The sequence below is a fragment of the Acinonyx jubatus genome, chromosome B1 (assembly GCF_027475565.1).
Source record: "Acinonyx jubatus isolate Ajub_Pintada_27869175 chromosome B1, VMU_Ajub_asm_v1.0, whole genome shotgun sequence".
NCBI classification, from domain to species: domain Eukaryota; kingdom Metazoa; phylum Chordata; class Mammalia; order Carnivora; family Felidae; genus Acinonyx; species Acinonyx jubatus.
Genome location: NC_069382.1, coordinates 102,324,994 through 102,446,048, shown reverse-complemented (window position 1 = coordinate 102,446,048; position 121,055 = coordinate 102,324,994). Strand labels below are relative to the sequence as shown.

Below are 121,055 nucleotides of genomic sequence, written 5' to 3'. Positions count from 1 at the left end.
TTAAAATATGATAGAGGCAGTGTATAAGACTGAGCTAGTAAGAAATAAAAATCAGGGGCGCCTAGGTGGCTCAGTTGGTTGAGCGTCTGACTTCAGCTCAGGTCATGATCTCACAGTCTATAGGTTCAGGCCCTGCATTGGGCTCTGTGCTGACAGCTCAGAGCCTGGAGCCTGCTTCAGATTCTGTGTCTCCCTCTCTCTCTGCCTCTCCCTTGCTCATGCTCTGTCTCTCTCTGTCTCAAAAATAGATAAAAACATTAAAAAATTAAAAATTTTAAAATTTTAAAAAAGAAATAAAAATCAATTGTCATTTTAGTTTAGTTAAGAGTTCTGTAATAGATGTTTATACCAAAGAAGGAATGTCTCATCCACAGAAAACTATGCACCAGACTAAATTTAGGCAGGAGAGTGCATAGTCAAAGCAATGCCACCTAACAACATTACATATTTAAAAAAGAATCTATGTATGCAGTGTTGAAATTGGTGCTTGTTTTAATCATCCTTTAGACTTGAAGGCAGAGAGATTTTTTTTTTTAATTGCTTATGAAAAAATGCAATCCCTAGAAAGTAGCAATATCAAAGTATTGTATTTACATATACCGAAGTTGTAGAGAATTTGTATAATTTAAAATATATCTTTAAATGTGTATTTAAAATATAACTTAGTTTTACTTATGTCTTGGTGTTTACCTGTTTTAAAATAGTAATGTTGGCATCTGTGATAAGCTAGATGTGAGGCTCCCACCATACCATTTTTTTTGTTCATTTTTAATGTTTTAAAAAATAAAAATGAGTCATATTCTATGATGCATTATGATGAAATGGTTAATTTTTATTAGTATTTTGAGATGAGTTACTATTTTTCATTAAATTGAAATTTTATTGCATGATTTCAGCTATCTCCAAATAACTAAACTCTATGTTCAGTATCCCCATTCTGTCAACCACCAAAAGGGGCCCAGTGATAACAGTACCGACCCCCCAGTACCATAAAGGAATATTTAAAAAGGGAAAATCCTAAATACTTTTTTTAGGATTGGATACAAAATGATGGAATAACTCTGTTCACTATTGTATTTCGTCCTTTCCTGGAAGTATCTATTAATTCTAGTTCAGCTGTCTGACACCTTTAGAAATGCCAAAATTTCACACTCTGATTGCTACACAGTCGAGAATTTGAAAGCAATTTTGACTAGGTTTCCACTGACCTGAAAAACTGCTAAATATTTCAAAGTCTGAAGAAACAGAATAGTCTTTTTAGAACAGCAAAAAGACTGTGGCATCTTTTCCAGCCAGATTTGTATACATGAAAAAAGGAAGAAAGGAGAAAGAAAATTAAAAGAAAAAGTAAAAGAATAAAAATAACTTTTATTGATGGATTAGTAAGTGCCAGGCACTATACTCATGGCTTTATAAAGACTTTTTAACATATATTCGAAATATTTTATTTGTATAATTATCCTGTGAGAAAGGTATTATAAGTAATCTTAATTGTATATAGAAAAATTAAGTCTTAGAGAACTCAGATGATTTGCTTAATTCTAGCTCAAAAGGGAAAGAACTTGATAAGTCTGGCTCTAAAATATATGCTCTAAAAAGTCATTGTTCATCTTGTCTTTCAGAATAAAATTCAGCCTTAAACTATTTTATTACATTAGATAAAATAATAATAAATCTCCATTATCTCAATTGGGGAAACTATAGCTATAAATTGAGCAATTTCCAAATATCCCTCCAAAGTCCTTCAGGCACTCATGATCAGAGGAAGCTGAGCTTTCAGACTGTGTTGAAAGTGAACTAAATAAAACAAGCAACATGCATGTTTAATTCTGAAATTTGAGAAACACGAAAGTGCATTCTGATTAAATTTGCTCATTTCTGCTTTTAATCTGTGTCATCTTCTTTTCTTTCCCCTATAAAGGCAAAAAAAGGAGGAAAGAAAGAGGAAAGAAATGCAGGACACTAAGAAACCATAAGGTTGAAAGAAGTCATCTAGTGTGATAATACGCCAAAGCCATTGCTTTAAATGAAAATATTTTCTGCTTTTCAAAACTTTAGAGGGAACCCGCTCAATTTCCATTATACTGTTCAACAGACTTCCGGATCATGAAATTATATCTCCTATTTTATGTAAGCCAATTTCCTGATGATCAGCTGGCCAATTGTTCTCTAGATAATAACTACAGCCACATTAATAACTAGAGTTATCCGTAAAAGGCCACTCTCTTCAATCATTTCTCAAAGTCAGGATTTTGCATTTCTTAACTCAATATTCAAAAGTACTTGATAATTTAAAATAACTAATCACTGGCTATTACAGAATCAAGGCAAATAAAAACAATCATTTTGAGTCAAAATGACCATTTATTGAATCCATTTAAACTTTTACATTTTCTAAATAGGCCCATTTATAAATGTTTTAGCAGCTTGGAAATGGAGAGAGCCAATTATTCTCACAAAGGCTAATGTGGAGCAAAATGTCCAGTCGTGAGTATGAAAAGAACATCCTGAACTTTCCAACTCAGGGCACAGCTGTACCAGCAGACTTATTAATTCTGGAATTTCCTCACTCTGCTGCTTATGCAAGATAAAACTTGCATGACATCATTGCAGTTTCTCAGCTACAACTGCTTTTTATTAAGCTTAGGAAAGTGTTGCTTTGAACGATTCTTTTCTTATGAAAAATACTTTCAACCTCCACGTGTTCTACTCTGTAGGAAGAAGGGCACTTCGCTTTCTATGAAAGATGGAAGAGTGCCAGCTTTTGCCGAAAGAGCAAGCAAGGGGAATCAATTCTGAACTAACTGATCAAAGCACTTCATAAATATATCGAAGAATATTTAGAAAATTATAATACATAAAAAAGTTAAACTTTCAAAAACTAAGAAAAAAGTAAGTAAAACTGTGTCAAGATTTCCCTGGCTTAAGCTGGAGTGTTATTAGATAAAGAATAGGGTGTGTCTCTTAGAATTCCTTAGATGGAAGGGCTAGATTTTAACCTAGAATAGAAAGTTCTTCCGCTTTCTCAATATAATGTGACATCAATAGGCAGATTTGGCCCATATGGGCAAAAAAGGGGGAATATACTAATTTTAAGATGTTATATAGCTAAGATCCAAAAAGAATGTGCTTAGTTTTCTAACTTGTGTTATATTTTGAAACACATTTCAGTGCCAACTTAGGCACTGTAGGAGATGGAGATGTTTCAGGAAACAAGACCGGAAAAAGAAGGAAAAAAGATAAACTCAATGTCATACCCTATTTTAAAACTGTTGATTGAAAAAACTAGTATAGAAGTTACAGCACTAGCAAAATAAATACAAAGGAACAGGGCAAAATGGGAACACCAGAATGAAGCAGGATGAAAGGAAATATGGGCTAGCCTGTACAGGAATTAATTGTGTTATGCTATGGTTTCTGCAGGATTTTCCTCACATCTTTGGAAGTAGATTCTGATTCTGCATGTACACAATTGTGTAATGTGAAATGTCATCTAAACAGATACTCTCATTACACTTTCTTTATCATCACTTACCTACAAATAACATACAAAAGCAGTTGTTTGAAGGTGCTAGCTATCTACTGGTCTGCCACCAATCAGTGATGTCATCTCAAGCAATTTACTTCACTCTGTGCATCAGTTTTCCCCAATTCTTTATGTGCTCAAGTGCTACCTCTCTGCCCGAGACCTTCCTTTACCATCCTTATTTAAGAGCATCTATATCTAACACTTATTATTTTATTTTTTCTAATAGCACTTGTTACCCCCTAACATAACATGTTAGTCTGGGTCCTCAGAAAAGCAGATGCCAAGATGGGGTTATATCTGAAAGAATTTAATGGGAAAAATGCCCCCAAAAGTGAAAATGGTGGGGGCACCTGGATGGCTCAGGCAGTTAAGCCTCAGACTCATTGGCTCAGGTCATGGGATTGAGCCCTGTATCAGGCTCTGCACTGAGCATTAAGCCTACTTGAGATTCTCTCTCCCTCTCTCTCTGCCCCTCCCCTGCTTGCACTCTCTCTCTCTTTTTCTCAAAAATAAATAAATAAACTTAAAAAAAAAAAGAGTGAAGAAGGGGAAGGAGTCTAGCAGGCTGGGAGAACCAAGAGACTTCAAATGGAAGTGCATGGACTTGCCCCACACTGCCATACAGTCTAGGGAAGATGCAGCAAAGCTGTTGGAAGATCCTGGAGCCAAAGTCACCTGTAAGAGAGGCCCTGCGTTTCCCTGAAACAGTTGCACTTTAGTGTCACTGTGACAGTCAGTCATTGGCTGGCAGCTGACCGTGGAAGGCAGCCTAGGCACAAATGTAGTGATGGGGGTTGCAGTGCACCATAACTGGAACCCTTGGTCAGTAATGTTGTTGGAGATCTGCAAGGAGCGTTCTTATGGCCACCACATAAAATATATGTATTTGTTCCTTTACTGTTTATCTCGTCCACCAGAATGAAAGTTCTCCAAGGGCAGAGACTTTCCTTTTTTTTCTTAACTGCTCACCCTCTATACCTGGTGAGTAGTACAGAACAATAAATATTTGTTAAATGAATAAATGTATCTGAATTATGGGGATAATATTAGTATCTATATTAAAATAAATGCATTATAAAGTATACTACCACATACACAGTAAGTGCTCAATAAACGTTAGCTATTGTTATGAATATAAAAATTTATCAACATCATGCATTAAGAAATCAAAAGCATTTAGAACTAAGTTAGGGGCACCTGGGTGGCTCAGTTGGTTAAGCTTCCGACTTCGGCTCAGGTCACGATCTCACGGTCCGTGAGTTCGAGCCCCGCGTCGGGCTCTGGGCCGATGGCTCAGAGCCTGGAGCCTGCTTCCGATTCTGTGTCTCCCTCTCTCTCTCTCTGCCTCTCCCCTGTTCATGCTCTGTCTCTCTCTGTCTCAAAAATAAATAAATGTTAAAAAAAAATTAAAAAAAAAAGAACTAAGTTAGATTAGAGGTTACATTGAAACTTCTTTGGGATAAATAGAGTAGGCTCCGATTTGGAACTAATATATGTTGAAATAAGGAATTTATTAAATATAGACATAGTCAGAAACAGTAAATTGGCATGACTACTTTCTAAGATAAGCATGAGCTTTAGCTCAATTCTCTAGACTCAAAATTGCAGATGAGATAGCTTTTTTTAGGATCTTGATAGAGTAGTCTCATTTCCTGTGATCCTTCACATATTTTGTATGTCAATTAAGATTTTTTTTTCACAGTGCTTGGGCTCTATTTAATATCACATCTGTAACCAAGAGGCAGCTTGGAATTCAAAGTCAGCACATAGCCAGAAGGCCCACGGCTCACCAGGACCCACTTTCTCCCAACCCACCCTTCACTGACATAAGACACAGGGCCTGCATGATGAAGGTGTGGGGGTTACAGGTTTTCACAGATCACTTACAGGTTGTTAGAACCCTCATAATATGAGTTCCTAAACCAGCTGCTTCTTGTGGAAACTTGGACACTGGATGGGTGGGTCAGGGTAGGCTCTGGTCTTCTTTATTTCAATCTAAGCTTGTTCCAAATCACCTCCAGGGCTATTTTCCCCATGAAGAAGGTGATGGCAAAATTGGGCTGTACCAGTCTCTGTTATAATACATGTGCTCCTGAAAATTTTTACTTAAAAAATCCTGTAAAAGTCAGCCATTTCTCCCTCATTCAATGTCGCTGTTTGACCTGATTCTGCTTCAGTTCCCAGGCCTTAAGCTTTTAGTCTTGAGTGAACAAGTTCTTTTTTTCTTATGAAAAGTCAAATTTTGGTTTGCCCAGAACTTTTGGTTCCATCCTTCTGTTTCTTGTCTTAATTCTCTTAGCTTTTGCTTCAATGGTGATTCCTTTTCAGGGATATCAGAGTGAACAGGTCGATGGTTTACATTTTTATCTGGGATTCCTATTCAATCATGGCAAAATGTTCTTGGTAGACTCTTGAGACTGCTCTGTGCTGCACTCCCACTCAGGGTGGGGGGTAAGCTGACAGCTGGGACCAGCGAATTTGCTGAAAAAAGAGGGAGAAAGGTCCTCATCCCAGGCAGCAAAGTCTCACTATGGCCCCAGGTTGCCTATTATTAATTTTTAAATATCAATATGGTGGATACTTTCTTGATCAGTGTGCCTTACCTCTTCAGAAAACATATTACATAATCAAAAAGGAGTTCCCATGGATCTGATGGCTACATAACCCTTCCTCCTCCCTCCCCCCCCCCCCCCCGCCCACCGCCCACCCCCAACTAAAATGAGTTTTTCATTTAAATTCTTGTTCTGAATATTCAAAGAAAGAAGCATATTGCCCCTGGGGCCCCTGGCTGGCTCAGTTGGTGGAGCCTGCAACTCGATCTCACCGTTCTGAGTTCTAGACCCATGTTGGGTGTAGAGATTACCTAAAAATAAAAACAGGATTAAAAGAAGAAAAAAAGAGCCATATTGCCCCTGGATTCTAATGTTTTGGCACAATTATCTCCAGAATAGAATTAATAAAAATAATCACTCCCAAGTCCCTTTGGGGGCTGAGACAGTCTGTCTTGCTCAAAAGAAATTAGGCATCTGGAGGTCATAAATAGGGGAAGGAGTTAATTCCCCTATGAGCTGATGCTAAAATAATGAAAAATTCACCTAAATGCAATCTACCTGAAATAACCTTTTCTTCTTTTCCACCTTACCTTGAAAAAGCAAGCAGGAATACTTTCCAATTTCCACCGTCAAGCTTAATTTTAAAAGTCACTTTTTAATATCTATTTTACCTTAATTCCACTATGTGAAAAATTGGGACTAATGAAGACTCTACAACATAGCTGATTTGCCTTAGGTCCCAGGCCTCTTGGGCAAGACTCTGTTCTGGGCCATACAGCACTCCAGGCTCAGCACTTATTTTGGAACATAGAGTCAAATGTGAACATGGGCCACATTTATTTAAGAAAAATATTCTTTACTTATGATATATAGAAAGAGATGTGAACACAGTATATGATTACAGTTTTCTTACAAACTGATCAAAATAATAAAAACACACCAAACTTAACATAAACTTACCAAACTTATTAAGGTATAGACTGAATGTAAGTGTCTCCTTTAAAATTCATATGATAACCCTCATTGTGATGGTATTGGGAGGTGGGGTCTTTGGCAGGTGATTGGATCATCTTAAGAGTGGAGCTTTCATGAATGGGATTAGTGCCCTTATAAAAGAGACCTCAGAGAGCTCCCTCACCTCTTCCCCTGTGTGAGTACACAGTGAGAAGACAGCCATCTGTGAATCAGGAAGCGGGTTCTTACCAGACACGGAATCTACTGGCATCTTGATCTTGGATTTCCCATTTTCCAGAACTTGAAAGATAAATCTCTGTCGTTTATGAACTACCCAGTCTACGATATTCTGTTATAGTAGTCCAAACAGACTAACATGCATAACAACACAGAAAAATTATCACATTTTCAGATGCATATATGTATAAATGTATCAATTATGATTAATGATCATAATTATCGGAATGTATTAGACTATGCCATTTGTTTAATTCCATATCTTGATATTTACTTGTGTTCTCTTGTTAGCATAGCAAAGGAATATTAATAATTAGATACAATAATAAGAATAAGCAATTAACAAGTTGTTGTTTTGCCAAATTTAATCCACTAGTTCTATGTTAATAGCATAATAAAACACTCTTTGGTTTAAATAAACAACCATCAAAGAACTTTAGACACTATCTTAAAATATTCTAGATCAATTCCCTCATTTACAGAATGGAAACTTAGATCAGAGAAGTTAAGAAACTAGCCCAATCTCACATTGCACATCTAAAATTAGGACCCAAGTGGCGCCTGGGTGGCTCCGTCAGTTAAGTGTCCAGTTTTGGCTCAGGTCACGATCTCATGGTTTGTGAGTTCAAGCCCTGCATTGGGCTCTCTACTGTCAGTGAAGGGCCCATTTCAGATCCTCTGTCTCCCTCTCTCTCTTCCCCTCCCCCACTCTCTCTCTCTCAAAAATAAATAAAAACATTAAAAAAATGAATTTATTTAAAATAAATAAATAAATAAATAAATAAATAAATAAATAAATAAAATTTGGACCCAAGAATCCTTCTTCTGATCTCACGTTCCTTCCACTATCATATTCTCTCTACTATCTCAGTTAAGAATACAATCCATAGACATCATCCACACACCTTCTGGCAGCATACTGTAAATAATTTCATATTGATCTATAACTATATGGATACAGCCTTATATAATTTGTACATTTCATTTATTAACCACAGAGAATTAAAACTGTGAATAGGAGTAATGTTAGTAAAATGTGGAGCCAAAGAGTAACGGCCTTTTTACAATGCTAGGAAGCTTTTAATCAGTGAAAAATTGTTGATGTGGTAATATCAAACAAAAATGAATATTTGTTCTAACCAGATGGGAGTAAATTTCCACACTATATTGAAGAATAAACTGTTCCTTTTACTAAAACCCTCTCGGTTACAGCTTTCAAACTATAGTTGTGTCTGGTAGGCGGTCTGGGAATCAGTTTAGTTGGTTATGACCAGAAGCTTTTCAAATGAAATAGGAGAGAATAAAATATCAGAGTGTGTCACTCATAGTAATAATCTTGTTTTAAAAAATTACTGGTTTTAGGCAACAACAGATATTGGTGTGGATGCAGAGAAAGAGGATCTCTTTTGCATTGTTGGTGGGAAAGCAAGCTGGTGCAACCACTCTGGAAAACAGTATGGAGGTTCCTCAGAAAACTAAAAATAGAACTACCCTACGACCCAGCAATTGCACTACTACACATTTATCCAAGGGATACAGGTGTGCTGTTTCGAAGGGACACATGCACCCTCCATGTTTATAGCAGCACTATCAACAATAGCCAAAGTATGGAAAGAGCCCAAATATCCATTGATGGATGAATGGATAAAGAAGATGTGGTATATATATATAAAATGGAGTATTACTTGGCAATCAAAAAGAATGAAATCTTGCCATTTGCAACTACGTGGATGGAATTGGAGGGTATTATGCTAAGTGAAATTAGTCAGTCAGAGAAAGACAAATATCATATGACTTCACTCATATGAGGACTTTAAGATACAAAACAGATGAACATAAGGGAAGGGAAACAAAAAGAATATAAAAACAGGGAGGGGGACAAAACATACGAGACTCTTAAATATGGAGAACAAACTGAGGGTTACTGGAGGGGTTGTGGGAGGGGGGATGGGCTAAATGGGTAAGGGGCACTAAGGAATCTACTGAAATCATTGTTTTACTGTATGCTAACTAATTTGGATGTAAATTTTAAAAAAATAAAAAATAAATAAAAAAATAAAAACTTTCATTATTATCTTATCAAAATATATTTAAAAAAAACCTACTGGTTTTGTTTTCTATATATCCATGTGAACTGAATCATAGTGTAAAATATACTGCTTTCTCTCCGCTGCAGTCCACAGTGTTTGAGACCTACAGTTCTTCTTGCTAGCTGCTGTTTGAAACTGAAATGTCAGCACAGTTTTTGACAACTGAAATGGCTTCTCTTTGTCATATTAAAACTATTATACTAATTTGATAAAGAGAGTTATTGTAATTAGATAAAGAGAGTTATTCAGAATTAAAAGAATTTGAAACAGTAATAGAACAAAACATGTAGAAAACAATTTAATCAGAAAACTTTGATTTTAAAATGTACAAAGTTTTTAACATACATTCCTGGGATATTATTTGCCAAGAGTTAGATTGTTTTTCCCCAGCACACTTTCAGTTTTAGGGCTTGTTTTAGAGATAAGAGAATGAAAGACTCAAGAACAATAATAGTTGAGAATTAGAAATAATTTCAGTACTTTAGATTTTCTGTTTTAGATATACCTATAATTCTTTGAAGTATTTCTATCACTGAATATTTTCCAACAATTTTTATTACTCTATTAAAAAATGTTTTATTTCCCTTTTTTCTTTTGACTGTGAAGTGAATTTCAATAAGGAAGTTCAACTTGAAAACACCGGTGCCCTGAATATTTTTGTCATCTTTACAAAGAAAAGTGTTCTCCAGGGCAACTTCCTTTGGGTTCAGTGCTTCAGCCAATATGCTATAAGCAAAAGACACAATGTTATTCTACTATTGTATTTCTTTAAGAACTACTTTAAACACAGTCAGTCCAAGATATAAAGTGTGTGTGTGTGTGTGTGTGTGTGTGTGTGTGTGTGTATACATGGCTTGGATTTCTCCCTGGGGTGAGAAAATAAATTTGGTAAATTTCCAAACATCTTAGTGCTTTTCATAAAGTCAGAGTACTAGCATAGATACCACAATTCAGAAAAGGAAAATCTTATGGAATGCTCTTGACTTCCTTCTTATATGCCCCTTCCCTTGTCTTTCAAAAGGGTACAAAGATGCCAAGTATATTTATCACCATACCTGAATTTAGAAGAAATTTCATTGCACTTTAAGAAACAAAAGAGTACTATCTCTTATGAAACTTCAGAATATTTCAGGGAAAATATTTCAAACCAGGCCAATTCCAAGTGTTTAGGAATTGGGTTTCAGTTCTGGTTCTACCAGCATCTAGCGTGAGCTTGTGTAACTTTATTTCCCTGAGCTTAAGTTTTCTCATCTGTACAATGAAAGACTTTAACAAAGTAATCTCTAAGATCCTTTCCATTTCTTTTTTTTTAATTTTTTAACGTTTATTTATTTATTTATTTTATTGGGTTATTGGTTTTTTTAAATATGAAATTTATTGTCAAATTGGTTTCCATACAACACCCAGTGTTCATCCAAAAGGTGCCCTCCTCAATACCCATCACCCATCCTCCTCTCCCTCCCACCCCCCATCAACCCTCAATTTGTTCTCAGTTTTTAAGAGTCTCTTATGTTTTGGGTCTCTCCCTCTCTGACCTCTTTTTTTTATTTTTTATTTTTTTTTATTTTTGAGAGAGACAGAGCGGAGTGGGGGAGGGGCATAGACAGAGGGAGACACAGAATCCAAAGCAGGCTCCAGGCTCTGAGCTGTCAGCACAGAGCCCGGAGTGGAGCTCAAACTCAAGGACCATGAGATCATGACCTGAGCTGAAGACTGATGCTCAACCGACTGAGCCACCCAAGTGCCCCAGATCCTTTCCATTTCTAAGAGACTTATTCTTTCCATCTAAAGAAACTTATAAGTAAAACATGTTATAAAACTTGTTTATAAAAAATTTTTTAAAATTATATTTACACACAAACCATGATTGGGCTAATTGAAAAAATCTGTTTTAATTTTTGGGAGACACATCTTTTTTTTTCAGAAGTTAACACCAAAAGTGCATCCTGAATTCAGTTTTATGGATGGTATATGAAATCTGTTACTGCATTTTCCAGGGACATGTTGATGAGTCCATTGCCCATGAACATAGATAAGAGCCTCCTTAGATGAAGGCCCACATGAGGGGAAAAACATTGCAGGTGATGACAGAAAAATGTTTTCCTGTTACTGATAACTTCCATATCATATCCACTTTTGATTTTTAGATTGGAGCCAAACAAGTTTAAGGTACAGACTCATGCATATTTTTGTTCTTTTGCTCTCATTCTTTATGTTCTACTGGTATTACAATCTCATAGCTCTGATTCTTATTATTTATATTTGATCATTATGTTATATGTTTGAATTTATTTTATTATTATTATTTTTTTAGAATTCACTTTAAATCCTTTGTAGGATGATATCAAATATTGTGAATGAATGAATTCATTAGCTTAATATTTACTAGGCCCTCAAAAAATTATTGAGAGAACTGAGTATATTTACCTTGAAAAAACAAGTGTTTTCAAAGTTAAACAGTGTCTTATGGAAAAAATAATATAGATTTCTGTTGCTACAAAGGACAGATGTATGGAATTTACAGGTAGATTTCAATTACATTTAGATTTCAATTCCCTGTGATGAAAAGTTCTTAACAGTCTTAAAAAGGAATAGCCTGTCCCACAAAGCATCACATTTTTTATCATGTTACTATATTTGAACAGAACTTGGACAACCACTGGTGGGGATGATCCTTCAGTGAGTGGGAGGCTGGGCCAGATGTAATCTAATGCCTCCCACATCTTTGAGATTGTAATGAAATACATAAGGCAGCAAGAAAAACAATATATAGGTTCTTATAGCATCACATTACATTGATGATAACAGTATTGGTAATCATAATAATAGCACTAATGGCCATAATAACACAGTACAGTACTTTACTTGCTTTTATCTGGGTATCAAAAGATATCGTATATAAGTATTATTTCTCATCACAGTTTTACAGATAAGAAAATTAGAATGTTTCAAGGTGAAATAATATACAAGGATAATGAAATTGCTTAAGCTGGTAGTAACTCAGCAAAAATTAAGGAGGCAAAGACCTGGTATAGCAGAGACCTAAAAGGATGGGGATGTAGGGCTAGTAAAGTTTTGGCTAAGGAAGAGCTGGCTATGATACTAAGGATATTGAATTTGATCTTCTGATATTTAATAAAATGTCATGCTGCAGAACTTTGAGGAATCCAGTGAACACTTAACTCCTTAATTCCCTATTTTGGAAGAGGATAGAGGACCTTCAGGGACTCTCTTCTCTCTCTCCCATATTTACATTATTTACATATTTACATTATTCTTTCAGACCAGCAACTCTAAAAGGCAACACACATTGTTACAAGCAGCTCTCAGCTCCCATCTTTACAGCTTTGCAACCAGAGAAAAGATCCAATTTGAAACTCCTGGAAAGGATGCTGATTAACCTGAACAACCCGTACACCGATCACTGGGCTAGAAAAGGCAAAATGCCCGACATGGAGCTATGCCCACCCTGTGGTTATTATTAAAACCTGTGGGTGTGTTATTATTAAAAACAAGTGAAGACATTCCTAGCTACAAAGTTTTCTGGGTGCGATATGTGGTGCAATGTCAGTTTTCCTTTTTCTCATCTGTTTGCTTCAGACTGCTCTCTTAATGCTTAACTTGTGACCTATTACAAGCCTATAATTTAAAACTCAGTTCTTAGATATGCCAAGAACTGGTAGAAAGTTTGAACTTAGAGGATTACAAAAGTGTTCAGTTAGGATTTAGTCAAACTCTCAAGCAGGGTGAACTAAAGGGCATTCTTCTGTAATCTCTAAATGAGGAAAGGAGATAGTATGAGACTTTATTATCCACAGTTCAAATTATTTTTCAAGAGTGGAGATAGGGGTTGCCCTGTCAGTTACATTTGCAAATAATGATAGTACAATATAATTGTTATCATAGAAGTAAGTCCAAAACGGGTGAAGGAAAGGCAAGTCTGTCTTAGAAAGTTATGAAAAATTCAATGGAGGAGGTAAGTGTTCAATTCAAATGAGACCTGAAGGATCTTGAAAGAACCCGGTAGGATCACAGAAAAGCAAGGAGTTCAGTGTGGCTAGTGTGGAGTAAATGGGCAAAAATGGCAGATGATGTTAACAGTCTGGAGCCAGATCATGAAAGGTCCCCATGGTGATGGGAAGTCCCTGAAAAAATCTTGGCAGAGGAATATTGTGATCATATTTTCATGTTAGACAAACTATTAATAGAATGTAGGTTGGACTGGAGTGGGAAATAATGAGTGATTGCAATTGTCCAAGGAAGATGAGTCAGGAGAGGTGTTAATTACTTGATGGACTAAGACAGTGACAGTGAAGATTGAAGAGGAGTGGATTTGAGAGATACTTAAGTAGATAAGAGTCAATAGAACTTGATGTTAGGATAGAGGAAGTGATGGAACTGTAATATAGGGGGTATTCATGGATATCTGTCTTGGGTAACTGGGTGCCATTATCTGAAATAGGGAATGAAAATGGGCTAGTTTCTAGATGGGTGGGGAAAGTCATGGCATCAGGAATAGGTAATAGTAAAGATACCAATGCCAATTTAGGACCTAATTAAGGTATCTGTGTGATATCCAAAGCAGATGCTGTTGCTTAAAATAGTCTAACCTGAAGATATACATCTGGGAATACTTGGTGTACTGGGAAAGCTGGTAGCCAAGTCCATGATGGCAAAGAGACTGCTCAAGGATACAAGAGGAGTAAGGTCAAATTAACAAAAGAAAATGGAGAGCTTGGGAACAGAGGGCCTTAAGAAAAATATTTAAAGTGTATCAGAGATACAGTTGCAGAACCAAGATTTAGTGGGGCTGGGGAAACCAAAGGGAGAGTTAATGCTGTCATTATTTTTTAATGCAGAGTTTTTTCCTCCTCCTCCAGAAGTTTTACATTTCTTGAACGCAGGAACTGCCTTCACTTTCACTATATTTCATGTTTAATTCAGTGAAGGGAATCTATAAACGCTCAATACATTCTCATTCAGTCTTAAGCACAATGCACCCATATCAATGTAAAATGTTTCTTCATTCTAATTCTTCAAATAAACTTCTAGTTACCCATGAGTTTACTTAAATCAATTTTTATAATCTGTATGTTCTGCCTGCACCAGCTTTGAAATGAGTTTCAAAATTTTATTTAATTCTTATTGAGGGATCTTTGATACTAAAGATGGTAGTGGTTTTTTTTTTTAACTTCTATTTTTAAAAAACAGTTTATTACAAAACAAAGTTTAGCCCAGTTGCCAAGCAGTAGCTTCTAACTTCAAACCTGTTCTAAAGCATAGTAAGGAGACAGCCAAATTTTTCTTAACACAATTAATCATTAACCGAGTCAACACGGTTATTACAGCTTTGATTTTATTAACAGTCACGAAACAACCAGTTAGGGAATATACATTCATGCCAATGGAAACCATTTAACTGCAAACAGATCATAATGATTCACAGAAAGCTAAAGGAACTGCACACTTCGCAAGTAGTTTCGGTGCCAGGCAGTACAGATTGTTCCCTCTCAGGTAACATGCCTAACTAACCTAAAGCCCAGTCCTTGGTAGGTCCGCGTTCCTGAACTTAGAAAATACCGAATATAATGACCAAGAGCACCGGAATAATCACCTCCACTTGAGGGCCAACCTGCACGCACCTTTCCCAACAGTTCAGCAAGCCCTTCCACACCGCCCCTTGCCTTAGGGGAAATGTTCAAGCTCCTGCTCTCGCGGGATCTCGCGCCTTGGAGTAAATCTACTGGATCGCGCGCCCAATCGAACCCCCGCGGGAATACAGTTCGCCAGGTCCGGAAAGCCGGGAAATCGCGTGCGGGGCGGGGTTAACTCGGTGAGCGTGAAGGCGGAGCCTTTCCCAAGGAGGCGGGGCGGGCGCGAGGCGGAGATTGGGGCGGGTCCCCCGGGACCTGTTGATCGCAGGTGTCACTGTCCTGACTGGCCCTTGGGTGTTGGGGCGTGTGCGCATGCTCCGTGCTCCGGGTCGAGCTCTGGGCGGCGATACCAGACGCCACTGCTCCAGTTCCCGGTGAACCTCGGCTACGGTGGCAGCTGTTAGTATCAGCCGGGTGTTGGCGTGAGGCAGAGCTGGGCCAGCGGGAGGTAGCCCTGTGGAAGTGGAAGGCCCGTGTTTCTCTACCTGGACCGCACGCTCCTCTCGTTAGGAGGGCAGAGCTCAAGGTAAGTATCCGAAACTAGTCTCTAGATAGAGATCCAACGACTGGAGACCCCGGGCCTGAGTGGGAGACCCCAGTTTCAGCGCCAGACCTTGTCTCTCCCCTAGCAGCAGCCCTGTGACATCCTCCGCTCCTGCTCCGCGGACTTTTCGCCCGGGTTCAGGCGCCCGAGGGCACGCAGCCTGCCCGCCTCCTGCCCGTCACGTCCCGGCCCGGCGGAGATGCCTCTGGGCAGGCTGGAGGCGCGCGGGAGGTGAAAGGAGGTGCTCTATTTACTGGGTCGTGGCTGTTCTTGCTGCTGTGTTTGAGGGCGGGCAAGAGGCAGAACCTGGAGTCCAGCTGGGTGCGTTGGGATTGTGAATATAGCTTACTTGGCCCCTGCGCCTTGCTTGCGAAGCCACTGCCACTCCCGAGCAGCAGCTCTATAAAGGGGTCCAGATGGTTATGTTGTCCTCCTTGGAGAAGAGAGATGACTGGATACGTAAGAATCTTTGGGCTGGTGGTTTCTGGTTGGTAGTAGTAATTTATGAAGTTAATGTTTAGCTTTTAGACAACAACTTATGGGACATTTACCAAACTACTTTTAAACATCGTTGGAGAACAGGAAGTACTTGTACAGGTGTACTAGGGAGGCCTTCTAAAGACTGCAATCTGAGCATGTTGTGAGGTTTTGTTATCTTGCTGCAAGGTTTTCTGTATCAATGCAAAGTCTGATTAATGCTTGCAAAATGTACTGGAAGGCTTTATTTGTTAGCAGAGTATGCCAGAATGTTTCCTTATCTGGAAAAATATATATATACTTTTGCACTGGATTTTCAAGGCTATTGTGAGGGATGTTTAAACTTCGGAAGTTCTTTGTAATTAGGGTCTGATTCGCTTTTAACTCTGTTCTTTAAAAGAACATTGCTAATTCTCAGTGTTTAAAGGAAGTAACAAGTACTAACAAAATTCTGATTGAAATGAGCTTTTGGCTAAATGGGTACTTGTTAGTTTAATTTTCTATTTTTGGTTTCCTGATGATGGCCTAGGCAAAGCTCCTTCATCCTGTGAAGGAGAAATTAGAAAAATAAAACTTACTTTGTAAAAGTAATACATGATTTATCTGCCATTGTCATAAGAATTCAAATAGACAAACTCAACTGTAAGTAAGAGTTAATTACAGTCTGGAAAAAACACAGGTTTTGTTTTTGTTTTACATTTTGGAGGCTCTTAAAATGAGCTTTTTTGGACAATTTGTCTACGTTCGTGATTACTGGTAATAAGCTATAAAGTGATTTATTTAAGTTTGTTCACAAATTAAACTCATTGGTAGTTATGTGTATTTTTTCCTGCAGTGTAGAAAATAAGTAATCAAGAACACCTTTTTTTCTTTATTAGTTAAAAACTTTTTATAAACATATGTAGATTGTATATTGTTCATGAAACTTGACACTAGTTGTCAACCCATTAATATTCTCTAGAAGATACAAAAAGAAGTTTTTTAAAAGATAGCTATTTTAATATGGGAGGGGTACCGTTCTCCACCGTGTTTGTTCTCTTCCTTAAAAAAGAAAATGTCTTTTCAAAATTTTTTATGATTTTACAATGTACTGTGATTCAAGATTTTTTTGTATTATATTTAGTGTCAAATGTTTCTTTTAAACTGTAGTATCAAATACAATTTTAGAATTATGGTTTAGAAGTTTTAGCAAGACAGTTAAAAAATAAAAATTCTGATTTATTTTAAGGTGATATGCCCATTAAAGAGTCAAAATCAGAGTTATTTTTATTTTCCCTGTTGATACTGTTTGGAACTCACTCACCTACCATGCTAAGGAGGATGTTGCTGTACCCTACAATTTTCCAAAAGTATGTTTTAAATCTATAAAGTGGTAGATTAAGTTATCCTACAAAGACATTTAGTTACTACAATACTGAGCAGATCTTGTTATTTGACAGCTTTAACTATAAGGTGTTTCTTAATTATAGATCCCAAAGACAACCTACAGTGAGGTCGTTTATGTAGTGCATCTGAAAGGATTCTGAATACAGAGTGTGCTAGGTGTGCTGGGGCCCAGAAGATTGTCAGTCTAGCCTACTAGTACTCATGAGCTCTTGGATTAAGGGAGGAAGTGTTCTAGTAGATGTCATGTTTGGAGAACTAGCTAGAGATTAGTGATGATACAAATATAGCATTAGTATATTATTATTAATTTTGTACAGATGAAGTGATGTTAGAAAATTTTGCATTACAACAGATGCACATAGTAGGAACAAGAAATGGAAGCAGCCTGTTCTACCACAAATAAACCTTCAAAAGTTATTTAAACTTTAAATATTAACTTTATATAATATCCTAATCTTGGTAATTTATTATGAGCTTTTTTAAGATAATAGGAATATTACATATATATGGGGGGGTGCTGTTTAGGTAAGAAGTGTCTATTCTTTGCTTTTCCAAGTTAACCGATATCCTCTATCAAGAATTCTTAAAGGAGGGTCCATGATTAGAACTGTAGTCTGTGGTTAGAACTGAATTTTAACATAATTGATGAATTATATTATGAATTTTATTTTATGCACTTACAAACGTTTTCCCACGGAGTCCATAGGCCTCATTAGGCCACCAAAAGTGTCTCTGACATACACAAAAATGCTACAAACCATTGGATGTAGTTGAAGAATTTTTGTTTTATGAGTCACTTCAGAAAAGTTGCTGCTTATATTCATATTTGTAATTCATCAGAAAATAAAATATGCAACATAAACCATGTTTCAGTACCTAAACTATCATTTCAGTTATCTGAATTGTGATTTTTTAAAATTAATTTGGTATTTTTGAACACATTTTGTAAATGTAACCTCTGTTTACTTCTATTTTGTAAATATTGACCTGCAGAAAGCCTTTTGAAGAAATACTTTTCCTTTGGAATTTGGGGCCTCCAAATTCCAAACTTTTTTTACTTTTTGTGATTTTCTGAGTTAGCAAATTTATTCAGTGAACATTTATTGACCTATTGTATGCTAGGCACTAGAGAATCAAAAATCAATGAGACAAAGGTAAAGTAGTCAGAAATAGGAGGTCTTCCTTTTCTGAGCCTCATCTCAGCCTGTTCCCAATCCTCCCCCAAACTGAAATGAGTTTCCAAAGATCCAATAGTTCTTGTTTTCTTATACCTTACCTTTGTAAGATACCGCTTCTCCTCCTCCCATTACTCTTTCAACTTACTGGTCACCCATACCACACCTGTGAAGTATTTTCTAAGCCAGCAAAGGACAGTAGATTACTTCATTTTTGTGTTACCACTGCACTTTGTACATTTCTTTTAAAACTCTGTACTGTGTTTCTGTAGAGGGAACGCGGAGTAAGAGAACCTGGAGATGATGGTATGTGTGCTGTCATCTCAGGTGTACAGAGAGTACCATATGGACACCACGAAGGGTGGTAGGCAGGCAGAGGAGCTTTCTCCGGGACCCAGAGACATGATGAGAGCAGTGTCCAGATGTATTTTGGGTGCTCTAGTTATGTTTTATGGCTGGATGGATATGTTATTTACGAATTAAAGTTCTCATTAAGGAAGTTTGTAGTTATTTTTCTGAAAAGTGGTACATAGGTTGAATTTTTCTAAATTAAATCTCTTTTGTTTGCATTGTTATTCCAGAGTTGCTTTCCATTTATTTCCGATGCATTGCCTTCAATGCTTTAACTTAATTTCTCTTTCTCTAGTCCAAAAGGTTGTAAATGAATGTTTAAAACAATACTGTGATGAATCCATTTGTAAAGTGAAGCATTCCCAAACACTTTTTTTTTTGTAAATTAGAATTTTTCCTGTTAAGTTTCTTACAGTAGGGTAGCTCTGTAAATGAAATTGTTTTATTTTCTACTAAGAATAACTTATTCACAGATACTAAAATTTAGAAATTGATACTTTATTGTACAATTTATCTGATCTAACTAAGGCTATAGTCAAGATTGATACATCAGTGGAAGGAAATGGAGAAAGATAGCAAAATGAGATACATATAATACAGCTTTTACTTTCTTTTCAAATGTTTCTTTATATTATTAAAGACCATTTACCTCAAAGGTAGTTGCTGCTATCATTATAGTTAGCTTACATTTATTGAATGCCTGCTTATTTGGGGCATTTATTAGGTATTTTATACATGGTTTATGATATTTAACAACTATGAACCTTTTTATATCATTATGATTATAGATTATGTAACTGATATGATTTTAATGATTGAATAGTTGAGTAATTTTCTGTGATGCTAGAAGCTTTATCATTGGTGGAATAAATAATTGTGGGACACTTGAGGTCATTATCAGACCATAGATTCTGTCCTTGTCAAGAACCTATCAGGGCATTCTTTGTCCACCAGATGTCTTCTAAACTTCTTGGCCTACAAAGTAAAACTCTTGCCCCTCTCATGGTGGCCTTCCGTTTCAAGCAGGATGTGAATTCTGGAAGACTTTTCCTCCTATATAGTATGTTGTATAGGCCTGAAATAATCCTACCTCCTTGGCAATAGTACTGACAATGATGTAGCTGCCACTTGGTGGGAGATTGTCCTGAGTCCTGATTGCCTAGGTCATCTTTGTTATAGGAGCACTGATTTGTTGATTGAGATTTCACTTTATTTCCTGAGCTTTCTTTAATAAATATTTAGTGAGTACTTACCGTGTACTGTGCACTGTTTTACATGCCTGGGATTCCCTTTACATTCTAAGATGATTGAGAGGAGAAACAATAATAATCCTAGTAAGTCAGTTATATAGTATATAAGATGGTGATAAATGCCAAGGAGAAAAGAAAGGTGGTAGAGCAGGGTAAGGGGAGTTGGGAGTGTGGAGTGGAGGTTGTGGTTGCAATTTTAAATCAATATAGGCCTCATTTAGAAGGTGTTTTTTGAACAGAGCAATCCCGAAGGGAGCCAGGGAGAAGTCATGTGGGTATCAAGGGGAAGTGTGTTCCAGGCAGAATAGCCACTTTAAAGCAGGTGTTTGCATGGTGTGTTCAGAAACAAGGAGGGTGATACAACTGCAGTGGAGAAAGTATAGGAAAAGTATTTAGAGGTGAAGGTGAGGGGATGGGCAGGTGTGACATAGTAAGAAATATATACAGTATTTGATCTCTGGCACCATTTTCTGGCACACAGCCTCTAAAACCCTTGGAATCTCTGGAAGCAATAAATGTGTTTTTTTTGCATGCTAATGAGATGACTGGTGGTTCAGAGCTCCTAGATAGCCTTAGGAGGGGGCGCTAGTTGCCAGGGGAACCAACTGTGTGATTAGAGGAATTTAACTTTCAGCCTGTCCACCTCCCTCCACTTCCAGGGAGGGGAGCGCGGTGGATTTCGAGCTAGTCACTAATGGCTAATGATTTAATCAGTTGTGCCCTGTGTAATGAAGCCTCCATAAAAAATCCTAACTGAGGGGATTTGGAGAGCTTTTGGATTGTTGAACATAGGGAGGTGCCGGGAGGGCAGTATGTCTGGAGAGGGCATGGACATTCCATCCCCCTTCCCACATACCTTACCCTTTGCCTGTCTTCCATCTGGCTGTTTCTGAGTATCTTTTCATAATAAACCTCAAGTCTAGTCGGTAAGCTGTTTTCCTAAGTTCTGTGAGCCATGTTAGCAAATTAATTGGATCCATGGAGAATGTCATGGGAACCTCCAAATTATAGGCAATTCATCAGAAGTACAGGTAACAACTTGGGACATGTGATGAGCGGCTGAAGTGAGAAGGATGGTCTTTTGGGACTGAGCCCTTGTCTTGGGATTTGACACTGACTGCAGGTAGATAATGCCAAAATTGAGTTAAATTGTAGGTATTGTGTTGGTGTCCACTGAGAATTGGAGAATGGCTTGTTGTGGAAGAACACATCTGGTCTCATTAGTGCAGTGAGAGTATAGAAAAAAGTGTTTTTTACTTTTGGCAGGTAGTATAGGGCCTTGCAGTCCATTGTAAAGACTTTTTGGGTTTTAATCTGAAGGTAATAAAGACCCATTGAAAGATTATAAGGAGGGGGATGACATGATTTAATTTTAGATGGCTCTTTTTGCCTGTTCTTGAGGGTAGGTTTTGTTGGGTAAGGGCAGCATCTAGGAGACAATTAGGCTATACTAGCAATCCAGGCAAGATTTGATGATGGATATGTCGAGAATAGAAGTGAGAATAGTAGAAGCGGAGGGGGTGAGAATTGGTCACATTCTGACAGAGGTAGGTGAGAAAGCAGAGTCAAAGATCATAGCAAGATACTTGTTCTCAGCAACTGGAAAGACAAAGTTACCATCAAATGAGATGAGGGGGAAGATACAGGCAAAGCAAGAGTTCCGTTTTGGCCTTTGTCAAGGCAAAGAAATGTTAGGTTATGCCTGCTTTGGCATAATTGGCTTCTTAAGTCGTATCTTAAGACAGATTGCTATAAGCCATTGTCTTTAATGTTCGTACTCTATATTCTGGATACACATGAACTCATGTCTTTCTCTGGTTAGTTATCAGTGGGAACTAGTGAGTAGGTAAAAGCCATGAGAGATAAAGCATAGTTCTTTTTTAGATGAAAAGAAATAGTGCAAAAAAGTACAGAACATTGGGAATTACTTAAAATTTGCTGTTTTTGTTTGTGGTGGTACAGTATATTCTTATGACTTTAATCTCATTTTCTGTCTTTGTTTTATAAATGTTCTAGTACACTCTTCTCCAATACCTCCATTTGTGGGGTGACAGTGGTTTTGTGTGTCAAAGGATATCTGTTCTTCAGTTGTATCTTCCTTACTCTAGTCCTTCAATTTACAGAAGTCAAGATACCTCTATAATGAATTAGGCTTTTAATTGCTTCACCTTGCTATACCTCTTCACCTTGCTATCGAGTTATTGAAAATGAAACCTTGAATACTTTTACTAGTTAGGTGAACAGTTGTGGTGTACCAATAAAAAGTCTTGAGCGTGTCTTTGAGTTGCTGTATTGCTTATTAGTGAAAAGATGTTAAAATGAAATTTTACTTTATAGTTTGATGGTTAGGCCAGGATACTATTAAAAATATATTTCAGTAGCTTTATTAGCAGTGATTTTATGTAGGATTATGGGTATTCTATATTTTCCCTATGCAATACTTCTATGTTATTTTAAAAATCTATGTAATATTTTATAATCAAAACAAATCCCAATAAACGTAAAAGAACAAAGGAATTTCATAGCTTTATTAGCACTTTTATTAGTTTTCTAGGACCGCTATAGCAAAGCAGAACAAAATGAATGACATAAAACAATAGAAATTTATTCTCTCACAGCTCCAGAGGCTGGAAGTCCAAAGTCAAGGTTGGCAGAGTTGTTTTCTTTCAAGGGCTCTGAGCAGAAGCCTTCCTTTCCCCTTTTTGCTTCTGGTGGTGGCTGTCAATCCTTGGTGTTCCCTTACTTGTAGTTGTATCGCACCATTCTCTGCCTGTCATTAAACAGTATTCTCTCTGTGTGTTTCTGTCTCTTTTAATGATAACTGCTAGCCTTATTGGATAAGGGCCCACACTAATGACCTCATCTTAACCTCATTACATCTGCAAAAGCCCTATTTCCAAGTATTCACAGGCACTGGAGGTTAGGACTCTAATATGCCATTGGGTGAATACAATTCAATTTTTTTTCTAGCTTAATATTCATTTTTAAATCAATTGAAGAAAAGGGAACACGTCCAAACTCCTTTTTATGAGGCCAGCTTTACCCTGATAACAAAGATAAATAAGGACACTACAAGGAAAGAAAATATAGGCCAATATCCCTGGCAAGTATAGATGGAAAAATTCTCAGCAAAATGTTAACAAATCAAATTCAGTAGCATATTGTAAGGATCATGTACTATGATCAAGTGGGATTTATTCCTGACGTGCAAGGATGGTTCAATATTTGAAAATCAATAAATGTCATATACCACATTAAAGAAAGGAAAAATTAGATGCAGAAAAGCATTTAACAAAATTTAATATCCTTCCAGTATAAAATTTCTCAACAAAGTGGGTATAGAGGGAATGTGCCTCAATGTAGTAAAAGCCATTTATGACAACTACACAGCTGACATCATTTTTAATTATGAAAAGGCAAAAGCTTTTCCTCTAAGATCAGAAACAAAACAGGGTGCCCATTCTCACCACACCTATTCAACATAGCACTGGAAGTCCTAGCCAGAGCAGTTAGTCAAGAAAAAGAAATAAATGGCATCCAAATAGGAAAAGAAGAAGTGAAACTATTAAGGCTCCAGCAGGAACTGTTAGAACTAATGCTCGAATTCGGTACAGTTACAGGATACAAAGTCAATGTAGAGAGATCAGTTGTATTTTTATTCAGTCAATTTTATCTGAGCCTAAAATTGCAATATCAAATTTCTTTTCATTTATTGTTTTCTGGTATGTCGTATTTATTTAAATTTTTTTTGTGTGTATACACGTACATAACTTATATAATGTGTGAATGTAATTAAGATACATACTATAGGTTTCTTTCGTACAGGCTTTTTTTTTTTCACTTTTATTTTCAAGTTTGGCTGTCCATCCCCATTTTAATAAAACATATACACACTCTTCCTTGTTAAGAAGTTCATGTAAAGCATATATATTTTTTCACATATGTTTTACAAAAATGGGATTATATTACATTTCTGCATTTTGCCTTTGTCACTCAAAAACACCCTCTTATATAATTATGTTCCTATTTATGGATATTCATTTTGATTCTTTCCTTATTTATTGCACCTACATAATATAGCTCAAAAAGGTAATACTTTTGGGGGGGCATAGAATCTCAGTATTAGAGCTTTTAGATTGAAGGGTGTTTGTTTTGGGGTGCCTGGGTGGCTCAGTTGGTTGAGTGTCCAACTCTTGATTTTGGCTCAGGTCACGTTCCCAGGGTTGTAAGATCAAGCCTCGTGTCAGGTTCTGTGCTGAGTATGGAGCCTGCTTAAGATTCTCTCTCCCTTTCCCTCCGTCCTTTTCCCCTTCTCTCTCTCTCTCTCTCTCTCTCTCTCTCTCTCTCTCTCTCTCAAATGAAAAATAAATAAATAAATAAATAAATAAATAAATGTTTTTAAATTTAACGGTTGTTGTCAGGTTGCTATAATATTTCTGCAAGGGTAGTACAGTATAATTACATGTTTTATTAGTCAACAAGAAGAGAAAGCACTTCTTTCCATTTATCCCAACCAACAGTGTCTCTTTTAACTTTGCAAGACTGATAGAAACAAAGTACTTTCATAATGCCTTTGTGTTGAGGTCTCCAAGATCCCTCTCAGTCCCAGGTTTGGTGATTTTGTAAAACTCCGAGTACTCAGCATATAGTATTTCCTGGTATGCTTTATTAATTAGGGCAGAAAGAAATAAAGCAAAATCAGCAAATGGGGAGCGATCATGGGGTGATGTCTGATGGAAATCAGGCACAAGTTTCTCACAATTTTATTCCAGCGGAGTCACAAAAAACACACGAATTCCTCCAGCACCAAATTGTGGTGACAAGTAAAGTGTTGTCTGTCAGAAAGCTGTTTAGAGACTCAGTGCATAGGGTTTTATTGGAGTAGTCACATAGTTATCCTCTGCTTCATAGGTTATCAAAATTCCATACTTCCAGAAGGAAAGCAGATGTTCAGGATAAAACACAGTTCAGGCACAGTAACCAGCACTCACTAGTTATTGAGGTGGGAATCCTCTCAAAAATTTAAATTCCAAAAGCCTAAAACCTTGCAAACAGGCCTTTCTGAGATGGCAATCTCTGGTCTTGCTATGTTGTCTTTTTTCTTTTTTCTTATGTAGTTTTATTGAAATATAATTCACATATCATACAATTTACTCATTGAAAGAGTACAATTCAGTAGTTTTTAGGCAGACCTATCACCACAATTTTAGAACATTTTCATCATCTTGAGAAGAATCCTTGTATCCTTTAGCTGTTACTCTTCCCTTCTCATCTCTATAGCCCCCATTTCTCCAGTCAAAGCAACCACTGACTGTCTCTAGATTTCTCTGTTCTGGACATTTTGTATCAATGGAAACATAACGTGTGGTCCTGCATGACTGACTTCTTTCACTTAGCAAAGTGTTTTCGGTGTTCATCCATATGGTAGTATGAAAAGTACTTCATTTCTTTTTTTTTTTTTTTAATTTTTTTTTTTTTTAACATTTATTTATTTTTGGGACTGAGAGAGAGATAGAGCATGAACAGGGGAGGGTCAGAGAGAGAGGGAGACACAGAATCTGAAACAGGCTCCAGGCTCTGAGCTGTCAGCACAGAGCCCGACGTGGGGCTTGAACTCACGGACCACGAGAGCATGACCTGAGCTGAAGTCAGACACTTAACCCACTGAGCTACCCAGGCGCCCCAACTTCATTTCTTTTTATAGCTGAATAATATTCCACTGTTAGAGTATGTATACACACGTAACATGCTCATACCATATGTTGTTTATCCCTTCCATTAGTTGATGAACATTTGGGTTTCCACCTTTTGGCTGTTGCAAACATTGCTTTGTTAGCTCTTTTCTGCATAACCTCCTGAATATTTATTGAAAGCATAAATATAGAATCACATTTGCATTCCTGGAATAAACCCTCCTTGACTATTCTTTTCAATAGTGTATATTATTCTTTGACACATTGATGCATTATGTTTGCTAGTGCTTTATTTATGAGTTTTATATCCAAGTCACATTAGTCTGAAATTTATCGTGTTTTGATATTCAGGTTATGTTAGCTTCATTAAATGATTTGGGATACTTTGTATATTATTTTTCCTGTGCCCTGCAATAATATACCATTAGAATTAATAGTTCTTTAACTTTTAGATAAAATTGAACTTTGAATCCATGTGATCCAGATGGCATTTGCAGTGGGAGAACTTTTGTTTCCACATTGTTCTAGGTTTCGAAAATATTTTCTACTTTTTCTTGGCTTGATTTTGTTAATTTGTATTTTTTGGGGAAATTACCCTTTCCTTTAGATTTTGAAAGTTATTGCCATAAAACTTAAGTGATATTCGTTTACAGTTCTTTTGGTTGCTTCTGTATCTGTGGTCATTTCTCATTTATCAATTTCCTTGGTGTTTATATATCTGTTTCTTTTTTTCCTTAATCAAGCTTGTGAAAATTTTGTCTGTTATATTAGTTTTTACAAAAGTTTATTTTTTGATTCATGTTTTCTTTCTTTTTAAAATGTTTATTTTGAGAGAGAGAGAGAGAGAGAGCGAGCTTGCGTGTTGGGGGGGGGGGGTGGGCAGAGAGAGAGAGAGGGAGACAGAATCCCAAGCAGGCTGTACACAGCACAGAGCCTGACACAGGGCTCAATCCCACCACCCTGGGATCGTGACCTGAGCCAAAATAAAGAGTCGGACGCTTAACTGAGCCACCCAGGTGTCTCCATTTCTATTGTTTGCCAATAAATGGGCTTGAAAATCTCTTTTTTCTCTCTCTTTTCAGTTTAAGCCTTCATAACTTTCATCCTACTTCCTTCCCCACATCATGTGTGGATTTTTTTGAGTTATGTATTCTCTGTCTGTGAGTTTTTTGGCTTTTAATTGTGGAAAAATCATAGTCATTTTTAAAGGTGTTTACTCAATTTACTTTTTCTGGGAATTCTGTTAGATAGTATTGATAGTTTTAGATTTCACTCATGCCTTTTAGCTTTTTTGAAATGTTTATATTTTCCACTTCTTTACTCCTTTTTTAGTACTTGCAGGAAAATTTCCTGATCTGAGCTTACTGCTTCTTAATATGGTTTTCACTTCTATCCATTTTGCTAGTTAAGTCATTCTTTTGCAAAATTGCAGTATTTTAAAAAGCTGCCATATTCAGTTGGTGGATATTTATTTTTTTTTTAAATTTGTATTCCCTTCGGTCTGTTTATTCTCTTGCCTATGTTGTAAAATGTTCAGTTTGCTGCTACTCCTCAAGTGTCTGGTTATCTTTTTCCTGGAGTACAACCAAATTACAAACTAATAATGTTTACATGAGAAGGGTGAACTCTCATTTGTGTTTATTCAAATGATTTCAGTGAGTAGAGGTAGGATGTGAGTAGAGGGGCTTGATCTGGAGTGATGCAGCCTGAGAGAACTGTTACCCAGCCTAGCGGCATGATTTTTTCCAGATCCTACTAATCTCTGTTCTATTTGTGAAGTAGGCATGAGAGAAGAACACACAGGGCCCTTGCAGGTCCCCGTACTTGTTACCAGTTCCCAAACTGGTTGTGCTCTAGTGCTTTCCTGTTGTTATAATGTTATAATCTCCCTTACACTCCAGATGGCACTAGTGTGGTAGCTGAACTTTCCTGTTTCATTGCATTGTGTGGGGTGGGAATTCTCTGCCGAGAGCAATGTGAAGAAAGGAAAAGGTCCTAACTAGAAAGCTCTTTTCCAGTCTGTAGCACTTGTCCCTCTCTATTTCTTAGCTGCTGTTTCCCTCCCACTTTAGAAGCCAGTTACTTTGGTGTCCTTAAGGTTTCTTCCTGTTTCTCATTTGGCTACCTATTCCTTTTGTATAATCTCCAGACTTGGGCTGGGGTTAGGGAGCAGAGGGCATATACTAGTTTGACATCTTGCACAAGAGTGGAAGCCACAGTATTTTAAAATTATCTGTTTGTGTGTTTGCCCTTCACCAAAGTAAGGTCATTAAAGGGAGGGGTTGTTTTATATACTTCAGCACAGTTCATGATGCAAACCTGGTGCCTAGGAAATGATGAAAGAATATCATTTTAATAGGATTCTTTCATTAAAAATACAAATTTACTACCAATGTAGAGCTCCTTTAATGTTGTAATATTATGCATTTATTAAAAACTTAATTTATATTAAATATTTGGGGATCATTTAGATCACTTTAGGGAAGGTTGCAATCCACAGAGTTAAAAAGGAAACAACTAACATAGTATAGTGTTTTAGAATTCTTGAAACATTTAATCTATGTTAATTGGGGCTATTATTGTTATCTCCATTTTATAGATGAAGAAGCTGTAAATCAGAGAGGATAAGGATTTATCTAAGACCAAACAGCTAATAAGTGATGAGCTAATATGTTGGGCTGGAAGTAAGCCCTGGCTTTAATTCTTTAGATAAGATGCTGCTTTATTCCTCAATGCTTTCCTTAGTGGGCATTTGACCATTGGTATTGAACTGATCTATCTCATTCTTTCGTAGGTTTTTGTGCTTTGAAAAAGAGTTTAAAGCCAAAGTCCTCACAGAGGTTTTTCTGTGCCCCACATGATCTGTTCCCATCCCTCCTTTTCATCTTGTCTGTTCTTTGTTCACATTTCTCCTGCCACATTGGATAGCTTACTATTTTCCCAACATGCTAAGCATGCTATTCACTGTGTTCGGAATGTCTTTTTCTCAGGTGGTATCTTCATCTCCTTCAAACATTTGTGCAAAGGCAACAATTCGCAACTAGACTTTCCATGACTATCCTGTTTAAAAGTGCAAACTGTCTCACGTTGTATGCATTTTCCACCCTCTTGCCTTGCATTGTTTTTCTGTTAGCACTCAGCACATAGCTCTTCTAGTACAAGTTACAAGTTGTTACTCATTGTATTACTGTCTGCCTTTCCTCATTATTAGTCCAGTGCCTGGCGGAATACCTGGCTCAGTGAATGTTTGTTGAGTGAATGAATATAGGAAGGAAATTTAATTGATTAAACAAAACTTATTAATAATACTTGTTTTATTTTAAAATTTTATTTATTTAACTAATCTCTACACTCAACTTGGGGCTTGAACTCATGACGCTGGGATCAAGAATTGCACGCTTTTTTGACTGAGCCAGCCAGGCACCTCAGTGATAATTGCTTTTAATTAAATTTAAAGTCCTTTTAGTCAAGAACATGCATTTGTGAATAATGTAGAAATTTACTTTAGTTCACCAGGATTTGTTTATCAATTTAAGGTTTCTTCTGAGTTATTTTATTTATTTTTTATTTAAAAAATTTTTTTCTTAATATTTATTTTTGAGAGACAGCATGAGTGGGAGAGGGGCAGGGAGAGAGGGAGACACAGAATCCAAAGCAGGCCCCAGGCTCCGAGTTGACAGCACAGAGCCAACACAGGGCTCAACCCCACGAACCACGAGATCATGACCTGAGCCAAAGTCGGACGCTTAACCGACTAAGCCACCCAGGCGCCCCTCTTCTGAGTTATTTAATGCATATCAATTTGTGTAAAATCTCCTGGGTTTCTTGGGAAAATGATATGATTCTGTGTAAGAAAGATAACATAGAATGTCTGTATAAGTATTTGTTTTAATAAACAAGGCAATTTAGTGTTGACAACAAAGTTAGTACTTTTGAAAATACTACCTGAGATCTAATTTAATTCTAGTTTTCTGTAAAATATTTTCCTTATGAAACCACTCACCATTGAAATGTTCAAGTAGGTTGTGATTGATGTCACATGTGTATTTTTTAAAAGTTTTTAATGAAGAATAATGTTTTCATTTTTATATTTTAGAACATTATTAGTTATAATCCTCCTTGGGTATATATTCGGTATTTGTGTTCAAATAGTAAGGTAGCAGTTTTCTTGATTAGCCTTTACTTTTATTTAAACATTTATTTTCTTTCTTGTAGATTTGCTTTGAAGTCACGTTGATAACAAATATGGAGTCACCTTTGATAGCTTCACCTGGAAAAGAGAATCTTCTTATTAAAAAAACATAAGGAAAACAGATGACCAAAGGAATCGTGCCAAATGCGAACTCAACATCTTTTTGTATCATCTGGTTTTTAAATCATCAAGACAAATGGCTTGTACTTCAAAGAAAATTATTTGTTCATTGACATTGTTTTTAGCAGTTTAAAAAAAAAAATCTTTTTTTTACCTTAACTATACAACTCTCTTACAAAATTAAACACATATAAAAATTTTAAGATCATGTTTAAAATAGCTTTCTTTTTTAGAACTTCAGTGTTTGTGTACCCTATTTTTGCTTGACAAAGTCATCAAAAATTTACAGCAACAGGAAAGATATGGACTTGGAAACTTATGTTATTATAATTGACTGCATTGAATTTAAGTGGACAATTCAAGACATCATCCCTTTTATCATCAGAAATATCATGTAAAATATATAATTCTTAGCTTTAATGTAAACAGAGTTTCTTGAAAATGGCATGGGTGAAATTCTTAAGGAAACCTGGTGGCAATCTTGGAAAAGCTTATCAGCCTGGAAGTATGCTGTCCCTAGCCCCTACCAAAGGCTTGTTAAATGAACCAGGACAAAACAGCTGCTTTCTTAATAGTGCTGTACAGGTGAGACCATAATTTCTTGTTTAATTTTCAAAAGTGCTTTTCAAGAAATCCTTTGTTTAATGTTTCTTATACTGTAAATTAAGAGTAAAGTTATTATTGACTGGAAAGCCTTTTTAATATTACTTTTAATTGTATCAAAAATATTTTGGCTTGGCATTTTGTTTTTTTATTATAAACAAGTGAATATTATTTGTTTAATATAAATGGGAATGTTTTTGCAACAGAATAATGTATATCTATGCTATAAAAAACATCTTTTGACTTAAAATGTTTAGTAAGTTAAAAATATGTTTCTGAAATACATAAAATAGTTTTTTTGAATCAACTAATCTATTCCCCCCCTCCCCCTTTTCTTTTAAAAGGAATCTAGTGGAATCCCCATAGATAGCCTGGGTTGAAATGAGAATGCACAGTTAATTCTCAGGATTCAAACTCCCTTCGCCTTCCACTGCGGCCTTAAATCGTCTCTGTGGTATCATAATTTAGACACCACTATTTTAGTGGAATTGAAAATTAATCCATTTTGCTTCAGTCCTTGTTGAAATTCTTTTAATTAGCAAATATGTACTAACCTTGCTTTTCTGTCAGCATTCTGATATACATTGGGACCCTTAAATGGCAGTCACTGTTCTTCCCTGGCCTAAAGATCCCACTGGCATTAAGTGCTATGAGAAGTGCAGGAAAATATTTATTGAATGGCACTGGATATAGGGAAATACTGTATACCAAAAAAACGTGGAATGAAATGCTTTTAATTTTTTTTTTTTCAACGTTTATTTATTTTTGGTACAGAAAGAGACAGAGCATGAACGGGGGAGGGGCAGACAGAGAAGGAGACACAGAATTGGAAACAGGCTCCAGGCTCTGAGCCATCAGCCCAGAGCCCGACGTGGGGCTCGAACTCACGGACCGCGAGATCGTGACCTGGCTGAAGTCGGACGCTTAACCGACTGCGCCACCCAGGCGCCCCGAAATGCTTTTAATTAAATCAGCTGTGAGAAAGGGCTTCTATCACAAATATTTTTCTGTTAACCCTTTTCTAGGTCTTTTTTTTTTTTTGAAACACACACATATATATATATATATATATATATATATATATATATATATATATTTCTCTCTATTTCTGTCCTTTTCTCTGGCTTCCAAAATGCAGTATGTAGTTGTGTGAAGTATACTTACATGGTACAGAAAATGGATAAATATTCCAGTGGCTATATATTTTTTTAAATGAACATTCCATTGCTCTGTACCATGAAGGTTATTTATACTCCTCTACATAGTTATTGCCGTTTCTGTTGCTCATCACTCCTTTGTGTAGATCCGGGTATCACTTATTCTCCTTGAAGGAAGTCTTTTAACATTTCTTGTAGGTCAGATCTGTTGTTAATGAGTTCTTTCAGCTTTTGTGTGTCTGTAAAAAAATGTTTCAATTTTGTTTTTGAAAGATAGTTTTACTCATTAAAGAAGTCTATCTAAGTTGGCAGTTTTTCTCTTTCAGTACTTTAAAGATTTTGGCCCTTTATCTTCTGGCTTGCATTATTTCTAATGAAAAACTGTCATTCTTTGTACCTCTGTATGTAATGTGTCCTTGTTCTCTGGCTCCTTATAAAATTTTCTTTTTTTCACTAGTTTAAAGCAATTTGATATTGATGTGCCTCAACATAGTTTTCTTCATGTTTCTTGTGTTTGGGCTTATTGAGCATCTTAGATCTGTGGGTTTATGATTTTTATCAAACTTGGAAAGTTTTTGACCATTATTTCTGACTGTGTCAGCATAGAGCTCAACGCGGAGCTTGAACTCATGAACCATGAAGTCATGACCTGAGCCGAAGTTGGATGCTTAACTGACTGAGCTACCAGGCTCCCCAACCATTATTTCTTCAAACTTTTTTGTCTCTCTCTTCCTTTGGAGGATTCCAATTACATATAAAAGTGGTTGCCTCAGGTTGTCCCACAGCCCACTGATGCTCTTTTCATTTTCACTCTCAATCTTTTTTTCTTTCTCTTGATTTCATTTTGTATGGTTTCTATTACTATGTTTTCAACTTGGCTAATCCTTTCCTTTGCAGTGTCTAATCTGTTAATCCCATCCAGCGTATTTTGATTTCAGACATTGTAATTTTACCTCTAGAAGTTTGATCTGGGTCTTTTAAAAATCTTTTTGAAGTCTATACTTAACATGTTCAGCCTTTTCTATAGCATCTTGAACATTTGAAATATAGTTATTGTTTTAATGTACTTGTCTACTAATTCTGTCATTCTGCAAATTATGGGTTTCAACTGATTTTTATCCTCATTTGGGAATATATTTTCTTGTTTATTTTAATGTCTAGTAATTTTTTATTGGATGTAAGACATTTTGAGTTTTATCTTGTTGGGTGATGGATATTTTTATATTCCTAGAAATATTCTTGAACTTTGTTCTGGTATACTTTATTTGGAAACAGTTTGATCATTTTACTTTTAAGCTTTGTCAGGCAGTCCCAGAGTTGTGTTTAATCTAGGATTAATTTATCTACTACTGGACAAGACCCTTCTTTCTTTAATCAATTATCTGTGAATTATGAAGCACTCAACTTTGGCTATTGGGAGCAGGCACTGTCCTGGGTGGGTTTGAGTTCTGGGCACTATCCCCTCTAATCTTTTGGAATACTTCTTTCCCCAGCCATAGGTGGTTTCCTCACAGTATTGCCTGAATACTCAAAGGCGACCCTCTGTAGAGCTCTGGTATTTGCTCTGTGCAGCTCTCTCCTCTGCAGTTCTCTGCCCTGCCAATTCTAGCTGCTTTGGTGTCCCTGAACTTCCACCTCTGTCTCTTCAATTCAGGAGATCTGTTGTCCCGGATGTTAAAATGTGTGCCATGTAAACTAATTTTCAAAGCCAATCCTTACTGACCAAACAATTATTCAAATAGATTTTGTTAGAAAAAACCTGACTTCATTTTTAAGAATTCAGAATGTAAATGTTGTTATGCAGTTTGATGAATATTTTTAAAAACCACTGAGAAATAAATTGTGGAGTATGTCTTGTAAGAAATTACTAAAAGTAGACATTATTAAAATTTACCGTTTTCAGTAGTGATGCACTAATTTACATTCCCACCAGCAGTGCATGAGGGTTATCTTTTCTCCACATCCTTACCAAAACTTGTTATTCTTTTGTCTTTTTTGATAATAGTCAATCTGATACTTGTGAAATGATATCTTATTGTTTTGATTTGCATTTCCATGTTAAACATCTTTTCATGTGTCTGTTGGCCATCTGTATGTCTTCTTTGGAAAAATATCTATTCAAGTCCTCTGCCCAATTTTTAATTGGGTTGTTGTTGATGTTGATATTAAGTTTTATTAGTTCCTTATATATTTTGGATAACAACCCCCTATCGTATGTATGATTTGAAAATCTCTTTTCCCATTAATTAGGTTGCCTTTTTGTTTTTTGTTTTTTTTTCTTTTTGTGTTTGTTTTGAGCGAGAGAGAGAGAGAGAGAGAGAGAGAGAGAGAGAGAACACGAGTGGGGGAGGGGCACAGAGAGAGGGAGACACAGAATCCGAAGCAGGCTCCAGGCTCTGAGCTGTCAGCACAGAGACCTATGTGGGGCTCGAACTCCCAGACTGTGAGATCCTGACCTGAGCCAAAGTTGGACGCCCAACTGACTGAGCCACCCAGGTGCCCCTGCCTTTTTGTTTTGTTTTTTAAATATTTTTTTATTTTTAAGTAATCTCTACACCCAGTGTGGGGCTCAAACTTACAACCCTGAGATCAAGAGTCACATGATCTGCCAACTGAGCCAGTCAGGCAGGCGTCCTCCTTTTTTGGTTTGTTGATGGTTTCCTTTGCTCTGCAAAAGCTTTTAGTTTCATGCAATCCCATTTGTTTATTTTAGCTTTTTTGCCCTTGCCTAAAGAGATTGGTCCCAAAAAAACGTATTACTGATATCAGATAGAGCTTAGTGCGTATCTTTTCTTCTAGGAATTTTATGGTTTCAGGTTTCACATTCAAGTCTCTAATCCATTTTGAAGTTATTTTTGTATGTTGTGTAAATGTGGTTCAGTTTCATTCTTTCACATGTAGCTGTTCAGTTTTCCCAACACTATCGAATAGACTGTTTTTTTTCCATTGTACGTTCTTCTTTTGTCATACATTAATTGACCATATAAGCATGGGTTTATTTCTGGGCTCTTTGTTCCATTGACTTATGTGTCTCTGTATTCCTGTGTTTACCATACCATTTTGATTACTATAGCTTTGTAGTATAGTTTGAGATCAGGAGGCATAATGCCTCCAGCTGTGTCCTTTCTCAAGATTGCTTTGGCTATTCAGGGTCTTTGTGGTTCCATACAAGTTTTGGGATTATTTGTTCTATTTCTGTGAAGAATGTCATTGCTATTTTGATGAGCATTGCGTTGAATCTGTAGATTGCTTTGGGTAGTATGGGCATTTTAAGAATATTAATTCTTCTAATCCATGAGCATGGAATATCTTTCCATTTGTGTCATCTTTGATTTCTTTCAACAAATGTCTTGCAGCTTTCAGAGTACAGTCATACCTCGCTCTATTGTGCTTCACTTTATTACACCTTGCAGGTACTGCCTTTTTTTTTTTTTTTTTTACCAACTGAAGGTTTGTGCAACCCTATATCAAACACGTCTATGAACACCATTTTTCCGATAGCATTTGCTCACTTTGTGTGGCTTACTCACATTTTTTAAAATCTTGGAGTATTTCAGACTTCTTCATTATTATATTTGTGATGGTGATCTGTAATTACTGGCCTTGATATTACTATTGTAATTGTTTTGGGGCACCACAAACTGCACCCATACGGGATAGCAAACTTAATTGGTTAATATATGTGTTTTAACTGCTTCACTGACTGGCTGTTCCCTCATGCCTCTCCCTCTCTTTGGGCTTCCCTATTCCCTGAAACATAACAACATTGAAATTAGGCCAATTAATAAACCTACAGTGCCCTCTAAGTGTTCAAGTGAAAGGCAGCCTCATGTATCTCACTTTAAAGCAAAAGCTAGAAATGATTAAGTTTAGTGAGGAAGGCATTGCAAAAGTCGAGAGAGGCTGAAAGTGAGGCCTCTTGTGCCAAACAGCAAAGTTGTAAATACAAAGGAAAAGTTCTCAAAGGAAATTAAAAGTCCTACTCCAGTGAAAATACAAATGATAAGAAAGTGAAAAAGCCTTCTTGCTGAAATGGAAAAAGTTTTAGCAGTCTGGATAGAAGATCAAATCAGCCACAACATCCCCCTAAGTCAAAACCTAATCCAGAGGTAAGCCCTAAGTATCTTCAATTCTATGAAGGCTGAAAGAGGTGAGGAATCTGCAGAAGAGATGTTTGAAGCTAGTGGAGGTTGGTTCATGAGGTTTATGGAAAGAAGCCTTTTCTATAACAAAGTGCAAAATGAAGCAGCAAGTGCTGATGTAGAAGCTGCAGCAAGTTACCCAGAAGATCTAGCTAAGATAACTCGTGAAGGTGGCTACGCTAAGCAACAGACTATCAGTGTAGACAAAACATCCTTCTATAGAAAGAAGATGCCACCTAGAACTTTCGTAGCTAGAAAAGAGAAGTCAAAGCCCAGCTTCAAAGCTTCAAAGGACAGGATATCTTGTTATGGGCTAATGTAGGTGGTGACTTTAAATTGAAGCCAGTACTTATTTACCATTTCAGAAATTCTAGGGCCCTTAAAAATTATGTTAAATCTACTCTGCCCATTCCCTCTAAATGGAACAACAAAGATGACAACACATTGTTTACAACATGGTTTATCAAATCATCCTGCTAATGAGACTTACTATTCAGAAAAAAAAAAAATCCTCTCAAAATATTACTGTTCATTGACAATGCACTTGGTTACCCAAGAGCTCTGATGGAGATGTACAGTGAGATTAGTGGTGTTTTCATGCCTGTTAACACAACATCCATTCTGCAAGGAGTAATTTTCACTTTCAAGTCTTGCTATTTAAGAAATACATTTCAGAGGCACCTGGGTGGCTCAATCGTTTGAGCATCTGACTTTTGATTTTGGCTCAGGTCATGATCTCAGGGTGGTGAGATTGAGTCCTGCATCAGGCTCATGCTGGGGATGGAGCTTGCTGAAGATTCTTTCTCTCCCTCTCTCTTTGTCCCTCCCCCCGCTTGGGCACTCCATCAAAAAAACAAACAAACAAAAAAACATTTCATAAGGCTACAGCTTTCATAAGGCTATAGGCATAGGCATTGATTCCTCTGATGGATCTGGGCAAGGTAAATTAAAAATACTCTTGAAGACTAATGAATCTAGATGTTACTAAAAACATTCATGATTCATGGAAAGAGGTCAAAATATCAACATTAATAGTTGGAAGAAGTACATGGATGACTTTGAGGGGTTTACAACTTTAGTAGAGGAGGTAACTGCAGATGTGGAAAAAGTAAGAGAACTAGAATTAGAAGTGGAGCTTGAAGATGTGAATTGCTGCAATCATAAAACTTCAGTGGATGAGAACATCTTACAGATGAGCAAAGAAAGTGGTTTCTTAAGATGGAATCTACTCTTGGAAGATGCTATGAAGATTGTTGAAAGTCAACAAAGGATTTGGAATATTACATAAGCTTAGTTGATAAAGCAGCAGCAAAATTTGAGAAGATTGAGTCCAATTTTGAAAGTTCTGTGGGTAAAATTCTGTCAAGCAGTATTGCATGCTACATGAAGATAGTTGGTGAAAGGAAGGCAATGTGGCAAGGTTTATGGTCTTATTTTAAGAAATTGTGACTGTTACAGCTCTTTTAGAATTTGTCTAGCAGGGTTTCCAGTCCTTACTGAAAGACAACCCCACCCCACCACTGCCAAAAAAAAAGAATCGTACAACCACCCCAGCTTTATACAACCACTACCCTGATCAGTGAGCAGCCATCAACATTGAGGCAGGACCCTCCACCAATAGAATAATTACAACTTTCTGAAAGCTCAGATGATGGTTATCATTTTTGGCAATAAAATATTTTTAAATTAAGGTATGTACATCGTTTTTTAGTCCTAATGCTATTGCACATGTAATAGATGACACTATAGGGTAAACATAGCTTTTATATACACTGGGAAACTAAAAAGTTTATTTGACTGGTTTATTGCAGTATTAGCTTTATTGTGGTGGTCTAGAACTGAACCTGCAATATCTCAGAGGTATGCCTGTACAGGTCTTTCACCTCCTTTGTTAAATTTATTCCTAGGTATTTTATTTTTGTTGATGCAATTGTAAATGGTATTGTTTTTTTAATTTCTCTTTCTGATAGCTCATTAGTATATAGAAACAACTAATTTCTACATGTTAATTTTGTGACTTTACTAAATTCATTCTAAGAGTTTTTTGGTGGAGTCTTTAGGGTTTTCTATGTATAGTATCACGCCATTTGCAAATAGTGACAGTTTCACTTCCTTTCAACTTGGATGCCTTTTATTTCTTTTCTTACCTAATTGTAGTGGCTAGGACTTCTTGAATAACAATGACCAGAGTGGGTATTTTTGTCTTGTCCCTGATCTTAAAGGAAAAGCTGTCAGTTTTTCACTGTTGAGTATGTTATTCTATGTCATATATGGTCATTGTTATGTTGAGGGATGTTTCTTTTATATTTAACTTTGTTGAGAGTTTTTATCATAAATGATGTTGAATTTTTGTCAGATGCTGTTTCTGTATATATTAAGATCATAAGATTTTTGTTTTGTTAATGTAGCATAATGTTGATTAATTTACAGATATTGAACCACCCTTGGATCCCTGGAATAAATCTCACTTGATAATGGTGTATGATCCTTTCGTGTACTGTTGAATTTCGTTTGCTAGTATTTTGTTGAGGATTTTTGCATCTGTATTCATCAGAACTGTAGGCCTGTTATTTTCTTTCTTTGTGTGCTGTATCTTTGTCTGGTTTTGATATCAGGGTAATGTTGGCTCTGTAGAATGAGTTTGGAAGTGTTTCTTCTTTAATTTTTGACAAAGATAATTACCAACTCTTTAAATGATTAGTAGAATTCACCTGTTAAACTAATTCTGGGGTTTGAGGTTTATTGTTGTTTTTTTTTTTTTCTTTCTTTTCAAAGAACCAGCTTTTAGTTTCACTGGTCTTTTCTAAATTTTTTTTTTTTAGTCTGTCTTTTATTTATTTCTACTCTGATCTTTATTATATTTCCTTCTACTAAGTTTGGGTTTCGTTCTTTTTCTAGAGTCTTTACATGTAAAGTTTATTTATTTGGACTTTTGTTTCTCTAGGTAGGCCTGTATTGCTGTGAATGTCTTTAGAACTGCTTTTGCTGCATACCCTAGATTTGGGAACGTTGTGTTTCCATTTTCATTTGTCCTAGGGGTTCCCCCCACTCCACATTTCTAAGCAATTCCCCCCCCCCCTCTTTTTTAACTTTTTACAAATGTTATTTATTTTTGAGAGAGACAGAGCACAAATGGGGCAGGTGCAGAGAGAGAGGGAGACACAGAATCTGAAGCAGGCTCCAGGCTCTGAGCTGTCAGCACAGAGCCTGATGCGGGGCTCTAACTCACAAACCACGAGATCATGACCTGAGCTGAAATCAAGAGTGGGCCACTTAACTGACTGAGCCACCCAGGTGCCCCATTCCCCTTGTTTTTTTATTCAAGTGTGATTAACTTGCATATTAGTTTCAGGGGTACAATATAAGAATTCAACAATTCAGTACATTTCTCAGTGCTCAAGATAAATATACTCTTAATCCCCTTTATCTGTTTCACCCATCCCTGACCCATTGAACTTGTAGCAACCATCAGTTTGTTCTCTGTATTTAAGAGTCTATTTTTTATTTTGGCTCTTTTTTTCCTTGTTTGTTTTGTTTCTTAAACTCCATATATGAGTGGAATCTTATGGTATTTGTTGTTCTCTCCCTGACTTATTTCACTTAGCATTATTGCCCTTTAAGAGTCCATCCATGTTGTTGCAGATGGCAAGATATCACTTAAATTTTTTTCTTTGATTTCTCCCTGGACCCATTGGTTGCTTGTAGTCAACATTTTAAAATGAAGTGGATAAGGATTAACTACAATTAGAATAATTTTTGCTATTTTGTTAAAATAAGAGTTAAACTATTACACTGAATAATGTATAGAGAAGTCACACAAAATATTTTTTCTATAGTTTAGATCTAGTGTAATTTAAACATTTTGCTAATCTGGAAAACATTCCAGTTACATTGAAAAGAATCACTTCCCTAGCCTTATAAGCAGATTATGGAAGCTATTTTCTTTTGGCTGAATATTTTAGAATTTTATCTGATGATGTAACTAAAATTAAGTAGTTATGACATATGGTATGGTTTTAAATTCTCTGAAAACAAAGTTATAATCTTTAATAGCTCACATTTATTGTGTTCTTACTGTGTGTTGGTACTTAACCTGAACACTGTATATTCTCTCTTATCTAATTCCTCCAACAATCCTAAGAGGTAAATGCTGCTTTTATCTTCATTTAACTGATGAGAAAATTGAGTTTCAGAAAATATTTTATTCAAGTCAGCCCAAGAGCTGGTAAGCAGTAAATCCAAAATTAATACCCAGGTAGCCCGCCTTCAGATGTTATATTATTAAGCAAAGTGCTGTGACACATCCCGAGGTTGTGCTGTCATGGTCTTCATCTTGGCGGATGAATGAATGAATTCCAACACCATGTATTTTATGGTATGATTTGATACGTATGATATGCAAGAAAATTATTAAACATTTTCATGTGCTTTGTAAAACACCTAATTATTTATTATAGATAAATGGATTCTATTAGTTTTCTTTAAGAAAAAGCAACTGTCAAAGGGAAATTCTGAAATGACCTTTAGTTATTGAGTAATTGAAAATATAGGAACTCATTAAAATCGTTTGTTTTTATTAATCTTTGTTTCTAGTTGGGAGAAATAAGTGCTCGTTAATGGGTTTCTAAGTTCTATTATTTGAGAAAATGACTGAAAGTTAAAGGGAAACTTGGAGATCTTATCCGTTTCTTTTAATAGTAATTATAACAACAAATAGCAGCTGGCATTTGTGCCAGTTATGTACTGGGCACTCCTCTAAATACTCTATGTATTATTACATATTATTTAATCCTTACAAGAACAACAATGAAGCAGGCAAAATTATCCTCACTGTACATTTTTCAGATTTTTTAAGAATGATTTTAAGTACTGGATTGATTTATTGAAACAGTTACAGTGGTTTTTATTTGTTCTTGTCTTTTAGTAACAACTAACAAATGTATAATTGCAGTAAATATATTCATATTACTCCTTATTGATGCTTTTTACTGTGCTGTCTCCGTTACCACACAGCTGGCCCTTTTTTCATTCAATATACAGTGACCAGAGGCCTCCTCATTTTTTTTTCTTGCTGTTACATACTGACCCTTATTTGATACACCCTACCTTTCAACTCCAATTTTTTTCCTTGCTAAAGTTCAGTTTGTTCCAAGTATTATAATCACTTCCTTTTTCATGTCACTGCCAAGTTCTCCATTCAGTGTCGCATGTTTCCTGTTCATATAAAATCCTTAACTGAGGAATTAGTTTTTTCTTATTCTGTGTCTGTCAGTTTTTGCATGTGAATCAACAGGAATGTCTTCTAAACACATCTTATATATATTCACTACATGTATGTAGCAGTTTAATAGTTGCTGTTAGTTTTAGGGGTTGTATATGTCTGTGCACAAGAGATTAAAAGAAGTTATTAGCCTTCTACATTTAAAAAAATAATTGAAATCTGTCTTTTATCTTAGTAAGAAAAATTTTATTATATTTCTTTCTTCACTGTTTTTTTTCTTACAATTTTTTAGGTTTTATGGCAATTGGATATATTCCGAAGAAGCTTACGGGTTCTAACTGGACATGTTTGTCAGGGAGATGCCTGTATATTTTGTGCATTGAAGGTAACCTTTTAAAATTTAATTTTATTTGATAGCTTGTTTGGTTTAGTTGACAGATTTGGTTAGTTTATTTGAAATTAAAGTTCATTGTCAAGATGACTTAGAGCTTTGAAGGTGAATTCTTAAAATATGATTTATTCAGCTTTATGGTCCCCCCCTTTTATGGAAGAACAGTGAAAATTAATATTCTAAATAGTATAAAATATTAGGAATGTTATATTTTTCACTATTTTGAAACAATTCTTTATTCATTTTAAAAAACGTTTGAGCTACTACTGAATTTTGTGCACCTCTAGTTACTGAGGATACAGCAATGAACAATCTGATAAAGCGTCTGACCTCATGGAGCTTATATATTCTTGTAGGGCAGGGAAAAATAAGTAAGCAAAATATAAAGTATGTTAGGTGGTAATAATTAAAAAAGGAGGGGAAGTAAGTCAGGGAAAGAGAATAGAGAGTGTTAAGTAGCCAGGAAAGCCTCACTGAGAAAGTTTAAACTATAACCTGGAAGAGGTGACGGAATGGAATATTCCAGGCAAGTAGGGAAACAGTAACTGGAAAGGTCCTAAGGTGAGTATGTGTGACACATTCAAGGTAATCTGGGTGGCGGAAGCTTTCTGAGCAAGGGGGAGAATGATAGGAGAGGAGCTCAGAAGTAAGGTGAATTTTCGTGGCTTTAAAACATATCTGCAGATTCTTCTGCACTCTTCCTATCAAAAGGTGGAGTCTAATTCTTTGAATATGGCTGGCCTTAAGGATTCATCTCCATCAAATAGAATGTAGCAGAAATGATGCTGCAGACATTTGAGATTAGATTAGATTAGAAAAGCTGGTAAAGTTTCTATCTGGCTCTGTCTGTTGGGGTGTCATTCTTGGGAGTGAGCCCCCATGCTGCCTGAAAGCCAAGCTGGCCACAGCTGTATCAGAAGTCCCAAGCTGATTGGTAGTGCCAACAGCCACCATCAACTGCTGTATGTAATGAGCAACCTTCAGATGATTCTGGGTTCCAGCATTCAAACTGTCCTAGATAACTCCCAGTGGAGCAGAATCGAGCTGTTCTCACCCAAATTGATGACTTGTGATCAAAATAAATGTTATTTGTAGTATCTACATTTTGTGGTGGTTTGCTACGGAGCAATAAATAACTGGAACAGGAGTCCATATTGTGTACGTCCTTCTAGACCTTTGTGAGAACCTTGGCTTTCCTCTTGAGCGATTTAGGAAGTCTCAGGATTGTTTTGAGTGGAAGAGTGATATAATCTGTTTTAATTAGATGTAATATTTCAACTGGATCTGTTTGGCTACTTGGATGAGAATAGATGGAAGAGAGACAAAGACAGAAACAGGGAATCATGTATATAGTAGCATTTCATTTATGTCATTGAGATTTTTACCTAAAAATTACTAAGATTATTATTAAGATGTTCAGAGATAAACATTTCATTCTTTTACATTCTTGAATATTTTTACGCACACATACGTACAAGAAAATAAAAAGCGATTTTTATGCTTTATTTTGATTTATATCAAATTATATTTGATTATATAATTATATAAGATTATACAAATTATATAAGATTATTATTAAGATGTTCAGAGATAAACATTTCATTCTTTTACATTCTTGAATATTTTTACACACACATACATACAAGAAAATAAAAAGCGATTTTTATGCTTTATTTTGATTTATATTCCTGAATATAAATCACCAAAGAAGGCAATTTTACACTCTCTTTTTTAGAACATGGCAAAATGGGGTTATTGTTAGGGGATGAAGAATTACCTTAGATCAAATTACAATACCGCATTTTATTTACACCACAGTAAATTTTGGATATTTTGTCCAGTTATAAACACTAGTATAGTTAAAATGTCTAGCCTAAATCTTTCATAGCCTTACATAATCACTTACCTGCCTCCAAAACTTACTCCCTGTCTCACATACTGCACTTTAGCCAAACTGGCTACCTCCTTCCAATTTCTCAGAGCTGACTTCCATCTGAGTGTTTTCATTGTTACTCCTTTTGTCTAGAATGCTTTTCTTCTAGATGTTTTTGTAGCTTACACTCTTCTTTTTAAATCTTTTTTTAAATGTTTTTATTTATTTTTGAGAGAGAGCATGAATGGGGGAGGGACAGAGGATCTGAAGCAGGCTCCATGCTGACAGCAGCGAGCCTGTGTGGAGCTCGAACTCATGAACCGTGAGATCACGACCCGAGCCAAAGTCGGATGCTCAACTGACTGAGCCACCCAGACGCCCCCTGTCTTATTTCTTTTATGCCAGTCCTCAAATGAGGACATCAGTGAGGCCCTCCCTGACTACCCTAGGTAATAATTAACCTCCCTTTTCTCAGCATCCCTATTTCTATTATAATACTTTATTTTTCTCTCTTCTATTTTATGTCTTTATTTTTCTCTATTGTGTCTATCACATTCCAACATATAATTAGTTACTTGCCTTCCCCTTACTGCAATCAGAATGTGTACTCCACGAAGGCAGTGTTTTTGTCTGTTTTCTAGTGAAGATGCCTCACATATACTAGGCAGTCAAAAAACAGATGACAAATAAATGACACTCTTGTGTAGGATTAATATCTTAAACATTACCTTGAAAAGTTTGTTACCTACATAAGAAATGATATCTAAAATATTTTTGCTTTTTCATATTTGTAATTATACCTAAAAATTATAGTTCTAGATATCTAATATCATTTGGCATCTTTATTTTTCAATTTCTTATTTATTTATAAATTAGATTTTTCTTAACAGAAGTGGAACAGGTTTTTGAAATATCTTCCTAGCCTATCAGATGTTGATCTGGAAAAAAAAAATTGATTTTGAGGTGACATACCCCTTGAGCTAATTATTTAAGAACTTAATATGACCAGTTCTTATTTGGTGGGGTTGTCACTGAAAACCTTTTTCCCCCCACTTTCTCTCATCTAAAGTGATTGTCATAAAATTGGAACTTATTAAATAGTTTTTCTTCCTTAAATTCAATAAGGAAAATGGAAAACCAGATTAATACCTAAATCATGTTTTTGTGAGTGTTTCCACCGTTTTTTAGGCTTAGCTTAGAAATAATGCTTCAAGTGAGGAAAACTGATAATTTGAAAATTAAGACATTTTTCAGAAAATTAAAAGTCATCATCTTTTGTCTGACTTCATACAAATTGTACAGTGTCAGTTTTTAAAGACAATTTTAATTAGTGGGAAGTTGTCATCCCATTGAACTTACGTAATTTTTGTTTCTTTTTAAACCAGCATTTGTCATTTTCTGAGGTTTATTTATTTTTGGTTAACATAATTTTAATTCTTATAGCATACTTTTAGATTTATAGCAACTTAGAACTTTTCCTTAAACAACTTGGATCAGAATTAGCTGGGGAACAGTTTAAAAATTGCCCTGACTTCTGACTTCAGCATACTCAATCAGAATCTCTGAGGATGGGAACTGAGAACTCATTTAGTTCTGTGCACACTGACACTTAATTTAGAGACTGGGGCAACCATTTCTATACATTGTTGATAGAAATAAATTTTGTATGGAATTTTAGAGCAAAAGACTATATCCATTTCTAGGTATAGTGTGAGTTTCACTCTGTTATAGTGAAATTACTGAAGTGTTTCTTTAGTTGTTGGCTTTAAGCTTACTGATGTACTTGTTGATCCCCAGACAATATTTGCACAGTTTCAACATAGTCGAGAAAAAGCACTTCCTTCGGATAATATAAGACACGCTCTAGCAGAAAGCTTCAAAGATGAGCAGCGATTTCAGCTGGGCCTTATGGATGATGCTGCAGAGTGCTTTGTAAGTATTTTTGATAATCCCTCAATCAGGATACTAGCTTGTTTTCCTTAAGTGATGTGAATTTTGAGAGGAATGAAACATAAATTTATAACAATAGAAAGGAATCCATACTGCTCAGTGCATCCTTGTCTTACCCACCCTTCAAAACTCTGTGTGTTTCATGACTTTTGGTTTTGATTTGACATTTATATGTTATTATCATTTTTTTAATGAGTACCTTTACTATTTTCTCAGACAGGTGGAAAGCTCTTTGACTAATGCACTGCTTAACACACTTTCCATGTTGATTAAAGTGTGTCCAAAACAGCATACACAGTCCTAAAATATACTTTTCATAATTCTCATGTTCATAATAGATCATTATTTAAAATATAAATATATTTTGTACAATACCAAATTTTATAGTTTATTTTCACTTAAGTGAAATGTCCTAGTACATGGTTTGATAATTCATAGAATATCTAGAAATTTAGGCTTAAATAATTGAATGGTTTTAAATTTCCTGGGTCAGAGGAGGCAGATGTTTAGCTAATTAAAAGAATCCATTGGAGGTGTCTGGATGGCTCAGTTGGTTAAACATCCGACTTCAGCTCAGGTCATGATCTCGCGATTTGTGGGTTCGAGCCCCAAGTCAGACTCTGCTGACAGCTCAGAGCCAGGAGCCTGCTTCAGATTCTTTGTCTCCCTTTCTCTCTGCCCCTCCCCTGCTCGTGCTTTGTCTCCCTCTGTCTCTCAATATTAACATTAAATAAAAATAAAGAATCCATTCGATAGGCTTTTGCTAAAAAGGATTGTTAAAGAAATAAATATTCCTTATTGCTCTGTATTACAAATTTGAAATTCAATATGAAATTTGTTTGCAGAGCAGATTTCTTGCGTTAGGATGTTAGTGTAGGTATTGCAAGCCTTTGTCATTGCTATTTGAATGTGAGTTATACAGACTATTAAAATATCCCAAGTAGGATTTTTAAAAGATCAACTGTTTTTTTCAATGTGAGAATGCTGCAAATATGGGAAACTTATGTTTTCTATTAAATTCTACATGTCAGCCACCATGAATTGATTTCTAAAAGGTATTAAAGATATTTATTAAATTAATGTTTCTTTTATTTAATTTTTTAAAAAAGCTAATACTACAAAAGGTGAATAACTGAACGGTATTTGAAGGGTTGATTAAAGAGGAAAGCTGAAAAGCTGACAATATATATGGTGCTGTTAAATTTAACACTTTGGAAAATCCTAAAAAGATTTTTAAATTTATAAAGTTAAAAATAGTTGTATTATGAAGTATCTTCTGTAAGATTCACAAGTCATTTGTCTTTTAATTTTTAAATTAGGAAAATATATTGGAGAGGATTCATTTTCATATAGTGCCAAGCAGAGATGCAGACATGTGTACCTCTAAATCTTGTATCACTCACCAGAAGTTTGCCATGACTCTGTATGAACAGGTGAGATGGCTTAACCACTTTATTAGATATTGTATTTGTTATATTTATTTACATTCATTTGTACTTTGGTATAATATATAACATATATAAATATATGTAATATATGTATTACATTTATGTTTTATGATTGATAAATTAAACATGTTTTTACCTGTAGTGTGTGTGTCGTAGCTGTGGAGCATCATCAGATCCTCTACCTTTTACAGAATTTGTGCGGTACATTTCTACAACAGCCCTATGGTAAGAACCTTACCAGAGATGTTAATAATACATTTAAGCACATTGAGCATTTATTTTATAAAACCATAACATATGTGAATATCTACTCTCTGTCTTAAACTTAAAAAATATGCTGCCATCAGAAGTACTAAGTGACGTCTGTCTCAGTTGGATGTTTCTGTTTTAGCCTAAAATGTATACTTAATGAAATGTACCAAATATTAGTCAAAATTTGTATCTATTTATATTTATACCAAGTTTATGGAATTGTGAAGCAGAGTTTAAAATGACAAGCTCAATGGTAAATGGAGCTGCACATTATTTCTTCATTTTTGCTAAGGTGCTATATTTGTAGTGGCCCATCAGCTCCATATCCCATCATGGTGATGGAAACTAGGGTAAGCAGAAAGGGGGGGTGGGGGGATGGTGACATTAATTCTTCATTAGATTTATTGAGTTTAAAGCCTCAACATTAACCTGAAATAAAAATTTGCCTATGCTTGGCTGTCCCCTCCCTCCCTGTGCATGAAACATTACTAATTAGGGATCCATATGATCCCTAGACTTTACATAAGAATTGTTTGAACATTTTCTAACAGGTATTTGAGAATATAAATATTTGATATATGGTAAACATTGAATAAATGTTTACAGGTATTTTAATACAAAAAAATAAAGCATGGATCAATAATTATTAATCAGAATAAATCAGTTCAACAGTTTGTTACTAAATGCTATTGGGGCGCCTGGGTGGCTCAGTCGGTTGAGCATACAACTTTGGCTCAGATCATGATCTCCCAGTTCGTGAGTTTGAGCCCTGTGTCGGGCTCTGTGCTGACAGCTCAGAGCCTGAAGCCTGCTTCAGATTCTGTGTCTCCCTCCCTCTCTGCCCCTCCCCTACTCACACTCTGTCTCTCTCTCAAAAATAAATAAACATTAAAAAAATTTTTTAAGGGGCACCTGGGTGGCTCAGTTGGTTAAGCGTCCAACTTCGGCTCAGGTCATGATCTCACTGTCTGTGAGTTCAAGCCCCGCATCAGGCTCTGTGCTGACAGCTCAGAGCCTGGAGCCTGTTTCAAATTCTGTGTCTCCCTCTCTCTCTGACCCTCCCCTGTTCATGCTCTCTTTCCGTCTCAAAAATAAATAAACGTTAAAAAAAAATTTTTTTTAATGCTATCAATATTTTAATCATTGTACAAAGTGAATATCAGGTGCTTATCTGTTTCATTATAATATTAAACTACCTGGTTTTTTTTTGATATAACACAATATAACTTAAAGACTATTGAATAATATCAATTTGGTTATTTTAGTGTGTTTAGTATCTTTCTTAGTATATAGAGTTGGGGATATTGGTTTAAGGAAACATTCCCTAAACCTAAGTCAATTATAGGTTCATTTTTTTCACTTTGTATGAAAAGTAGGATGGTGCCTGAACAAGGATAGGCCACAAATTAAAAACTATAAAACTTTAAGTCTATTTTGAAACTCTTATATAATGACAGTGCTCTGAGGCAGTATCTTATGTAACAGAGTTAGAGCTCCATCAGTCTCTGTGGTCTACACCACAAATTGCAAGAAACCAGACTTTAAATGGTAATTATGGTTGACCCTTCGGTAACACAGGTTTGAACTGCACAGGTCCACTTAGATGGAGATTTTTCAATAAATGTACGTGCAGTACTGTAAATGTATTACATCTTCCTTATGATTTTCTTAATAACATTTACTTTTTTCTAGCTTTTTTGTAAGAATACAGTATATACTACATATAACATAAAATATGTGTTAATCAACTGTTACTGGTAAGGCTTCCGGCCAACAGTAGGCTATTAGTAGTTAAGTTGGGAGCAGGTCAGAAGTTAGTATGCGGATTTTGGACTGCATGAAGGTTAGCGCCCCTTACCTCCATGTTATTTAAGGTTTAACTGTAGTCACTTTCTTTTCATTGGTAATAAGTATTGAATACCAGTTACTGAATTCCAGGCTTAACAAAAATTGTCATTTTAAATGTTAACAAAAACACTATTTTAAATGTACAATTTGAATGAGCTTGTCAGATTTAGTGCATTTTAATACATTTATGAAGTGCTTTAGAAGAATGGGTGCTCTTAGTTGTTACTGAATATTGTACATTATTTAAATCATGAAACTGTAAAGTATATCCAACTCTAGGACAGTTCACATTACTAAGCAGAACCAGAACATCTAGAATGGAAACTAGTAAGGATATTTGAGGTTACATTACATTTCTTTTTGGAAATATTTAAATGGCTGTTTAAAGATACTTAATATTTTGGTATATAAAAATTAGATTCTAAGAGAGACTACACAAAAAGTGGCATAGATATCCTGCCTAGGTTCTAATGAAATGGTCAGCACTCATAAGGCACAAACCTGACCTAACTAGTTTTGGTTTTGACTTCTGCATTAATCAGCAAAGGGCCCTTCTATTAGCTGAAAATGATAACTTCATTTCTGAGAATTTGAGGCCAGAGAGGGAGCCTTTCCCACAATTTGTTGTTCTTGTTAGGTCAGAGTTTAAACTCAAGTCCCTACTTGTTAAACAATAATGTAAAAGAAACATTTGACTTAAAACTTGGAGCATCTTATTATCTTGTTCATGTAGCTCCAGACCATGGTAATAAATGTTTTTCATCATGCACCTGCCAAATTCCATAATTTTTCACTTTATGGAAATTTACTTTATGGTTAATTTTTCAGACAAAACCTGTCTTAAACAGAAAAAATGATCATACCCATATTGAGAACTTAATTTCTTTTCATGCATAGTTTGTTAGATCTTTTTAGAGTTCATAGGACACATTTGGGACTGCTTCTTTCTTTTGTAGCAATGAAGTGGAAAGAATGATGGAAAGGCATGAACGTTTTAAGCCTGAAATGTTTGCAGAGTTGCTACAAGCGGCAAATACAACTGATGACTATAGGAAATGTCCTGTAAGTATAATTTGGAGAAAACTAGTATGCTTATATGTTTGCAAACTTGAAAATAAACATTCAGAAATTACCATGTAAATAGTAATTCTACATGGAATTAATTTTAAGAGTTAATTTTTCAGGGGCACCTAGGTGGCTCAGTTGGTTAAGCGCCTGACTCTTGATTTTGGCTCAGGTCATTATCTCATTGTTGTGGGATCAAGCCGCACATTGGGCTCTGTGCTGATGGAGTGGAGCCTGATGGGGACTCTCTCTCCCTTCACTCTTTGCCCCTCTCCACCCCTCTCCCCAAAATAAATAAATAAATGTTTTTTAAAATGTTATTTTTTCAGTGTTATTTTAGGCAACTCTTTATACCATGTGAGCTATTTATTTAAGCACTATTAAAAACTCTTTGTGAAGGATTTAGTGTATGCTGATTAATTTTTTTAAGTTCTGACATCTGTCATTTGACTAAAGAGAAAGTTAGTTTCTTTTTTTCCCTGTGCCTGGGTGGCTCAGTCAGTTAAGTGTCCGACTTCGGCTCAGGTCATGATCTCGCAGTTTGTGGGTTTGAGCCCTGCGTCAGGCTCTGTGCTGACAACTCAGAGCCTGGAGCCTGCTTCGGATTCTGTGTCTCGCTGTCTCTGCCCCTCCCACTGTTCATGCTCTGTCTCTGTCTCTCTCTCTCAAAGATAAACATTAAAAAAAAAAAATTAAACATTACAAGTGGCATCATTCTTTTTTCTAATGTAATATTACTTCAAGTGTTTTAGGGCTCACTTTTTTAGATTGATTTCTTGTTTTAAAATTACAAAGATACCAAAGTACTTTGATTTAAAATAAACTTCCTGTTTAATCAATAATTAAGACAAATAGTTTGATAAAAGTCCATTTTAGTATGCTGAAAAAATAGATTTCTGATGTATGTAAAGATTGTTAATGTATAGTACAAACTGTCAGGCATCACCTATGGTATATATGTTTCAGTAATTTCAAAATTTGCCTTTTGTGTTTTTCTTTAGAGTAACTGTGGCCAAAAAATAAAAATTCGCCGTGTTTTAATGAATTGCCCAGAAATTGTTACAATTGGTTTAGTCTGGGATTCTGAGCATTCTGACTTGACTGAAGATGTTGTTCGGAATCTAGCAACACATCTTTATCTTCCTGGGGTATCTCAACTGTTTTCATTCACTTCCTTTTTGTTTTTAAATTCTTTTAAAACATACTCATATATTATAATATACTTTGTTTTTCAGAATTAAATTATCTTTCTAAAGGAAAGATGTAGTGCTGATAAAGTTCATCAAATCAGGCTAAGTGGAATGCCTTTCTTGCGTAGACTAGGAACGGCTTTTAGTTATAAACAATCTTGTGTTCTAATTCGATATCACTCTACAGTGGTGATATTGATGATAAATATGTGTGTGTGTAGGGTAATGACCAATATAAATATTAACCTAGAAAGGTTTAAGATACAAAATTCATCTATAGCACTGATCTCTTAATATGCATATTAACATCTTAATATATTTTGAATTGGTTTATATCACCATTAATCTTTTAGATAATTATCTTTTATAAATATGTTAATGTTTGTTCAAATAGGTGATTCAGTAAAAAATTATTAGGAATTGTGTAATTTATCCCCCATTTCCAGTTTATGTATATAAAGTGTCAGTTCTGTGTTATTGGAGACAATGTGTTACTGAACTAAATTGTAGTGATTTTATTGGACTAATAATATTAATAGTTATAGTTAATAGTAATTAATAGTTAATAGTAATTCTGTTCAGTACAATGTCAGTGTACCTTCTGTACTAATATAATAGTGGATTGGGGAAGCTTATATAAGAAGTATTTTTCATAGATAGTCTAATATATGACTCACCAAATTATTATTCCTCATTTTTAAAAAGATACAGTATTAAATTACATGTTATTATTTTTTTAAACAGCTTTTTTATAGGGTTACTGATGAAAATGCCAAAAATAGTGAACTTCACCTCGTTGGTATGATCTGCTACACCAGCCGACATTATTGTGCCTTTGCTTTTCATACCAAGAGTTCCAAGTGGGTATTTTTTGATGATGCAACCGTGAAAGAGGTAAGTGATATTTTCACTAACTGGGATAATTGTTGTGATTTTTACTTTTTAGGAATAAATGAAGATAATGATATATACAATGTATATCACATAATATAATTATGTGAAGTAATGATTGTATGTAAACACTTATTACAAAATTATTATTATATAAAATAATAAATGACCTTTATAATAGCATTGTTAACTTCATACTTTTGTTAATTTCTGAAGCCTGGTTTATTTTAAAGCCACCTTTTAAACCAGTCTATTTCCAGAATAATAAAAACGTGACTAATAAATGTTAGAATGCAAATACACAACTGTCAGTGATCCATATGTATTCCCTTTTGTCTGATGCATAGTTGCTCTGTGTATTTCTTTGTGAATGATTCACAATTGCTTTGTATAATTAGTGATGAAAATTTGCTTGTTTTTTTAATTATTAGGACTCCCTTTTCAAACTTCGTGGTATTCAGAATTAGATATGCCTACTATTATCTTTGGTGAATTATTTATTCAAACATTATAATATCTAGCAAACTAGTGAATAATAGTTTATAATAAGAAGTATGTATCAGAATCACCCTTGGAGCTTTTGAAAAAACATACATGCCTGGATTCTTAAATTCTTGATTCAGTAGTATAGAGGCAGGTATCTTAATTTTTTACAAGTTCTACAGGAGATTCACATTTGAAAACTTGATCTTGTCCATACTGTTTCTAGGCTTATGGGCTTTGAGAATCCTATTATTATGTAGTAAATGGACTTAAAAATGTAAGTTATTTCATTGTTATAGCGAATGGTGTACGGTTCCATTTGCTTTCATTTTAATATATAACAAAGGGCCATTTATCAGCATTATGAATTACTAAGTTAATAGAAGCTTATATATTTAGTATGTAGTGACTTTCTGTCTCTTTCTATGAACAATGAACTGCTATGGAAATTGCCCCTCTAGGGGCACCTGGGTGGCTCAGTTGGTTAAGCATCTGACTTGGGTTCAGGTCATGCTCTCACAGTTTGCGGTTCAAGCCCCCACATTGGGCTCTGCACTGAGAACTCAGAACCTGGAGCCCGCTTCAGATTTTGTGTCTCCTTCTCTCTCTGTGTGTCTCTCTCTCTCTCTCTGTCCCTCCCCTACTTGTGCATGTGCTCACTCGCGCTCTCTCTCTCAAAAATAAATAAATAAGCTGGAAAAAAAGTGGAAATAGACCCTCCAGTATTAAAAATTAGAAAACCAAATAGATGAGACAACTTTTTAGACATTAAGTAGTAGGCAGTTGAACAGAAAAAAGGAAAACAAACAAGACGAGCCCTACAATTATTCCTGCTTACTGCCTATAGATTGTTTTTAGGTTGCAATTCAGGGAGGGGGACTCAAACAAAGCCTAGTAGTATCACTGAGTTGAGGAAACCAAAATTGGAATTCAGAGAGGCAAAGATGGCTAAAATTGCTGGACAGATTACCAGAAAAAAACACTGCACAGAGGGAAAGTGCTAGAGACTGTTAAAGGGTTCCCCTTTAATCTTTACCTGAACAGTGATCTGACATGTGTGGGGCAGATCTGCACAAGATGGGGGGTGGGGGAGAATTACTGGAAAACAGAAAGTCAGACAATTTTAAAAATTCATACATGGCTAGGACCAGTTTGCACCTACACCAGTAAGAGTAAAAAGATATTGTAATGCAGGGAGCATCAAGTAGAATCCTTAGAATAGTACCACCTGAATTATACCTAGACTGAATACTGCTCTGCACCTGACATAAAAAGCTTAAAATGAAGCCTTCAAAGGACAAAGATGATCCCACATAAGTTAACAAATAAATGCCAGAATGAAGTCCCAGCACTTTTTAAAGGAACACAACAAAATTCACCCAAAAATATAAATTTCAGTTAAATTTCAATATGCTATTTCAAGGTAGCATTCAATAAAAAGTTACCAACTATGCAGAGAAGAAGAAAAATGCGACCCATACCCTGAAGGAATATTAATAAAAACGACCTGTTCCACCACTCCCGTTTCTTCCGATCACATGGTAAGGGGTGAGAAAGCAAGGTAGGGAAATGGAGCACACCTTCTCTTCTGTCAGGAACTTCATCAGCTTCACTATTCCTACCCTCAAAAAAGAGGGTTCTGAATAATAACCAGGTGATCTCCAAGGTCAGAAAGACTCAAAGTGACAGAGATGGAAATAATCAGACAAGAGTGTGATAATTGCTGTGTCAGTATAGAGACATTGATTAGATACAGTCGATAAACATGGACCATAAAAATAAGCAATGAATTGGATTTCATCAGAACCTTTACTCTTCAGTAAGATACTGTTAGAATAAAAAGGCAAGACAGACTGGGACAAAATATTTGTCAAGCATATATTTAATAAAGATTATATCCAGAATATATAAAGTCTCTTAAAACTCAATAATTAAAAGATAAATCAATAGATTTATAAGATAGATTTAAAAGATAAACTCAATAATTAAAAGATAATAGGGGAAGATGGTGGAGTAGGAGGACCCTAAGCTCACCTTGTCCCATGGATATAACTAGATAATACTCACATCAGTATAAATAACCAGAAAACTACCCAAAGACTGGCAGAACAAACTCCACAACCAAAGATACAGAGGAGGCCACATTGAATAGGGGAGGAAGGACAGAGACATGGAGGTGAGGAGAAGGGAGAGAAACAAACTATCCCCATAACATTTGGCTTTGAAAACGAAAAGGCCAAATTTCACGAGTTCTTACAACCAGTAGGACTTAATACTAGCAAACTGAATCCAACAATATGTTAAAAATCATCCACGTGATCAAGTGGGATTTATTCCTGGGTTGCCAGGGTGGTTTAATAATCTCAAATCAATCAACCTGATACACCACATTAATAAAAGAAAGGATAAGAACCTCCATGATCATTTCAATAGATGCCGAAAAAGCATTTGACAAAGTGCAATATACATTCATGATAAAAGCCCTCAACAAAGTAGATTTATAGGGAACAAACCTCAACATAATAAAGGCCATATATGAAAAACCCACAACTAACATCATACTCAATGGGAAAAAAACAGAGGTTTTCCTCTGTGGTCAGCTTGTCTACTTTTGTGCCAGTACCATATTGTTTTGACCACTGCAGCTTGGTAATATAATTTGAACTCCAGAATTACGATGCCTTCAGCTTTGCTTCTTTTTCAACGTTGTGTTGGCTATTCAGGGTCTTTTGTGGTTCCACATAAATTTTAGGATTGTTTGTCCTAGCTCTGTGAAAAATGCTGTCGGTTTTTTGATAGGGATTGCATTAAATGTTTAGACTGCTTTGGGCAGTCTAGACATTTAACAGTATTTGTTCTTCCAATCCATGAGCGTAGGATGTTTTTCCATTTCTTTGTGTCATCTTCAATTTCAGGTCTTTCGCCTCTTTGGTCAGGTTTATTCATAGGTATCTCATGGTTTTTGGTACAATTGTAAATAGGATTGATTCTGATTTCTCTTTCTGTTGCTTCATTATTGGTGTATAGAAATGCAACAGATTTCTGTACATTGATTTTGTATCCTGCAACTTTACTGAATTTGTGTGTCTGGCAATTTTTTGGTGGAGTCTTTGGGTTTTCTATGTAGAGTATCACGTCATCTGCAAATAGTGAAAGTTCTACTTCTTCATTGCTGATTTGGACGTTTTCTTCTTGGTGTCTTATTACTGTGGCTAGGATTTCCAGTACTATGTTAAATAGTAATGGTGAGAGTGGACATCCCTGTCTTGCAGACAAGTAGGTCAATGGAGCAGAATAGAAAACTCCAAAAGGAGTCCACAACTATGTGAGCAATTAATCTTCAACAAAGCAATAAAGAATATGCAATGGGAAATAGTGTCTTCAACAAATGGTATTTGGAAATTGGAACAACAACATGCAGAAGAATCAAACTGGACTACTTTTTTATACTATACATAAAATGGATTAAATGTGAGGCTTGAAAACAAAAATCACACAGGAGAACACCTGAAACTAATATTACACTGTATGTTAGTTAGCTAACTAGAATTTAAACACTTAAAAAAATTAATTACATAAACTAAAGCACACACACATACACAAAATATGCTCACAGTACACATGTGACTTGCCCAGCCTTTTACTTGTGATACTAATTCAGAAACAGAAGGACAGAAAAACAAAAAATAAGCACTCTCAGACAAAGCTTTGACGTGTAAAATTTAGCTTGAAGACTTCAGCATCCCTTTTCTTCACTTTTTCCCCAACCATGATGTGTGCCTGTTCCTGAGAGCTCTTCTCCCCTATGACTCCAAAACTCTTGAGGCTTTGCTCCAGAAAGAATTTAACGGGTTTACTTGCAGGATTGGTTTTGTTTGTTTTTTGTTTTGTTTTTTGGCTCTATCAAAATATTTTTAGCAGCAAGGTCAAATAAAAGGAAAATTTGTGGTCTGGGGAGCCCTACAGAGAGCTCCTGAGGGTCACACAGTATTGTAGTTACTCACCTTATTTACCTTTAAAGAAAATCATGAGAAAAGTAAATCTGACCAAGGTGTCTTAATGTCAGCAGAGGAAGTATATAGTACTGTACAAGGACTTAGGAGGAGGACTGAAGGGCTCATTTAGCTGTGAGTGACTCTGCAACCCACAGTGACTCCTGGGTCTTTGAGTGTATCCATTGCGTAGTGCCCTGATGGCTCATGGGAATGCATTAGGGGCAATCTGGAAGGCTGGAGTGATAAGGTGAGAAGAGGGCTCACAGTATCTTTCTTGCCCCACAGTTAGGAGAATCCTCTCATGGGCCTTCCTTCTCCCCTGTGACATGATGTGCATTCTATTTTACCTCATCAGCTCCTGAACCTTTCTAATACATCAGGACCTGAGTAGCCAGAGAATGTAGTGGAAGGCAAAGAGGTACTGACTGTAGAAAGAGAACAGGTGTGGAAAGATGAGAAGGGTGAGAGACCTGAGAGCCTTCCAGGTCTCTGAGTTTGTAAAACAGTGTCTTTTTGGAGTTTGGGATGAATGAGAATTTGGGGTCCCAGCCATAGGTATGAAGAAGGAAAGAGAGCAAAATGAAAAAAGGAATTACAAGATTTTTGTGTGCATGAATTATTGGCTATAATTGCTTTTTGGGATAACCAAAATAAAGGTTTAATTTACTTTCCTATTTAAAAAATCCTGGAACTAAAAAAAATCCATGGACTTGGTTTTAGAAGAGCCTGAGAGTGGAGAGTCATAGGAAGTTGTGTCCTCGCCCTTAAAAAAAAAAGTGGTATTCAGTAAATTATTAGGTACAAAGAAAATAGACCTTCAGTTCACAATGAGGTTTGATTACTTACCTGTTAGAGTAGCAAAAATTGAAACGACTGACCATACCAAGAGTTGGTGATGATGTGATCTCTCACAGAAGAATGATGGAAATGGAAAATGAACACTTTAGAAAACAGCTTATCAGTTTCTTATAAACTTAAACATGTAGTTACCATACAAACTAGTAATTCCACTCCTTTGAAAACATGTCCGCGCAAAACTTGTACTTTAATGTTTATAGTAGTTTTGTTCATAATAACCAAAACTGGAAACAACTCACATGTCCATCCATAGGTGAGTGGATAAGCAAATTGTGGTATAAGCATTCAATGGAATATAATGCTCAACAGTAAAAAGTAATGAACTATTTATTGATAGATGCAACAATGTGAAATCTGAAAAGCTGTATGTTAGAGAATGAGACATAAACAACTATGAGTCTTCTTATGTAAAATTCATGAAAAGGAAAAACAGAGTGACAGAAAGTAAATCATTGGTTGCCAGTCACTGCAAAGAGGGTACAGGGAAGTTTGCTTTCTGGGTGGGGGGAGATACATGATTGTATGTATACATTTGTCAGAATTCATTGGCTTGTATACTGTAACTGGGTAGTTTTGTTTCATGTAAAGTATACTCAATAAAGCCAATGAAAAATTTTTGGTATTACTTTGCTCAAATTAGTTAGTACTTTGATATGGCAGTTTATTAACCAGTTCTACCTTGAGTCCACGTGTAGCAACGTTTTGACACTTACGTTCCATCCACATAGTTCAACTGGTCAAAATTTGAAGGAAGAATTGGGTATATAGTTACCTGTGAGTTTTATGTTTGTTTGGTTTTCAAACAAGTTCCTAGTTCCTCAAGTATCTCAGAATCCAGGGTAAGGATGGTAAACAGCTAAATATGTGTAGTTTGAAAAAGCTCCTCAGGAGTTTTTTTTTTAAAGATCCCTTCCTTCTCTACAAAAGCGAGTATTCTAGAATGCTTTTCTTTTTATTCGGTTGGTTTTATTTTTAAATGAAATTTATAGAGGTGTAATTTATAAACATTAAAATGCACCCATTTTAAGTGTATAGTTGGGGCTGGGACAAGTGTGTACATACTTATGTAACCTACACAGTCATTATATAGAGCACTTACATCACCCAGAAAATTCTGTTATGTCCCTTTACTGTCAATACCCTGGGCCCGAGAAGAACACTGATCTCACTATAGATTAGTTTTGCTCATTCTACAGTTTTGTAAGAATGGTGTCTTACAGTCTCTGTGTTTGGCTTTCTTTACCAAGCATAATGTCTTTTAAGATTCATTTGTGTTAAAAAAAAAGATTCATTCATGTTCTGTCTGTGCTTCATCTTTATTGTTGTGTTCCATTGTATGGCTATATAACACTTCATCTACTTACCTGCTGAAGTATGAATAGTTTTTGTGTGAACATAATTTTTTACCCCATTGCTCTTAGCTAATGCTCAGAAGTGGAATTTCTGGTTGGGATAAGTGTGTGTTAAACTTTACAAGGAACTGGCAAATTGATCGTCAAAGTGATTGTACCAGTTTACCTTCCCATTAAGCAGTGTGTAAGCGTTCCAGTTGCTCTGCATTCTCAGTAGCATTTTACGTTGTTAATCTTTAATGTTAGCCCTTTTAATGAATGTCTAATGTTAGCTCAGTGTGGTTTTAATTTGCATTTCCCTTATGATTAATAATGTTTTGAGTACATTTTTGTGTGCTTGTTGGCCATTCTTATATTTTTTTGGTGAAGGGTCTTCAGATGTATTGCCTATTTTAAATGGGAGTATCTGACTAATTAAGGAATTGTAGAGATTCTTTGTGCTGCACACCAGTCCTTTATTAGATGTATGTGGCTTGGTTATTTATTTGTTTTTTTCATTTTCTTAATGGTATCTTTCAAAGAGCTTAAGTTGTTAATTTATTTTGATACGAAGCCCATTTTATCACTTTTCTTCTGTGGTGTGTTTGATGTCCTAAGAAATCTTTAACTTCTCCAACGTTGTTAAGATTTTCTCTTTATTTTCTTCTGTAAGTTTTATGGTTTTTGTATGACTCATTCTGATTTAATTTTTGTGCTGTGCATGTGTAGTGCTATCAAAGTTCATTTTTTCATATGACCATCCCTTTGTTCTAGCACCACTGTTGAATAGACTCTTGTATTTCTCCATTAAATTGCCTTTAAATCTTTGTCAAAAGTCAATCAACCATGTATGTCGAAAAGCTTTTTAAAATTTGATAGCCTAAATCTTGATATAGCAGGTGTACAATTTTACCCATCAATTTTTTAATGATAATGTTTAAAAAAATTTTATTTAGACTAGTTTAAAATAAAAGTGATCAGATAACATGATGAACAACTGAATTCTTAAAAATTTTTTAATATACAAATTAATTCAGTCTCTGCTATTTATGTAACACATTGATTAAAAGATTTTGTTTTGTTTTTCTTCATTGTGGTTTTTTTTGAAGGTTGGAACTAGATGGAAGGATGTGGTCTCCAAGTGTATCCGATGCCACTTCCAGCCACTGCTTTTGTTTTACGCAAACCCAGATGGCACAGCAGTTTCTACTGAAGATGCACTTAGGCAGGTCATCAACTGGTCACATTATAAATCTGTTGCAGAAAATATGGGTAATTTTCAAAAGTTCTTTTCAATGTTTTTTTTTAATAGTATCACAATCACACTAAGAATATTAATATACTGAAGATAAAATGAATTTTGAGGATAATTTCAAAATTTAGTTTCAGTAAAACAGAGTTCAGGAAAATTTTATTATTTTGAGTTAATCTTTATAAAGAAGGTTTTCCTCACCGATGGCCTCTAAAGCACCCTCAGGAGTTACCCACTTGTGTGGTCACACAAGCACAGAAGGGGATACTTGGCTGGAAGCTCTTTCTAACAGTGAATATTGAGATTTAAAGTGAGTCATACACAGGAAAAGTCCAAAGGAGCTTACGCCCATTTTTGGATACATTACAAAACATACAGAAATCATTTAAAAATGTCTCCTGGGATGCCTAGGTGGCCTAGTCGGTTAAATGTCTGACTCTTGATTTCAGCTCAGGTTGTGATCTCATGGTAGTGAGTTCAAGCCCCGAGTTGGGCTCATGCTGAGCATGCTGAGCTTGGAGCCTGCTTAGGATTCTTGCAGTCCCTCTCTCTGCCCCTCCCCAGCGCACACATGTTCTCTCAAATAATAATAATAATAATAAGGATGCCTGGTGGCTCAGTTGATTCAGTGTCTGACTCTTGATTTCGGCTCAGGTCACGATCTCATCATTTGTGGGTTCAAGCCCCAAGTTGGGCTCCGTGCTATCAACACAGAGCCTCCTTGGGATTCTCTTTCTCTCCCTCTCTCTCGCTGCCCTTACACTCTCCCCTCTCAAAAATAAATAAAATTAAAAAAAAAAAGTCTGGCAAATGTTCTCTTTAAAAATGTATATATATCAGTGTCAATCCTTTGAGTTTGTAAGTGATTGTCTACAGTATTAAAAATGATTCAGGGGGAAAAAAAGAAAATGATTCAGGGGTGTGTGGTTCATTCAGGGGAGCATGCACCTCTTGATCTCAGGGTTGTGAGTTCAAGCCCCACATTGGGTATAGAGATTACTTAAAAATAAAATCTATAAGAGAAGTTTCAAACTTCACTTCTTCTGGTGGGGAGGAGGATGGGAATAATACATTTTTGTTTGTCTTTTAAGGATGTGAAAAGCCCATAATTTATAAGTCAGATAATTCAAAAGAGAATGGATTTGGTGATCAGGCAAAACAGAAAGAAATTCAGAAATTTCCAACAGATAATATTTCATCATTTAATCGGAACCACATTCAAACAAGTGGTGGTAGAGGGCCAGGTATGTGTTTAAGTTATCATTTTTATATTGTCCCTGAGTAATTATGCTTCCCCCTTTCTCGTTTACTGAATCTGTAATTCCTGGTAAGTACCATACAGAAAGAGGGTGTTTAACTATTCTTGGCCATGAAGAGAAAATAACTAGATAACAACATTTTGTCTTTTAACTTAATGCATTTCTCTCAGACTTGTGGTTTTATCTGAACAATTGACTACTATTTGGGTTTCTCCATATATTGACGGCTGTAATAGGCTGGAGGCAATCTGGACTGTTACCAAAGAAAGTCATAATACGGCTTTTCCTTCTAGGAGTTAAATATTAACTTAGAGAGGAAAAACATGAGTTAATAAATTGGTTCATAGGCTAAAATTAAATTTACCATTAGTGAATATAGCAGTAGTTCAGAGTTATTATAGTTGTACTTTATATTTAACTTCATTTTTATTCAACTCTGTTGTTACATCATACCACAGATTTAATTTTCACAAACCAGGTTTTGTGACTTGGGTCCACAATGAGACATTGCCGCATGGTGTGTGTAGTTATGGTTTAGAAATACATAAAACTTGAATTGGGTGGATGTTCAGGATGAATTTATAAGCAGCTTTAAAGTACATTAATGAAATAATGTCTAACTATAAAAGTAACCCATTTAATCAAGGGTGGTAGGATCCCGAATTAACAGTTGTCATCAACAAAGAATTACAGGGATGCCTGAGTGGCTTGGTTGGTTAAGCATACAACTCTTGATTTCTACTTAAGTCATGATGTCACGGCCATGGGATTGAGCCCTGTGTCGGGTTCAGTGTGGAGCCTGCCTGGAATATTCTCTCTCTCTCTCTCTCTCTCTCTCTCTCTCTCTCTCTCTCTCTCATAAATAAATTTAAAAAAAAACAAAACAAGGAATTACAGTAAATGCTTTTAAAAGTTCTGAATGAGACCATCTTTTACCCTCTGTATTGGTCATACTCTTAGATTAAGCTGTTACCTATTTGTTAAAAGATAACTACTTGTAAGCCCCAAAACTGTATGTGATTACAAACACAAACATTGGACCAGACAACTTGGGTTCATAATCCTGGTTCTACATTTACAAGCTATGTGAACCTGGGAAAGTTTTTAACTTCTCTGTACCTCAGTTTCCTGATCCACAGTGGAGATAGTAATTGTACCCACCTCAAAGAATTAAATGAGTTAAGACTTAGAATGGTGTCTGACACATAGTGACCACTCAGTTACCTTTAGCTTTTAGTATTTCAATATAAGATCTCTTTACACAAGTTTTTAGGAGCTATATAAGAAGTTCTTAAAGCCAACAGGCATCTCCAGTGTCAGGATAAAAGCACATTGAGTTTTTTGGCTAAGGATAAAAATGAGTTCATTGTATACTTACTTTCTTTTTAATATATAACATGTTAAAAATTTTATATAGTTCAATTTGTACTTTTATTGAGCAATTTGAAAAATGATCTGTATCATTTATAAGAATGGTTTATTTTACAGTTAAGTTAAGTCACAATGATCAAAGGGAAAAAATAAAAGACATTTCCAGAGAATGTGCTTTAAAGGCCATTGAACAGAGAAACTTACTTTCATCACAAAGGAAGGATTTGGAGAGGGGACCAAGAAAAGATTTGGGCCGACATAGAGGTAAGCTAAGAGCTTATAGTGTTCATTTGAGAAAAGGGGTTGCTAAAATCTTACTTTTAAACTAAATTTTGTAACCTTAATACAAATTAATATAATTTCTTTATTATTTATCATATATACTTATGTACATATTATGTTATGTATCTTAGTATGATTTCTTTAATACACCTATTAAATCTATAAAAATAAATTCTGGAGTGTTCTTATTTAATTTTAGCCTGGAATACTTGTGGTTGTTTAGATGTTTTAACTTCCCTTGTAATTATAGATTCACTTCACCCATATGGTACATTCAAACAAGAAGGAAGGTTATAAAATTAAGTGAGGAGAGTTTCTTTTCTTGCAGCTCCTCACCTTTCTTCTGTTTCATCGTTAATAGTGTCCAGTTCATTATGAGCGTGCCTTACACTTTATGGTTTTATCCTCTTTTCGTTATGGACATGCCATTAATTTAAATTATACTGCTAGACTTTAAAAGTTGATTTGAGATTTTTGCTGCAGTGATATCCTTTTACATACACTTTTGTATACTTTTTTTATGTATAGCAATAGCATAAAATTCTTTCAGGAGAATGGCTGGGTTAAGGTATGTATGTTTATTCTTAATTTTGCTGGATGTGGCTCAATTGCTCTCCTAAAAGCCTGAGCCATTCTGCACTCTCACTGACATTGTTTGGATGTCTGTTTTTTCACACCCTCAGCAGCAGTTGGTTTAACAAACTTTTAAGCCTTTACCAATATAAGAAGTAGAAAATACTCTTGTTGTTATGATTTTCATTAATTATGAATGAGACAAAATACTGTTTGTTTTTTTTTTAATTTTTTTTTAACGTTTATTTTCTTTTTGAGACAGAGAGACAGAGCATGAACGGGGGAGGGGCAGAGAGAGAGGGAGACACAGAATCGGAAGCAGGCTCCAGGCTCTGAGCCATCAGCCCAGAGCCTGACGCAGGGCTCGAACTCACGGACCGTGAGATTGTGACCTGAACTGAAGTCGGACGCTTAATCGACTGAGCCACCCAGGCGCCCCTAAAATACTGTTTTTTTAAAAAAATATTTAAATTAAATTACATTAAAGTATTTAAATTTTTTTTTAGATCTTATGATCTACCTTAGAGATCATTTTTTAAAATCAATATATAACCACTTATCTTATAAATGCCTCTCATGAAGGATAGAGAATGAAAAAAAACACTTTTTAACTTCAAACCTCTATGTGATATACTATAAATCTTATTGTTTACTTATTACTGCTTAACATTTCTTTACAAACAAGGTGTTTGACTTGTGACTGAGAAATGTCTCTGAAGAGTACTCATTTGTATCTTCATTTGATTATTTATTTTTAAAGATTTGGTTGATGAAGACCTTCCACATTTCAAGTCTGGATCACCTCCTGCCCCAAATGGCTTTAGGCAATATGGAAATCCACATCTATATCATAGTCAAGGAAAAGGACCATATAAGCATGACCGAGTTGCCCATCAGAGTCAAGCTTCTGCACAAATACTGAGTTCAAGTAAATCCCAGATTCTTGCCCCAGGAGAGAAAGTTACTGGCAAAGTTAAGAGTGACAGTGGCACTGGATATGATACAGACAGCAGCCAAGATTCTAGGGATAAAGGAAGCAGTTACAGTGGCAGCAGTAAAAGCCGGAACCGAGGTTGGAAACCCATGAGGGAAACATTAAATGTTGATAGTATTTTTAATGAAAGTGAAAAAAGGCAACATAGTCCAAGACATAAATCAAATATCAGTAACAAACCTAAATGTAGCAAAGATCAGAGTTTTAACAATTGGCCAAAGGAGAACCCAAAGCAGAAATGTTTAATGACCATATACGAAGATGAAATGAAGCAGGAAATAGGAGGCAGGAGTTCCCTTGAATCAAATGGAAAAGGAGCAGAGAAAAATAAAGGCCTCAAAGAGACTAAAGTTTACGGTGACAATTGGCAGATGCAGAGGACTGAGTCTGGATACGAAAGTAGTGATCATGTCAGTAATGGATCTGCTAATTTGGATTCACCTGTTATCGATGGAAATGGTACAGTAATGGATATCAGTGGTGTTAAAGAAACAGCATCCTGCAGGTAATGCACAAATTAAATGAATGCTTTTCCCCCATCATTTTCTCTTGTTAGTTATATGAAGTGATTTTCAAAGTCTGAGGTCAATAAAGTGTAATGGAAAGAGCTTGACTTTAGAATGAAGAAACCTGGGATATCACAAGTTACTTGATATTTCAGGTTTCTGTTTTTAATAGTTACCTCCTGATTCTGAAAATAACTTTATTTTTAGGAAATTTTAGAAGTGCAGAAATATATTATCATTGTTGCCACTGATAAGAATTAATATATACTACAGGTTTTCTTTTTTTTTTTTTTTAATTTCTTAATGTTTTTATTTATTTTTGAGACAGAGAGAGACAGAGCATGAACAGGGGAGGGGCAGAGAGAGAGGGAGGCACAGAAGCCAAAATAGACTCCAAGCTCTGAGCTGTCAGCACAGAGCCTGACGCGGGGCTCGAACTCACGGACTGTGAGATCATGACCTGAGCTGAGGTGGGATGCTTAACCGACTAAACCACCCAGGCGCCTCTATACTACAGGTTTTCCAGTGTAGATTTAAATTGGTTGCATCTCTGTCATCAAGCTAATTATTTAATTCTTCAATCTATTTAATGTTCATTATCCCATCTCTAACATCTATAACTCAGAAGTAGGGATATTTTCTACTTTCATAGCCAATTCCATGGAAGAGATATTTTTCCTTTAGCAAGTATAAAAGAATACAGCCAAATAACTAAGTTTGTGTTCAATTAATTCTGAATACATTTTTATGTTTCTGTTAGAAGCACATTTGCCCTTTCCTGTGTAACCTCTAAAACACATCCACAGCTTAAATGGTGGATTTCTTACATCAGTCTAGCCACAATTTCTGCTTTTAATCCAAGTAAAACATCTTAATTTGTTATTAGCTGGTGTTTTACCACATTTATTATTAAAAAGCCAGATTCACAAAAATCAACTGCTTGTATTATATTAAATAATCATTGCCATAAAGACTTAGGATGGCAGGGCAATTTCATAACACTTCTTGGAAAGGGGTAGCCTAGGGTAGTAGAAAGGTCAGGACTTTCTAACCAGATAGTCTTGGATTTTAAGTATTGGGCAAATTAATTTGACTTTGACAGCCTTAATCTTCTGTTGTAAAATGAGGATGATAGCTACTTTTAAGTGTTGCTGTGAGATGTAAATTAAATAATGTACATTAATCCCCTAGAACATCACATGGCATATAATAATTCTTTAACAAGTATTATTTCCTTTTTCTTAGATTCTAACTAAAATAATCTATGATGGCTGATATACTTGGTGTGTGTTTTGTTCTGTTTTCTAGTGACCAGGTTAAAACAAGCAACCTAAATATAGAATATATCAACTGTTCCTCCCAACAGAGCAAAAACTACTTGGAAGGTAAAATTTTATTTAAATATATTGTAATAGTAGCTGTAAAGAATAAGTTGTGGTAATAAGAGTAAAGAAGCTAGGAACAGTGCTATTACTGGTAAGGTTATGAGTAATGAGCAAGTTGGGAGAATTCATGCTTGAAGGCTTTTAAAGGATGGGGATAGCTAGTTCAGGGACTGGGCCAAGAGGGGAATGTGTCAGTCAGGATAGGCTAAGCTCTAGGCTACACAGTGGTAACAACTTCAAGATCTCAGTGTGCCAGCACACATTTGTGTTTTGCTCATGATACATGACCAGTGGAGGTCAGTATGGAGTCCTTCCTAGAAGTCACTCAGGGTCCCAGGCTAATGAGACTACATCTCCACAGATGTTTCTCTGATCCTTGCAGTATTGTGGGGAGAGGAGATTGAAGGAGGACACAAGAATCACGCCTGAGCTCTTAAAACTTCAACCCAGAAATGATGAATGTACTTTCACTCACATCTTGGCCAAGGCATGTCTTACAGCCAAGCCTAATTTCAAAAAGGGTGGAAAAGAGCAGTCTTAATAGTGCCTGGAAGGTGAACTGAAATATGCATGAACAGTCCTGATGTCTACCACAGGAGTTGACAGGATAGAAAAATGGATAAACACCCTGTTAGAAGAGTTCAGTTTGGAAACAGTAATTATATTCATGGTGTGGGGCATTATTATAGGTGATCTGTTACTCATACATAGCCCAGAAACAAAATTAGATGTTATGAATGTGTGTAGAATTCAGGTTGCTATTGAAAGGATATAGCTGAAGGATCTGGGGGAGAAGGATCAAGGAAAATGATAAGCAAGGGGATTATTGAGGTTGCAATCAAAGACCATATTTTCAAATGTTAGAATTCAGAGGATTAGAAAAGGTAATTTTTCACAATAAAAAATAGCCATGAAGAACAAATTTTCAGTTTGTTTTTTAATCTTTATCATTCTTAAGGCTTTTGTGGAGATTATTTTAAGGTTACAGACATTGAATATGATGAAATGTTAAATTATGTTGTTTTTATCAAATGGTATAATATCAGAAGGAAACACTTATATTAAGGAAATAACCTTCCTTTCCTATATAAAATGTCTCGCCTGTTTAAAAATCTGATAAAAGTCTGGTAACCAAGTATTACAGGAAGCAGTAAAGGGTTGGCCAGAAATCAACAGCAGAAGTCGGTGAAATTGAACAATAAGTGCAAGTTCAGTACTTTTTACAAAATTATGCTTGCTTCCTGATAGTAATAAAAACACAAGGTCATAGAGATTGTGATGGGCAAGAATGTATTGCTGTAAGAGCTTTGTAGTGGGCTTCCCCATTTAATATCAAAGCATATATATATAACCTACATGAGAATATTTTTTTATTGTGGTAAAATACACATTACAGGTTTGCCATTCTAACCATTTTGAAGTGGCAGTTGAGTGGTAGTAAGAACGTTCACATTGCTGTGCAGCCATCACTACCATCCATCTCCAGAACTCTTTCAACTTCTCAAACTTAAATTCTTATACTCAGTAAAAAGCTCTCCGTTTCCCCCTCCCTCCCAACCCCCAGCAACCACCATTCTACTTTCTATCTCTATGAATTTGACTACTCTGGGTACCCCAGATAAGTGGAATCATACAGTATTTGTGTGTGTGTGTGTGTGTGTGTGTGTGTGTGTGACTGGCTTATTTCACTTAACATAATGTCTTTGAAGTTCATGTTGTGGCACGTGTCAAAATTTTATTTCTTTTTAAAGGCTGAATAATTATACATTGTATAACACAACACATTTTGTTTATCCATTCATCTATTGATGGACATTTGGGTTGTTTCTATCTTTTGGGTATAGTGAGTAATGCTCCTGTGAACATTGGTGTACAAATATCTGAGAATTCCTGCTTTCAGTTCTTTTGAGTATGTACCAAGAAGTGCAATTGCTGGATTCTTTGGTAATTATGTGTTGTTGTTGTGGTTTGTTTTCTTTTTTTGAGGAACCACCACACTGTTTTTAACAACAGCTGCACCATTTTACATTCCCACCAGCCATGCACAAGGGTCCCAACTTCTCTATATTTCACCAACATTTGTTGTTCTCTGGGGTTTTGTTTTGTTTTGTTTTGATAATTACCATCACTAATGGGTATGAAGTAGGTTTCTTATTGTGGTTTTATGTAACCCACTTATTTAATACATAAATTGTATTATGTTAAAATTATTTCTTATTTAACAAACTTCAGAGTCTACCAGAGTTCTCTCACCTGGTGTTTGCCTTGAGGATCTTTGTTAATGCCCCTGCCCATGGTGTCTCTATGGATTCCCCTTCCCTACTCTTTGAGAACATGTTAAAATAGTATAGGTGTTTTTTCCCCAAGCTAAACACATTCCCTGTGTGGATTTTTGTTTTAAGTAAGGCACAGTTTAATTTAATTCTTTGTGATTTGGTATGATTTCCTTGGCTTTGTCCTATTTCTTTATAAAATGGGGGCACACTTACAATATTGACCTAAAGAATCGCTTTCTGTTATATGCTATAAGACTTAGAAAGTTAAGGAGCTTTAGAAATTTTTTATTTTCTTATTTATGATATTTAAGTCAGTTTTTAATATTAGCCTGTACAAGTTTATTTGATGTTAGAGAACCAAGAATCTACAGTAGTGCCATGCCATAGTAATTATTTCATTGATGTTCTTTCATTGACAAAGATACATAGATTTCTCTGCCTATGTCATGGTTTTTGCTGCCTAAAGCTATTGTCCAGATACACTGTTGGAATTTCACAGTGCCATTTAGATTATTTTAGCTCCTCTTTTAAAATGGGTCACTAATCAGGAGAATTTCAAATGCCTTAAATTACATTCAAGACAGAAGAAATTATATGTTCACATGGTCAGGAGAAAGTATCACATTGGAAGAATACAGGTAGTTTAGTGTATGCAAGGCTGAGTGCATGTATGGAAGTTGTCAGATGACAGATAGAGGGTAGATAGAAGCCAAATCATGATGAAACTTTTATGCTATTTTTAAATTCTACAGTAAGTGGAAAGGCAGCAGAGGACAAGAAGAGTAATACACTCCAGTCTGCATTTTAGAAAGCCTCTGGTGGCAATGTAGAGGGTGAGTTCGGAGCAGTGGGAGAAAAATTAGATGACTACTTTAACAGCCTGGAGTGAAAGGGTGAGGGCATAAACTAAGACAGTACCAGTGTCAGAAGAGAAGATTTGAGTTTGTAAGAATTTGTAGACAATGGAGTCAGCTTTTATGACAGATGTACAAAAGGGAGGAAAAGGAGGAAGCTGTATTTGGGACTTACATAAATAGTTACACCACTTACCAAATCAAAGAATATAGAAAGAAGAAACAACTTTCAGGGGATGAAAGGAGATGCCCAATGTATTTTGGGATTGTTTTGTTTATCATCTGGGTTAAATAGATGTATTAGCCAGTTAGGGACATATGTCTACAATTTAGGAGAGATTATGTACTGGGTAACCAGCCACATATATGGGAGTTGACATCACTCAGGAAAACTGGAGATTTCAGAGCAAAAAGTAGAGGAAAAAAGTTGGGGTTTGCTAAGAGAGATGAACTAAGGATAGAGAGAAGGAGCAACTTTGGGAAAGTATGGGGAAGAGCTAAAGGTATGAGAAAATACAGGACATAAGATTATCACAGGGAAACCAGGAAAATGGGGAGCTTCAAGAAGACAAGTGGTCACAAATTAAGCAAAATAAGGATTAAAAAGCACAGGTTTGATTTAGCGGTAAGTCATTAGTGAAAGAGTAAAAAGCAGTGTTAGAAGGACATTCGAAATAGAAGCAAGCTGAGGTAGGACTGAAGTATCATTGAGAAATAAAGGGCCATGATGTTTCTAACTTAAAATGGCTCAGGGGTGCCTGGGTGGCTCAGTTGGTTAAGCATCTGATTTTGGCTCAGGTCATGATCTCGCAGTTTGTGAGTTCAAGCCCCACGTTGGGCTCTGTGCTGACAGCTCAGAGCCTAGAGCCTGCTTCAGATTCTGTGTCTCCCTCTCTCTCTGCCCTTACCCCACTTGTGCTCTGTCTCTCTCTATCAAAAATAAATAAATGTAAAAAAAAATTGCTCAAAAAAATGGAGCAAAATGTTAATAGGTGAATCTGGGTAAAGATATACAGGTATTCTTTGCACTAGTTTTAATCTTTCAATTTTTCTGGACTTTTTGACATTTTCAAATAAAACGTCTTAAGAAATTACAGTAGAATAATAAGTTAATAAAAGAGAAGTAAAGAAATGGATTTAGCACATGTCTCTCCAGACCTTTGCTGTGAATAGCGAAGAAGCAGTACCTAGAGGAGAAAGATGAAACCAAGAGCTTAGTTTTGCATTTAGGTTATGGAGGGTAAGGAACTGATGATGTACAGAGGAAGAAAAAGGTGTGAAGATAAGAATAGAACAGAACAGTAATTGGTGGAATAAGATCTCTGGAGGCAGAGTGGAAAAAGAAACAAAGAAGGTAAAGAAACAGGCCAGTTAAAGTTTTGTGATTTTTCCAAAGTATTCAAATTTTATTTACAAAATTTTTGTTTTATTGTAATTCAGATCATTGATTGGATTATTGCTCTTGAATGTGTTTAGGCTTTGTAATAGTAGTGCTCATGTTATATTTTGAAATCTCCCTATACAACAAGAGTGAAGATTACATTGTCTAGACCAGCAGTTTGGTTTTATTGCTACCTAAGCCTGTTTTAAACCAGGGTCATCTTTTCAGATGAAGTATATATTTTGATTTCTTGACTATTGGGCTTTTTAAAAATACAGTATCAAAATCAGCATTATTAGTTCAAACCTTGGTGTTGTCTTCTGTGCCAAGTGTAAAAATTGAACTATTTTGGTTTGCAAAGGACCTGGAGCCAAAATTCCCAGTAAAGACACATGGATGTCTATGTCAGCAGAAGAGAAAAATAACACATCTATTTTTAAGTTAGTTGGAATTCTGAAGTCAAACCACTTGGTTGAATGCCTGCCATAGTGACATGAAAATTTCAAACATATTTATAAGACCTCTGCTGCCTCCTGCTGTCTGTTGTACATACTTTAATAGTAAAGAGTTCTTTAAGAATTAAGTATTTTTTCTGGTGTTTGTGAATAATAAACTTGAAATTAGGGTAAGAAGTAAACATTCTGAAGTTAAAATCAAAGTGAGTAGAAAATTATAATGTAACTTCAACTTTCTAATTTTTCAAGTCCAAAAAATTATCAGTTCTTTTTGACATTACCTTTTTTTTTTTTTTTTTCTAAATAATCATAAAGTAGCTGCTGAAGAGAGAGGCTGTTTTTGAGCCTCAGCAATCTGTCAGGCTTACAAGCAACTAACACTCCCTGGGATCAATGATACTGCCCTTTATTTTTAAGATTTTATTAGTGTGGCACTTGTTAAAGTTGAAATAGGTCAAGAGGAAAGGTAAGAAGAATTTGACTCAGTTTATACTTATCTAGTTCTGGTTCTGTGAGTTGGGAACGTTGTGGACAGGGTGGTGGTAATTTAAGAGAAGAAAAACAGTATGTTTTGCATGTAATTGTTTATTCATTTTCTAGACTTTCATTGAATGTATTATGTATGTTAGATATTATACTAAGGGAAACAATAACAAAAAGGGAATGTATCGTGTAATAATGAAGAGCTTACTGCAGTCTAGAGGACGTAGGAGTGTTAAGTCTTAAACAAATGAATGCCAGACTTGTAGTTCTTCTCATTCTACTATCTTAGGTTTTATTGGAAGCTAACATTTACTGTGTGAGCAATATTGCATATGGGGTATTAAATTCTCATATATATTACACAACTCTTTCTTAGAAATTGAAGATTTAATTTGCAAAGCTTGATGGTAATCAAATACAGATTTTTTTCCATAGGATAATAGTTAGATGTTTTGATCAACTATAGATTCTAGCTGAACTTTGAGTGACACCCAGAAGATCAACTTAGGGATAAAAAGCCATCTAAGATAAAGTTCTTTGTTATTGTTTAAAAAATGAAGTTGTTGCTTTAATAACTTTTGTTTTCTCTGAAATCTTTTTTTTTTTTTATGTTTGTTTATTTTTGAGACAGAGAGAGCAGGAACAGGGGAGGGGCAGAGAGATAGGGAGACACAGAATCTGAAGCAGGCCCCAGGCTCCTAGCTGTCAGCACAGAGCCTGACGCAGGGCTCGAACTCACAAACCGTGAGGTCATGACCTGAAGGTGGATGCTTAACTGACTGAGCCATCCAGGCGCCCCTTCTCTGTAATCTTCAATTCATAGGTTTGGAGTACAATTAAAAGCATGAGAATGAAAGAAAACATAAATGAATGTGATAACAATGCCATCTAAAAATAAGGGAGGATACAGGAAAAACTTAAGTAGAATTGTATAGAAGTATAGGCAATCAATTGAAAATTCAAGCTAATGCCATATATTCTGATATCTTCTGTAGGCATCAGCACATTAAAGTGGATCATGTTATTTGATGTTCAAACTAGTGGCCTAGTTTCATCACAGGAGATTCTGTATGATGATCTCAGATTTTAGTAGCATATGTGAAAGAGAGCTTGCAGGTAGGGGAAAGGGCACTGACTTTGGAGTTAACCCTGGATTTGTTTGAATGCTGTCACCAGTTACATAGCATCAGTTAGGTCACCTAACTTCCTTGGGGTATAAAAAGGGAAATTTTGGGCACCTGGGTGGCTCAGTTGGTTGAGCCTCTGACTTCAGCCCAGATCATGATCTCACAGCTGGTAGGTTTGAGCCCTGCATCAGGCTCTATGTTGACAGCTCAGGGCCTGGAGCCTGCTTCAGATTCTGTGTCTCCTTCTCTGCCCTTCCCGCACTCATGCTCTGTCTGTCTCTCTCAAATAAACTTTAAAAAATAAAAATTTGAAAAGAAAAAAAAAGGGGAGGGAATCATTTCACAGAACAGTTGTGACTGAGATTTTAAAAGACAACTATTTTCAATCAATTGTAGCAGTAGTTTTCAAAGTTTTTGATCTCAGGATATTTTTATACTATTAAAAAATATTAAGGACCTCAAAGAGCTTTGGTTTTTATGGGCAATATATATTAATAATTACTGTATTGGGCTTTAAAATGGAAAATTTTAAGTATTTAAAGAATGATTTACTTTACTCATGCATGATTTTTTTTACTAACCTCATTTGGAAAATATTGATTTGCTAAATTTGCAAGTCTTCCAAATGTTGACACATTTCTTTATATAATTTAAAAAAGCACATTTGTTAATATTGGAACAGATGTTAGCAGGAAGTCTTTATAATTATCGGGAAGCTACAAAACTCATGATGGTGGATACCCGTTTTCCAAAATTCTAATTTCATCCAAAAGCTTGAATTCTATCATTGGCAATAAATAATGCTAGCTGTTTTCTTGGAAATGATACGTTCATGTCTTTAATTTTTAAGAAAATTTCTGCCAGGTACCCAACTCTGAGTAACCAGCGTTTGTTGTCTTTCAAGTAAAAATGGGGTTCACTTGTAAAGATTAAATGAAATAATCATTATCAACCTCTTAACAACTTAGCAGTCAGTAAATGGTAGCTAGTTAGTGATGATGACATAACATCTTACATGTATCATAATACCTTCCCACATATTTAATTCAGTTGATGTTCCTAATGTTCATGTGAGGAAGGTAAAAGAGGTGTCATTATCTCATATAAATGAGGAAACAGATTGTAAGGGATTGAGAGGTTTGTTTAAAGTTACTAGCCCATAACTAGCAAATCTAAACTTCAACCCAAGCCATTTGTCTTCAGATGCACGATTTCCCCACCACTTTGTCGGCAAAGAATATGTCTTACGTAACTGGGGAAACAACATAGCTCCACGCAGTGTAGCCCCAATAACATTGCTAACATTTCCAAGTGGTAGTAGAAGTAGCCATTTATTTTGTATAAAGCATTCAGAAAAGAGGTATTATTTGAGCTGGGCCTTGAAGAATTAATTTGTTAGTTGTAAGAGAATTACCTATTTATAGGAAACCTTATGTAAATTATGGAGAAGTATAAGTGGAGTAAATTATAAAAGATCACTTAAATAATTTAATTTTTCTCTCTCCCCACCTCAGGCTTCAGAAAAGAACTCAAGAATTTGGAAGTAGGCTGTAAATCTCCTGAGTTCCACCCAGAGTCACATCTACAAATAAAAAATCCTTTGATAAAGAGGTAATCAAAAATATTTGGAAAAACTAAAATTTTCTGTACTAAATGCATGTATTATAGGAACTCTTTATCAGATAGGCTGTAAATTCATATTACTGCTCTGAAAACAATGGGTCTACAATTTTATTGATGCCTGTCTGTTCATTAAAAGTGATCATTAAAAGGACCTGAGAATAGAGAGCCTGGCCTACAAAGTACCTGATACAATACATGATTGTTGTCATCCTCACAGCACTTTTAGGAGGTAGATGGTATTATACCAAAGAGAAAATTAAGGGCTTTTATTAAGTAATTTGCCTGAAGCAATGGAGCTGAAATTTGAATATAGCTCTTATCCTACAGAGCCTCTTTTCATCAATTCCATGCAATTCACATGAGAAAAATAATTTTCATATAGCAAAATAAAATTTACAATATAATATCAATTATCTTCACCACAGAAGTGAATTACCTAGGGGCAGCTGGGTGGTTCAGTGAAGTAAGCATCTGACTCTTGATTTCAGCTCAGTGTCATGGTCTCACTGTTGGTGGGTTCAAGTCCCACGTCAGGTTCCATGCTGACACTGACAGTAGCACAGACATCTGGCTTAGGATTCTCTTCCTCCCTCTCTCTGCCCCTCTCCTGCTCACACGTTCTCAAAATAAATAAACTTAAAAAAATCGTTACCTATAAGGTTATCACTCTAACAGTGGTCTTTGAAGGGTTGCTGAGGAGTTTCTGAATTATTCAAACCCCTGTCAAGGCCTAACCTCAGGAGAACACAAAAATTGAAAGCTGAAGTCTATTTAGCCATATTATAGTTACCTGTCTGAAGGAAGACTGAGCTGCTAGATAGGGGCTGGTCAACATGAGGTCTAGAAAAGGGAGGCCAAGAGTTTGACAGTATTTGTCTAGTACTGACTCAGGGAGATGCTCTCTGGAATGTTGTGTCAGTTGTGTCTTATAGTTTTCTTGTAAAATTGGTAACTGCCATTTAAATGATCTTTGAGTAGTGGCTGAGAACATGGCCTTTGGAGACAAACAGATCTGGGTTCAATTCCTAGTTCTTCTGTTTATCATCCAGGTGATTTTGGCCACATGCAGGTAAAGGGGGATAGTAGTCTTTACTTGAATAATCTTTACCTGAATACTGTTGTAGATCAAAGAAAGTAACAGAAAAGCTCTAGTATAGTGGCCAGCATGTAGTTAGTGCTTACTAAATAGTAACTATTATTTTTACTTACAGTCTGTGCAACTTAAGATCTTAAGGGCTGATTAATAATTGAAACAAATTAGAGTCGAATGTATAGCATTTTGTCATTAACAAAAAAACATGGCTTTGTAGACAGGGTCTCTTGGAAATTGAGAGAGGGCTCAGACCATTTTTTCTCTTTTGTTCCTCTATTTGTTTTTGAAGCTCTTGGTATTATATAATATATAATAACAGAATAACAGATATACATATATATTAAGAATTCTAAAACTGGTTTCCAAAAAAAATCATTACCTAAAGGTACTCCTGATCAAATTATTTTTAATTAGTATGCCAGCCTTTTATAGCATTACATGTCAAAATTAAAGTTGTCTCTATTGGTATAAACTTTGTGATGTTGGTTGAGAAGTGTTTTAGGGAATTGAAGTGTTTGCTTATAACATTTTTTTTTAAGTCTATGATACATTTTATCACAAATAAATGCAATTTCCATGCTTGTAAGTTGAAATGAGTTTTTTTTAATTATGTTTCTAATTATTAGAAATCTGATTTTGGTAATGATAGGTGTTTCTGGCATTCATATATTTTAGCATAAATTTCGGACTAAGAGAGTGTAAAATGTTAATCTTCCCACTTCTGTTACAAAAATAACATAAAGTGTATATTGAGAAATTAAACTGCAGGACAAATGTTTGTTTCTCCCCCAGTTTTGCCTATTTATATATGGTGTTTTAGCTTTGTTTTTATGTTTCAGGTCACATATTATACATGAAACGAATGGAAAGTTGTTCCCTTCGTCAGGTCCACAGATACTGAAGGACACTGCAGCAAGAGAGCATATCCACCAGTCAAATGAACAGAAACTTGAAACATCAAGTGAATGCAGATTTTCTGAGTGGCTTAATACAGAAAATTCTGAGAGAACAGGTTTACTTCACATTGATGATAATTCTGCTTCTGGAAAGATAATGAACAGTAATGAAATAGTCTTACCATCTTCTTTGTGGTCCTCACACATGAGACCTGTCGGGTTAAAGCCAGAAACTGCTCCCCTCATCGAGCAGCAAACTATGATGGAACAGTGTTCCTCTGAGAAGTCTCTATCCAGGGAACATATAATTCAGTCAGCCTGCAGATCTGATGGTCAGATGCCAAACCTTGTTAGCCATAATCCGCCTCCTTTGCCACCAAAGAAATATGCTATAACCAGTGTGCCACAGTCAGAGAAAAATGGTTCCACACATAATGTCAAACTTACAGAGACATTTAAAGCTAATTCTTTTAGTCTTCCAAAGCACAATTTAAGTCCGGATCCAGAACCAGGTTCAGAAGTGGGTACATACATGAATGATGAAAGACTTAAGGAAACATTTCAAGTAAAAGAGCATGTTGGCAACACACCAAACTACCTGTCCGGCTCTTCAACTAAAGATTTTCAGGCAGACTTGGGTACAGTTGTTGATGAGTTTTGCCAACCAGAAATAGACTCTAGTTCTACTTGTCCAAATGAGACCATTTCATTAACTACCTATTTTTCAGTTGATAGCTGCATGACTGATACATACAGACTGAAATACCATCAGAGACCCAAGCTCTATGTTCCGGAGAGCAGTGGTTTTTGTAATGATAATTTGCTATCCCAGAGTGAAAGAGGGCTAGGACCGGTGTTACACAATAGTCTTGGTTCCAACTGCCCTTCTGAGCAAAGATATAAACCTAGTATACATTGTAGTAGATAAATGATGAAACTGGTAAGCTTATACTTCTCAGAGGCCATTAAAAATAATAGGAATTGACTGACCAAACCTGGTAATACATGAAATTAAAACCATGGCATTTTTAAAGTCATTAATCACTTTAACTTTCTATATATATTTTTTATTTTGTGATCAACTTATTGGATATTTTAGAAATTCCCTTTGAATAGCCTTGGCGTGCCTGCAAAATAGAAAATTGGGGGGTATGCAAAAAGTCACTGCTGCAATTGAATAAAAATGTACTTTGTTCCTTTATGTGTGGCTAACAGACCCATAAGTATTAAACTAACCAATATTCACATATGCAGATTGATAAACTATGCTAATGGAAAAATACCAGGTGATACATAGTTTGTGTAGTCAAAGCGGTATTTGCTTTACTAAGAAGCACTTTCTAATGGGTAAGGAACCAAAGGAGGGCTTCACCCATTTGTTTTTGACTTCTGTGATAGTCTATTACATGCAATCCCTTTAAGTGTCTTAAAAAATATCAACCCATGAAATTGATAGCATTTGAAAAAGAAAAAAAAAGCCTTAATGATAAAGCAATTTTTAAATTAAATTCTTAAGGTCAGAAGAGAAGAAACTTAATTTTGCTCCTAGAACTTTTATCTACAGAATGCCTAGTTAACATAAATTAGGCCTTTGTTGTATGTATTCATAAACTTATTTCAGCCATGTAAGCTAAAAATAAGTGAAATTCTTAACTTTAGTATATTTATTTGTTAACACTTTTTCTAACTTTATATGAAATGTGAAAGGTTTTATTTTGGTTTGGTTTACATTGGGCTGCTAATAACCAGTGTTAGGAATTAAGTTAGGGCCCTCTTATTGGGAATCTCACTGTGACTGCCTAAATTTCCCCTGCTGTAACCTTACATCTTTATAGGTTGTCAACCCATTTTAGTGATCTTCAGATTCTTGAATCTGAAAATATTTTTGGGTTTCCAGATTCAATTGCTGCCTTTCATAGAGGGTTTAATTTTAATGAAATGTATTAATTTGAGCATCTCTCCCATTTTTCTACTCTAAACGGATAGTCATTTTACCCTAACTACTTTCATGGAGAGGGCTTTATTTTAAAAATAAAGATTTCCATTATCAGGATGACCTTATAAGTTACTTTAATTGCCTTATTTCATTAGTTGTCATTTTATTTTGTACTAAGTTGGTAAACTTATTGTGGTTTAGGAGTTTTTGTATTGTCCACTTAAGAAAATAAAGAATTACATAAGCAAAATTTTTCTTACATTCATTAATAAACTTTATACATATAACTTAATTCTGTAAACTGATGAATAAATTTAACATTTTGACCAATTCCTTAAACTGTTAAAATATTGCAAAATGTAAATGACTTAAAATGAGTATTTCTAGATAAATATAAAATAATTGCTTGTAAAAACATAACCGCACCCAGTTATCAAACCTAGAGTTTTTAAATAGCGTAACTGTAAATGTAGGTGATTATTACTCTATATTCTCTTACTTTAGAAATACTTGAATATGAACTATGTTAAACTTTATCTTTTAAGAAAGCTTATTTTTAACATAACTTTTAGTATGGAGGAGGGTTTGTAAATACTGTAAAGTTTTTTAAATTGTATTTGAAATGTCTGTATTTAATTACTGCTTTTATAACATTGTAAAATACTAGAAAATGGACTTCAAGTATTTTTAATATCTTTCAAAAACTTTGTGTAGCTTTTATTTTAAATGTATTATTTGAAACATAAACATATTTCTGATATTTAACAGCAGTCTCATAGATTTGTATTTTCAACTCAGATGAGTTGCAACATCTAATTTTGGCTCTTTTTAAAGTACTATTCAGTTGAAACCACCTGAATTGTCATAGTACTAACAAACTAGAACTGTTTTTGTTGATTCAACACTCCAGATATAGATTTGAATACATAATTACTAACTAATCATTCACATGTAAAATTTTTACTGCTAGGGTATCTAATTTTTATAGATGTTTTCTTCTGGTTATAAAATTATAACTTCTGAAATAATGCAACCAATAATTGTTATAATGTTCAAAACACATATCTTCAGACTGTTCTATTTTTCTGTGAAATCAGTTTTTTTCTGGTTTGTCATTTTTTTTAAAGATAAACCGATTTTTAAGTTAACATGGTTGGACTTTTCTGTGCATTTATGAACATGTTGTGCATTCATGAACATTCTGTGCATTTCCCCCATGTTGATTATTATTTTATGAGAAATGTAAGTCAACTTAAAGTTCAGGGTACTTGGAATATCACTAATCATAAAGTGTGATCACTGGAGGCTCCTAAGAATGTAACTGTAGTGAAGTCTAAAGCTGGGCTCCTGTTGGAGTTGGCAAACTGTCTGTAAAGACCCAGATAGTAAATAATTTGGTCTTCGTGGACCATAGGGTCTTTGTAACAAACTACTCAACTCTGCCACTGGTTAAAGAAGTAAAGCAGCCCTAAATGGTATGTAAATGAATGGCATGTTTGTGTTCCAATAAAACTTTATTGATATTGAAGCTTGGATTTCATATAATTCTCATATGAAATTTTTTAATTTTTTTCAACCATTTTAAAATGTAAAAATCATTCTTAGCTCACAGGCCTGAGTAGTGGCCTAGATTTGGCCCATTGGCCATTGTTTGATGACCCTTGTCCTGGAACATAATTTACATTAAGTAACCTCAATGACTCTAAATATCCTGTAGTCTCTGAATGTATTCCCATGCCATTTAGGGACTAGATAGCGTGGAGAAGAAGTTTCTATTGCAAATTTTCAGGTTAATGGACTCCTAATGACTTCCTCACAATTGCTAGTCAGCTAGTTCATTTCAAATGATTATTAAAATAATCATTTGGTTTATATGAAATTAAGTTTTTGAAATTTATAAAGGAATCTATCAGATTAAAATCACATTAATGTTATTCTTTGAATGTCTTTTTGTCTTAGCAAGTTTGCCAACTTTTCTTGGTGCCCCATTCATCCTTTAGCCTTACCCGTTTCCCCTTTTACCCACTTAGCCTTCAGGTGTGGGTACTATAAGCAGCCACTGTACTAGAGATGGCACAGTTCAGTGGTAGGCATAATTTCTTATTCATCAGCTATAGAAAAGATTCAACCCTCACGCTGCCACCATTTTTGTATACCATTTATAGTCATGTCACAACACTAGGACTTTACTGCCTTCCCTCTATCAGAATTTTCAGAATATCTAATAGTTGTGGTACTGGGCTCAGATTTTAGGCTCAGAAAGGTAGTAAGGATTATAAATCTGTGTGTGTAACCTCCCATTAAGCTACATGGTAACTGTTAATCCTCTCAAAATAATACTATCAAGTAATTTGTTTAAACAAATGCAAAATCCAAATCAGACCAAATTTAATTATGTAATAAACGTTTATTGGACAAAATTATTAGCAAGCAGCAGAAAAATCGTTCACATTTGGTATGCTCAATGAAATCCCAGTTCTGTGTTTCTTTAGATGCTTCAACCTTTGCATAAAAGGTTCTCTCCATGCAGATGCAACAATATCCTGAAGGCGTAATTATTAACCTCATAGTCAGCAACAGGCAATTAAAATCCCCCAAAACCAGTCCCAGATTTCACTCTTAACTGCCATTCTAAAAGGGAGAGGATGTAGAGTTTACCAGATCTATGCCTTGTTTCTAAGGGAGGGGAATATCCTCAAAATACTGAGGCAATACACATGTATCAGATGTCACCAATTTCAACAAGAGCCCATTTCTAACGTTACATAAAGGAGTATCTGTTAGATAATAGGAATGGCTTCTGAAGGGCTTTTAGTAGCTGTTTTGGGAGTGTGACTTTCTGATTAAATAAAATTCTGATCCTCCTAGAATGTACATTCTTGTTAACATTTAGATAAGTAAGAGAATGTAAGCTCCATGAAGGCAAGGATTTTTTTTGTCTGTTTTGCTCACCGCTTTACCTGGCCCAGAGTTAAGTGCTCAAGTATTTGTTGAAATGAGTAAATATGCTGACTTTGCTGATGTATTTAATGTACAAACATTTTTAAAAAACATGTTCAGGCCACAAGCATTCTTAATGCAACCACAACAACAAAAAATAGGTTGGAAACACAGTCTTATTTTAGGGAAGTTCAAAAGCCTAAAAGGGAATGAATGGCAGGAAGCATCCAGGTGAGAGGACATGCACTCTAGATTTCCAATGTTGGATATTACATACTTTCCCTGCACTTGTATCAAACTGGCAACCATAACAGAGGACCACTTAATCTAAAATTAAACTGGTACTTACAGCCAATATATCGTGGGCCTGCATTTCCTGTACAGCTCTTAACTCCTTTTTCTCAAAACCCTTCTTCCCTTGCTTTTCAGTAATTTATTTTTAAATACTTCACCTTAATATTTCATCATTTTTGCATCATATGAAACCCTAGCTAACCCTTAAGATGTTATAGGCTAGACAGTACTGTATTTCTTAATGGATACAATAAACCCTTACATATAAATATTTCAATATTCAGCCCCTGTAAAGCCATCAGATGTTTAAAAAGTTTTTAAACATCAATCAGAGTCTAGTTTAAGAACTTAGCTATATGAATGGGTGAGATCATCACCCATTTTATGTAGTCCCCAAAATGAAGAGTATGTAAAATGAAAGAAAAGTCGCTTAGAGTTTGAAGTTCTGTTGCACAATCCTTTCTTCTCCAAGAGGTTTGTAGTCATTTTCAGAATTCACTCCAGGAACCAACTTCTTAATCTAGACATAGGCAAACCATTCTGTAAAAACCAAATACTTGTCAACAATGTCTCCTTCCCATTTTAATACCCTAATATTTGAAAATCTAGGTTGTCTCAGACACTTGCACATTCCTAAATGATTTACGTATTGATGAGACAGAGAAAAAAAAAAAAAAAAGGCCTGGACTATTTCTCCTAAGGCTTCCATTTTCTACCCAGGAATGAAAACTGAAAAAAAAAAAAAATCACTATATTTGAGGTATCAGTCTCTACCCAAAACAGGAGGGGAAGTAGAGGAGAGTGGAAACTCTATAAATGGCTTGGCAGAGGATTTTATAGTAATACCCATCTCTTCCATTCACCCCACTCAAACCTCTGCCTTCTAATTTACCACACTATCCAGCAACTCAGCAGCGATAGGGCCTTAAATACAATGACCTTATGCCCAAATCTTTGCCACAATTTGGGGGTGGGGAAAGAAGATAAAATTGCCTATCAAGGCTTGCAAATTCATAAGCATGACTGAGAGAGGTTAACTCCTGGTGAGAAAACAACCCCAAACTCCAAGAAAGCTCCTCAATGTCTAAATGAGCTGCCCTGCTTTTCTTCCACAGGCTCTATCTTCAGGTCACTGCTTCTCTCCTGAACTTTTCCCTCATCAACTCAATCCTGTGTCCTTTTCTTGTTCTGCTCCCCTACTCCTTCTCTACATTTCCTTTCCTTCTCCCCTTCCAAAATTGTCTTTTCAGACTGAGTGGCAAGGAAAATGCAGAGCAAGGATTTTGCAAGTGGAACCTACAGAATTTGGTGTTTGGGGCTGTGTGGGTGTGTATAAAAGAGAGAGGAGAGTCAAAGAGCCTCAGGGTTCTGGGAGGAGTACTGAGCGAAAAAAGTTACTTACTGAAATGGCAGCACAAAAGTGCATTTTTTGTAATAAGTTATTAAGAGTTCAGGTTTGGATCTGTTTGAGATACCTACGTGGCCTACTCATGGCCCAACTGTAGTATAGGAACAGTAGCTTCAGTGGAGCGCTTACTGCTGCCAGGGAAAATGCAAATCGCTTTTAGATAAATTACTATCTCATTTAATCTTCATTCCACACCTATGGTTCCAAATGGTAAATGGAAAAATAAAGCTCAGAGAAGCTAAATAACTTCTCTGATTTCTTTGTGGTGGTGCAGGAACTCAAACCCAGCTGGTTTCACTCCATAACATGAGAAAAAAAATCATGGAGCCAAGTTTCTACCTCTTTGAAGACCCTCACTGAGGTGCCAAGGAAGAACATTTTCATTCCAGCCTTATCCCAATCTCCCCACCCACCCACCGACCCTGCCACTCACCAGCTACATTATTACCTTGGACATACCATACTCTCTGGAATTCAGTTACCTTGCCTACCCCCAAAAGGAGTAGTGGTAAGCTCCCTACCAGTTCAACGTTGTATTCAGAGTACTCACCAGGGTAAAAGATACACGAAGATAAACAACACCAGGTCAAAGAGGATGAAGAGCCAGAGATCCAACCAGTAGGAATGTTTTGGAAACCGTTCTGCCCTCGATTGAGACCGCACTTCATGATTCTGCTGCTGCCTCCCAGCTTCACCCAAGGCTAGCCGCTCCCGGGGCCCGTCTCGACCATCTTCAGGCGCCGCGCCCGCCTGCATCTCGCACCCGTCACCCGGCCGCAGTCAGAACAGCTGGAAAACCCTCACGTATCGCACTTCCGCGTTCACCTGGCCTTAAACTGGCCGCAGTCCGGCGCCTACGCATGCGCGCTCCCCGCCCCCGGAAAAGGGCCCCCGCGCACCCTCCTCTTCTAGCGCGCAGGCGCCGCCCGGCGGTCCGCTGTCTCCGTGACTGCCAGCAGGCAGCTGGGCCTCCACCCGGAAGCGGAGTAAGAGGGCCTGCCCGCCCCGCCCTGCTGCGCCCTCGGGGAAAGCTGGTGAAACAAGTTTGGCTAAAAGAAAAACTCTCTGGCCGGACCGGAAGTCACCCTCACGTCCCATTCCTGTCAGGTGATGGATTCCGTCCTGGAACTCTCCACGGTCGCCTTTTCTTATCCCTGCATGGGTCCATATGCCAAGGTTTTGGGGCCCCCTCTGATGGGTTTTGTGTATATAGCACGTTCCACTTACTTTATTTAATCCTGAAACACTATACTGAGATGGAAGTCGTAATTACGAGCGTGAGTTTCTAAGGGGGGCAGAGAGCAAATCATGAGAATTTTGCATGTATCTCATGGGAGTGAATATAAGAATAACCCAAAGGTTTGGGAATGTGATCCCCTGCGAGATTACAGTGCTAGCAGAAAGAAAATTATTGACCATTGTCGGTGAGGAAAGATTCTCCTCTACTTACCCTCTTTGGGTCTCCAGCAGGGCCTAAAAATTAAACTGACATAAGACAGATTAACAGGAGAAAGGCATACAAGTTTTATTATTATTATTATTTTTTTACATGTACATGACAACCTTCACAAGAGAATGAAGACTTGAAGAAGTGACCAGAACAGAACGCTTTTATATCTTTTAGACAAAGAACCAAGTAAGGCCAAGGAGTTTGGGCCAGGGGTAGTAAACTGTGGAGAAATGACTAGGAGGATAAGCATTAGTGTAACAAGTCTTGTTTGTACAGATTTCTCAGCGTGATTCCCCATCTCTGGTGAGGGGAATGATTTTCTTCCTCCTGGTAGAGGGAGGGGATCTTTGACGTGGGAGTTTTATCTCCTGCCTGGAAGAATAAGGAAGGTCAGAGTGCCCCTCTTGTACCTGCTGTTTCTCAAGCTCCTTTAACTTAAAATAATCAATATGCTAAAACAGCATATTTTGGGGTGACATGCTCTGAACTCCTTCATTTCCTCTGAAAGTTTCTTAAAAAGCTGAATTTGTGGCACTGGAAGGAAGAATTGGATTAGCAGCCAAGAGTCTATCTGCAAAGGGAAAGAAGAGCACAAATTAGAATAAGAATGAATAAACAAGCAATAACAAATCTAAGCACACTTCCCCATATCCTGTTAAATCAGTCTCCCATGCCTGGGAATAGGTCCCTCGTATAGAATGGCCGAACCTCATTTGTCTGACTGAGAGTGTGCAGCTCTGGAGACTGTTTGTCTCAAGCAATTTACATAGAAGCAGCCTCCTTTGCCAGTGACGAAGCTCCTCCTTTTGGGCTGTCAGTGTGTGTAGGGGAAGGCAACTTTGGAGCACAATAGAGCCTAAACTACTAACTTCTGGTAGAATGGCTTCCAGTGTTTGTGTAGTGATAACTAAACTCTTGTTCTGTTACTATGGAAAGATTTAGAACTATCTTTTCCAACTCAAGTTCCAAAGCCTGGGAAAAGGGAGCTCAGTATTGAGAAAAAACTTAGAATTGTGATACACAAGCCAGTATTCTATAACATCTTGTCTAGTATATTTATGTGGCACTACTTTATGACCAAAGGAACCCAAGTTTGTAATTTGGCTGGCATTTAAGGTGGAGTACCTGATGACAGAGGGCATCAGGAATCTGAGGCCCCATCATCTTGGCCGTCTAGGTGGAACTCTATATATACCTTATCATCACATAAGATTAAAAAAAAAACAGTATTGTTCATGGCTAAGGTCACAATGAAGCTTGTGACTTACTAAATTGGGGTTTGGTGTATCTTCTTACCTGTCATGTTGTTATCTGCACATCTTTGTCTTCCGTGTATCCTTGTCAGTCCATAGGTGCAGAACAGGTTGTGAAATATCTGATGTAGGAGACCTTCAGTTAGGCCTTGGCCGCTGTAAGGCTTGGTCTTGTTACCTGACCAAGTTAGTGCAATGTTTTGGTCTCCCCATATGTAATCTTTGGCCTTTGGCAGCTCAGCTGCTCCCAGGTCACGCAAGGGTGGCTTGTGAGCCAGCTGTAGTATCTGGTGGTTTGGCAAGGGTCTGTACTGTAAGAGTCAGTAAGTGTTGAGACCATTTCTGACCTTCACGAGAGGCTTGAGGGTGCTACCTGTGGAAGTGCACCGCAAGGTTTGATTGTAATACTGTTTTGGCATGTCAGGTGGGAAAAGCCCAGTACCATCACAGTTTTCAAAGCTAAGGGGGGAGAGATCCCTTCTAATGTCTTTGAACAAAGGACGGTCCTTGAGCTTCTGTAGAGGCTTTCCCGTGTACAATTTACTCACCAAAAAGAGAAGTGATGTGTTTTTCTGGTCATGGATGCCATACCCTGTCATGCATCCATTTTCCAGAGTTGGTCCACCAGTTGGTCTTATTGGCAGGAATAAAAATTAATTTCAAGTTCTTTTTCATGATCTAGATGTTGATATAATCAGCAATCAGATTGATTAGTTAATGTGGCCAGGGTTTGAAAAGTGGTTTAGGGGGTGTCAGGTCTGTGCATAACTTGCTGAGAAAACAGTAAGGGTTGGTAAGTGAGACACCAGCTGGAAAGAGAGCCCATAATGGAGGATCAGGGTGAAAATGGGATAGATTGAGAGAAGCAATCTCCAGCCAGCCTTTTTTTAATAAATGGCTAAAGAAGGGGGAAGCTTTGTTAAAAGGAAGATCTTTTAAAATTTCCCTTTGGGAGTAGGGAGACCCGTTGGGGGAGAATATAGGTAGAAGTGAATGTTTCTTGATCTGTGACCTTGGGAAAAGCTGTGTACTTGGTGATTCTGTCTGTTTCTGGTGCCTGGGAATTTGCCCGGGAAATCCTTACTTTAAGGTCAACTTAAGGGGTGGTCTTCCAGTTGTCCTGGAAGTGCTAATCCTGGTCTAACTTGGCATGGTTTGTGTGAGTCTAGGAGGGTTTTTCTTTTATTTTGCTGGCAGTGTGAGTGGTTAGCAGTACATCATAATGGTCTTCTCAGTGAGGTGACAATGCTTTCTTCTAAACGCCTTGATGTACATCTAATCTTCTGGTCAAAAGGGATGGCCAGTCAGCAGAGGCCATGCCATTGTAACTTGCTGATGATATCCTCCAATTAAACTAGTTAGTTCTTGTATATAGCTAGTCATGGTGATGTGGAGAACAAAGGCAAAAGAAATGCAGATAAAATGAAATCTCCTTAGAACTTGCAGCCCATTGAAAATACTTGAGGTAGGCAGAGTATGACATTCCTCAGGAACTCACAGCTGCCTTAAGTTAATGCTTTGCTACAGGCAAAAAGCAACCTTAGCTTGACATTGGCCTGACCTGTACAATCCTATAAGTCTTCTTTAAGATATGAAAATCCTTTTGGAAACTTCCTTTATCTCTGCCCCCTCCCCGCCAATTTAAAGTATAATCACTTCTCACAATCACATTGCAGCTCTTCTGCCCCCAGGTCCTGTACCATGGTATAATAAAAACACTTTTTTTGTACCATCTCAAGAAATCTTTCTTGATCTTTCACTCCTGGCCCATATCACATCAACAGCATTGAATTTTTCACTTAAGCCCCTATAATGTTCACTCAATCCAGAAATAGAAGGTTTAGGGATGCTAGTAGGAATAAAGTGACCAAACATTATTTCTAAAGATGTTAATAATGTCTTCCCTTTGGAGTATTCCAGATTTTTATTTTTTTTTTTAATTTTTTTTTTCAACGTTTATTTATTTTTGGGACAGAGAGAGACAGAGCATGAATGGGGGAGGGGCAGAGAGAGAGAGAGACACAGAATCGGAAACAGGCTCCAGGCTCTGAGCCATCAGCCCAGAGCCTGATGCGGGGCTCGAACTCACGGACCTCGATATTGTGACCTGGCTGAAGTCGGACGCTTAACCGACTGTGCCACCCAGGCGCCCCTATTGCAGATTTTTATAAGGGCCAGAGGTAATGCTTCTGGCCATTAAGTCCAGTTTCTTAACAGACTTTTTCTAAAGTCCTTTTGACATCTGGATTTTTATATTCACTTTGCCTTGAGGATTAAGGATGGCACAAAGTGTGAAATTTTAATGAGTACCCCAAAGTTTTTGCAAGAAAGTGGTTAATTTCTGCTGTAAAATTAGACCCTTTATCTGACCCAATCCATAAAGAATGCCAAAACAAGGAATACTCTCAGTTATTAATTCTTCACCATTGCTGTGGCATTGGTACTTCTAGCTGGATAGTATTCAGTCCACCCACTAAGTATACAGACATAACCAAATAGTGGGAATAGCCTGACACTGGAGATAAATCTATGGAATCCATTGTGGGGTTTCACAAGGGACAATGTGGGTCTTGGAGGATTTCCTGAGGTACGTTGGTTTCCTCCAGAAATTTGGTGAGATTTGTAAGTAGTACATTGGGAAATAATTTGGCCAGAAATTTTGTGGATGCCAGGGAAGAACCAGTTCTCTTTTAACTCCTTAAGTATCTCCCATCTACCCATATGTCCCATCTGATGGGAGATGAGTGTAAGCCAAAAGGTCAAAAGAAAGGGGACCACAGGAAGTCTGTTTGACCCAATGTATAATCTAATTGTTTGGCACTCTTTTGTATCCATTTGTCTTTTTCAAATTGTGGGGTATTTGCCTGAATGGTTAATACTGTCAGTCAGGGATAAAAGCAGGGTTTTAAATTGGGTGGAAAAAGAAAAGGGGTTCTATTTGGGGCTGCAAAGGTAGCAGCCTTGTCAGCCCTGCTATTCCCTAGAGATACAATATCTGTCTCCTTAGTATGGCTACACAGCCAACAATATCAATTTTAGCAGGGAAGTGAATAGCATGTATAGGGCAGCAATTATATGCCCATTGGCGAGAGGAGTACCAGCAAGAGAGGTTAAGAATCCACAGGATTTCCAGATTGTGTCAACAGCCTGATGAGTTTAGCACCTTGGGCTAACTAACTTTACAGTGGACAGAGAGTGTGCCTCAGACGTTTTATGTGGGGAAACTGTGGCACAGCCAGTTATTGTTTCCCCAGAAATTTCCTCTGTAGGAACGATCACAAAATAGAACTTAAGTCTCGGTTGTGTAAAGGGGGTGGTATCTAAGAGATCCTCTCATGGCTTTCAGATAATTTTTGTTTTTGTTTTTTAGAGAGAGAGTGTGTGAGCATGTGAGTAGGGGAGAGGGGCATAGGGAAAGAGAGAAAATCTGAAGCAGGCTCCACACTCAGCATGGAGCCCAATGCTGGGCTTGATCTGCCAACACTGGGATCATGACCTGAGCCAAAACCAATTGGCTGCTCAACCGACTGAGCCACCCAGGTACCCTGAGACAATTTCTATATTCGTAAAGTAATTCTGTGGAATGGAGTGATGTTCTCCATTATCAAGGAAAGGATAATAGAGTAGTCAGATTTAAAGTGTTACAGTGATGGAAGATGAAAGAAGGTTGGATAATAGAGGCCACCACGTAGAGAGGTGTGGTGTCTTATGAACATAAAGGAACATAGAGGTGAATGGGGAGCCTGATCTCAGGGAACTGGCTTTGTCAGTTAGGGAGGCAGCTGTGGCTACCGCACACAGGCATGAGGGCATGCCTGCTGTCACAGGATCCAGCTGACAGGAAGGACTTACCTGAGAGGCAAAGATTTTCCTGGAATTCCCATAGCAGTCCCAGTATTGTTGTGGCACTATAGGAAAAAAAAAAGGTTGTCAAAATTAGGTAGCTGAGAATTGTGGGTGTTCACAGTGCTAATTTTAAGCCTTCCAAGGAGGTTAATGAGGGCCGGGAAATGAGCTCTGAAGTAGTATCCAGGAGGAGGCTTCTAAAGAGTTAGCCAGGGCAGCAAAGTTAGGAATTCATTTGTGGCAGTAGCCAGCTGCCTCTAGAAATTTATGTAGCTGTTTTTTCATTTGTGGGAGAGGGATGGGCAAAACTGACTCAAGGCATTTGAGAGTGAGCTTTTGAATGACTTGAGGTATCTCATGTCCTTAGTAGGTAACAGTTGTTTGTACCCCTATAAGTTTAGTTTAAGAGGATTTATGGCCTCTTTCAGCTACTATAAGAGCATGCTGCTTAGTTTGGTTACAAAGTAAAAGATCATAAACATACTGCACAAGAGTAGAGCCTTGGAATCTACCCTGGCGTTAGGGACTTGGGAAAATATTGAGGGAAACTTGCAACGTCCCTGAGGTATACCAGTCTATGTTAATTGTCTCTCTCTAAATGTAAATACAAAGAGGAATTGTGAGTTAGGGTGCAATGGAGTTGAAAAGAAAGCCGAGCAGAGGTTAATTACTGGAAATCAGGCTGGGTCAGCAGGAATTGAGATAAGAATGGTAGCTGAATAAGGGACTATGGAGTGATGAGGAATTACAAAGGCATTAATGGCTCTCAGATGTTCTTTAAATTAATAGATTTGAATCCAGTCTGAATCCAGTTTCCCTCTTTCTTTACTGGTAAGATTGTAGTGTTACAAAGCGAGGAAGTGAGAATATCCTGCTGTAAAAGAGATAGGTTCAGTGCCTCGCTGCGCACTAACGAGGGCACTAACGAGGGCGGCACTGGGCTACACGTGGGGGAAGCTTGCTCCTTTTCCAGTAATATGCACAACTCTGTTGCTGTAACAATTCAACCTCATTTGCATGTGAGGCCTGGGTGCTAGTTGGGATATCTTTTAAGATTGCATCTTCTTCAGAAGATTTTCAGTTGAGATGGGTTTCCATTAGGGTAAAAAAGTTTGCTGTTTGGTCAGATGCAGGAAAATAAAAACACATTTCTCATTACACTGTATGGTGGCATTAAATTTACATAACAAATGTCTACCTAAGAGATTTGCTGGGGAGGAGTCAGAAAACAGAAAGGCATGATGGGTGTTAAGAGGGCCTAAAGGTATCCGGGAGGCCTAGGATATAGACAGTGAAATAGGTTGCCCAGAGACTGAAAGCTTGAATAGAATCAGAGGTGACAGGTAGAGATAAAATCCTCTGAACAGATGGTAAAGTCACATCAGTGTCAATTAAGAACCAGTTCCTGATCCTCTGCTATGAGGATGGTGAGCCCTGGGGTGCACCTTGGGGTTAGTTGACCCTATCAGGAGGGTATTGCCCCACAGAAGGGAGAAGGGAGTGAACCCTCTGAGGGTGCTGGGTCTAGAGAGATTGTTTCCTTTTTTTTTTTTTTTAACGGCTGTTGGAAATCAAAAACAAGAATACTCATAACAGAAAATATCAAATCACTATGCCTAAAGAACTAGTTCACACCAGTGTTTTCTTCTACTAATCTAAATTTGGAAAAGGTAAAACATGAGGAGAGACTCTTAATACTTTTGTTGGATTGGATCTTGCAGGCAGAGATCCAGGAGACTAACTGGTAAGAATTCTTACCTTGTGCTGGCTGTGTCAGAGATCCCAGGATCTCTCAGCTGCAGTGGCCCTGGAGTGAGCAGTGTACAACCAGTGACATCCCATCCTTGTCAGCAAAACTGTAGGTAAGGAAAAATGCTCCTCTACCTACCCTCTTTGTGTCTCCAGCAGGGCCTAAAAGTTAAACTGACATAAGAAAGTTTAACAGGAGGGGGGCACCTGGGTGGCTCAGTCAGTTGAGCATTGGACTTGATTTTGGCTCCAGTCATGATCTCATGGTCATGGGATCAAGCTTCAAGCTGGGCTCCAGGCTGACCTGAATGTGGAGCCTGCTTGGTTCTCTCTCTTTCCCTCTGCTCCTTTCCCCCTCTTGCATGCACTCTCTGTCTCTCTGTCTCTCTCTCTCTCAGAAAGGAAAGAAAGAAAGAAAAGAAAAGAAAAGAAAAGAAAAGAAAGAAAGAAAGAAAGAAAGAAAGAAAAACAAGATCAACAGGAGAAAGGCATACAAGTTTTATTATTATTATTTTTTTACATGTACATGACAACCTTCACAAGAGAATGAAGACTTGAAGAAGTGACCAGAACAGAACGCTTTTATATCTTTTAGACAAAGAACCAAGTAAGGCCAAGGAGTTTGGGCCAGGGGTAGTAAACTGTGGAGAAATGACTAGGAGGATAAGCATTAGTGTAACAAGTCTTGTTTGTACAGATTTCTCAGCGTGATTCCCCATCTCTGGTGAGGGGAATGATTTTCTTCCTCCTGGTAGAGGGAGGGGATCTTTGACGTGGGAGTTTTATCTCCTGCCTGGAAGAATAAGGAAGGTCAGAGTGCCCCTCTTGTACCTGCTGTTTCTCAAGCTCTTTTAACTTAAAATAATCAATATGCTAAAACAGCATATTTTGGGGTGACATGCTCTGAACTCCTTCACTATACTGCCTGGATTTTCCCTGGTGGCTCCCATTTTAAATATTTTCTCCCCTGTCATGTTATGAATCTTGGGTTGTTCAGAAAATGCAAGTATGTATTAGTGGTTCTCTTCGTGCAGTATGAATGAAGGTATGGCTGTGTGCCACTAAATCTAGATAAAACCTCTTTGAAGCTGTGATTACTCCATTTTACAGAATTAGAAAGTGAGACACAAAAGGGGTACAGAGTCTACAGTTACTAAAAAAAAATTATAAAGCCTAAAATTGATTCCAAATCCAGCATTTTTTTTTTTAACGTTTATTTGTTTTTGAGACAGAGAGAGACAGAGCATGAATGGGGGAGGGTCAGAGAGAGAGGGAGACACAGAATCTGAAACAGGCTCCAGGCTCTGAACTGTCAGCACAGAGCCCGACACGGGGCTTGAACTCACGGAGTGCGAGATCATGACCTGAGTCGGGCGCTCAACCGACTGAGCCACCCAGGCGCCCCACAAATCCAGCATTTTTAATGCTGTTCTACAGATACCTACACTTGCTTTAATTTGCCTCCAAATCAATTACCCAGTAATAGAGACAAACATAGTCTGCTACCTTAAAGAAAAATACCATTGTCCTTTTGCTTTGTAGCTTTGGGGAATGAGAAGACTGTTATCTGAAAATTAGCTAGACTGTGTGATGTAGCCCAGATTATAGGCTGGTAATAGGTTGGAAAAGACCCTGATCATAGTGACACTGAGACTTTACAAAAATTAATGGAGGCAAGCAAACTATTACCCATATAATGATGGAAGCATTCTTTTCAGTGGCAAGATTGAATCAGCTACTCCTAATTATTGAAATAGGATTGATAAAAGTCATTGAAATTGTAAATGTAGAAATAGCCTGACATAAACTGAACAAGTTCTGAAATGGTTTGAAACTTGTCCTTAGCAAAGAGTCACATGTTCATCTGTGAGAGGATGTTGGTACTAGGGTCTGATTTCTTGAGTAGGAAGGTCTGTCACATTTGGGAGAACAATTAATACAAACAGAGAGGGGTCATGTAGACTAAATTCATTGGAAAGAGTCTGTCACCTGTTCAGACTTCACCCCTGTAAAAATTCCAGTGATTCTTGATTATTCTACCTGATAGACAGAAATGAATATGGAGTATGGTGGTAGAATTCACTATGTTCCTTAAATTATAAGCAATTTAATTTCAAAGAAAGTACTTTACTGAAATTCAGATACATTGTTAGTGAGGTAGGAGCTTAGCATTTTCCCTTAAACCTTTCTGCCTGATATGTCCGTGAAAAATATGTACCAGAAACTACAGAATGAGTTATTATACTGCAACCGTGATCCGTCATGTTCACAATACTGTCAACACAATTAATCTGATTGGAGCTAGGGTAGAGAAGATAGTGTATGAGCATGCCATTACCATCAGGCCAAAGATAGGTATTTTTCAGGAAGACATTCCAAACTTCTGAAGTTCAAGTGTAGTAAGTTCTTAAGAGGGAGTGATAAATTATGCTTTAACCTAAGGTGATAATACAGATTTCTTCAGACAGCTGTTGAGTTAGTATGTCCATATAATAAATCATCCTCATGATTATCCTAGGAGTTAAACTAATTTTATAGAGTAACCTTTCCAACAATAAATAAATAAATAAATAATAAATAAATAAATAAATACTTTGCTAATTGTCATCTGAAAACATGGATTTTTCTTAAGTTACCCCTTTCTTATCTTCATTGCATTTTTGTCTCCTTTCCAAATTGAATGAGTGTTCCAATAACTCTGTGGATTGGTACACCAAGTTATTTCTCTGTCTTCTGGGGAATTTTGTCTGTTTTTTCTTTTCCACCATCATTGCTATTCACTTCTATTATTGTTTCCTTTGAGCATTGTATAGTCATCACAATTAATTGCTATTTGTTGCAGCTTCCCTTTTATCTTCATCTTGGCCTTCAGCAGCTCCCATCCATGTATCCCACCATTAGTCTGTCTCCACCCTACTCAGCTAAACTCGTGTCCAGCAAACACCTTTTGCTGTAGCCAGATTGCTATCTTCCTTCTTTCTCAGAGAAACTGTTCTCCTCTTGGCCTTTGATGTGTGTACTCATTAACCTGTAATACTTCCCCTTCTATCCTAATCCTCCGCATCCTTTTTCAATTCAAATGCCAACTTCATAAAGTTTCCCTCTAGAAATCACATTGATTTCTCCATTCTCAGTATTTCTAACATACCAATTGTGAAAACTTCACATTTAATTTGTCTCCACCTATTTCATATACCATGCTTTCTTCTTGGGGAGAGGGTTAACTTCTCAAGATCAAGGCAGTAAAGTATTTACTTCCATACTTTTCTTACCTTCCTTTTGCATTAGTTATTATCCTCTACATTGTATAGCAACCACCTGTTGATGAGGCTATCCCCTGGGCTGATCATTTTTCCAAATTTTTTTTTACCTTCAACTCAAGAAACGTCAAAATTTTCTTGACATATTGTCTGGCACACTGGCTTGCTTTATAACACAACGTTATATAAATTTTCTCCCCTATTAGAGTATTAAGTATCCTTTAGAAGGGAAACTATATTTTTTACCAGCTTTGTAGTTTCCACAGTCCTTCAACAGTACCTTGAACATAGAAAAATTAAATATTTATTCAATTATATTTTGTTGTGTTCTGCAACCACTGATACAATCCTGGTAAAAAAAATACTTGTGGAATTAGCTCTGTTTTAACATAATAGTATAATGATACCACTAAGATATGTCACTACTGATCTACCACTCTCAGTGGGGATGCTTTCTGAGGTTTTTTTCCAGTGGTAGTAATGGATATGCACTAATCCATTCTCCCCTTTTGGATTTCTTGTCTTTAATTTCAATAAATACTCTTTAAATGCCTCCTGTGTGTCAGGCTCTGTCTGAGCAGCCAAAGGTTTAGGTGCAGTAGTCATTTAATTCATTAGCAGTACTGACTGAGGACATTTAGCAGAGCAATGTGATGTTCACTCTGTCCCAGAGTCCTGAGGTCCTGCATCATGGTTTTGGTGTTAGGAAGTCTGAGCAGGATTGGCTATGAACAAATTACCTATCCTCTTCCACCTACCTTCTCACACATGTGCACACTTCAACCACAAAAGCTCAGTTTTGTTTATTTAAATTTTAGAGTTTCATGAAAGATTTCATTTCAATATAAAGAAGGCATTCTGCTTCTTTTTAAAGTTTCCAAACAACTTCAGTAGGGCAAGGCTTAAATTGGTAGGCATAGATGACAAAGATGTTGAAACCTACAACCTAGAATTCTCATTATACTAATCAACTGAGTGATCAACCTGTTTTTGTTTCATTGAAAGGTGTAGGAGGGACAGGCATTGAGTTGGAGATTGAAAGATTAGTCAATACTTGACAAGTCTTCTCTTATAAAATTATATAATAGGCTTCCAAGAGTAGACATAGTGATATTAACATAGGCCTGAATGGAATAACAGTGTTAAGTAAATGGATGCCAAGGTGATAACTGCTATATATATACATATATATATATATATATATATATATATATATGTATATATATGTATATATATGTATATATATAATGTTAACCATTATTAAACTTATTTTGTAAACATGAAAAATGTTGACATATTATCAGCAGTTATCTCTGGAAGATGGCATCACAGATCATTTTGTTCTCTGTGCTTTTTTTGTATTTTCCAAATTTTCTCAATGAAAATGCACTAGAAGTTGGGAAGAAGGTTTTTCGAAAACAAGTAAGTTTAAAAATAAGCAAGAGATAACTTAGCCCCAAATTAATTATTATTTAACTGTTTCTAACATCAGATCATGAGCAACAGACACATAACTATGAAGGGGTATAATGGCTTATAATACTGCTTTTCAAACTACTTTTCATGGAGTTCTATGATTCCTCAGGGGCTGATATGAAATGGAAGAGATAGATGCAGGAATGACCCCTGCTAGAGAAGCCCCTACTAGAGAGGGTCAGTTTTTATGTTCATATATAAATATGTCCTGTTAGAAGACATATTTACTTTTTTTTTTTTTTTCTTTTCTATTCTGGTGAGAGCTGTGTCAAAAAGTCACCTTGGGAGACCCGTGTTCAAATTGGTGGAGTAGGCAATGCCAAGCCTCCAGAAACATTTAAAAATAGGCAGAAACTATTTGAAACGAGTTTGTCAGAACTCTGGGAAATAGTCAGAGGTTTACAACAACCAAGCAAATGTTTAATCAAAATATATGAAGAATACAAAGCCAGAATTAAAGGGAGAAATAGATGGTTCTACAATACTAGTTAGAAATTTCCATATCTCGGGGCGCCTGGGTGGCTCAGTCGGTTAAGCGTCCGACTTCAGCTCAGGTCACGATCTCACACTCCGTGAATTCGAGCCCCGCGTCGGGCTCTGGGCTGATGGCTCAGAGCCTGGAGCCTGCTTCCGATTCTTTGTCTCCCTCTCTCTCTGCCCCTCCCCCATTCATGCTCTGTCTCTCTCTGTCTCAAAAATAAATAAACGTTAAAAAAAATTAAAAAAAAAAAGAAATTTCCATATCCCACTTTCAATAATGGGTAAAAGATCTAGACAGATGATCAGTATGAAAATAGGGATCTTGGGTCACCTGGGTGGCTCAGTCAGTTGAGTGTCTGACTCTTGATTTTGGCTCAGGTCAAGATTCCAGTGTCATGGGATCCAGCCCTGTGTTGGGCTCTGTGCTAGGCATGGGGCCTCCTTGAGATTCTCTCTCTCTCTCTCTCTCTCTCTCTCTCTCTCTCTCTCTCTCTCCCCCCCCCCTCTCTCTGCCCCGCTCCCCTGCTCTCTCTCTCTTTTAATAAAAATGTTAAAAAATAGACGTTTTGAGCAACTCTATAAATCAATTAGACCTAATAGACATATATAGGATACTCCACTCAACAGCTATAGAATATACTACATCAGTTCTAACCCAGGCAGAGTAGAATACTGTATCAACTTTAGAAACTGGGAAGAATAAAGTTCATGAAGTTTTCAACACTGCCAACTCACAAAGTATTCCTACACAAATTCCAGCTCAAAATAAATGCAGAGGCTGTTGGCTCTTTTAATAATGCTCAGTTTCATTATTCTGCTCTTCCTAAGCTAGCAACTTGGAGCCCTCATAGAATGTGCTAGTTAGGCCCTTTATATTGCAAATCCCAGAAAGTCACTAAATGTAACTCCAGGGCTATTTTAATACTGTCATGCATCCAAGGATCCAAACCCAGGACTCTTATTCTACCTAATATCATATAAGGCACACTTAGAATGGCACATTCCCTCACTTCTTTCAGTTATTGCTCAAATATCACCTACTCAGGTTATGGTCCTTGAACACCCTATTTAAAATTGTACCCACCATCTCACCCCTGGCACTCCTCCTCATCCCTCTTCCTGACTTTTTTTCTCCATAGCATTTATACCATCTAATATACCACATATTTTACTTCTTGTATATTATCTGTATCCCCTTCATGAAGACAGGGATTTTTGGGTTTTGTTGTTGTTGTTCACTGTTGTATCTCTAACAGCTAGATAAGCACCTACGTATAATAAATGCTTAATAAATATTTGCTGAATGATATTTTGGAAGAAAATTTGCCTACATAATCACATCAAATTAAATTGAATCTGGATTCCAGAACCTCTAGACTCTAAAACCAGACTGCTTAGGTTCAAATCCTGGTATAGCCACTTACTGGCTATTAACCTTAGCCAAGTTATATAACCATTCTTTGCCTCAGTTTCTTCTTTTATGAGTATAGTAACACTAGTTCTTATTGTATAGAATTGTGAGGATTAATGTGAACTGATTTTTATAAAGCACTTTGAACAACATCTAGCATATTGTAAACACCATATGTGTTGACTTGTGGTAGTAAGATCGCATTGAACTGCATCTGAATGTATTCTGTGAGTAAAACAATTGTTTAGATTTTACAGTTTCTTCTTTGTATTTTGGAGCAAATTTGTATTGTGAAGATTTTATAGGCCCTGGGAACGAGCATTTTCATGTATGGTTACAAATGAAAATAAGAATGAAAAGAATCTCAAGTGTGTGTTAGGCCTCTTTGAATTCAGGAAGGCCTATATAATCAGTCATCTTGGCAAAAAATAGACCAATGGAAAATATAATCTAAGATGTTGCATGTTTCTATGAGAATCTACACTACTTCTTTATAACATGTACCACAGTTGTTTTTACTTGTTCAGTGTCAGTATTCTACTTCTAGGTTCTAAGCTTCTAAGCTAGATTCAAAGCTCCATGGGAACAAAATAGATTTCTCTTGTTCACCACTGAAACGCATGTCATATTTGTCACATAGTAGGTGCGTAGTTCATATTTGGTTAAAGAAGTATGTATTCTTGGCCACCCAGGATCCAACGATGCTGTGGTGAACAAGTTATACTTTCATCCACCAGAAGCAAGAATTCATCATTTCTACCTCTAAAAACCTACTATTTCACGCTCTTTTCTTCTATCCAGTTTTTTATCGGAACTCGATCATGACCCTTTTTGCCTCATGGTCTCTGTTGTCTGCCTTTTCTTCTATGCCTTTGAACTTTTGCCCATCATTACTAGTTGATGACTTTTTCCACATATTGAAGTCAGGTTTCCAAGAGAGACTCTAACTCGTTTAATTAATTAGTATTATTGATCTTGGACAAAATTCTCATATTATAGGCTGCTCTCAAGTATTATAGATTGACTGTTTTTGCATCAGCTAGCCTAATAAATGACCAGGGTACTGGTGACCTGGTTCAGAATAAGGTTATCTGGATATAAGGAATAACTAGAACTGGTTCCCTCTGTAGAGCTTCCATATATAAGTTCTCAGAACACAGGATGGTGAAGGCTGGCTTGCTGAGGCTGAGTCTTTTTAGCAGGTCCCATTTATTTATTCAACTACAATTGTTGAAGTTTACTTTGTGTTAAAGGGGTGTGGTGGAGTATAGATATAACTCTCTATCCTAGCCCTCCCAAACCTCACAGACGAGAAGAGACAGTCAAACAGATTTAATACAGAATAATGATATTGGTGAACACATTGTGCTATGGAATCACAGAACCAACAGCCAGTGGGGATTGGGAACGTGAAATAAGCTCCGTCTTCACTCAGGTTTTTCTGTTCTAAGGATGTGTTGAAGAGAAGTCCTGTGTCATATTTATGTCCTTTGATACCCTTGCTAATCTTGATATATTGTATAAAAAATTATCTAAAGCAAACCAAGAAATGGCATTAAGCGTAAACTCCTTCACTAAAAGGACTTTTGGGTTTTTTTGTTGTTTTAATTTTATTTTATAATCTCCAAACCCCACATGGGACTCAAACTCAATACCCCAAGATCAAGAGTTGCATGCTCTTCTGACTGAGCCAGCCAGGCTCAGCCAGGCCCTGGATTTTTGTTTGTTTTTGAGTGAAGAAACAGAGTCTTTGGCTCTCAGATATTTTCTCCAGTGAATGTAATGAGTGTATAAGAATTGTTTGAAAATAACCAGTTATACCCCTGTAGTCTGAGTGATGTGGCCTTAAACTGGACTGAGATCTGGGGAGAACTTCCTCCTCCTCCTCCAGATTTCAAATTTCTGTTATTCTTCTCCCTTAACAGCAGCCCTCACCAGCAATTATTGGACAGGTATTTAAGCCCCCCCCCCACCTTCCGCTTTTTTTTAATTTGAGTATAGATGACACACAGTGCTATATTAGCTTCAGGTATACACCTTGGTGACTTGACAAATTTATACATCATGCTAAATTCCCTTTTTTTCTTTCTGGTAATCTAGATATTGTAGAAGGGAGTGCTTCTGGTAATACTTTATTTTGATAGAATTCTTAGTGGGGGTAGATATTCTATGATGAGAACCTCCCTGGAACACTAATTTTTTTTGGTGACTATTAATTTGTTCCATGTCCCCTAACTTTCTTCATCTTCTGCCACTGCCTTGCTTACTCTTTTTTTCCCAGTCAGTCCTCCAGGAATGTCTGCTTTACCCAATAGGCTGAACGTAGGTCATTGGGCCTGAAGGTCATAGATATATACCATCTTGCATATTAGCATACACTGAATATAAAAGTATAACTCTACCCCTACAAGATGATGATGATATTCTAGGTGTTCTGATTCAGACCGAAGATGAACCTGAACATTTGAATTCATTCAACGAAGCTCTTAATGACCTAAATATCTCTACTGATGGGTGTTCATCATTGAACATTTGATGCCTGCTGCATAGTGCTTTTTAAAAATTGTTTTTTGTTGAATAAAGAAAAGCAGGTGTAAGGGATTGTTCAAGTGGACAGGTCTTTGTTATTACTTTAGTTTGGAAGCTGTAACTGAGGAAGCCCTTAATAATTATTGTTTTAAACTGCAGAATATGTTAAATCTTTCTGGATTACCCTTTGGACAGTGAAATGCAAAGACCCTGAATTGGAAGTCTTTCAAAGACTTTGTGTCATTGACCAGTAGATGGCAGTCTTATACTATAGTTCAGAGAAAGCAAGTAGTTGCAGAAGGTAAAGAAACATTCAGTTTGAAGTATTCATCCACAGTGAACTTCCTCCCTTTCTGATCCCCACAAAACCCCCTCCCATTCACATTCTACCCCAGACAACTATCTTACTCACCCAGTCACTTCTCTTCAGGCTCCCAGGGATCTCTTGCTGCCAGTCTCTATTTGCTCACAGGAAATATCTTTTATACTTATTCATAGTCAGCTCATAGGAACAGGACCAGCTACATAATTTGCAGGACCCAGTTTAATATGAAAATGTGAGCTTCTTGTTCAAAATTTATTGAGAATTTTAACACAGTAACAGCAGCACGTTAAACCAAACACAAGGCCCTTCTGAGCCCGCACAAGGTGCACCTGCATGAAGCTAGCCATGCTTTTATGAGCTTAAGAGATATCTCCCTCTGCCCAGCCCACTCTCTGTTATTGCAGCGCCTTTTGATGACACATACCAGAGGGCTATTTAAAGGAAGAATCACTGAATGTTACTCAGATATCATAGAATCTTAGTAGTGTGAGAGAATTATTAGAGATCATCTAGTCCAATTGCCTTATTTTGAAGATGATTGGGCACCTGGCTGGTGCAGTGGGTAGAGCATGTGACTCTTGATCTAGGGGTCATGATTGGGCACAGAGCCTACAAAAAAAAAAAAAAAGATGATTGAACTCAATTCTGAAGAAATGAAGTGGCTCACCCACAGTCCCTAGCTAGTTCTATCATAGACCGGACCAGAACTAAGAGTTCTCACCTGCTAGGCCAAGGCTTACTCTACCACATAGGTTTAGTGAGGGATATTTTGAGAAAAGAGTTTTCCTGTCTATTCAATCAAGACTACTTTGTTCTGTTTTCTCTATAAGAGAAGGGTACATGTTCTTACCTATGTTCTTATGTTATTACTTACTTTACTGAAATATCAGCTATATGCTAGGCATCACGTTAGATGGTTTACATATTTATCACACCTCAATTAAAAACAATTGCAGAAAATCATTACTGTTTTCCCCATTTTTTAAGTAAGAAAAATTAAGGATCTGAATTTGACTTTTAGTAAGTGGGAAGACAAGAGTTTAAGCAAGTTTGTATGATTCCAAAACCCATTTTATTTTTACCACATCATTCCTGAGTTCTAGGAATGCTGAGTCAGCTTGTATTTCCTGAACATTGCTTCTATTTTTGGTCAGCTCTATAGAAGATTTGGGGGACTCATACTAGGCTTTCTGTGTTCTTCAGCTTTACCAAGCTTGCTCCTGTTTTAGGGCCTTTGCTCAAGGGTATTTTTTCCACTTGGAATTATTTCTCCCAGACAATCCATGAAAACAGGAATGCATGTCAGCTAAATAGGGGATCTGATTGTAGGCCACTGAGGATACAGGCTTTTTCTCTGAATGAAATGGGAGACCTTTCAGTGTTTTGTCAGAGTGACATGATCTGATTTAGATTTTAAAGGATCCTTCTGGCTGCTGTGTTGAAAAACACAGGGTAGGGAAGGGAAGGTAGATATTGGGAGGCTTTTTAAGGGAGTTATATTAATCCAAGGGAAAGATAATGGTGATTCAGTGGAAGTGATGGGAAGGGGTGGGTTTCTGGAGTTATATATGTATTTAAGTATTATATTTCTAACTTTTTTATGGAAAATTTCAAATATATATAAAAGTAGGAACAAATAAGATTAGAGAGATAAAAGTACTTTGAACATTTATTTTTTTTAAAAAGTGAAAATCTAAGTAATTGCTATTTTCTTTTTATTTATTTATTTTTAATTTTTTTAAATGTTTTTATTTATTTTTGACACAGAGAGAGAGACAGAGCATGAGTGGGGGATGGGCAGAGAGAGAGGGAGACACAGTATTTGAAGCAGGCTCCAGGCTCCGAGCTGTTAGCACAGAGCCTGACGCGGGGCTCAAACTTTCGGACCGCGAGATCATGACCTGAGCTAAAGTTGGACTCTCAACTGACTGAGCCACCCAGGCACCCCAGTAATTGCTATTTTCTATGTGAAGTTTTTCATGCAGTTATAAAATAAACAGTGGATTTAAGTTATTATTTTTGCAAAAGATTACATATACTCTAATCTATTTCTTTTCTTTTCATCACGTACTCAAATGGTTTTCTTCCCTCACTATAATGTATCTGCCATATGTATATACCATTTAGAACAGTGCCTGACACGTAGTAAGAATTATATAAATGTTAGCTGCTATTTTCATCATTGTGAAAAAGAATTAGTCAAAACAAAAGTCCATAGTTAAATGCTGAAAAAGTTGATTCCCCTCTCCACCCCCTAATACACACCTTCTTAAAATATAATTGCTTGAAGTGTATAAAATAGTACATCATGTGAGAATACGAGGAAAAGAAAACTTTTTGGGCCCTAGCCAGTTGTCAGAATCAGTGTTTATGAAAAAAAAAAGGGAGGAGGAGGTGGCAGTTGAAGGTGACACTTTTGGTGCCTGATGGCCCAGTTGTTCTCAAAGACTGGTTAGTAGACCTGCTGCAGCAGAACTACTGGGAGCTTTCCAAAATCTCTGGTTCTGTTTTCAGAGATTCTATCCAGTAGGTTAACAGTAGAGATGAAGAATGCAAAAAATTTGGGGGTTCCTGGGTGGCTCAACTGGTTCAGCATCCATCTCTTGATTTCGGCTCAGGTCATGGTCTCATGGTTTGTGAGTTCAAGCCCCAGTTTGGGCTCTGCGCTGGCAGCATGAAGCCTGCCTGGGATTCTCTCTCTCTCTCCCTCTCTCTTTCTGCCCCTCCCCTGCTCAGGCTCTCTCTCTCTCAAAATAAATAAATCAACATTTAAAAATTTTGTAAAAGAATGCAAAAGTTTTTAGTTTCTCTGCTGATTCTGATTCTTAGCCAGATTTGAGAATCACTAGTGTAGAAAAATATAGTTCTTTGACTTAGTATTTCATTTATTTCCTATCATATTGTTCTGAGTGATATTAATGGGGAAATATACATATCTACACCAAGAGAAGGGAACTAGGAGGATATCTATCAAAATCAGAATGGTGATAATCTCTGGATTGTAGGTTTATGGAAATATTTATTTTGCAATTGCTTTTCTTATTTCTGAGTTCTAATTGAATGTATATTATTTTTATAATAATAGATGTTTCTAAGGAAAATATTTACAGCCAGTGAAAGATTTGTTTTCATTGAGTCATAATTGGCATGTAATATCCTATTATTTTAAGGTATACATCATAGCGATGCCATATTTTTTATACATTATGAAATGATCCCCATAATAAGTCTAGTTACTGACACCATACAAAGTAGTACAGTAGTATTGACTATATTCCCTTTTCTGTACATTATATTCTTATGAAATTTATTTTATAACTTGAATTTATACCTCTTAATTCTCTTTACCTACTTTGCCCCCCTCCTCAATACCTTCCCATTCTGGTAACCAACAGTTTATTTCCTGTATCCATGACTGTTTCTGTTTGTTTTATATGTTTGTTTAATTTCTTAAATTGTACATTTGTGTAAAATCATATAGTATTTGTCTTCCTCTGTCTGACTTATTTTGTTTAGCACACTGCCCTCCAGGTCCATCCATGTCACAAATGACAAGATTTCATTCTTTTTTATGGCTGAGTAATATTTCAGTGTGTGTGTGTGTGTGTGTGTGTGTGTGTGTGTGTGTGTGTACATCACATTTTCTTTATCTTCTCATCTATTAATAGACAGGTTATTCGGTTGTTTCCATATCTTGGTAATTGTAAATAATGCTGCAGTGAACATGGAAGTGTATGTATCCCTTCAAATTGGTGTTTTTGTTTTCTTTGGATAAATACCATGAAGTAGAATTATTGGATCATGTGGTAGTTCTGTTTTTAATTTTTTAGGGGAACCTCCAGGCTGTTTTCAACAGTAGCTGCACCAATTTACATTCCCACCAACAATGTATGAGGGTTCCCTTTTCTCTACATTTTTGCTAACACTTATTTTTTGTCTTTTTAATAATAACCGATCTGACAGTTGTGAAGTAAAATTGTGGTTTTGGTTTGCATTTCCCTGATGTTGAGCATCTTTTCATATGACTATTGGCCATCTGTAAGTCTTCCCTTGAAAAATATCTATTTAAGTTCTCTTCCCATTTTAAAATCAGGTTATTTGTTTTTTTTTTGATATTAGGTTTTGCAAATTCTATATATTTTGAATATTAACCCCTTATCGGATGTCTGATTTGCAGGTTATCTCCTCCCATTCAACAGGTTGCCTTTTCATTTTGTTGGTTTTCTTCTCTCTGCTTTTTACTGTGATGTAATCCCATTTATTTATTTTAGCTTTTGTTACTTTTGCCTGAGGAGACTAGTCAAAAATATATATATATTTCTAAGACTGATGTCAAAGGGTTTATTCCTATATTTTCTTCTAGGAGTTTTATGGCTTCAGGTCTTGCATTCAAGTCTTGAAAACATGGTGTGAGATAGTGGTCCAGTTTCATTCTTTTGCACGTAGCTACCCGGTTTTCCCAACAGCATTTATTGATGAGAGTATCTTTTCCCTGTTGTGTATTCTTGCCTTCTTTGTCACAGATTACTTGACGATGTAAGCATCGGTTTCTTTCTGAGCTCTCTATTCTATTCCATTAATCTATGTGTCTGTTTTTGTGGCAGCACCATATTGTTTTGGTTACTACAGCTTTGTAGTATAATTTGAAATCAGGGAGTATGATACCTCCAGCTTTGTTCTCCTTTCTCAAGATTGCTTTGGCTATTTGGAGTCCTTGTGGTTTCAAACAAATTTTAGAATATTTTGTTTTAGTTGTATGAAAAATGCAAAGGCATTTTTCATGGGGATTGCTTTGAATTTATAGATTTCTTTGGCTAATACCAACATTTAAACAATATTAATTCTTCCAGTCTTTGAGCACTGTATGTCTTTTCATTTGTTTGTGTCTGCTTCAATTTCTTTCATCAAAAGTGTCTTACACTTTTCAGAGTACAGGTCTTTCACCTATTTGGTTAAATTTATCCCTAGGTATTTTATTCTTTTTGATGCAGTTATAAATGGGATTATTTTCTTTATTTCTCTTTTCTGGTAGCTTGTTGTTAGTGTATAGAAATGCAAACGATTTCTGTATGTTAATTTTGTATTCTACAAGTATACTAAATTGGTTTATTAGCTCCAATAGTGTTTAGGATTTTCTGTATATAGTATCATGTCATCTGTAAAGAGTGACAGTTTTACTTCTTTCTTTACATTTATTTATGTATTTATTTATGTATTTATTTATTTATTATCATTTTTGAGAGAGAGAGAGAGACAGAGCATGACTTGGGGATGAGCAAAGAGAGATGGAGACACAGAATCTGAAGCAGGCTCAAGGCTCTGAGCTGTCAGCACAGAGCCTGATGAGGGGCTCAAACCCACAAACTGCAAGATCATGACCTGAGCCGAAGTCAGATGCTTAACTGACTGAGCCACTCAGGTGCCCCTTTTTCTTTCAAATTTAGATGCCTTTTGTTTCTTTTTCTGGCCTAATTGCAGTGGCTAGGATTTTCAATACTATGTTGTATAAAAGTTGCAAGAGTAGGCATCCTTGTTTTTTTCCTGATCTTAGAGAAAAAGCTTTCAGCTTTTCTCTTTTGAGTATAATGTTAGCTGTGGGTTTGTCATATTTGGCCTTTGTCATTTTGAGATACATTTCTTCTATACCCACTTCAAGACTTTTTATCATAAATGGGTACTGAATTTTGTCAAATGCTCTTTCTGTATCTATTGAGATGATCATAGGATTTTTATGCTTTGTTTTGTTAATGTGATGTATCACGTTGATTGATATATAGAAGTTGAACCATTCTTATATCCCTGAAATAAATCCCAGTTGATTGTGGTATATGATCCTTTTAATGTATTGTTGAATTTAGTTTGTCAGTGTTTTGTTGAGGATTTTTGCATATGTGTCATTCAGGAATATGGACCTGTAATTTTCTCCTTTTGTGGTGTCTGATTCCAGTATTGAATAATATTACCCTTGTAAAATTAGTTTGGAAGCATTCCTTCCTCTTCAGGTGTTTGGAATAATTTGAGAAGAAGAGGTATTAACTCTTTTTTAAATATTTGATAGAACTCATCTGTAACAGTGTTTGCTCCTGGACTTTTGTTTGTTGGGAGTTTTTAAATTACTGATTCAATTTCATTACTTGTAAACAGTCCATTCAGGTTTTCTATTTCTTTGTGATTTGGTCTTGGAAGGTTCTGTGTTTCAAGGAATTTATCCATTTCTTCTAGGTTTTCCATTTTGTTGATTTATAATTGTTCATAGTATTCTCTTGGGATCCTTTAGATTTCCATGGTGTCAGTTGTAACTTCTCTTTCATTTGATTTTATTTGGGTCCTGTGTCGTTTTTCTTGATGGAACTAACAAAAGGTTTATTGATTTTACTTATTTTTTCAAAGAATCAGCTTTTAGTTTCATTGCTTTTCTTTTTTTTTTTTTAGTCTCTATTTCATTTATTTCTACTCTGATCTTTATTATTTCCTTCTTCCTACTAACTTTGGGCTTTATTATTTTTATTTTTTTTCTAGTTTATTTAGGTTGTAAAGTTGGATTGTTTATATGGGATTTTTTGTTTGTTTCTCGAGGTAGGCCTGTATCATGAACTTCCTTCTTAGAACTGTTTTTGCTGTGTTCCATGAATTTTGAAGCCTTGTGTTTCCATTTTCAAGGTATTTTTTTAATTCCTTTTTAATTTCTTTATTGACCCATTGATTGTTTAGTGGCAAGTTGTTTAGTCTACACATATTTGTGGTTTTTCTAGTTTTCTTCTTGTAATTGATTTCTAGTTTCATATTATGGCCAGAAAAGATGCTTGATATGATTTTCATCTTCTTGATTTTATTGAGACTTGTTTTGTGGTCTAACGTGGTTGATCATGGAGAATATTCCATGTATACTTGAAAATAATGTGTATTCTGTAGCTTTTAGATAAAATGTTATATATATGTATCTGTAAAGTCCATCTAGTCTAGTGTGTTGTTTTAGGCCACTGTTTCCTTACTGATTTTTTGTTTTTTGTTTTTTGTTTTGGCCTGGACCATCTATCTTTTGATGTAAGTGGGGTGTTAAAGTCCCCTACTATTATTGTATTACTGTCAATTTCTCTATGTCTGTTAGTATTTGCTTTATATATTTAGGTGCTCCAATGTTGGATGAATTAATATTTACAAATTAATTGATTCATGGATTGACCCCTTTGTCATTATGTAATGTCCTTTTTAGTCTTTTGTGGCAGTCTTGGTTTTAAAGTCTATTTGATATGAGTATTGCTACTCTAACTTACTTTTCATTTCCATTCGTATGTAAAATATTTTTCCATCTCTTCACTTTCAGCCTGTGTGTGTCTTTAGATAGAGCGTTTCTTGAGGCACCTGGGTGGCTCAGTCAGTCAAGCATCCAACTTCGGTTCATGTCATGATCTCAGGGTTTGTCAGTTTAAGCCCTGCATTCGGCTATCTACTATCAGCACAGAGCCTGCTTTGGATCGTCTGTCCCCCTCTCTCTCTGTTCCTCCTCCGCTCATTCTCTGTCTCTCTCTCTCTCAAAAATAAATAAACATTAAAAAAAATAGAGTCTCTTATAGGCATCATATAGATGGTCTTCTATTTTTATCCATTCAGCAAACCTGTGTCTTTTTATTGGAACATTTAGTCCATTTATATTTAAAGTTATTATTGATAGGTATGTACTTATTGCCATTTTGTTAATTGTTTTCTGGTTGTTTTTGTAGTTTTTCTGTTTTTTTTCTTCCGTTCTTTGTCTTTTCCCCTGTGGTTTGATGATTTTATTTAGTGTTATGTTTGGGTTCTTTTCTCTTTATTTTTTGTGTATCTATTGTAGATTTTAGGCTTGTGGTTACCATGAGGTTTTTCTATATTGATCTATTTATATAGCAGTCTATTTTAAGCTGATAGTCACTTAAGTTTGAATGCATCTGAAAGCACTACATTTTAACCCCCTCCCCATGTTTTGTTTTTATGTCATATTATATATCTTTTTATTTTATGTATTTTAAAACTATTTATGTAGTTATAGGTGTTTTTACTATTTTTGTTTTTTAACCGTCATACTAACTTTTAAGTAGCAAATGCACTTCCTTGATCATATATTTGCTTTACAATGGAGATTTTTTCTTTCATATATTTTATTTCTAGTTGTGGACTTTCCTTTTCCATTTAAAGAAGATCCTTTAACAGTTCTTGTACAGCTGGTTTAGTGATGATGACCTCATTTAGTTTTTGCTTCTCTGGGAAACTCTATCTCTCCTTTAATTCTGAATGATAACCTTGCAGGGTAGAGTATTCTTGGTTATACATTTTTCCCTTTCAGCACTTTAAATATATCCTGCCACTCCCTTTTGGCCTGCAAAGTTTCTGCTGAAAAATCACAACCAGTGTAAGATTTTAAAGACCCCAATCCAGTCTGTGTTTTCAGTTTACCAAATGTGGGGGTGGGGGGAAGTATAGTCTATCAATGCATATGTTGCATAACTTTATTTATTTAATTTTTTTTAATCTGTATTTAAAAATTTTTTTTAAGTTTTATTTATTTTGAGAGAGAGAGACCGAGAGATAGAGAGAGAGAGAGAGCAGGGGAGGGACAGAGAGAGGGAGAGTGAGAGTGAGAGAATCCCAAGCAGGCTCCACACTGTCAGCATAGAGCCAGATGCGGGGCTTGCTGTGGGGCTTGGACTCACGAGCCGTAAAATCATGACCCTGGCCAAAACCTAGAGTTGGATACTTAACTAACTAAGCCACCCAGGTGCCCCTCCTTTTTGTTCTTTTTTCTTTTTCTTTCTTTTTTTTTTTTTTAAAGGAAAAGCTACCTACAAAGCAATGTGGGAACAAAGTTTATTCATCTATTTTAAAACATGTCACAAATTCTTTTCCAACATGAATACAGCAATAAATGTACATCTTAGAGAATGTAAAACAAATTAAATCCTAATTAGCTTTTACTTCTTTTGCCTTGGCAAGACTAGAAATATAAGTCGCTGGTTATGTTTACAAAAGGACTAATCAGGGAGAGAAAAACAGTTTTAATACAATATAGATTTTCTATTCAATTTGTGTTCTGGGCTGTGCTCCAAAAATGAAGCTCATTCCTTTTTGAAGATCCTCTTGGCTTCTACTCCTTCATATGTGTAAGTCTGAAAGGTGTTAACAAACATAGAAGAATTTGCCATTAAGATTTAAGGCTAAATTAAGAAAAGTATTAGTATTATTATAGCTTTGAAATGATTATAATATTTTTTTTCTTAGTCTTGATAGCAACATTTTATACAGAGGCAGGATATGCCCACTTCAAAACACATTTTTTGGTTATCAATAGGCACTGATATATTTGGCATATATATAAGCTCTCCTCAATAAATAGGCATCAGAAAATAACGTATCTCTTTAAAATAAGATTTATGAGAACAGTATAAGTTTATTTGTTGAAGCTATAACTCAGGAATCACAAAATAAAATTATTGTTATGTAATTATTTTTGTCTTTAAGAAATAGCTGTAATATTTTTACAACTCACCTGGACCAGTTCACCACCTACAATTTCTCGGATAGCATTCAGTTCACATCCATTGTCTACCCGTTTGAATTTTCCAACAAGTTTATTTCCCTCTAGGCTCCAAGCACCCTACATATGTAAAATAATAATAATAATAATAATAATAATAATAATAATAATATGTAAAATAATAATAGTAACCACAACAAATAATAATAATGATAATATTTTTTAGGGTCTTAAGTATGTCAAACACTGTTCTGAGGTGGGGTTTTTTGGGAGTTTATTGTTTATTTTTAAATGTTTATTTATTTTTGGGAGAGAGAGAGAGAGAGAGAGAGGCAAAGAATCCCAAACAGGCCGTGTGCTGTCAACACAGAGCCCTGCACGGGGCTCAAACTCAAACAGTGAGATCATGACCTGAGCCTAAGAGTTGGATGCTTACCCTACTGAGACACCCAGGTGCCCTCTGTTCTCAATTTATAGATCTACTTTTTCAATCTTTACAATAACGTTGTGAAGTAGATATTATTATCTCCATTTTATGGTTGAGAAAACTGAAGCATAGTACTTCACCTAAAGTCACAGAGCCAGGATTCAGCCTAGGTTTTGGGGCTCTAGAGTATGTGTCGGTAACCATTATGCTTGTCTCACTCAGTTGTTTCCAAATGCTAAACTTTAAGGTAAATGAACAGCATTTTTCTCAATGTTTCATGTTACAAAGAGTGTCCTAAATTTAGTCATAGTTCAAGTTAGTTTCATGGAGAACCTAACAACCCTGTGTTTGTTTTAATTTTATAATTGTTGTAATAATTTTAAAATGGTCATAGGGGTGCCTGGCTGGCTCAGTCAGTGGAGCATCCAACTCTTGATCTTGGGTTGTGGGTTCCAGCCCCAAGCTGGGTGTAGAGATTGTTTGATAATAAAACCTTTAAAAAATAAATAATAAATAAAAATGACCATAAGTGATAAGATATTTCACAGTTTGTCATTACCAACATATAATTTAATTACAAAATCCTGAGGACAAAAATGTTTTTAAAAAATCAGTTGGAAGTATGACTTTCTAAAATTTTTTATCTTAAACATTAAAAGGTATATTCCCAATGACCTACAATGTAGCATTAGACTTTCCCATTTTGTCACTTATCCATTAACTAATTTATTCACTTATTTTACTATTTTGGTATATTTATTAAATTACTATTATGTTTAAGTTAGAGAAATATGAAAGTTTTTATTGCTATCAGTTATATAATGTTGAAAACACTGAGCTATCATTTTCTTTATGAATAATAGGTCTATAGTTAATCACCTGAAGGATGTTTTTCTAATTCTTATTGTTCAATCCAGACTATTTACAGATGTGTATGAAAATAAAAACATTATAGTTAAATATTCTGCCAATTTGTGCAAGATACAATGTGGATAAACTATTGGCTGCTTCAATAAATGAAGGAGACTTAATTAGACCACATCCAATGACAGAAAACAGATTATTTTAGTATTGTGTAAAAAAATCAAGAATGCATTGCTTATAAAAAGTTTCTTACACTGAGTTCAGTTCCATCTGCTAGGCTGTAATTAAAAGTGACACCAAGCTCAAAAACAATATCAATGTTACGAAAATTGCTGGATTCTTTGACCGTGAATTTATTTCCTTCTTGTGTGATTGTCAGTTTCAGATTGTCATGAGCTGCAAGCTTCCTTTTCACCATATTAACACCTGCAAAGCAAAATATGTTGGAGAAAAAAGTCAAAATGCCATAGAAAGTGTTTATTTTAACAAGTCCTGTTCTACTTATTTGTTTATGTACGTTTTGAGGGTGGGGAAGAAAGCCTGATAGCATTGTCTTTGCACAAGAACATTCAAAATGCCTCTTGCCGAAAAAGTTCAAGCTTAGATCAAGAGTAGTGATTCAAGCTATTTTTCTAAAACTTAAGAAAAATTAAATGAAAACTAGAATTGTAGGATCTTAGAACTGAATAATTTTAATACAGTTATCAAACTTTTTGTTTCAGTGTTAAGTAAACTAAATTCCAGAAATGTCAAATGAAGGATTAAATATATTCATATATTTATAAGGAACTTTAATTCTGCAAAAACAGTGTTTTTAAAACGTTTTTTCACTTTCCATAATAGCTTTCAAATTTTGAACTTCATAATTCTCCTTGCTTTTTGTAGCATTTCTGACTGTCACAAAAATGAGAAAATTGGCAAATATTGCAGTCAAATTCATTAGTGTAAGAATGTGCAAATTCCATAAATTTCAACATGGAATTCTGGAACTATAGGACATAATTGATGCAGGTTTTATTTTTTGAGGAATGACAGAAGTTTGTTTGCACATCTTGTACAATGTATGGACTTCCAGAGTATTGGAATAGATATTAAAGATAGTTAAAACTCACACAGAAACCACATGGAATCATGAGATTATTCCCCCAATTTTACATGTCAGAGGAATGAGAATTAAGTCTAAGTTATTTAGAATTGTGAATTTTGATAGAACTTTTTTTTCCCATTGCTTTACTATCTTTGTTTTTCCATCCTCTAGAATTCAGTGTTTCAAAGTTTTGAGCTTTTCATTACACACTGCCCTTTTTTACTAAGCAAAAAAAAAAAAAAAAAAAAAGTCAGTTTTCAATGGTATAAGCACAATCATTAGTTAAAGAGTGAATGAAACCTACCTGGATATTTTTTGTTTCAGAGAACTCAAAGAATCTTTGCTTCTACTAGTGAGACAGTGTAGTCTTCCTAATATAAGAAGTGAAAATATTATTTTCCCTACTCTGAACCATCATACATTCTGGATCCTTACCACCAGAACAGGAGCCTTCCCTAAACCCTGAGGTTTAGACAGAATTAGAAAGGAAAGTATGTGTGAGGAATAAAATAAGCTACTGAAGAATTAAGTCCTTACCCATTTTTTCCATGAACTTGTCATAGTTCTCATTCCGGTCTATCTTCCAAGTACCATCAAAAGCCATGATCTCCGGTTGAGTGAGCCTCTAGGCAGTCAGAGATTCAGGTCTGTCCTTAGGGGACAATTTATTCTATTTCTTATCTCAGAACCAACTTCATACTGTGATGTGGAAGTTTAAAGTTTAAAAGGTCACCTAACTACACTAATGCCAACCCATCATAGTTTATCTTTCTATAAATTTCTTGGTTCCTCTCCTGAAATTCAACTGAATTACAGTTGACCCTTGAACAACATGAGTTTGAACTATACAGAGCCACTTATATATGGATTTTTTTTGATAAATACAGCACAGTATTTTAAATGTATTTTAAAGTATTTTCTCTAGCTTACTAGAGAAATAAGAATTGTGTAAGAATACAGTATATAATACATGTGACATACAAAATATGTGATCGACTGTTTATGTTATCAGTAAAACTTCCAGTCAACAGTAGACTATTAATGGTTAAGTTTTTGAGGAATCAAAAGTTACACAAGGATTTCTGACTGCATGGGGCTGGTTGGTGCTCCTGACCCCCATGTTATTTAGGAGTCAGCTGTAAAACATGATAAACAATGCCTACTCTGTCTTAAACTACAAACTTGGGAGCACATTTATTTCAAGAACTCGAATGCATACCCTTTGAAAATAGATTTTCTGCTTATAAGTTCAAAGTGCACACTACATTGGAGGTAACACAATTCAGAACATATATCAAATAACATCTGAGAAATGAGACTATTAATGACCTATCCCTTTTTTACAATAGCAATTAACTTGTAAAGTAAGACTTTATGACCAAATTTAAATAAAAAGTTAAACTTAATATGATATTGAGACTGAAGATTTATTTATTTTACTAATATGTTCTTTCACATTGTGTTTTTGGGTTGGTAAATATCCTGGCACATGGTACAGTGCATGACACAGAGTAAGTACTCGCCAAGTTTTTGTTTTGGTCTTGAATGGTGATAGGCCACTGAGAAAAATTTTAAGATGTAGAAATGTAGCTAGATTATATGAAAGCTTCTATAAGAGAAAGAATCAGTTCCAAGCATCTGCCATGGGCAGAGAAAACAAAAGCCAGATGTTAGCTATGCCATTAATTAAAACCATATCTTTGTTTTATTCCCCTCATCCCCAATCCTGGTGCAATCAGAAGCTAAAACTCAGTGTGTATGTAGGGCGAGGCCATGGAGGTCAGCTAAAAAGGAAAAAAGACAAGGAGGTCACCATATCTCTCCCTTCCCCCACTGTAGGCTTTCAGTCTGGAGCAGGACTGGGCTGGTAGAGGAAACACATTAACTTACTATGAAGATCAGAGTTTTGATTATTAACTAGCTTCAACTTATCACTTACTAAAAAGAGACTATTACTGTGAGTGAATGTGATCTGAGAACATTTTATTAACTAAAGGTCAATAGAGAAGCTACAGAGCATGTCCAAAATTTCATTCGCAGTTAGAGGAAGGACATAACTAACACATTTGAACAGGAAATTGGGGAACAGAATTAAGTTTGTAATTTTGATTATATTCATTGGACACACTCTTTCAGTGGACTTGCCCACTTATTATTTGAAACATGCTTGAAACATGCTTACTTGTAAGCATGTTAAAAAGCAAACTACCTTCTACTAGCTCCATTGTTTCATTAAAAGAGAAAAAGACATCAGAACATAGAGACAGGGAGAGGAAGAGGGGTGCTGGGGGAGAGAGATTGTAGTTTTAGAATAATAGAAGTCTTTTACATTTGTAACTAGCTTTATGGAAAAAAGTTGATTACCTCAACTTTGTTTTTCTCCCTTTTGTCAAAGATACTGAAAACCTCATCATTTGAGATACTTTCAAGTTGAGAACAGTAGAAAAGTTCTAAAGCCAAGGACTAGTCTCTCAGGTAATTCACTGCTTATGGTCATTTGAGAATTTAGAAGGCCATGAATGATGGATCCAATATATCTTTCTAGGTTAGAAAAATAGATGTATCTGGTCACTGGAATAGAAATATGGTACAGTAAAATGAAGATGTATTTTAGAAACAAAAAGACTTGGGTTTCAATACTGCCTACAAATCCCAGACTTTAGCCTCTATTACAAACCTGTAATCATCAAGACAGCATGGTAGTAACACAAAAACAGACATATAGACCAATGAAATAGAATAGAGACTCCAGAATTAGACCCACAGAAGTACGGTTAACTAATCTTTGACAAAGCAGGAAAGAATATCCAATGGAAAAAAGACAGTCTCTTTAACAAATGGTGCTGAGAGAACTGGGCAGCAACATGCAGAAGAATGAAACTAGACCACTTTCTTACACCATTCACAAAAATAAACTCAAAATGGATAAAGGACCTGAATGTGCGATAGGAAACCATCAAAACCCTAGAGTAGAAAGCAGGAAAACACCTCTCTGACCCAGCCTCAGCAATTTCTTACTTGACATATCTCCAAAGGCAAGGGAATTAAAAGCAAAAATGAACTATTGGGACCTCATGAAGATAAAAAGCTTCTGCACTGCAAAGGAAACAATCAACAAAACTAAAAGGCAACCAATGTAATGGGAAAAGATATTTGCAAATGACATATTGGACAAAGGACTAGTACCCAAAATCTATAAAGAATTCAAACTCCACACCTGAAAAACAAATAATCCAGGGAAGAAATGGGCAGAAAACATGAATAGACACTTCTCTAAAGAAGACATCCAGATGGCCAACAGGCACATGAAAAGATGCTCAACGTCACTCCTCATCAGGGAAATACAAATCAAAACCACACTCACATACCATCTCACAGCAGTCAGAATGGCTAAAATGAACAAATCAGGAGACTATAGATGCTGGAGAGGATATGGAGAAATTGGAACCCTCTTGCACTGTTGTGTTGGTGGGAATGCAAACTGGTGCAGCCAGTCTGGAAAACTGTGGAGGTTCCTCAAAAAATCAAAAATAGATCTACCCTATGACCCAGCAGTAGCACTGCTAGGAATTTACCCAAGGGACACAGGAGTGCTGATGCATAGGGGCACTTGTACCCCAATGTTTATAGCAGCACTTTCAACAATAGCCAAATTATGGAAAGAGCCTAAATGTCCATCAGCTGACGAATGGATAAAGAAATTGTGGTTTATATACACAATGGGAATACTACATGGCATAGAGAAAGAATGAAATATGGCCTTTTGTAGCAACGTGGATGGAACTGGAGAGTGTTATGCTAAGTGAAATAAGTCATACAGAGAAAGACAGATACCATATGTTTTCACTCTTGTGTGGATCCTGAGAAAGTTAACAGAAGACCATGGGGGAGGGGAAGGAAAAAAAAGGGAGGGAGGGCAAACCATAAAATACTCTTAAAAACTGAGAACAATCTGAGAGTTGATGGGGGGTGGGAGGGAGGGGAGGGTGGGTGATGGGTATTGAGGAGGGCATCTGTTGGGATGAGCACTGGGTGTTGCATGGAAACCAATTTGACAATAAATTTCATATTTAAAAAAAATACTGCCTAGAACACCCATTGCTATATAGGACCTTGGTGAAATTACTTAATCTGTTTAAGCCTCAGTTTCTTCATTTATAAAATGAAGATAATAATAATACCTAATACATGGGGTTATGTGAACAAATTATATAAAACATACACCTGAGCAACTGGTAGACATCAAGTACTCAGTAAATCTTTCTCTCCTCATTCTCTGAGAAAGAAATTCCAACAGTATTAATAAACTTTTATATTTTTCCCAGGTCTCAAGCCACTTTAATTTTTTGTAAATAAAATCCTTGTCTTTCTGCTGTTTATTAGAAAGTCACCTTAAAGTTGTTTAAGTATTTAGTGACTTCACTGGTGACTAACTTGGGATTGGGTATGACTTGGATTTGCCTGTTAACGATAACATGATGCCATATAGCTCCCTCCAGGAATACATTTGTCTACTCTGTAATCTCATGGCTGAACTAAAAGTGTCTGACCCAGTTAGGAAGGTAGGCAGGAAAAAGCAAGAAGTGGCTTCTTACCGTTGTTCACCTAACAGTGCCTTCGGAACATGATCTTGTCTCCTGGCCACATTTGAGCTTTCCAGAAGGAGCAGAGTAGCATCAGGTAAGCAAATAGCACTTGGACTCAGGCCAACCTACTAACAGAATGAACATGTTAAACTTTTCAGTCTTCCATTTATCAGTGTTAGTATCCTAATTTAAAGTCAGTTAGGAGTCTCTTGTCTATAGATTGGAATCACTGGATTTTTAAAATGACTAGATCAAATTTTTAACGTTGTACTTTTCCTTCTCCAGCTTCCCAACTCTGTAGCTTCTCAATTCTTATCACTTACCTGACACCACCTAGGAAAGATTATACAGAACCTGTAGACCAAGTTCCCTACAGACTTCTCCTACTGATGATATAATTGGACTCCCCAGCTGATGGCAGACCCAGTTCTTTATTTTCTTCTCTGATAATGCCAGAAGACTTAGGGTCTTGCAGCTTGGGAGAGTGGGTGGATTGGGTATGCATTGCATGTGGGTGCAGATGCTATGGAGGTAAAGCTGTGCTCTGTCTCTCTCTGGGTTTCATAGTCCACAACAGCTACTGAATGGTATGGAAGAAGTGGAAATCAGCAGAAGCTCCTGCTGATCCCTATCCCATTCCTTCAGGGGATTATGCATACTGCATTCCTACTGTGGCTTATGAAGCCTCTACTCATATCTCCAGTCTCTTGACATTCCTTACTGTTTCCTTCAAGGTCCAAGCATACTAAACCTCTTTCAGTCTCCAGTCTCCTGGATGTGCATGCTTTCTGTTGCTTCAGGTCCCAGCTTGGCCACTGGGACAGGTCTAAGAAGCCTGTCCTGAACTACCAAGAGTGGGTCAGGTAAGCCTACTTCTCCCAAATGTAATGATCTTCTAAAGGTCCCATAAAAGTCATAACAGACAAAAACAGCTAATTCATGATAGCCAAGGAAATATTAGTATCATCATGAAGACCAGAGACATCATGAGGAAGGGCAGTACAGTGTTTCAAGCTCATCACAAAGGAATAGCTTTCTAGAGATCAGAGAAATCCTTTTACCCCATTGTATAGTAGGAGGGAACGTTTTTCTAGAGTACTTAAAACATGTATCATTTATGGAAAACAGCATTTTCAGGCCTTTTCTAATCACCTGAGGATTTCAATCCCAACTTGTTTAACTGGCACATGTCAGAGAAAAATAGTCATCTCTATCAGGCCCATATAAGAGAAGGATTTGAGGGACCGGTGGAAGGAGCAACAAGAAGTTTTAAGATTACTGTCCAATCCTGGGGCACCTGGGTGGTTCAGTCAGTTAAGCATCTGACTTCTGATTTTGGCTCAGGTCACGATCTCACTATTCGTGGGATTGAGCTCCATGTTGGGCTCTGCACTGACAGCATGGAGCCTGCTTGGGATTCTCTCTCCCCCTCTCTCTCAGCCCTTCCTGTGCATGTGTCCACTCTCTCTGAAAAATAAATTAATTAATTAAAAAAGGAAAGACTATGTCCAGTCCCTACCAGTGAATGGGGAATGAGAAAGAATTCTAATGTTTGCCTACAGAGACTACTTCATTATGTTTTAACCATAATCTTCTAAATTTTAGAAATAATTGAGACTTGTTAAATTATGTCTTAGATTTTGCACTTGACACGGCTGGTTGGTTTTCTTCCAAAGACTCTAGAATTATAGCAGTGCATAACAGGACATTTACCATATAATGGTGAGTGTGGCTTGCTGATTGTCCTTAATACCAGGACAGCCATTTTATGGGATCTACATGTGTCAGTTGAGTGGTCTTGCATGAAGGATTTACAACTCCTTCATTGTCTGCCTTCTTTTTTTTTTACGTTTATTTATTTTGAGAGAGACAGTGAGCAGGGGACAGGCAGAGAGACACAGACAGAGAGAGAAAGAGAGAGAGAAAGAGAATCCCAGAATCCCAAGCAGGCTCCACACTGTCAGCAAGTAGCCTGATTCAGGACTCGAACTCACAAACTGTGAGACATGACCTGAGCTGAAATCAAGAGTTGGACATTTACCCGACTCAGCCACCTAGGCACCCCACATTTTCTGACTTATTTGTAATCTAGTTCTGTCCCCCAAATAATGAGTCTCCCTCAGGCACTTTGAATGGAAGATCATTCATCTATTATGCCCCTCATACCACAGACATTGGAAGATGGGTTTGCATTAATCTCAGCTCTCTACTTCCCCATCTAAACCATGTGTCTGCCTTTTTTTTTTTTAAGTCTTTTCTTTTGAGACCATTTCCTTTTGGCTATCACCTTCCAGCCTACTTCACCATAGTTATCTGTGGTTTACCCCATCTATCGTTATCTACCATCTGTTCCCATGTAACATTGCTGTCTACCATCTACCACTAGAGATCTTGGCACCTGGCTCATCATCATCTCCTGTGTCCTGCCATCATCCTGAGTGACCTCAAAGTCCACACAGATAAGCCATTTGTCACTCTGGCCTCACAGTTCCTTAACTTCGTCATCTCTAGTAACCTTTACTTTGATTGCACTTTATCTCTTTACATCCAAGGCTATGACCTGTGGTTTGTCCTCACTAGAGTTGTTCCTTCTGTAAAATTTAACATGCGACTCTCTGACCACAACTCTGTCCTCTCGGTTCCTTCATTTTCTCCCATCTCTTGGGAGAAAATGGCTTGGAGAGAACATCAGTTTTCTTTATTTTCTCCAAATTGGAGTCCCTATCTGGTTTATTTACATTCTCTATCTAATCAATATCCTGTTACCAGTTAAAAGAAAAACGCTCTTGCACATTTTCCCTGCACTAGGCCAGGTGCTATTACACACATGGTTTCTAGTCTGAGCTGAATCTTCCACACTGCCTGGCAAGACTTCTCTGTATCCCAATCAATTCCCTTCTCATTTCATGATGGTAACTGTATCTTTAATCATTCTTTTTTTTTCTATTAAAAGTGGAGTTTTATCCTTTCTTAAAATTATTTTATTGACGTTTAGTTGAAATGCAAAGTTACATTAGTTTTAGGTGTACAACCTAGTGATTCAGCAACTCTATATGTTATGCTGTGCTCACCACAAGCATAACTACCATCCGTCACCATACAACACTATTACAATACCACTGACTGTATTCCCTATGCTATACCTTTTAGTCATGTGATTTATTCATTCTCTAACTGGAAGCTTATACCTCCCTTTCACCCATTTTTCCCATCCTTCTAACCTCTTCCTTCTGGAAACCACCTATTTGGTTTTTGTGTTTATGGGTCTGTTTCTGCTTTGTTCATTTATTTATTTATATTTCGGTTTTGTTTTATTTTTTTAGATTCCACACAGAGGTGAAATCATATGGTATTAGTCTTTCTCGGTCTTATTTCATTTAGCATAATACCACCTAGGTTTTTCCATGTCCTCTAATTGCAAGATCTCATTCTTTTTTATGGCCGAGTAGTATTCCATTGTATATATAAACACACCACACACACCCCCCCCCCCCCACACCACCACCATCACCAC

The 121,055-nt window shown here is 36.3% G+C and overlaps 3 protein-coding genes, 1 long non-coding RNA gene and 1 pseudogene across 7 annotated transcripts; 2 read left to right on the top strand and 3 right to left on the bottom strand.

Moving 5' to 3' along the window:
- Positions 1 to 15,257: 15,257 nt before the first annotated feature.
- Positions 15,258 to 80,181, top strand: USP53 (ubiquitin specific peptidase 53). Of its 2 annotated transcripts, XM_015077485.3 has the most exons (16): positions 15,259 to 15,542; positions 30,108 to 30,789; positions 41,620 to 41,712; positions 45,389 to 45,523; positions 46,861 to 46,974; positions 47,132 to 47,214; positions 50,046 to 50,151; positions 51,156 to 51,302; positions 52,089 to 52,238; positions 60,012 to 60,174; positions 61,246 to 61,398; positions 62,902 to 63,048; positions 64,400 to 65,138; positions 66,448 to 66,524; positions 74,615 to 74,711; positions 76,656 to 80,181. In XM_015077485.3, the coding sequence occupies exons 2-16, from the start codon at positions 30,646 to 30,648 to the stop codon at positions 77,638 to 77,640; spliced, it is 3,333 nt and encodes a 1,110-aa protein (XP_014932971.1). In that variant the 5' UTR covers positions 15,259 to 15,542; positions 30,108 to 30,645; the 3' UTR covers positions 77,641 to 80,181. The 2 variants fall into 2 exon arrangements, with proteins under 2 accessions (XP_014932972.1, XP_014932971.1); XM_015077486.3 differs by lacking the exon at positions 51,156 to 51,302 and having other exon boundaries at positions 15,258 to 15,542.
- Positions 37,554 to 37,619, top strand: LOC113600946 (uncharacterized; annotated as a pseudogene).
- Positions 80,182 to 81,035: 854 nt separating the features above from the next.
- CB1H4orf3 (chromosome B1 C4orf3 homolog) lies at positions 81,036 to 84,176 on the bottom strand. Of its 2 annotated transcripts, none has more exons than XM_015077482.3 (2): positions 83,841 to 84,176; positions 81,036 to 82,422 (listed from the first exon to the last, which is right to left on the bottom strand). In XM_015077482.3, coding segments are annotated over exons 1-2 (207 nt in total). In that variant the 5' UTR covers positions 84,047 to 84,176; the 3' UTR covers positions 81,036 to 82,421. The 2 variants fall into 2 exon arrangements, with proteins under 2 accessions (XP_014932968.1, XP_014932969.1); XM_015077483.3 differs by having other exon boundaries at positions 81,036 to 82,402; positions 83,841 to 84,175.
- Positions 84,177 to 84,882: 706 nt separating this feature from the next.
- On the bottom strand, positions 84,883 to 87,915 carry LOC113600496 (uncharacterized). 2 transcript variants are annotated; one of them, XR_008296169.1, is made up of 4 exons: positions 87,078 to 87,915; positions 86,542 to 86,671; positions 86,009 to 86,115; positions 84,883 to 85,311 (listed from the first exon to the last, which is right to left on the bottom strand). It is a non-coding gene; the product is annotated as an uncharacterized LOC113600496 (long non-coding RNA). The 2 variants fall into 2 exon arrangements; XR_008296170.1 differs by having other exon boundaries at positions 86,037 to 86,115.
- A 21,981-nt stretch (positions 87,916 to 109,896) lies between these two features.
- FABP2 (fatty acid binding protein 2) lies at positions 109,897 to 113,649 on the bottom strand. The gene is made up of 4 exons (XM_053217005.1): positions 113,493 to 113,649; positions 112,122 to 112,294; positions 110,590 to 110,697; positions 109,897 to 110,209 (listed from the first exon to the last, which is right to left on the bottom strand). Exons 1-4 carry the CDS (start codon positions 113,557 to 113,559, stop codon positions 110,159 to 110,161), a joined length of 399 nt encoding a protein of 132 aa, XP_053072980.1. The 5' UTR covers positions 113,560 to 113,649; the 3' UTR covers positions 109,897 to 110,158.
- Between the last annotated feature and the right edge of the window lie 7,406 nt (positions 113,650 to 121,055).

Bases quoted from the DNA above. Each gene is read 5' to 3' on its own strand.
- FABP2 (XM_053217005.1), bottom strand. From the start codon at position 113,559: ATGGCTTTTGATGGTACTTGGAAGATAGACCGGAATGAGAACTATGAC. The intron at 110,698-112,121 runs GTAAGAAACTTT...TTACATATGTAG, and splicing joins CAGATGGAACTGAACTCAGT to GGTGCTTGGAGCCTAGAGGG. The intron at 110,210-110,589 runs GTGAGTTGTAAA...AACACCTTTCAG, and splicing joins TAGGTGGTGAACTGGTCCAG to ACTTACACATATGAAGGAGT.
- CB1H4orf3 (XM_015077482.3), bottom strand. From the start codon at position 84,046: ATGCAGGCGGGCGCGGCGCCTGAAGATGGTCGAGACGGGCCCCGGGAG.
- USP53 (XM_015077485.3), top strand. From the start codon at position 30,646: ATGGCATGGGTGAAATTCTTAAGGAAACCTGGTGGCAATCTTGGAAAA. The intron at 30,790-41,619 runs GTGAGACCATAA...ACAATTTTTTAG, and splicing joins TTCTTAATAGTGCTGTACAG to GTTTTATGGCAATTGGATAT. The intron at 51,303-52,088 runs GTATCTCAACTG...TTTTTTAAACAG, and splicing joins CACATCTTTATCTTCCTGGG to CTTTTTTATAGGGTTACTGA.